The 137,153-nt window shown below is 42.4% G+C and overlaps 1 protein-coding gene and 1 long non-coding RNA gene across 2 annotated transcripts; one reads left to right on the top strand and one right to left on the bottom strand.

Moving 5' to 3' along the window:
• The first annotated feature begins 37,152 nt into the window (after positions 1 to 37,152).
• On the top strand, positions 37,153 to 76,139 carry LOC140066169 (uncharacterized). The gene is made up of 4 exons (XR_011848141.1): positions 37,153 to 37,310; positions 37,437 to 37,534; positions 73,892 to 74,000; positions 75,482 to 76,139. It is a non-coding gene; the product is annotated as an uncharacterized lncRNA (long non-coding RNA).
• Positions 76,140 to 92,595: 16,456 nt separating this feature from the next.
• On the bottom strand, positions 92,596 to 120,983 carry TMEM100 (transmembrane protein 100). Its single transcript, XM_072112309.1, has 3 exons — positions 120,932 to 120,983; positions 104,896 to 105,065; positions 92,596 to 96,754 (listed from the first exon to the last, which is right to left on the bottom strand). Exon 3 carries the CDS (start codon positions 96,690 to 96,692, stop codon positions 96,288 to 96,290), a length of 405 nt encoding a protein of 134 aa, XP_071968410.1. The 5' UTR covers positions 96,693 to 96,754; positions 104,896 to 105,065; positions 120,932 to 120,983; the 3' UTR covers positions 92,596 to 96,287.
• Positions 120,984 to 137,153: the final 16,170 nt, after the last annotated feature.

The raw sequence follows: 137,153 nt of genomic DNA on the forward strand, positions 1-137,153 counted from the left end.
GCAGCCTCCCCTCATTAATAAAATGTCTAACAGCAGCCTCAACTCATTAATAAAATGTCTCACAGCAGCCTCAACTCATTAATAAAATGTCTCACAGCAGCCTCAACTCATTAATAAAATGTCTTACAGCAGCCTCCCCACATTAATAAAATGTCTAACAGCAGCCTCCCCACATTAATAAAATGTCTAACAGCAGCCTCCACTCATTAATAAAATGTCTAAAAACAGCCTCCCTACATTAATAAAATGTCTAACAGCAGCCTCAACTCATTAATAAAATGTCTCACAGCAGCCTCCACTCATTAATAAAATGTCTAACAGCAGCCTCAACTCTTTAATAAAATGTCTCACAGCAGCCTCAACTCATTAATAAAATGTCTCACAGCCGCCTCAGCTCATTAATAAAATGTTTAACAGCAGCCTCCCCTCATTAATAAAATGTCTAACAGCAGCCTCCACTCATTAATAAAATGTCTCACAGCAGCCTCAACTCATTAATAAAATGTCTCACAGCAGCCTCAACTCATTAATAAAATGTCTCACAGCAGCCTCAACTCATTAATAAAATGTCTCACAGCAGCCTCAACTCATTAATAAAATGTCTTACAGCAGCCTCCCCACATTAATAAAATGTCTAACAGCAGCCTCCCCACATTAATAAAATGTCTAACAGCAGCCTCCACTCATTAATAAAATGTCTAAAAACAGCCTCCCTACATTAATAAAATGTCTAACAGCAGCCTCAACTCATTAATAAAATGTCTCACAGCAGCCTCAACTCATTAATAAAATGTCTCACAGCAGCCTCCACTCATTAATAAAATGTCTAACAGCAGCCTCCACTCATTAATAAAATGTCTAACAGCAGCCTTAACTCATTAATAAAATGTCTCACAGCAGCCTCAACTCATTAATAAAATGTCTCACAGCAGCCTCAACTCATTAATAAAATGTCTCACAGCAGCCTCAACTCATTAATAAAATGTCTCACAGCAGCCTCAACTCATTAATAAAATGTCTAACAGCAGCCTCCCCACATTAATAAAATGTCTAACAGCAGCCTCAACTCATTAATAAAATGTCTCACAGCAGCCTCAACTCATTAATAAAATGTCTAACAGCAGCCTCCCCACATTAATAAAATGTCTAACAGCAGCCTCCCCACATTAATAAAATGTCTAACAGCAGCCTCCCCACATTAATAAAATGTCTAACAGCAGACTCCTCTCATTAATAAAACGTCCAGAAGCCCCCATTAATAGTAAAATGTACAGGAAAGGCCCCTTATCAATAAGTGTCCATCAGCTGCCTCCCCTCATTAATAAAATGGCCAGCTGCAGCTTATCCTTATTAATAAAATGTTCAACATTCATTATTTAAATGTTAATTTAATGTTAATATAAATGGGCATAACAGAATACTGCGCTACTAAAGGGAACCTCTTGTTCGGCAAATATAAGGGACAATGTTAGAACAAATAATAGTGAGAGCCAGTCACACGCTGCTCCAGGACCCTGGATATCAGCGCCCATTGTGTGACACAGTATAACACGGCACCTTGATGGATGATGGATTTATTCCGATGTCACATCTATCCCCCGGACTGGTTATATGATAAGGAACACACAAGTTATTACTAATGGGATTATGAATGTATGAACTCATATTCCATATCTGCCATCTAGGATTCATGTTTTATAAATTGATTATTAATGTTATGAATTTATCCCTTTTTATTAGGTACATATAGAGGGACTGACATCCACCAGGTGTAAGAAGAATAATTGCCGCATGATATTACCCTGTATGTTATGTTTTATCCAATTTTTATTTACGTTTATTTTTACTTTTTATACCATCTTTTTTGCCTCCAATTGATAAATATCAAATTCCATCATTAAAATTATGAATTTCTAATAAAACCTCATATTTTCAGTGTTGGATTTATGGACTTTTATTGCTATTTTGCCTCTTTAAAATCTATTTTATTATTTTTTACTTTATTTTATTTTAATACATTTGCAAACTATAAACCCATGTTCACATTTTTTGGAGTAAAGATTGTGTCAAAAAAAAATTTTTTTTACATTTATCAATTTTTTCCCCATGTGTGTCATCCGAGCGCTTTTTAAGCACATCTAGGCAATGACTTTTTATTTCATTTATCTACCATATATAAACATTTCTTCATTTGGATGAAACTTATCTGTGTGAAGATAATTTCCCATAAATGTAGCCATGTTGTCCCTTAAAGATAGCTGTCCTTGGATACGACCGCCTCTACACTCTAGCAGTGGTGGCCACACATGTGCTATTGAGGCATACAACCACCTGGATTAAGTGATCATTACCACAGGACATCTGTGGGAAATGAAGTAGCTACTAGAGATTTCATATAAAACACATCTGACATATTAAATCACTCTATCAGCTGTGGTTGTATCCAAGAACAATGATCTTGGATACAACATGGCTACATTTGTGGGAAATTATTTTCACATAGGGACATTTTTTTAGTAATATGCAATTGGATAAATGCATGTATATGTCAGATGAATTTAATGTCTATTTGTACAGTCACTCTATCAGCTGTGGTTGTATCCAAGAACACCGATCTTGGATACAACATGGGTACATTTATGGAAACTTATTTTCACATAGGGACATTTTTTTAAGTAATATCTAACTGGATAAATTTATGTATATGTCAGATGAATTTAATGTCTCTTTGTACAATCACTCAGCTGTGATCATATCCAAGAACAACAATCTTGGATACAACATGGCTACATTTATGGGAATTTATAATTTTTTTTAGTAATATCCAATTGGATAAATGCATGTATAGGTCATATATTAATAAATTAATAAATCAATAAATTGTCAGTGCCCAGATGAGTAAACGCCATTAAGTGCTCCCCTATAGAATTTGAAGAGTGAATTTGGACCTTTTGAGTGTTATATGGCAGAATTCTGCAATGTTCTATAGGAAGAATAATAGGAAATAGATTTATATTCCAATTTCAATATCCTCATCTCATCCTAATATTTGGCAGTGACTCGGACACGTCTGGTGTGACGTTATCCCTCACTACTTCTTATCGCTGATAAAATGGGAAAAATTTACCCGAAATTCTGCAAATAATTAATCGGTCAGTACAAGTTTTAGGTTATATATGTGGGTTGTTAAAGCCACCATTTGGCGCAGGGTGCGGGTGGGGGTGTAATAGACAATAACCTTCACTTCCTTATGTTTTGGGAATGTTAAGCATCAGATGGATTTGTAATCCCGGGATAAGGCAAAGGGATTTAATGGGAATTTATCAGCTATTTCATTTTACTGTAATTAAGGTAATGGAAGGACTCGTGTTCTCCACTATTGGATGCAGATATTATGAGGATATATAGGGGAGGGTAAATACTTGGTGGTTTAGGGTAAAATAGGGGTTAATAGTTTTGGTTCTGGCACAAAATATAATCTTGGGTGTAGGAGACGGTTAATATTTTGTTCCTCGCTTGGTGTTTTGATGAATTTACTTGCACCCTAATCTTCAGCAATATATTTAGCTTTGTCCTGTCCAATAGGAAGCAGTGCTGAATCGGAAGAGGAAAGTGATTGGTCTGTCTTTTTATTATATCATATATTATTTATTCAATATAAAGAAACATTTAAAGGGGTTGTCCACTTTAAGCAAATGTCAGCAAATATATGATTGTTACAAATTAGAAAAAAATGGAGGGGGCCGGGATAGTGCGCTTGTAACCAAACAGAAAACTCCAAGGATAGTGATAAACACAATTTTATTGGTAGCAGTGATATCACTGCTACCAATAAAATTGTGTTTATCACTATCCTTGGAGTTTTCTGTTTGGTTACAAGCGCACTATCCCGGCCCCCTCCATTTTTTTCTAATTTGTAACAATTACTCTACGGTACCTCTGGCTACCGGTTTTGGAGCGCCAAAAAGTCGCTGCAGTAACCTAAGATTTAAATCTCCACACCATCAAGGATCCTTCCCACATATTGATTATTACCGCTTGTACCCAAGTGGTTACCAGGTGAGCAACCAATTTTTCTCACCTCTATCGGTACACTTGTCTCTACGTTATTACGCGAGGCGCCGTCCTCCTCCGCTGTTGTTTTTGTCTCTCTTTCTCTAGCAAATATATGACACAGGGGCATGGCTCATAATATCCCCAATAATGTGATGTCACACAGGTGCACGACTCGTTTTATATCCTTGGTCATGTGTTGTCACACAGGTGCACAGTTCGCTATATCCCTGTTCATGTGATGTCACACAGGAGCACGGCTCGTTATATTTATCTTCATGACTTGTTATAGTGCACTCTCTGGGATATAACGAGCCATGGACCTGTGTGACATCACATGACCAGGGATATGAGCTGTGCACGTGCGTGACATCACATGAGCAGGGATATAATGAGCCGTGCACCTGTGTAACATCACATGAGCAGGGATATAATGAGCCGTGCACCTGTGTGACATCACATGACCAGGGATATAATGAGCCACCCACCTGCGTGACATCACATGAGCGGGGATATAATGAGCCGTGCACCTGTGTGACATCACATGACCAGGGATATAATGAGCCATGCACCATTGTGACATCACATGACCAGGGATATAATGAGCCATGCACCATTGTGACATCACATGACCAGGGATATAACGAGCCGCGCACCTGTGTGACGTCACATGGCCCCGGATATAATGAGCTGTGCACCTGTGTGACACCACATGACCAGAGATATAACGATCCGTGCACCTGTGCGACATCACATGACCAAGGACCAATGATTATCCACAGGAAGGAAACAATGAAGCTTCCTATGGAATGACAGCAAGCAGAGATCTAGAAAAGAGAAGAAAGATACAGAAAGTATCATGGAAATTTGTATAACTTTTCATTGCACAAACAATATCAATTATTTGCTGCAATTTGCTTAACGTGGACAAACCCTTTAAGGATTCTAAAGAGGTGAGTGTGTGGCCTTTAACCCTAACCCCGCTTTAGTATGGATAGTAGTAAACCTGAAATAAACCTGACCTTAACATGGGATACAACACTTGATGGTTCCAGTATAAGGCACCTGTCTTGGTGGTTGCAGTCACAATACTAGAGATAAATTATCCAGGGACATGTTAGATTGATCAGGGTTTGGTCTCCAGCACTGAATGTAAGCTAAGTCGCAGAACCCAATGCAGCTACTAGACAGTGGACAGAGCTGTCTGTCTCCAGGGGGTGAGGGTGCAAGATTTTAATTAATTATTAATATTAATATCAGAGGATGGTAATTTAAAAGGGTTGTCCAGATGTTGAAAAACTTGGATGTTTTCTTCCAAAAACAGCGCCCCACCTGACCCTCTGGTAGCACCTGGTATTGCAACTACGTTCCATTCATCTACATGCAGCTGAGCCGCTATACTGGGACTCACCAAGGTCAGGTGTGGCGCTGTTTTGTAAGAATGCAGCCATGTTTTCCAACCATCGGACGACCCCTTTAACACCTGCAATTTTCCCAAGGTTGCTTTGCCATAACATAAAGTTGAGATTACATTATATGTGGATCCGCTGCAGATGCGATGGTCCAGTGCAGGGATCCGGTCCAATTCCTTTTCAGGAGAAATCCTTTAAAAATCCTCTTAGTCGGGAATAAGAGAAATTACAAAGAAGGGATTTGCTCCATCTGGTGCCTGATGATGATATTGCATCTGCTGAGCTTATCCTATGATTCATGATCTCACTATGCAGCTTAAAGGAACGCTCCAGTCATAGCGAATTCAATAAATAAAACACGGTGCGGGCCTGAAGGGAGGAGCAGGACTCATTGTCATTGTATTCCTAGAACCTGGAGAGTCCTGCTCCACCCTTCAGGCCTTGCACAAGGTATAAATCAATGAATTGGCTGTGACTGGAGTGTTCCTTTAAGAAGAGAACGCTCAGGACTGTGTATGTATGTGCCAGGGCCAGGAGCTGAGGGGTTTGTGTGGCGTCTACTTATTCATAGATCAAGGCACCATGACTGTGGTAATCTTCTATTTGTTATTCATGGCCTTCTTACTTCTAAAATCAATTATTAATATTATGCTAATGACCCTGAAGGACTCCTGGGGGTGCTACCAGTGCTGTAGCTTCACAAGCTGTTACACTGCCCCTCCCCTGTTCTTTCAGCACTTCCATCTCTCCCTACCTGATGTAATCTCACAAAGTGGAAGAGGGGATGTACTCCTGCACAGTGTAACAGCCTATGAAGCTTCAGCACGCAGGGGCTCTGGTAACGCGCTCCCCCCAGTGCCATTATATAGTTCAATGCCAGGAATATTAATTTATATATTTTGATAGATCGGGACTTTTGGGTTTCTTTTTTGTTTATTTCAGTTCTAAGGAAAGGGGGTGATTTGAGCTTTTAGGTTTTTATACATTTTTTTTTTTTATTTTTGTCTTTTTAATTTTTCTACTGTATTTTTTTTATACCCCCGAGGGTACTTGAACACTGGGGGGTCTGATTGAACCTAACGTATACTGCAATACTACTCTCTTGCAGTACATGGGATTTCTTTTTCTGATCTATATCAGTGTGCGGGTGGCACACTGTTATAGATGATGGTGATTGACATGACTGGGAGTCACACATAGACTCCTAGACTCTCGACTGTCACAGCAACGGATCATCGCGCCTGATGACATCACGGGGAGGGGGGGGGTGACAGTCTGGGCAAAGATTGCGGTACCCATGTGTCTCCGCTATTTAGATACCCGTTGGCTTTGCTGGGGGCATTTATATGATGATATTGGTGGGTGTCTGCTGTATTATGTAACCAGTGTGTATGGAGAGCGATGTGTCAGCATATAGAAGGTGACGTTATCTCTGCTCACTTGTCAGGAGGACTTTACCCCACCGTCTGGTCAGCGGTGAAGAGTAAAGTTCACAATTTGGCGCTTAGTCCTGATCGTCCCCCGTGTACTAGATACAGTATCACTACAGGGTCACCCTACGTATTGGGTGCTGCCATATATACAGGAGATATCAGCTGCAGAATATGATAAATACACAGAAATATCTCCCAACCTATAGAAGATAACAGGGCACGGAAAAACACAGCCTATAGCAGGTCAACGGGTTCCCAAACTTAAAGGGATGAGGTTTTATTGGCAATTTTCCTGGTAGAGGGGCACTAAGTTATAGGGGGGGGGGGGCTTTATACAGTCTAGGGGTCATTAGACTCCGTAGACAGGTCAGTCAGGGGCATATACTATTGACATGGGACATTATACAGTGTTGGGTAATCAAGGTAGGTCCTGCGCTGTGTAGTGGCCATTAGGAGGACATTATACTGTAAAGAGTGGGTCATTAAGGGAGCATTATACTGTATGGGGGTGCTAAGGGGGCATAGGGTAAGTAAAGGTTGGGGGATATGTGCTGGATTGGTGTTCTAATCACATGGAGGACATAGTATCCCCTATAGTCACATACCTCCCCCGAATCAAGAGATTGAATGGGACAGACCTGAGAGGGACAGCTCTTAAAGGGGGGTGGCATGGGGTTAGGGGGGTCCCGTCTGGGGGGACATTTTAAGTAAGGGCCTTTAGGACAGGAGGCATTATAAGTTGGGGGGGGGGAATTATTAGTAAGTGGTTACATGTTGGGGGCATTAGTTGGCCTTATAAGGGGGATCACATGACAGGAATGGCATGACAGGAAGGGGGTATTATATATTGTGGGGACCACAGGAAAGTGGGCTTTATATAGTGTGGGGGCCAGTAAGGAACAAAAGTTTTGGGTTAGGGTGTAGTTCTGGGGCTTCACACTGCATAGATACCAAATCTGGACATCAAGACCAATTCCTACACCTTATACACTCACCGGCCACTTTATTAGGTACACCTGTCCAACTGCTCGTTAACACTTCATTTCTAATCAGCCAATCACATGGCGGCAACTCAGTGCATTTAGGCATGTAGACATGGTCAAGACAATCTCCTGCAGTTCAAACCGAGCATCAGTATGGGGAAGAAAGGTGATTTGTGGCCTTTGAACGTGGCATGGTTGTTGGTGCTATAAGGGCTGGTCTGAGTATTTCAGAAACTGCTGATCTACTGGGATTTTCACACACAACCATCTCTAGGGTTTACAGAGAATGGTCCGAAAAAGAAAAAACATCCAGTGAGCGGCAGTTCTGTGGGCGGAAATGCCTTGTTGATGTCAGAGGTCAGAGGAGAATGGGCAGACTGGTTCGAGCTGATAGAAAGGCAACAGTGACTCAAATCGCCACCCGTTACAACCAAGGTAGGCAGAAGAGCATCTCTGAACGCACAGTATGTGGAACTTTGAGGCAGATGGGCTACAGCAGCAGAAGACCACACCGGGTGCCACTCCTTTCAGCTAAGAACAGGAAACTGAGGCTACAATTTGCACAAGCTCATCGAAATTGGACAGTAGAAGATCGGAAAAACGTTGCCTGGTCTGATGAGTCTCGATTTCTGCTGCGACATTCGGATGGTAGGGTCAGAATTTGGCGCAAACAACATAAAAGCATGGATCCATCCTGCCTTGTATCAGCGGGTCAGGCTGGTGGTGGTGGTGTCATGGTGTCTTTGGGCCCCTTGGTACAACGCCACAGCCTACCTGAGTATTGTTGCTGACCATGTCCATCCCTTTATGAGCACAATGTACCCTGTAACATCTGATGGCTACTTTCAGCAGGATAATGCGCCATGACATAAAGCTGGAATCATCTCAGACTGGTTTCTTGAACATGACAATGAGGTCACTGGACTCAAATGGCCTCCACAGTCACCAGATCTCAATCCAATAGAGCATCTTTGGGATGTGGTGGAACGGGAGATTCGCATCATGGATGTGCAGCCGACAAATCTGCGGCAACTGTGTGATGCCATCATGTCAATATGGACCAAAATCTCTGAGGAGCTTCCAGCACCTTGTTGTATCTATGCCACGAAGAATTGAGGCAGTTCTGAAGGCAAAAGGGGGTCCAACCCGTTACTAGCATGGTGTACCTAATAAAGTGGCCGGTGAGTGTACATGTTTTATGATCATTCTTTCCAGGGCCGGATTAAGACTGGTAGAGGCCCTTTGGGGACAAATCTAATGGGGGCCGACATGGCTTATTTCCCCCATTGTAGGGATATGTAGGGAGGTTTCCTGATGTATTGTTGCAACAGAGGACTACAATTTATCCCACTGTATGACTATACTGTGTCTGTATACTATATATACTTACACTGTGTTTATACTATATATGCGTATACTCTATGCTTATAATGTGTGTATACTATATATATATATACTTATACTGTGTGTGTATACTATATATGCTTATACTGTGTGTGTATGCTATATATATACTTATACTGTGTGTGTATACTATATATGCTTATACTGTGTGTATACTATATATATACTTATACTGTGTGTGTATACTATATATGCTTATACTGTGTGTGTATACTATATATGCTTATACTGTGTGTGTATACTATATATGTATATACTTATACTGTGTGTGTATACTATATATGCTTATACTGTGTGTGTATGCTATATATATACTTATACTGTGTGTGTATACTATATATGCTTATACTGTGTGTGTATGCTATATATATACTTATACTGTGTGTGTATACTATATATGCTTATACTGTGTGTATACTATATATATACTTATACTGTGTGTGTATACTATATATGCTTATACTGTGTGTGTATACTATATATGCTTATACTGTGTGTATACTATATATATACTTATACTGTGTGTGTATACTATATATGCTTATACTGTGTGTGTATACTATATATGCTTATACTGTGTGTGTGTATACTATATATGCTTATACTGTGTGTGTATACTATATATGCTTATACTGTGTGTATGCTATACATATATATATACTATATATATATATATATATATATATATATATATATATACATATACTGTGTGTGTATACTATATATGCTTATACTGTGTGTATACTATATATGCTTATACTGTTTGTATGCTATATATATGCTTATACTGTGTGTATACTATATATGCTTATACTGTGTGTATACTATATATGCTTATACTGTTTGTATGCTATATATATACTTATACTGTGTGTATACTATATATGCTTATACTGTGTGTATACTATATATGCTTATACTGTGTGTGTATACTATATATGCTTATACTGTGTGTATACTATATATGCTTATACTGTGTGTGTATACTATATATGCTTATACTGTGTGTATGCTATACATATATATATATACTATATATATATATATACTTATACTGTGTGTGTATACTATATATGCTTATACTGTGTGTATACTATATATGCTTATACTGTTTGTATGCTATATATATACTTATACTGTGTGTATACTATATATGCTTATAATGTGTGTATACTATATATGCTTATACTGTGTGTATACTATATATATATATACTTATACTGTGTGTGTATACTATATGTGTATACTGTGTGTGTATACTATATATGCTTATACTGTGTATACTATATATGCTTATACTGTGTGTATACTATATATGCTTATACTGTGTTTGTGTGTATACTATATATGCTTATAATGTGTGCATGTGTATACTATATATGCTTATACTGTGTGTGTATACTATATATGCTTATACTGTGTGTATACTATATATGCTTATACTGTGTGTGTATACTATATATGCTTATACTGTGTGTGTATACTATATATGCTTATACTGTGTGTATACTATATATGCTTATACTGTGTGTGTGTGTGTGCGTGTATACTATATATGCTTATACTGTGTGTGTATACTATATATGCTTATACTGTGTGTGTATACTATATATGCTTATAATGTGTGTATACTATATATGGTTATACTGTGTGTATACTATATATGGTTATACTGTGTGTGTATACTATATATGCTTATACTGTGTGTATACTATATATGCTTATACTGTGTGTGTGCGTGTATACTATATATGCTTATACTGTGTGTGTATACTATATATGCTTATGCGGTATGCTCATGCTTTGTGTATACTATATATGTGTCAGGCTTCAGGGGTAGTGGACCCACTGTACCACCGCGGACCATGACGTAAGCCGACACCTGGGAGCGGAGTCTAAGTGGCAACCGGTGTTCACCAGAGCCCGCCACAAAGCGGATTGGACTTGCTGCGGTGCGGTACCACCAGGTCAATCCACAGGTGCGACTTTGTCCGCAGTGGCAGCCAAGGCGAGGTACAGTGACGATGAGCAGAATCGTAGTCGGGGACAAACAGGAGGTCAGGATGGACAGCACGGGATCGCAGTCCAGCTTCACTTGAAGTTGACCGCACAGGGATCGCCAGAAACGAGTATCGAACTGGACCCCACAGTCCGAGACAATGTGCAGGGGAAGTCCATGAAGCCGGAAGATGTGCAGGAAGAACAGACTGGCAAGGCATGGAGCTGACGGCAGACCTGGCAGAGGAACAAAATGGGACATCTTGGAATCTTAGAAAAACGATCCGTTACCACCCAGATGACTTTATTACCAGAAGATGATGGGAGATCAGTAATAAAGTCCATAGCTATGTGAGTCTACATTCAAGTGGGTATCGGCAATGGCAAGAGCAGATCTGCAGGCTTGAGAGGTGACGACTTGTTATGGGGACAGGAAGCACAGGTACTCACACAATCTCAAATGTCCTTGACCAGATCTGGCCACCAATAATAGCGAGATATGAGTGCAACAGATCTCTGCACCCCAGGGTGTCCCCAAGTCAGTATCCTCTTCCGAAGAGCTGGTTGGACATAGGTCTTGCCAGGAGAAAGCTGCTGTAGTTCCACAGGAGCAGCAACAACTAGTCATTCTAGGGGAACGATATGACAAGGATCCGGTTCTTCTCCAACAACATCAGAGGCACAAGAGAGAGGGCATCCGCCTTTACATTTTTCTCGGCTGGACGGAATTGGATCAAGAAGTTGAACCGAGAAAAGAAGAGGTACCAGCGAGCCTGTCAGAGATTGAGACACTAAGCAGTCTGGAGATATAGGAGATTCTTGTGGTCGGTATAGATACAGACTGGATGACAAGCTTCATCCAAAAGATAGTGTCACTCCTCCAAAGCAAGTTTTATGGCCAATAGCTCTTGGTCCCTTATGGAGTTATTCCTCTCTGCGGAGGAGAAGGTCTTAGAGAAGAACCCACAAGTGAGAGTTCGGCCCTTGGGCCCTTTGTGGGTGAGCACTGCTCCAGCTCCTACTGAGGAGGCATCAACTTCCAGCTGAAAAGGCCTCTCCATATCAGGCCGTGTGAGAACTGGGGCCAAGGCAAAGGCTGATTTCAGACTACAGAAGGCTTCATCAGCTGCTGGGGGCCAGAGTCTAGGAATGGTGTTCTTCTTGGTTAGCGCCACAATGGGAGACTCAAGAGAGGAGAAGTGCAGAATAAACTGCCGGTAGTAATTGGCGAAGCCCAGGAATCTCTATATTGCTTGCAGTCCTACAGGGCGAGGCCATTGAAGAACCGCAGACAACTTAGCAGGATCCATCTATTGACCCTTGTCAGAGATGATAAAGCCAAGGAAGGTAAGACTCTTCTGGTGGAACTGGCACTTCTCGAGTGTGGCGTAAAGGCAATTGGCTCTTAAGTGAGGAATTGCCGCACGTGGTGGTGGGACTCATAGAGAACACCAGGATATTGTCGAGATAGACTATGACACAGGTGTATAGCTAGACTCTGAAAATGTCGTTGACAAACTCCTGAAAAACAGCTGGTGTGTTGCACAGTCCAATTGGCATGTCCAGGTACTCGAAGTGCATATCACGAGTATTGAAGGCGGTCTTCCACTCATTGCCTTTGCGAATTCGAATGAGGTTATACCCCCTCCCCCCCCCCCCCCCCCCCGGAGGTCTAATTTGGTGAAGACCTTGGCTGCACGTAAGCGGTCAAAGAGTTCTGTGATCAATGGGAAAGGATAGCGGTTCTTCACCGTAATCTTGTTTAGGCCACAATAATCTATGCATGGACGGAGTGACCCATCCTTTTTGGCAACAAAGGAAAACCCTTTAAAGAAGGAGAAGAGGACTGACATAGGAAACCCTTCTGTAGATTCTCTTTCACATAGGCCGACATCGCAGCGGTTTCAGGCACAGACAGTGGGTACCCCTGACCCCGTGGAGGAGATGTGCCCGGCAGCAGTTCAATCGAGCAATCGTCATGTCGGTGTAGTGGCAAACTGCTTCTCTGAAAAAACATCAGCAAAGTCCACATATGGAGAGGGGAGACCCACCAAAGGTTTGGAGGACTTCGGAAGCGAGAGGTGGAGACGGGACAAGGTAGTTCCAGACAATGTGACCGATATTCCCGGTTCAACCATCTTCCCGTCAAGCACCGGTGCGTGGCGCTGCAACCACGGAAGACCCAGAAGAACTGAAGACGTGCACCGGGTTAGCATGTAAAAGGAAAGTCTCTCCTTTTGCAAGACCCCCACTTGTAGGCATAGGGTTTTAATGTGGTACCAGATCGGGTCTTGGAGAATCTGGCCACTGACTGATGACCGGCGGCTTCTTGAAACAGACCACAAGAAGACGGCATTTAGAGACCAGGGCAGCGTCCACAAAGTTTCCTTCCGAACCGAAATCCAGTAAGGCAGAGGCTTGAAACTGATCACTCGTCCCGGGCCCCGGAGAGCCCTGCTCCTTTCTATGATCCATACAAAATGAAACAGAAGGACATCAGAGGATAACACATTTACAGGTGTAACAGAAGTTGACCACCAGGTGGCAGAGTCCCTTTACAGGACTGTGAGACTTGTCCAGAATTGAGTTTTTTGTTTTATTTTTACCAATATATTATGGTAGTGATGGTGAACCTTTTAGCGGCCGAGTGCCGAAACTGCAAGCCAAAACCCCCCTCATTTATCTCAAGGTGCCAACCAGAAATTAAAGCAGTAACTTATTGCTTCCTGTTCCTCAACAACGGTCGATCATATTGGCCTCCTGAGGACAAGATGGAAAATTTGCATCATTTTAGCTTCTTTCCAGTGTCCCTCTGTACACAGAGAATCGTGGGGCCAGCAAAAGGTTCTCCAAAGATAATTCATCCCTTCTCTCTCTTCCTACATTCCCAAGTAGCGAAGTAGGTATCACTTTAATATATCAACAAAGCCTCAGAAAAACCCATGAGTGATATCCGTTCATAAATATTTCGTTACGCCATTTTGTTAAAATTTAATATATGACTGAAAGCAGCATCTTCTAAAGTTGCTTGGAACTACAGGAAGATTCTTTGAGTCCTGTCTGGTGTGCTGGGTTGATGGTCCGGGTGCCCACAAAAAGGGCTCTGAGTGCCGCCTCTGGCACCCGTGCCATAGGTTCGCCACCACTGTATTAGGGAATATGCAAGAGACAAAACTAATAGACACATTTACATGACAATTCTCTGAATGGTATTGGAAATCAGACTGTAGATTTCTTATTTAGAAAAGTTTATAATATATTTTATATCCTTAAATGTAATATTCATTCATTAAATTAAATTAGAACTTCTTTACTCTGATTAATTATCATATTAATGCAAAAAATGAACAATATTTCTTCTTACAATCCTTATAATACCGGTTTACTTACACTGTATGGCGCCACCTGCTGCTCCAAATGTAGTGTTGTAAGGGGAAAGAGGGATGGGGGTTCAGACCACATGGGGTAATGTGTGGGTGATCCCCCCATTAACTAACAAGTTAACCCAATCAATGTTATTATTTGTATAATAAAGAGTTTTACACATTTTCCAATATGTATCAATTCCTTATGGTTGTCTAGATCTCTGCTTGCTGTCATTCTGTAGGAAGTTATACAAATTCAGGGAGCACAATCTCTCTCTCGCTCTAGTCCAAGCAGTTTCACAAAAGTTATGTGCGAGTTGTATCAAACTCCCAGCAATGTAAGGGTTACTCCGTCTGCAGACAATGCTCTTAAAGGGGATGTCTATGATCTAAGATCTGATAGTTCATCTACATCTTATTAGTGTGCTCCCAATTCCTGAAAGTTAGGCCTATTACCCACAAGCGAGTCTGATGTGATTTACTTTTTCCGCATCCTTCTGCAGTATAGAATCTAGCACTGGAATAACTGCATGGTGGGGGGGCCGGGGGGTCCGACCATCACAGTTATACAGAGAAAAACCCCTTTAAATAAAATGGAGTAGATTGTTATAGACAAATTTGTAGGAAAGTCCTAAACGAATGTTTCCACTGTATATTGGAGCACTGGAGGGATCTAGTTTTCATTTTGAATTGTACTAAACCTAGTATATAATGGGGGTCTCAGCACTGGTACCTCCCCCTGCCCCTTCGGTCCTGAGCCCCCACTCCACCTCCATGGACATTAGTGGCTGGTGACTCTTTGTAGCCTTCATGTTGTAGAAACATGAAAGAGGGGCTTCTTAGTACCCCCATTTTATCAATGGGGAAGGGGCAGAGATAAATCTAAAGTCTCTCCTGCCTGAGGCTACCTATGGACCAGCGTCCCCTCCGTCCCCTCCAGTTATAATATATCAGGTTATTATTTTAGTAAGTGGGTTCTCCATACAGTTTTTTTACACACCACTGCCAGCATCAGGTGTCAAGAGAAACTATTTTTAGGTGTCAAGTTTTATCGCAGGTGACGGCGCCTCTGATGCCGCCCCCCATCTTGTTGCAGGTGCTGCTGCCTGAGGCAAGAGGCTCCACTTGCCTCATAGATGGTGGACCCCTGAAAAAGAGCCGTTGTTAATTATGAGACTTCCAGAACTGTCATTTACTATATTGGGGGAGGTTCCCCAATCAGGGCTCCCCATTATATACCATTCATGACATAAATGGCAGCTCAGAACCTCCCCGTGATAGGGAGTATTTAGAAGCCAGACCCTCACACCAACAGCGTTTACTCCCCGGACCACCTTAATTTCAAAAGGATGAGATCTTGACTTTTCGATAACCTAGAAGAGGAAGCAGCAGATGAGAGGAGCTCCAGATGTTCTCCCTGCGGAGATCTCTCATATAGGAAGCGGATCATCTGTGAGTCCTGATTGTGCTCCGTCCCTGAAATCCACCAGAGGGCGATAGAGTCTACTAATAAGAAAATCTGTAGCCGGTGATTTTTTTTTTTTCTGCATATTTTTTCACTATTTTAAGCTACTAGAAAAAATATTAACAATCTGTTTGCTTCTGTTTGCTTCTGTTCAGATTCTGCTTCCATTTTGCAGCAGTGACACCTTTTTGCACCTTCCTGGAGGTCGGAGAGGTGTAAAATAGATATATTGGGGGTCTTCCTCCAGACACTGTTACATTCATGCAACCCCCACACCCCCATGTCTGTTCCTCTTCCTCCATGTAGTGTGTCTGGCTGTAAGATAACTGGCTTCAGCAGGAGCGCCCCCTTCAGCCCTGTCTGCGGTAGGACTTGGTTAATTTCTACCTACTTCAAGATTCTTCATCAGGTGTTTGTGATTCATTCGTATAATAACTGAGGTAAGTCAATTTTCTTTAAAGGGGACCTACCACCCCGATTCTACCTATAAAGGTCGCGACCGTGCCGCCGAAGGCCTGCGTTCTGCGGATGCACAGAACGCCGGGGACTAGGACGAGCTACGTGGAGCTGCGCGCCGAAGATGACATGGTAGGCGGAGGAACGTGGCTACTGGGGCGTGGAGTAGCCACGACTAGTAGCCTCGGGGTAGAATCGGGGTGGTAGGTTCCCTTTAATATCACCGGAAGTTAAGGGAAACCTGTCAGGAGAAATCGACCCATTAACCCACTCCCAGTTTGTTGTCAAGCATCCTACCACCTACCAGATCATGCCTCTGTCATGGCCCAGCGTTGGGTCATCATCCCAAAAAGCATCTTTAAAGTGAGATGTAATTTGGTTGTATAAAGTCACTAAGGCGGAGACTTTGAAGAGGGCCCGTCACCCACAAATTCGGCAGTGCTAAAACAAACGCAGCAGTGTTACAATGAAAGTGTTTTCGGAAACCTCCGCTAACGCTAACTAACACTGCTGCGCTGTACATTGAAGGGGGCGGGATTGTGGGCGGGATTAGGGGTGGTGACTGCCGCGTGACGCGCAGAAGTCACCACTGGCCTATGGAGTGAGCAGGATGGTCCGGGGAAGAGGCAGCGCCTCGGACCGCCCCCTCATGAATACGCCGGACAGCTCTGAGAGTAACGCCCATGATCGGTTTTGACACCTGGTGACCACATGGCTGGATCTATAGATTGGCGCCCATATAATTTGCTATGGTCTCTCCTAGGCTCTCAGTCCTATGATCCTAGATGTCTTATTACGGCCTGCCTTAGGCAGAGTGTAGTATGAGTTCTGTATGAAAGCAATAGTGGAACCATGAATTGTACTGTAACGGTTCTACATTTTAGTGTCTACTGGATATAGAGAGTTTATGTTCTTATGGTGTTTTTATAGTATTCTTAGGTGGTTTTATTTTAGTCATAAAAATCTGCTTGCTACCAGACAGATCCTACACCACTTATGGTATCGCTGCTGTTGGATTCCTGTACAGGAATAAAGAACTGGGAGTTTGGACCATCTGCCTCCACATGTGTGTCCCTGAGGTGTCCTCAGTTACCATCATGGGTCTCCTCTGTACCATCATTCGGGAACCATTACTAGCCGGGAATGCCATAGGGGGAACTTTGCAGCCATGTGGTGCCCCGTCAGCCCCAGTGGGTGTAGGAGAAGTTACTTCAGTCAGGAGGGGGCCATCGGGGACACCAACTAGGCCTCAGACCAAGACCACCCTGATCCTGAGCTATAGCTCCCTCATACCTGTTACACCTACAAGTACATGTAAATAATGGCGCCATGTTAGACAACATAAAGGAATAGATGGGGGGAGGTACCTATTTTTGTTTCCATACTGGATCATGTGATAAGAATCATGTAAGATCAGATCGGATTATATCAGGATTGTGGTTCTGGAAGCTACAGAAATAGAAATACAGGCAATTCAAGAAAAAGAAAGGAATAAGATCAGATTGTATGAGTATTGTGGTTCTGAAAGCTACATAATCGGAGAGACACAGACCATTTTATGCACCATTTTCATCTGCAGATCAGTTCCTTAACTGTTTATATCTCCAGATCTGTAGATTACAGATCCACATGATGCAATCTAAAAATTGAGATTTTTATCTTTAATATGACACCAGGACTATTGTTCTAGGTACTATAGAACTGAAGATATGGGCATCTGAATTGACACTCCCCCTGCAGTCAAACTTGACTCATCTTATTCAAATATGACTCTTCTCATCTCATTTGCATACGATTTTGGAGGCGATTCTTTATAGGTAAGTAAGTGAGATTTTACATAAAAGAGGGAATTCTAGAAAGGACATTTCATCCCCTGCCCTAGGGGGGGTGGTAGTTTAATAGGGTAAAATCTGCTGACAGGTTCCCTTTTAAAAAAAAAATCTCTTGCTAAATCTTTATTTTCTGATTGTTTCATATTTTTGTCCTCCTATTATTTAAGTCTTGTTTTACTGGTATATAAATGTTTCGGATGATTTCTGAGTTTCAGGGGATTGTGAGGAGATTTCTGTAAAATATTAATTTGGGATGGAGCCATGAGAGCGTCACGAGCCCCGGCACATGTTCCACAGCTGGGATATGGTTTCAATCAGTGATAAATATTAAGTTAGTGACTTGTGAATACGACCAGTCCATGACTCAGACACGATCCTGGATTTCCATGATTTTTTATGATCAGTTTTATGGAACTGTAAAACAAAAACCCCACATACCTGCGACTGTCATTACTCGTCATAAAACCTGATTGGAGCCATGAGGAGAGTAAAATATGTTTACTCTGCTACAGGAATAAAGAATCAAATCTGCTCATCTCATAACAGGTTCATGTAGTTTATAACCCCCATATAGTAAACACGCCACCCCCCAAGACCTCAACTAAAAAGAAAATGAAGCTTAAAGGACACCTGTCATCAGGTCTGTGTCACTTGTCCTGTCACCTCTACCTGTTGGAGCAGCTCACAAGGATCCCATCCCAGCCTTTATCTAGTTATTTTATACATTATTCATTGTAATATCATCTATTTTTTATCATGTAAATGAGGCTGGTCACATGGTCAGAGGCAGTGATGTCACCCCTGTTACCCCTCCCCTCTCCTCCCCCTGCTCATGTCTGTGTGTAATGTATAGTAAAGCATTGCTAGTGTGTGTGCTGCATCTGCTGACATGCTGCATCCTCCTAATATACAGGTGAGAGACACAGACATCAGCTACACATGAATCTGACATGTTCTGCTGTAACATGGCTGCCTGGAGCTGCTGTATCTCTCCTAAACACACACACACACATGCACACACAGGCTGCAGGGGGCGTGGCCACCAGCACCAGGAAGCACATCATTATACAGCCTCACATCATTATACAGGCTGTCAGTCATGCACTGAGGGTGTGGCTGTGCCTCCCACTCATGAATAGAGTGGACAGCTTGAATATGCTAATGCTTCATTGGACATTTCACAGGTCATTTGCATACAGCTTTAGGACCTCATTGCTTAGGTTTACAGGCATGTAGAGGGACAATGAAGGGATAGAGGCAATGCTCTCTAATGGCAGTTTATGAAAATATATTTAGTTTAGGGGGGTTATTTTGCATGACGGGTTCTCTTTAAAGGGAACCTGTCACCTGATCTTACCCAAATTAACCAGTTAAGGACCGGGCCCTTTCCCATTTTTTCATTTCCATTTTTCACTCCCCACCTTCAAAAATCTATAATTTTTTATTTTTCCACGTAAAAAGCTATGTGACGGCTTGTTTTTTGCGTAAAAAATTGCACTTCATAGTGATCACATTGAATATTCCATGCCACGTACGGGGAAGCGGGAAAAAAAATCCAAATGCAGTGAAAATGGTGAAAAAACGCATTTGCGCCGTATTCTTGTGGGCTTAGATTTTACGGCTTTCACTTCACGCCACAAATGACAGGTCTACTTTATTCTTTGGGTCAATACGATTACGAGGATACCAAATTTATATAGGTTTTAAAATGTTTTCATACATTTACAAAAATTAAAACCTCCTGTACAAATTTTTTTTAAATTTTGCCGTCTTCTTGCGCTAATAACTTTTTCATACTTCGTTGTACGGAGTTGAGGGTGGTGTCATCTTTTGCGACTTTTGATGTTGTTTTCAATTATATTATTTTTAGGACTGTGCTACCTTTTGATCACTTTTTATAGAATTTTTTATTTTTTTTTAAATGGCAAAAAAGTGCCACTTTTGACTTTGGACGCGATTTTCCGTTACGGGGTTAAACGCAGTGAAAAACTGTTATCATATTTTGATAGATCGGGCATTTTCGGACGCGGCGATACCTAATGTGTTTATGATTTTCCTGTTTATTTATATTTATATCAGTTCTAGGGAAAGGGTGGTGATTTGAATTTTTAGGTTTTTTTATTATCATTTTTTTTTTAACTTTTTATTTTTATTTTTACTATTTTTCAGATTCCCTAGGGTATTTTAACCCTAGGTTGTCTGATCAATCCTATCATATACTGCCATACTACAGTATGGCAGTATATGGGGATTTTACTCTTCATACATTACAATGTGCTGATAGCACATTGTAATGAATGGGTTAACCCGAAGTAGCTTCGGATCTTTGTGAGACCCGAGGCTACCATGGCGACGGATCGCCGCTCCCCGATGACGTCACGGGGAGTGACGATCCTCGGAAAGATGGCGACGCATGGGCAGCTTTGCCGGCCGCGATCAAAATGAAAACACCCCCGATCGGTGCCGACTTACCGGCTATGGAGAGGGCTCGGCCCGCGAGCCCTATCCATGCATCGGTCGCAAACCGTTTAAACTAATGGCTCCCTCAGGCAGGTGATGAAATGTCCTTTCTAGAATTCCATCTTTTATGTTAAATTTCACTCATTTACCTATAAAAATCTCCAAAATCATGTGAAAATGAGCAGAGAAGAGTCATATTTGCTTGAGTTGAGTCAAGTTTAGAGGATCCGGGGTAAGTGTCACTTCAGACACCCCTATCTTTGGTTATATAACGCCTAGAAACATAATATTAAAGATAAGAATCTCATCTTTCAGATTGAAGTAGGCATGTGGTTCTGGAGATAAAGACATAGGGGGAGAGTTATCATAAGTCTCTTAGAGCATAACTGTTCTAGTTGCCCATGACAGCCAATCAGAGCTCAGCTTTCATTTTCCCACAGCTGTTTATAAAATTAAATCTGAGATTTGATTGGTTTCCATGGGCAACTAGAACAGTTTTACCTCAGAAACTTGATGATAAATCTCCCCCATAGAAGGGAGATTTATTAGAAGTGTCTGAGCACAGAACTGCTCTAGTTGCTCACGGCAGCCAATCAGAGTACAGCTTTCATTTTCCCAAAGCTGTTCATAAAATGAAAGCTGAGCTGTGATTGGTTTCCAGATCAAGATCTGGAAACCAGATAGCTGTGAGCTACAGATCAAGATCTGATTCCGATCTAGTTATGTTGCTCAAAGATCTGGAAGGTAAGATTCTTATCTTTAAAGGGGTTTTTCCCACCAAACAAGCTAGGCCATAGTCTGTGGGTGCTACAGAATATAGGACAGTTTATTAGGGAATAAGGTAGAATAAAGATGCAGGTTCATCAAGTCCAAGTCTCAAGTCAAGTCCTCCTCCAGTGTGGACGCAGAAGACTCCATAAATGGGTCCATAATGGTGAAAACAAATCCTTCCCAAATCCAATATGGCGTCCAGAATAAAACCCAAGATCAATGCACCATCTCAAGGCATCTGTGGAGACTAGGAGACTTATTTAGGTTCTTAATGTACGTTATATCACGTTGGGACACCCATTAGTAATATCCACCCTAGATTGTGACTCTCTTGGCCGGTGCGCACCACTTGGACCGGTCACACTGATCAGGACTTTGACGTCTGTACTAGGACTTGTATTGGCGTCTGAAGAAACTCTCCCCTTTCCTGATGAAGGGACGTTCTGCTGTCAATAACCCATTGTCTTCACACCCTCCAATGTTATTAAAGTTGGATTCAGACATTTTGCCTCCTGTTTATCTGCCGATCTTTCTTCCCACCAAACTGATGGTGCCAGCGTGTCCCTTGACGAAAAGGGTGGGGGGTGGGTGGGGGGTACAAAGACCCATAAACAAATATTCTGACAAGGAGGATATTTACAATTACTGCTCAAACTTTCAATTTCCTTTTCAGACAATGTTCCTCAAAAAAGCACAGAAAAGCCTTAAACGTCTCGGGGAAAAAAGGATTCAATGGGAAGCTGGGCTGGAAGTCTCTTTGTTCCTTTAAAGGAATTTCAGATTTTACCTCATTAAGCCCTTTACTTAAAGATAAAAAAAATTATCTCCAAATTCATATACATATAGACTGAGAAGAGTCACTTTTAGAGCCTGAAGGGGGAACATAATTCTATAATATCAGAGACCCATATCTTGTGCTCTAAAGAACCTAGAATGTCATTGTAAAGATGTCCTTCTGTCATGTGGTTCTAATGTCATTGTAAAGATGAGAAACTCTACTTCCAAATCCCATCAGGAGACCCATATCTTGTTCTCTATAGCATCTAGAATGTCATTGTAACGATGTCATTCTGTCATGTGGTTCTAATGTCATTGTAAAGATGTCATTCTGTCATGTGGTTCTAATGTCATTGTAAAGATGAGAATCTCTACTTTCAACTCCCATCAGGAGAAAAATTGTTTCTCTGTCTGCATCTCTCATTCTTAATTATGTCTTCAACTGCATCTCTGAGGAAGGTTCATCTACCAACCAAAGTCAAAATGTTCTTCACAACTGCACATATCTCTACAAAATCATCCGGGACCTGAAGGGTTGTAAAAAGTGTTGTGTTATTAGTTCTTAGTTCAGGCTGCATGGACAACTAAGATGACCTTAATGGACATCTACCACCAGGATCAAGGACTGTAAGCCAAGCACACTGACATACTGGTGTGTGCCCCCACTTCCAGGATCTTCTCTTCTTTTAGCTTCTTAAGACCTTGTTTTTACGAAAATAATGTTTTAAGAATTATGCAAATGAACCTGAGGGGCTCCAGCTCCATGGATGTCAATGGAACCTAGAGACCCTCAAGAACAAGGGCATAAGTAGCTACAAGAAGAGCAGATCCTGCCAGAGGGGGTGCACGCCAGTATGTCAGTGTGCTGGTTGTACAATCCTTCATCCTGGTGGTAGATGTCCTTTAAACATTAATATTAGATGAGCTTCCAGATATGGGTATGGCCAGACGCCATCTAACATTCATGGGTGCCTCTCGATTCATTCCCATGGACAGATAAATGTTGGAAAGGGAGGGGTAATTGGATTTTTCCAAATTCCCAATGGTTTTGTCCTCAGCAGAGATAAGCCACCACCAGAGGACAATGACAGACTTACTGGGGGTCATTTACTAAGGGCCCGATTCGCGTTTTCCCGACGTGTTACCCGAATATTTCCGATTTGCGTGGATTTTCCATGAATTGCCCCGGGTTTTTGGCGCACGCGATCGGATTGTGGCGCATCGGCGCTGGCATGCGCGCGATGGAAATCGGGGGGCGTGGCCGAATGAAAACCCAACGGATTTGGAAAAACCGCAGCATTTAAAACTAAAAATTGGTCGCACACGCCATACTCACATGCACCAGGAAGAGATCAGTGAACTGCGACGCAACTCGGCGGACCTCGGCGCAGCAGCGACACCTGGTGGACCTTCATGAATCGCCGGAAGACCCGAACGCTCGTCCGAGAAGCCGCCGCTGGAACGCGAATGGACCGGGTAAGTAAATGTGCCCCATTGTCTATTCGGGCAAGCTTGGCCAAGCCGAAAAAAATCCTATGTATGTGTACATAGCGTGTCCTCCTAGCTTATTCATGAAATGTACATGCAGTGGGAACACTATCACTTGGAAATTCATAGATCGGATTGTATATAAGAAATAGCTCTGTTCTCCACGTCAACTCAATGTTTGGTTAAACCCAAGTTCCCCTCGATGAGACCACAGTGAGGAATACAAGGAAGAATGGGTCATTCATAGGAGTTTCCCAGACTGTTTGTCACTTTACCTCCATCCCAGTCTCCTCCACAACAATCAGAAAACCGATAAGAGCTTATCTCATCCATCAGCAGAGGCTGAAGAGACCCCTGAAACAATGGAGCCGCCTTCTAGAAGACCAAGAGAAGGAAGGAACCGGCAAACCTTCACAATGAGCCCTTCTCCAGTCATCACTTCTCAACCTCTACCACCGCAGAGAGGAGGAACTCATAGACTGCGCTCATAGCAAACCGGGGAACGTAAAAGAACATGAAGAACTGGTTGTCTAAAGGAAGAAAACCTAATAAAGATCCCCTTTTACCACCTCAACAAACCCCAAATTGTGTGATTGTGGCACCATTACTGAGCGAGTTTCAGCACCCAGTATACTAATATACTGGGAGTCAAGCAGGCAGTCCCAGATTGTGTCTCTCTGTTTTAGTAGCAGCAAGACTGTGAAAATGCATTTATTTACCAGGATTGTAGCTGGACTTAGAGCACTGGGGAATGCTACTAACACTGCAGTGTTTTTATTTTAGGTTTCCATTCAAACTGCTTCCCAAACCCTCCCCTCTGCTGTAACATCTAAGCAGAAGCTACAGCACTTATTCATAGCAGAGGGAGGGGCTAGTGCTGTGTTCAGTGAAGCAGAAGCTGCAGCTCTTATAGCAGAGGGGAGGGGCTGTGCTATGTTCAGGACTGGACCCAGTGCACCAAGTCCAGCTACCATTCTGGAATACATATGCATTATGTACAGTCCTGCTGCAAACAGACACCCACTGATCAAATAAAAGGCCACCATCCTCTTTATATATTCCACATATAAACGTTTAGGGTACATATATTCCGTTAGTACTGGATTTTTTCAGCTTTTCTCTTAACTAGAAATGTTTGATCACTGGGTGTCCCACAGTTGGTACCCTATATGATCATAGGAGCAGGAGACCCCTATCCGGTATCTATGGAACAGGTGGGATAAATTGAGTAAAGCACATGGCTATCTTCATCACTCCCTGACATTGGAGATGGAGCAATAAGGATGTGATCAATGAGGACCCCAGAGGAAGAAGCCCTCAGGATGCGTAATAAATTATAATTGTGGGAGATACAAAATATAATACAATATATATATATATATATATATATATATATATATATATATATATATATATATAAAATGTACTATGCAAAAGTTTTAGGCACAAGTGGAAACAATTCTGCAATGCTTGAAAGAAAATTAAGATAGAAGTTTAAAAACTTTTGCAGCAGGACAATGATCCCAAACACCCAACCAATGTCCTTAGGAACTATCTGTAGTATGTGTAACAAGAAAAAGTGATGCCGTTCTGCACAATGAGGGAACAGACTGTAAACAAAGACAACAGTGGGTCCTGATCCTAAATCCCCTTCCCAGCTATCCCTGCCTTCTTGCCTGGCCCACCCTTGGCAGTAGGTAGACAACTTGTAGAAGTTCATTACCTGCATCAAAGTGCAAACACAGAGACAAAGACAATTCAATACAGAAAGGAATAGTAGCTAGATACGGGTCAAAACCAAGAAGTCAATGTGGTACAAAATCACTAGGCAAACAGATAAGTAAGAATACAGGCAAAGATACAAAGATAAGAAGAATTAAGCTCAATAAAATCAATGTGTACAAAGCTCCTGGACCAGATGGGTTACTTCTTAAAGAACTCAGTTCTGTTATTGCTGTACCGCTGTCTAACATCTTCAGGGATTCCGTAATGTCTGGTGTGGTGCCAAGTGACTGGCGCAAGGCAAATGTGGTGCCAATATATAAAAAGGGCTCTAGAACTTCGCCTGGCAATTACAGGCCTGTAAGCTTAACTTCCATTGTGGGGAAAGTATTGGAAGGGTTAGTAAAAGACTACATACTGGAGTATGTGACATCAAATAGTATAATAAGTGACAGCCAGCATGGGTTTACTAAGGATAGAAGTTGTCAAACTAACCTTATCTGCTTTTATGAAGAGGTGAGCAGATGCCTGGATGGAGGAGCTGCTGTGGATATTGTGTTCTTGGACTTTGCAAAGGCATTTGACACTGTCCCTCATAGACGCCTGATGGGTAAAATTAGGGCTATTGGTTTGGCAGAAATCATTTGCAATTGGATTGAAAACTGGCTGAAGGATTGTATCCAGAGAGTTGTGGTCAATGATTCCTACTCGGAATGGTCACCAGTTATGAGTGGTGTACCCCAGGGTTCTGTGCTTGGCCCACTACTATTTAATATATTTATTAATGATATAGAGGTAGGAATTAATAGCACTGTGTCTATTTTTGCAGATGACACCAAACTGTGTAGTGTAATACAGTCTATGTAGGATGGGAGTAGTAGTACAAGCTGTGTAGTGTAATACAGTCTATGTAGGATGGGAGTAGTAGTACAAGCTGTGTAGTGTAATACAGTCTATGTAGGATGGGAGTAGTAGTACAAGCTGTGTAGTGTAATACAGTCTATGGAGGATGTTCATAGGCTGCAGGGTGACTTGGACAAACTGAATGTTTGGTCATCCACTTGGCAAATGAGGTTTAATGTGGATAAATGTAAGGTTATGCACCTGGGGGCTAATAATCCAAAGGCAAAATATTTCCTTGGGGGAGTAAATCTGGGAGAGTCCCTTGTTGAGAAGGACCTGGGGGTACTAGTAGATCATAAATTGAATAACAGCATGCAATGTCAATCAGCTGCCTCTAAAGCTAGTAGGATCATGTCATGTATCAAAAGTGGTATGGACTCTCGTGATAGGGATGTAATATTACCACTATACAAGGCACTGGTTCGGCCTCACCTGGAATATGCTGTCCAGTTCTGGGCACCGGTCCATAAAAAGGATGCCCTGGAGCTGGAGAGGGTTCAACGTAGAGCCACAAAACTGATAAGGGGTATGGAGGGTCTTAGTTATGAGGAAAGATTAAAATAACTAGATTTATTTAGTCTGGAAAAAAGACGACTACAAGGGGACATGATTAATTTATATAAATATATGAATGGTCCATACAAAAAATATGGTGGTAAGTTGTTCCAGATTAAATCAAATCAAAAGACGAGGGGGCACTGTCTCCGTTTGGAGAAAACAAGGTTTAATCACCGGAGGCGACAGGACTTTTTTACTATAAGAACTGTCAATCTGTGGAATAGCCTGCCTCAGGCGCTGGTCACGGCAGGGACAGCAGAGAGCTTCAAGAAGGGTCTAGATGCCTTTTTACACCTAAATAGCATTGATTGTTATGCTATATAGGATTGTTTCCCCTAAATCCTTTCCTCATCCAATCCCTACCCTTCCTCGGTTGAACTTGATGGACAAGTGTCTTTTTTCAACCGTATAAACTATGAAACTATAATTCAGCTCACCACTAGATTTTTTGGACATGCACAGAGAGCAAGGATGGTCCGGTTCCAGGAGAAACAAAACTATGTTTTCTACTTGGAAAGTATCCAGCACAGGACAGGGGGAACTTCTTAAAATCAGAGACTTTAATAATCAATTTTAAAAGTGATCACAGACATGACAAAAACAGAAAATAAGGGTGATGCGTTTCGGACCACACTTATGGTTACTTATGAAAAGAACATAAAGAACTGGTGGTCAAAAGGATAAAAAACAGATCATAGAGACCCTTTTACCACCTCCACAAACTCCAAATTGTGTGATTGTTGCACAGTTAGAATTTTTTTGCCACCATTTACAAACAAGTTTTAGTACCTAGTATACTAAGAAGGCTCTCAAGTAGGCAGTCCTAAACTGTGTGCTCGAAGACCGTCTCTGTGTGTTGTTATTAGCATCAGGACTGTGGAAAATAAACTTATTTACCAGTTTACCATTGTAGCTGGACTCAAACCACTTGGGCAGTTACCTAACACTGCAGTGTTTTTTAAGGTTTGCATCCAAACTGCTGCGCTGTGTTCAGTGAAGCAGAAGCTACAGCACTTACTCATAGCAGAGGGAAGGGCTGCGCTGTGTTCAGTGAAGCAGAAGCTACAGCACTTCCTACAGCAGAGGGAAGGGCTGCGCTGTGTTCAGTGAAGCAGAAGCTACAGCACTTACTCATAGCAGAGGGAAGGGCTGCGCTGTGTTCAGTGAAGCAGAAGCTACAGCACTTCCTACAGCAGAGGGAAGGGCTGCGCTGTGTTCAGTGAAGCAGAAGCTACAGCACTTACTCATAGCAGAGGGAAGGGCTGCGCTGTATTCAGTGAAGCAGAAGCTACAGCACTTACTCATAGCAGAGGGAAGGGTTGCGCTGTATTCAGTGAAGCAGAAGCTACAGCACTTACTCATAGCAGAGGGAAGGGCTGTGTTGTGTTCAGTAAAGCAGAAGCTGCATGTCTCTAAAATGGATTATTAAAGTCTCTGATTTTAATAAGTTTGCCCTGGCCTGTGCTGGATACATCGTTTAAAGGGTCAAAGACCTACCCCAGGTAGGCCGGGCCTTTATTGGGGCGTCGGAGGAAGCTCTTTCGGTCGAATTAATTGATGCTGAACTAGATAGGGCCTTTCTATTTTCACACAAGATGCCGCTTCCCTGTAGCGCCCAGGAAGAGAACTATAAAATATTGTCCAGGTGGTACAGATGCCCCCCTCAACTCCACAGAATTTTCCCTGAAGTTTCAGACATGTGTTGGCGATGTGGTGCGGAGGTGGGTACTCTACTTCATATTTAGTGGAGCTGTTCTGCGCTCCAACCCTTCTGGAGTAAGGTTTTTGACACTTACCATCAGGTTATTGGAGAGGGGGTCACTCCATCCCCCCAACTGGCTCTTTTGGCGATCTTACCTGGTTCTCCTACTTCTATAGAGAGAGGCCTTCTTCGTCACTTTTTGGCCACAGCTCGTATGGTAATCCCAAGACATTGGAAGAGTCCTCAACCTCCTATGGTGGTCGGGTGGCTTCAGGTACTTGCATGTATCCATAGAATGGAGGAGTTTATGGTCAATGATTCTGCAGACCCGGGTAAGATGAGTTCCGGTCATAAATAGTGTGCACCATTGCCCTTCCAGTCCACAACAACTTAGTCTTAAGTGCTCCCCATCCCCCTCATGTGTCCCCCCCCCCCTGTTTCCTTCTCGTTTTGTTTATTTCTTAGTTAATTATCCATACGCTGCAACAGTTACTCTTTTTGAGATAGCCTCTTGGGGTTTCTTAATCAGTGTTTTATCCTGTGATCTCTTTCCCCAATATTCAATGAACCTGTGGTCTATGATGTACCTGATCCAACGTGATCAGTCATATACTGCCATCACCTACTTGTACTTCTCCTTCTTGTGTTTACCCCAATAAATATTGATTATACATAAAGGGTTAAAGATACCAGAATGGCAGAATACACCACAACTTACTAAGTACAAGACTATCGCAGGCAAACAGTACCGATCCACAAGCACCCATATGAGAATCCAAGTTCTGGTCCGTTGATTGGATCAGAATGGCAAAGGTAGTGGAGAGAGATTGGGGCATATTTACTTACTTGGTCTGTCGGTGCGTTGTCCAACGAGGATTCGGGTCTGCCGCGATTCACTGAGGTCGTGCGCCCGATATCCTGCATGTGTCGCTTCCCCGCTGAGGTCCGCCGGAGTTCACCTTCTTCTTCCTGGTGCATGTAAGTGCTGGATCTTGCGACACAATTTCATTTTTAAATTCCGTGGTTTGTCCAAATCCGTTGGGTTGTATGACAGCACGCCCCCCGATTTCTGTCGCGTGCAAGCCGGCGCCGATGCGCCACAATCCAAGCGTGTGCGCCAAAAACCCAGGGAAATTCGACGCAAAAGGAAATATTCGGGACAGAATCGCAGCCCGCGGACCATTAGTATATGAGCCCCAATGTGTCAATCACAGTGGGTTAACTATAAGTGAACCAGAGCAGAGTCTGCAGGAGACAAGTGTTGTGCATATCAATCAAGATTGCCATGAGAGTGAATACACCAGTGTCCAGACTAGGAAGAGGCGGAATGAAACAAACAGAATCAACTTATCCTCAGCCTTACACTACAGACAGAGGCACAGATCTAACAGATGGCATACCATAGAGTCTCACCATGACCCAGTCTGCATGAGATTAATTGACGATATAGAACGATTGGACCCGGTCTTTGCTTAGTTCTTGAAGATGTTTGGAACAACCTCCCAGCCGAATTCCCTAAAGAACTGTACAAGCAGATTTGCCGTTCTGAAAGCTCGTAGACACTATGTAATCCACAACTAATGGACTCCTATAATAAGAGGTATGATGGGAGACATTGTATCCTTTACTCATGTACGAAAGATCTTCAGCTCTTACATAAAAAATCTGGTAGAAGAGTTAATTTTTTTAAGACTATGTGACGCAAGTTGAAGTTTCCTTGAACTTGGTGAACCCATCAAACTTTGGCTTTACTCCTAGAACGTAGGGATTGGACATGAAACTTGAGCCCCACTGACTGAAGGCCCTGGATGTGAGTCACCCGCATGAACATTTATCAGCCAACTACTGTACATCCATGTTCTGCTCTTGGATAACAGATTTGTATGAGGAACGCGGAGTGGAGCTTCCGAGGAAATGTAGGGTCTTCTGTTAATGCGGTCCATTATTTAATTTTTTTTTTTTAAAGAGGAAACAAAAAAAAAAACTACAATAGGCTTAACCCCTTAACGACCAGGCCCTTTCATTTTTCACTCCCCATCTTCAAACATTGATAACTTTTTTATTTTTCAGAGCTCTGCGAGGGCTTGTTTTCTGCGTAACAAATCGCACTGCATAGTGGAATATTTAATATTCCATGCCAAGTACTGGGAAGTGGGAAAAAAATTCCAAATGCAGTGAAATTGGTGAAAAAACGCATTTACGCCATTTTCTTGTGAGCTTGGATTTTGCTGAGACTGAGCTGCAATACCATCCTCTTAGAAGCAGAAGAAATGTGCCACATGTTCGAGTTAAACAGACTCTATGGAATAGAAGAATAGATTTCCTACCTAAAGTCTATCAAATTAGAAGATGGGACGAAGCTTAAGTGGAAAATCCAAAGCAGATATGTTATCCCTCCATCAGATTTGCGCTCATCTATTCAGCACATATTTCCAGATTTTCATTTGAAAAACATCAACAAACAGAGCCTTTCCTAGGAGCGTATTGGGGAGGGCAAAGCACCGGAGAGCGGAGGAGAACGTTGGCCCCATATGTGGCGGCTTCTCCCCTTGGTAGCCAGATGTTTACTCTTCCCTGCACAGATCTGTGCACAGATCACCATGGGGGAAATTGAAGGGAATTGAATGTATCTTTTGCTTGGCAGAACTTCAAACCCGGAGAACCATTGTTTCCAAGAAATTCCGAAACATTCGACACGCTGTGATCGAGATTTTACTGCCGAGCACAACACTTCTCGCACATAGCAAGATCTCAGACACTACGCCGGAGATTTACCTGGATAAAGGCCGCAAAATTTTTACCTTAATTTGCACCAACAAACTGGAATGCATGTAACATGTAAATACATGTACAACTTCAGTATGTGGTTTAGATTTTTTATTCTTTACTTCTGGAACATGGGTGTGGTCTATTTGGAAAGGGATCATTGTCTCCTGCAAAGAGGATGGGCTTCCCAGATCAACTTGACGTAAAAATTTTGGCAAAAATTTGTAACCAAACACAGAATAAGCAGTCTAAAGATGGTAAATAAGGGGCATCTCATGATATCAAAAGTTGTGACCAAATGGTGTCTCCAAAAATATCTTGCAGGATCCAATGTTCGCTATCACAGTTGTCTCTTTGGTGTGACATGGTACAAGTAGAAGACTCCATCAGGGAACTTTGAAGGTCTGAGTCCTGAGTGGAGCTCTCAGCTGTCCATCTCAACTTACCTATTCAACTAAGGAGTTCCAGAATCTGCTCATTGTCTAAGTCCCATGGAATTGTCTAAAATTCAGGCCTTAAAAAAGGGTTCCTCCTGCACACCCTCGATTTCTATTGGACTTCCTGTATGTTTAGGTTGGTTAGGTTCTCGGCTGTTGGATGCCCCACTATCAAACAGTAAGATCTAAATTTGCATTGCATGCTTCCCATAGCGAAATCTAGGTGCTGAAGGTGCAATATAAAAACGTAATTACATAATTGCCTGTACAACTTTGTAAAGGAACTTCCTTCTACCTCTACAAGTGTCTCCTCTGTTGTTTGGAACCATGACCCCTAGTCCTCACCAGCTCTTCCCAATTACCATGTTTATCACCATGTCACCCTTCCCAATCACCATGTCAGATCTTCACAATCTTCATGTCAATCGCCACATCACCCTTTCCAATTATCATATCCAGTAAACCTTCCAAATCACCCTTCCTAATCAGAGCTTCCTAATCACCATGTCACCCTTCCAAATCAGACCTTCCTAATTACCACGTCACCCTTCCCAATCACCATGTCACTCTTTCCAATCACCTTGTGCAAAACCCAAGGGAAGACAGGAGTATCGGCGCTCAGAAAATCCTCAAGGATCCAATGGAGTAGGCTCATTCGGAGCAAGGAATGAGCTTACTCCATTGGATCCTTGCAGATTTTCTGAGCGCCGATACTCCTGTCTTCCCTTGGGTTTTGCACATTGATTCTCTTCAGCCCCGGGATCTGGCCCGGGCACTGTCGATCTACAGGTGACCACTGGCTGCTGGAATTGCATCATACATGTGCTAATTGCATATGTGAATAGGTGAGTGACCTATCCACCCATACCCTTTCCCCCGTGACATTACGTTCTTCACGAGGTAGCGCTGTTTTTCTCTCCTTTCCCACCACCACGAACGAATTGGATATCCTCCGACAAGGAGTGTGAAACCCCTCCAGCTCTAAGCATTTCCAATCACCTTGTCACTGTTTCCAATCACCATATCACCTCTGCCAATTACCACGTCACTCTTCCCAATCACCACATCAGCCTTCCCAATCACCTTCTCACCCTTTTCAATCACCATGTCACTCTTTCCAATCACCACATCACCCTTTCCAGTCACCTTGTCACCCTTCCCAATCACCATGTCACCCTTGCCAATCACCAATCACCTTGTCACCATTCCCAGTCACCTTGTCACCCTTCCCAATCACCATGTCACCCTTGCCAATCACCACATCACCCTTGCCAATCACCATGTCACTCTTTCCAATCACCATATCACCCTTCCCAATCACCTTGTCACCCTTCCCAGTCACCTTGTCACCCTTCCCAATCCCCATTTCACCCTTGCCAATCACCACGTCACCCTTCCCAATCATCTTGTCCCCCTTCCCAATCACCAAATCGCCCTTTTACACCATTAATTCTATATTATTGCCCGTACCTCTATCCTTAGAGAATTTGTCCAATCATGTTCTCCAAAATGATATGTAACGATATGAAAGATTATCTACTATTTATTTTTCCAAGATCTCGCTCCTCAGTTGCTTATTTGGCCAGATCTATTGAGGCAGTGATGTGATCTCTGACCTCTGCAGATACAGTGCCTACAGTGAGTAAGCAGTAATCTAAGACACACCCCCTTCCACGCCATTGGTTCAGACTGCTACCATCTCCCTGATCTTGCAGCTCTGCCTCATCGGATTGGTTCCTGTGTGTGAACATAGGAAAATGCATAAAGAGATGATTTCTTTAGCCAATACCAAATGATTGATCTAGGTGATCGAGTATCGTAATTCACAACTTTTCCGTATTAAAACATCTGAAGAACTATATTTTAGGTTTATCATTTATTTTTTGGCCTGTAGTTTGTGAAGCTGAATCTGTTATTTTGGAGTGGTTTAGCCTTGGGGCAAATACAGGCATTTGGCCAATAGTTAATACACTGCGGTGATTTCCCTCGAAGAAGCAGCAATTCTTCCCATGACATAATGCCTCACCGTGTCACGACCTCTCGCAGCTGAATCAGGCAACACCTTATTGTTTCCATAAAAACAGTCCCCATCCCAGTATACTTCACCTTACAATAATATACATGCCTTCACTTAATTATAAAATCCTTGCTGTTTTGCCAAAAACATTTGGAGCCATGCCGGACTAAACTCTTCTCAGAGAAGAAAGATACAACACTGTTACATGAAGAGCTTCGACCTTGTGTGAAGTGGGTTCAGATTATGTTTTTTTTTTTTAAAAACACAAATTGTGATGTCACTAACTTGGTAAAAATGTGATGTCACCTGGGCAGAAAAACAAAAAGAAGTTGTCGAAAAGTAAGACAGTGTTAAAGATGGAGAAACTCATAGTGCGCCAAATTAATCATGGATGTGTCTAGATATGTTTCAAAATGACACTAATAGAGTTGCCCGTTCTAAGACAAACTTAGAACGGGCGAGTTGTCCAGGAATAACTATTGATGGGCTATCCTCCAATCAGCTAATCAACCGATCTTCACCAATTTTTCAATAATTACTCATGGTCAACCACCTTTGGGTCTCGGTTCCCTACGATCAACCGATCACCAGGTTCACAGATCCCAACCAATCCTCACTGATTACTAATTCCCACCAATAGGTTATTAATAATTATTCATGACTTACCTCGTTTGGTTGTTAGCTCCCCACGATCAACCGATCTTCACCAATTTTTCAATAATTACTCATGGTCAACCACCTTTGGGTCTCCGTTCCCTACGATCAACCGATCACCAGGTTCACAGATCCCAACCAATCCTCACGAATAGCCAATTCCCACCACTGGGTTATCAATAATTATTCATGGACGACCAAATTTGATTGTCAACTCCCCATAATCAACTGATGACCAGGATCACAGATCCCAACCAATCCTCACCGATTACTAATTCCCACCAATAGGTTATTAATAATAATTCATGACCAACCTTGTTTGGTTGTCAGTTCCCCACGATCAACCGATCGCCGAGATGACTGATTTCCTTTGATAGTCTATGAATAGTTATTCCTGGATCTTTTAGCTGAGATTTAAACACTGGGAAATTAGCTCCTGAGACCCAACCAAAAAGTTTATTTTAATTGGGAATAATTTAGCCAGGGATTACAAGTCACTGGCACATTCCCCGATCTGGAATGTCCGACTGGAATGCAGTGTGCCGGATTCACAAAGATGGTGCGCTCGATATCCTGCATGTGTTGTTTCCCTGATCAGATCCGCCGGAGAAAGAATATAGTTTTGCGGATGGGTGCGCTTATAACCAGGAATGAGTAACCAAAGCGAATTTTGGTAAAAGCTTGGTTCGTCTTTATTAGAAGTGATAGACAATATTTAGGTTCATAGATAGCCTATGAACCTAAATATTGGTTATAAGCGCACCCATCCGCAAAACTATATTCTTTCTTCCGCCTTACCCATACTCTCACGGTTCCATTGGACACCGGTTATTGGAGCGTTTGGGAGCTGCTGAATTAACCCTAAGGAGAAGTTACCATCAAGGGTAATCAACACCCCCCCCTCCGACTGTTCTTTGCAACTTTGCAAGTTGCGTCCAGGTGAGCACCTCCAGTACTTACCTGACAACCAACTTACGTTACGTTATCACACGAGGCGCCGTCCTCTCTCGTTGTCTTTTTTGTTTTTTCTTTCTTTTACCAGATCCGCCGGAGTTCACCTTCCTCTTCCTGGTGCATGTAAGTGCATTGGATGCGACACAATTTTAAAGTTAAATCCTGCGCTCAGTCCGTATCTGTCGGATTGTCCGCCCGCCCCCCAATTTCTGTTGCATGAAAGTGGGCACGATTGTGCCAAAATTCCGATCGCATGCACTACAATCCCTTTCTAAATAGCTGTCACAGCGGCCCAAATTCCGAAAAATCTGACGAAAGTGCGTTCCGTGGGACCCTTAATAAATAAGCCCCAATATGTCCACACATTGAAACATCAAGTATTATTTCATGGCCAATAACAAAGTAGGAAAAAATGACGGGCACTACCGTCAACATGGGTACACATCCACTAATGAGACCGGGCAATGGATAGGTGGCATTGGAAACCAAAAGAGTCAGCCAAAGAGCAAGAGAATCGCCAACAACGTATGTGAGAGAAAGAAACGGCACTCATTATTTTCTTTATATTATATTTTCTTTCATAACTTTATTGTTAGCTGCTGATGTTGGGGGAGGACGTCTTCCATGACTAGGCTACGGGCCGTTTCGCGCTTAACAAGCGCTACCTCAAGCCGATGACATCACCAGGCCATCGATGATGCACGGATTAGAACGTGGGAGCTGTTGCCCCTCTTTTCCATTAATAAGGCAAGTTTTTAAAAAAAAACAAGCATACCCCATCCCAAATTTTAGTTCTCCCCAGGAACATGATGGAAAACACACACAATATATAGATCTACTAGTAATGTCTACTTGTACTGAGCAGAGGAAAATAGTCCATTATTCCGTGTGTTTTGAAGGGAAGGAAGAGGGAGTCGTTACATCACAAGCCTGTTCCTAATGATATTTTCTGCATTATACTTGGCAAGCCGCGTGTTATTTCTCAGGGGCGGAATAATATTTGGGTATTCCTACTGTAGGAAACAATGGTATAGAAATGTTCTGAAACACTAAAACTTGTTCCTAGGAACTGCGTTACGGCCGACGGTTCACTGCCATATGCAATAGTATAGAAGAATATTCATGCAACTAGTAATAACTACAGTTACTTAAAGGGAATGTTAGGACATTTCTAGAGTCTCTGATTATGGGACACCACAAATGATATTGTTTCTGGCACATTTTATTATCTGGCGTCTACACGGTGACTGATACTTTCCATAGGACAATTTGCTGTGCCACAGGGACCAGTTGTTGTACAGTGGTTCCAGGAATGGAAGAAGTTACAGAACTTTGCATCTTTTCATTGTGTCTAAATCTATGCCCAGGGATTCCTATTGACATATACGGATGTGTAGTTAGTTCCATTGCTGAATTTACATAATTAATGTGTAATCGGTATGCCAGGTAGACTTATGAAGGCTCCCGGGTGCAAGGATGTCCCCTTTTCCTTTACTTTCACTACAAATGTCACTAAAAGTTATTTTAACCCCTCAGATGTGGTGGCCACTTTCGTCTGTGATCGAAGGCAAGAGCAGGGAACCCATAAAGGTCGTGTCCAATAAGCTCCCAAGTGGGGATCAAGATTGAAGACCTGACATTTGATGTACATGTGTCTGTGTAAGTTGGAGCAGGTGTAACTACACACAGAAATAAAAAAGGTAGGTAAATAAGGTAGGTAACTGATACTGTATTATAGAAGAGAAGCTAGAGTTATCTTAATAGCATGTTATATATACACACATAGATATGAGTACATTTTTGTGCTTCCTTTCCCTAAATATTAGGAATGGGAAACGGTTCCACTGGCTGGAACACTGAGAAAAGATGGGAAAAGATGTCCACTGAGCACTGAACTTGCAGCTGCACAAGCCAGAATGTCGACGTAAGCAGCTTACATTTTATGATCAAACAATGGGCACCGTAATGGGAACCTACCAGACCCCCAAAATAAGTGAATAGGATACTTAGGGTGTCATTGGTATTGTGATGGGTCCATCACAGCCTTCTGTTACAAATTTAAACCACAACATGGAAGAAATAGTCCATAAAACAGGAACAAAAATGTAGGGGGCCCAGTATTTAAGAGGGCCACTGTGACCCTAAAGCTTCTTCTTTACGGAGATTGTTAGTAATAAGGATGAGCTCTATGATTTGATATGGGTTGACAAGGGCCCCCTATACTGTTCCAGCACAGGGGCCCTGGATAGTTTATAATAATAATGTTACATAAGTATTAGTCGCTAGGTCACTACTCCATTAACATTTTCATTGACTTTGATGTAACAAGGAAGAGAAAAACAACCTCAAAATCCTACGCTTCATTATTCAAGGCTTGTATGGAAGCATAATGGGCATTCATGGAGAAGGTCCCACGCTTTTTGTTTTTGTGCACTCAAATTATCAGATTTACAAGTGAGAGAACACAGAATAAAAGACTTTCTCGAGATTTCCATGACTCCCCGGTGGGGAGTGGATGTTCAGTTCTGACTTTACGCGCCGTTCTGTCCTGACAATGTTAGCAATCTATCATGGTGCAATGCATCTGCACAGATGGCTGCTCCACAATCCCTGTGTATTCCAACCCATTGCACTCTATCACATAATAGCTGGCAAGCCTCGGAAGTCCCAGTGTGTGCCGGGAATGTCCGCCTTAATGAACTCAACACAAACTCTGCAAATTAATGAGAACTTGGAGCCAAGAACAGTCTTCTCCGTCTCACCGCACCTATTTATCAGCTTATGTATATTTATATATGGATGAACATCCGCCAACCATTGCAGCTTCTCAACATATGGGTGATTAATGCGACCGCTAAGGATTCAAGAATCAGGTTTTCGAGATTTCTGGTTCCGAAATTACGAGGAACCTACATGGTTGGGAATAACTTGTGGAATGTATCTATGTGTCCTTCTTTACATTTCGTCTTGACCTGAAATATCCTAATGTGATAAGTAGGATGTCCATCATTGATCATTGAAATTGGGTATCTCAAGGAACTTCAATTTCTCAAGCCAAGAGCTGAATAAGGAATAACATATCTGTAGGTAGAGTTCCAAATAATAACATAGCTGTCAGGTGATACCTCCTTCAACCCAACTTTTTTCAATGGAGGACATAAACATTGGCCATCAGACATCACTGGAAGGGCTTGTCTACTAAGGGAATGAAGGTCTGGAGATGTTGGATTCCAATGAATGAGATCTTTTTTGGTCTTAACCCCAGATATTAGTCTGAATGCCTCTGTCACAGGTGCTCCTGCGATCCCTGTCTCGGATCACAGGCGCATCCGTGCTCCTCCGTGTGCCCCCGCTGCAGCCCGGTCTCGTCACTCACCTCCCTCGGCTCCTGCTCTTCCCCGGACTGCCGTGCGCACGCGTCCCCGCCTCCTAGGGTGCGCCGCACGTCTCCTGCCGGAAATTTAAAGGGCCAGCGCACTGCTAATTGGTGCACTGGCTGAACACCTCACCTTTAAGAATCCTGCCTCTTCCTGTGTGCCGGATCTTTGTGCCTCACAGCCTAAGAGAAAGCTTCCTGGTGATTATTCCTGCGTTCCTGTGTGTTCCTGTGTATTCCTGCGTTCCTGTGTGTTCCTGCGTTCCTGTTTATTCCTGCGTTCCTGTATTCCTGTGTGTCTCCACTCCTGAGTCCTGTGTAGCCGTGTTACCCAAGTTCCTCCGTGTTGCTGTGTTCCGTGTGCCTGTGTTCCTGTTCCCACCTGCCTGGACCTCCCATTGCTGACCCCGGATTTGGACTTGACCTTGCATCTCTGCCGCCTGCCCTGCCCCCGAGCCTGGAACTGACTACGAGACTGTCTTCTGCTAAGGTACCTCGACCTTGGCTGCCATCACGGGCTAGACGCACCTGTGGAACTACCTGGTGGTACCACGCCGCAGCAAGTCCAACCCGCTTTGCGGTGGGCTCTGGTAAAACCAGGTGCCACTTGGATTCCGGTCCCAGGTGTCGGCTAGTTCCATCTCCCGCGGTGGTCCAGAGGATCCACTGATCCTGACAGCCTCTAGGGTTATAACATTGTTGGTATAACATATAATGAAATTGGTGGATTCTCCAACATTCAGTGATTGTATGTGGTAACATTATGATAAAAGGGTTTCTGGGAATATGAAACCACCCCAGGGGGTTTGGGATGGGTGGGAAGAAAACACACTCTTTGGCTTATGTTTCCTAGTTTGTTACGGTAATTGCAATTTTCAGGACTGCACCTGATTGGAAGTTACAGGGTCATGTGACCCAGTGCAGGAAATGACTGGCCTCCTCGAACCAGGGTGCAACACAGAATGTGAAGTGCAGTAGAAAATAGAAGTGATGTCCCATGGCTCTATGAGGCCACTGAATGGATGTGACCCCCTGAGACTTCAGATGTTTACAGTAAGCTTGGTTCTGTTATTGTATCTATATAGTAAGCTTAGTTCTATTACTAAGTCTATACAGTAAGCTTGGTTCTGTTATCCTATCTATTCATTTAGCTTAGTTCTGTTGCTTTACCTATAGAGTTCTGTTGCTTTACCACCCCGGGGCCTTGCTTTTTCTTGGGGCCTGGGGCCCAGGAGACCGGAGTGGCTGGCGGTTGCGGCCTAGGCACGCTAGTGTCACGGTGCTTGGTATGGGGACCCGAGCGCTGACCTACAGCCTGGCAGGTCTCCAGCAGGTGGTGTGTGCAAGAAATATGGAGGGAGAGGCTGATGTACTGGTTTTTCCCTGGGGCAACCCCTGAGTGTCCATAAGATAGGTCCCTGGGTGATGGATGGGGAGCCCGTAGTGGTACAGCCTTATCCAGGGATCAGACGGAGACAACATTGTGCAAAATAACTCATGGTTCTTTATTGAACAACAGCAGACAACGGGGCTAAACGATTCACAGCAGAACTGGTACTGGAGTGGTCATGGAGAGGTGTCCTCAGGTATTGGTTCACCAGCCTGGTGGCAGATGCAGGCTGGTATGGAGCTGTGTCCAGTTATGGAAGCTGCAGCTATTGTCCTGGGTTTAGCTGAGTATCAGCCCTAATGGTGGACTTAAACTGTTTCTCTCTCTTGACCCTAACTCTCTGTAGGCAGACCTTCTGGTCTAATCCTGGAACCCAAGAGACCTCTAGCCCCTCCCTGTCCAGGGGTTTTGTTATCCTGGTCAGGTGGTGGCTTCCTCTCCAATCACACTCCAGTGTACATGGTGAAATACAATTGGTAGACAGAATCACATCCACTTAACCCTTGCCTGTTCAGGCAGAATCTACAACTGCTAATTACCTGAGTTTTACTGTATTCCCCCTTCATGAGTTGATCAGACACACTAGATGGGTTCTAACAGGTTATTCGCAACTACCCCCTTGCCTATACATTGTCAGGGGTGTTGCACTTGGTTCTCTTATCTATCTATACATTTAGCTTGGTTCTGTTGTTGTATCTATACAGTAAGCCTGTTACCATATCTACTCAGTAAGCTTGGGTTTGTTCTCATATCTATACAGTAAGTTACATCATGAGCCATGCATCTTAAACCTTGTCCCCATAGAAGATAAGCCACAGTTGAAGTAGACCTGGTGCAGCTTCATTCTGTTTATTGAATATAAAGATTCCTGGCAAAAGTTTGGTGTGCTTTTTAATGGTATGTATAAAGTATAATGCAGGAATTCGATTACCACCACAAATGGGGGATGTGAGCGATGTAAGTGCCAAGGGCAGCATAAACTCTAAATACTGCCCTGCGGCCAAACATCCCTACGTCTTCCAAATCTCTCCGCAGCCTGGACACTTTGACCACAGTTGTGTACTACAAAATCTGGTGACTTTCCTTGTTTTTTTTGGTTTCCTCCCACAGTACCTCTCCACCCTAAGCTTGGCCTCTTTAGTGATACAGCATGGAAAGTGTGACGCATGCTGCCTTCAATGTGTGATAATGGTATAAAGTTTGGAGCAACTCGGTGGTTGTGGGTAAGGGTCTCCTCACAATACAGAATACCTAAAACATACCCAACTTGTCTAGTATCGGGAATAGAGGTTCTGGACAGTTATGGTTTCCTACAAAGTCCATGAACAATAGATAAACTGGAACTCCTATTGCCCCCTAACATTTGAGATCATGGGGGTCTCTCTCAACCCTTGACCACAGAATCAACCCTAAAAATTCACTCATCCTTCTTTATCTATTTTTCTATAGTTCTGCAGTCCAATATTTTTTGTGCAAAGCCGCACGTGGAATATCTTAAGCCATAAGCCAAGACAAAGGCCTCCTGCTGACTCCACGCGGTTTGTTCCTCCTGCTTGTGGTTCCCTTTTCCATACTTTTTGTGTGTTGTTTGTAACCCGGATTGCTTACCTCTTGCCTGAATTCCCAGCGTGGAGTAAAACAGATGGATTTTGTGTATTTTGATTGGAGGTTTCTTCTGAAGACCTCACATGCAGAATAATTTAGAACACATTTTAATTTTTAAACATATTTACAAGGCAATTAGAAATATTGGATTTTTAATTTTATTTTTTTTTGGTTTTCAATCACCAGAGTTTTTAAATTAATATATTTTTTTTAAAAACTGCATTTTTCATATACTGCAAATGACTAGCAAAGGCAAATCTAGATCTGCTCTTTGCGGGTCACAATATAAACGGGTATGAGGGGGCCACATTGTGAGGAGGTGATCAAAGTCCACAATATGAGGGAGAGATGAGAGGCCACAATATGAGGATGAAATGAGGGTATGAGGAATATGAGGGGGCCTCCTGCTTGTGGTTTTTAACAGGGGTCTGATTCAGAGTGAGCGCAGGATTTAACTTTCAAATTGTGTCACAAGCCCAAGCACTTACATGCACCAGGAAGAAGAAGGTGAACTCCGGTGGACCTGAGCGGGGAAGCGACACATGCACGATATCGGGTGCACGATTTTAGTGGAGAGTGCATTATAGTTGGACAATGCACTTTTGGGGAACTTCGTCAGGCAGGTAAGTAAATGGGGGTCATTTACTAAGGGCCCGATTCGCGTTTTCCCGACGTGTTACCCAAATATTTCCGATTTGCGCCGATTGTACCTGAATTGCCCCGGGATTGTGGCGCACGCGATCGGATTGTGGCGCATCGGCGCCGGCATGCGCGCGAAGGAAATCGGGGGGCGTGGCCGAACGAAAACCCGACGTATTCGGAAAAACCGCCGCATTTAAGAACCGAAAAAGTGTCGCTTGGGAAGCGCTTACCTTCACTTGGTCCGAGCTGGTGTATTCCGGCGTGCTTAGATGCTTTTCAGCGCAGCAGCGCCACCTGGTGGACGGCGGAGGAACTACCTTCTTAAATCCCGGCCGGACCCGAATCCTGTGCAGAGAACGCGCCGCTGGATCGCGAATGGACCGGGTAAGTAAATCTGCCCCAATGTGTCCCTATGTGTGTTGTTTGTAACCGGATTGCTTACGTCTTGACTGAATTCCCAGTGTGGAGCAAAACAGATGGATTTTGTGCATCTAGACTGGAGAAATGAGAGCGGCCACATTATGAGGAAGAGATGAGGGTCCACAATATAATGAGAGGAGAGGGGCCACAATATGAAGGGGAGACTAGGGGTTACAATATGACAGAGAGATGATGGGGCCACAATATAAAGGGGAGATGAGGGGGCCACAAAATGAGGGGGAAATGAAGGACCACAATATAAGCGGGATATGAGGGGGTCACAATATGAGGGAGAGAGGGGGAACGAGAGGGGGAACACAATATGAGGTGGATATGATGGGGCCACAATATGAGTGGGAAATTATGGGGCCCTAATATAAGGGAGAGGTAAGCGGAAGAAACAATTTAAGGGGGAGATGAAGGGGTCATAATAGGAGCTGGCAGAGGCACAGATTGCTTTTGATAAGAGGTCCTACCTAATGCTGGACCTTAAGTCCATGATCTCAAGATGGAACTGATTTCTAAAATGTAATTCAAGCACATTGGAGTTTCTACCCACTGAATGCAGACATGTTTAGATTTAAATGCCTCCTAAATTTTTGTCCAACTCAATCATCTGATAATTTGGACTCATCTGGGTCTAATAAACCCCAATAACATCAGTCTACATGAGCAGCACATGCGCTATGGCTCTGCCGGTGGGCTGTGTACAGTTGACGACTCTACATACAATATCCTGCAGAGAGAAACGTCTAATAGTTCATTCTGTAAACTTCAATTAACAATGATGGCAAGAGTTCTCCACCCGATAATAATCACAAGCACAACAAGAGGGATTGTTTTCCGTGGTCTCGTAACAGGAATTGTGCCTCGGAATAAGGACGTCAGTGAGTGCATTAACGTTCGGGAGTACAATGCCTGCTCAGCTCCGTGCAGGAGACCAATTGTTCATTTTTCTGCCACGTATTAACTAATTATATTTGTCAGTTTAGTCTGCAAAGCCAAAGAGCTTTATGTACTGTGTGTAATGTTTTATGTCTGGACCACCTGAGGAGAGAGGGCTTGAAGGTAGCTGGGGAACAAGAGGATGACGTCAAGCGTGCCGAGCTTGGCCGACAGCCAGGAAGCCAGGCCAAAAATCCCACATCGACCTTGGTGTATTCACTCTTGTTTCAGGATTGAAAAATTAGCCTTTATCTGACAAATATTTACATATTCCAATAGAAATACATGAAATTCATTTGTAACCAGGACTAAAAGGAAAACTAAACTTTGTACATATTGTTAAAAAACGAGACTATTAATGAGAATGGACCAAGCTTCTCCATCTAAGAGAATAACATTATCATCACACAAATGATAGCAGATATTTTCTTGATTCTTCAAAATAATCATTTTAATACAAAAACATAATATTTTTGTTATTAACAGAAACCTACCATTTGCTTTTCTGCATTATGAAGCAAACATACCTTGAGAATACTGTAGCTACACTGATGCAGGATCATATCTTGTTTAATCCCTGAGCTGAGTGGTTTTGCTGAAAAAAATATTATAAAATTATGATAATGAGGCTCTGTCGCTCCTGTGGCGCTTCTCCTCTTACCCTAATAATGCACTGACCCAGCCTTGTCCTGCCCAGCATAAGCCGAGAATACATTATCACTGTGTTATCCCTGACAGGCAGAAGTAATCAATCCCTGCACCATCACCCAGCTGCTGTGTATGAGTCATCCAGCTCAGGTTGATTAGTCCTGTCTAAATAGTTCGGGAAGCTCTGTGTAATGGGTTTATGAATGGCTGTTAGTCTGCACCCAATTTTTCCAAGGTCCTGAATTTTGGAACAAGATATCGGGGATTAAGATATGTTTCTGCATCAGTGTCGCTACAGCATTCTCAAGGTATGTTTGGTTCACAATGCATAAAAGCAAATGATAGATTTCCTTTAAGCATAGACTGCTATGCCATGGTTATATAGCACATGGAATAAGTTTATTAAATGATTGCAATTTTAAATTGAACTTGTCACGTAAAAAAATTCCATTTTTTGATTTACCTATAAAGAAGCCCAAGTAGGAAGACCCCACATTGACCTCTACAGGAGACCAGTGCAGTTTAACACCTTCCTATACACATGGTGCGATTAGGAAAGGCTAATGGGCTTATCCCTCTCTATACAAGGCAAGTGTCTGCTTTATTACACAGTTGATAATGGCCCCCATTAGTGCACAGTTAACATTGCAACAGTTATCCCGACCACAAATTGTATATTTTCCAGGGAGCATCTCCGAGACTCCATGCCTTTTATTTAGCAATATCTATTACAGTCTGCCTAAAGCAGCGAGTAATACATATGCAGTATATTTACAACCTCATAGTCTTTTCACATCCTTGAGCAACCATCAACCAGCTTTTCAACTTAAAGTACAACTCTAAAGTATAAAAACTTTTGCCTAGCTCTGCACGAAGCCAAAATAAGCATTTATCTAATTTACTCTTACTAGCTATCTGCAGCCGTTTTTCAGCAAGCAGTTAGCTTGCTCCTCTGGCTGTCTTTGTTTGGTTGGTTGCCAAGGGAATCCGTAGCTAGACAGAGGAGAGGAGTGTGGATAGGTATTGTTGGGAGGGGTTTCTAGCAAATGCTTGCTCCTTATCAGTAGCAGGAGAATATCAGTCCTGGAAGCATGTAAAAAGCTCAAGGACCTGCAGTGATGTCATCAGCATGTGTCTAATTGCACGCTTCAGGTCATTCAATTACACACCTGGAATGGTATGTAGCAGGGCTGTTTGTGTTTAAAAAGTTTGGATCTGGATCACCCTGATGTCTGCAATCATTTGTTAGTCCAGAAGTGTTTAAAGAATCATGTTCTGATGATACACCCCCATTAGGCAATACTGGATGTGCATCAGGGAGTCCAGAACTTGGATACTGGCAACGTTCACTCCTAAATTTCAAGCCCTTTGTTAAGAAATAATAGCAGATGTTCGATACACAAGCCAAGACAGACCTGACAACCTCCTCCCTTGTTTTTGAGGACAGATTTCATTACTAAAATGTATAAAAAGGCCTGGAAGCTGCAGGACCAGAAACATCTGCGATTTATGATTCATTTCACAAGAAGGTCATCCAGCGACCTATTCTCTGGTAATCTCACATTGTACCAGAACGTCGTCCAACCCATAGCCCTGCGGTACTCTATCAGTACTACACATATTCTTGGAAAATGAAATCACCCATAAGAGTAAGACACAGGAACCTGAGGGATCCAAATACAAGAATCTCTTTTATGGTAGCAGAACTCCTCGCTACTGGTCAACCCCTATGCCATACCCCCCGTTCCATTTGCAGGCCTTCTCCTACTCCGATATTCAGGATGTACACATAGCTGGTGGCTTCCTGCTCTTTTACACAACAGGGACCTACTGGTAGTGTCCTAACAGATGCCATGGTCAACTATGACCATGGTATAAGAGAGGTTACTCTAAAGGAGGGGGCTCCATTCAGTGACTGAATGTCTTTCCTTGCTTCTGACTACAAGAGCCGTTGGGTTGCTATTGCCGCCAGAAATTTTGTTAATCCTTTCTCAGGCCATTGTAAAATGACTATTTCACCTTGCCTGTAGCAGGGCGTAATAGTAATATAGTAATAAAGCCACAATACTTCATCATTGTAATCTATAGTTGGGTTGGTGTGGTCCGGTGATCACAGGTTCACACCTTCTAAACCTACAATTATTAGTACAGTCATCATGTGATGTTTAGGGGAGTGGCCTCTTCTTCAGACATGCCCCCGAAACATCACATGATGCTTTCTTTGAGAACCTTTAAAATTAGTTATTCATATAGATACTATATTCAAAGATTCACTAGATTCATAGATACTTACACTTTAGTATTGAACCCAAACTACACTGGGCATGTGCCTTCAATAATCAACTCTTAAATACTTATGGGAACACCACTAGACTCGTGGGGACCCCACCCAGGGACTATGGCAATCATAATCCACCCCTTTATTAATTACCATTAAAAGTTATACAGGCAGTCCCCTACTTGACACAAGGCTTACAGACGACCCCTAGTTAAAGACGGACCCCTCTGCCCCCTGTGACCTCAGGTGAAGTCTCTGGGTGTTACTATAGTCCCAGACTGCAATGATCAGCTGTAAGGTGTCTGTAATGAAGTTTTATTGATAATCCTTGGTCCCATTACAGCAAAAAATTTTGAAACCCCAATTGTCACTGGGACAAAAAATTTTTTTGCCTGGAACTACAATTATAAAATATACAGTTTCGACTTGCATACAAATTCAACTTAAGAACAAACCTATGGAACATATCTTGTACGTAATCTGGGGACTGTCTGTACACCTAATATCCAATAGATGCAGACTCAATGGAGAACTGTAGGCACCAGTCCTACTATATGTAAGGTTTTATAGCCTTTTGCTTCCATAATTCCATCCTATAATAATAATCTAAATTACTAGCTAATAAATCTGTCTCCTGCTCCCGAGACGTCATTGTCCTAATCATCACCTTATCTTCTTGGTTTGGTTGCAGATGGTGCTTGTTTTTTGTCCCGCTCTACAATTTGCGTAGACCGTGATGTCAATTCCTTCCTAGCCTGAAGATTAGCGGCTGCCTATCCCCGTGTCATGCGTATACCAGGGAATTAGGGATTTTGTCTTTGTTTTACTTTAGATTCTAATGGAAAACACTCGCTTCTCTCTTGATAAGATGTTTGTACTGTGGGAGGGATATCTCATAACTAAGGCAAAGTGTATTATATCAGACAAGTAATGGGGAGAAGCAAAAGCACTGACCCCAAGCGGGGACACGGACAATGTGCAGTATAGGAGATACCGTCTATTATAGATATATGGCCTGACCATATATACCATAAGGAGAGGGAAAAAAGGTTCCTACAGATAATAAACAGAAGTACCGACGACTCAATCCTTTTCTTTAGTTTTGGGTACTAGATCTCCAATGGACCAGGCAGGGACTGAGATGAAGAGAGCGATGGAGTAATGAGGGAAAAATGGTAGAAGAGAAGGCAGGAAGAGAACTAGGAAGGGAGGAAGAGAAGGAGAAATGAGGAGGAACAAGGAAAGAAAGGAGTGAGGTTGAGGGGAACAAAGAAGAGAGGAAAGGAAGGAAGTTAGGAAATGAGAAAGAGAGTGAAGGAAAGGGAAGGGAAGAAGGAAGTAAGGAAGGAAAGAAAGAAAGAAAGAAAGAAAGAAAGTGGAATGAAGGAACAGAGCAAGGACAAAGGAAAGAGAATGAGTGAGTTAGGGAGGAAGCAATAAATGAAGGACAAAGGGAAGGAAGAAGGAATTAAAAGAGGACCTGTCACCCAAAATTTTGGCACTAGGAGCTGCTTACATAGGATGGCTCCATAGGGTGGCGGTGACCTCCGCGCGTCATGCAGCAGTCACGGCCCTAACCACGCCCCAACCCCGCCCCCTCATGAATACATCGGACCGCTTTGTGAGCGGTCCAACGATTATTTAGTGCTCTGCCGCAGTGTTAGATAGCGTTACCGGAAACCTTCTAACACTGCCGCGTTTGTTCAAGCACTAAGAGTTGCTTTCTTTAGTAAGCAGCTCCTAGTGCCAAAATTTTAGGTGACAGGTCCTCTTTAAAGAAGGGGAGAAGAGAAGAAATAAGGGATTGTCATATTAAGCGACAAAGGCAGGGAGAAGAGAACAGAAGGAAGGAGGGAGGTTGAAGGGAGGGAAAAAATAAGCTAGCAAAGGAGAAAGAGAAGTAGGGGTAGGGAGAGGCAGGAGGAAAAAATGGAGGAAAGAAAGGTAGGAACAAGAATGTGGTACGAAGGAAGAAAGCAAGGAAGAAAGAAAGAGCGCGGAAGGGAGGAAGTAAGAAATGAGGGAAGAAAGGAGGACGAAGAAAGGGGATTATTGAAGGGTGTGAGATAGGAAGGGACGGAGGGAAGGAAGGAAAAAAGAATGAAGGGAAAAGGGGGGAGCACAAAGGAAGAAGAGGAAAGGAAGCTAAGAAAGAAAGAGAGGAACAAATTAGCGAAGACAGAGGAAGAAAGGGTGGAAGGAAGAGCAAGGAAAAGAAAAAATAATAATGAAGGGAGGAATCAAGAAAGGAAGGAAGGAGAGAGGGAAGGGAGAAGAAAGGGATCAAAGAAAGTATGAAGGAAAGAAGAAATAGTCTAAGGAAGTGGTTGTGGTAGGAAGTGGCAGAGAGAGGAATCAAAGAAGTGAAGGAGGGAGGATGAGAGGAGAGAAGAAAGGCAGGAAGGGAAGTAGAAAGGAAGAGATGAAAAAGAAAGGGATGAGAGAACGGGATGGTGATGTGTAAGAAAGGATAAGAACAAGCAATGATCTGATATGTGTATCTATCTATGTCCATCATTGATCCGCACATTCCACATCGTTCCTTGTATCCTGCACTTGGTCTTGTGTGATCTCCTCTTCGTGTGCACATTACACAGGCGCATGAGGCCACAGCTGGCTCCTGTCTGTTATTTCAGCTGTGCAGCATATTGTTAACTGTTTTGGCTAAAATCAATCTGATATACTGCCAGAATGTAATGCCAAGGAAGGACTGTGAGCGAAAATCATCAGAGGCTTTACTTCATTGCCAGTCTGTTCTATTATCCCGACAGAGATGAAAAACTTATTCTAAACAAAGGAATTTTAATAGTTCATTAATAAAATAGCATTAAAGAAAGGCAAAAAAGTCTATTAGTACAACATATGCATAATATTATGGTAGAAGAGGGTTTATTAAGAGGTTTCAGGTCCCTTTTCCAACCTCTTCTCTCTGAAAAGTATTTACATAGCAAGGAGACAGTGTCTTAACAGATGCCATGGACAATTATGACCATGGTATAGTAGAGGTTACTCCAATGGAGTAACTTAAAACTGAAACGCCACAGAATATACATTTCATATAATTGTTTCACTGCTGGTTTCCACTATTTATTACATGCTGCATGCTCCTTTCATGGAATGAAAGCTGCCAGGGTAGTCACTATGTAGTCCTCTATGCACACACTATGCAGAGCTTAGTGTATTTACTTGTAGGATTTTCACTGGATTTGCTGCTACATTACTTCATGAGAGAACACATGGCATCATGAGAAATGGGATGTGAAGGCAGTATACAATTGACTCAACTTTAGGGCAAAGACAAGAAGAGGTTAGTCTTTGCCCACTTCACTGCAGCTGAGAATTTCTAAAAATAAGCTTAGAATAGAAAATGCTACATATACCAGGAGCACAATATTTTCATCATGTTGTATGTTTGGAAAGGGAGAATCACTTATGGCAATTTAATAATAATAATAATTCTTATACAGCGCACACAGATTACGCAGCGCTGCACGGAGATTGCCAAATCAGTCCCTGTCCCCAATGGGGCTCACAACCTACCAGTATGTTTTGGAGTGTGGGAGGAAACCGGAGGACCCGGAGGAAACCCACGCAATCACTGAGAGAACATACAAACTATTTGCGGATGTTGACCCTGGGACATAAACCCAGGACCCCAGCGCTGCAAGGCTGTAATTCTACCCACTGAGCCACCGAGCTGTTTGGCAAAAATTATTGTAAAGGTGGAGTTACACTTACATATTACATAGTAATCTTGTAAACTTGGGTCTTTATGGGTTTATTACCCTATTAGACTTTATGGACAATATGGGCCTTTAACCATGTCCTGTAAAGGTTTAGGTGGGCTCCTAATTCACTGCCAATGGAAGACCCAAAGAAACTTTGTCTGACTCTGGATACTTTGTTGCAATTTCTGGAAGGGAGGTTATTGTTGATGTAGAGACTCCCTTTTAGCCAATGGTTCTGCATTGTCTGATATACGTCTTTGCCTTTAATGGAGACTTTAATGGATCAAAGAGCGAGCCAGTACAAGCCCCCCGTGTGTAACAATGGTGTGAATCCTCCTGCTGCCCCCATTATAATATACAGGAAACGTGCGCTATACAGCGCTGCCTGCTATACTGCACAGGAATGTTCCCAGCATAGGAGATAATGGTGTTTATTTTGCTAAAGGGTTTCACAACTTCTTGTATTTCTGAAATTGGCAAAAAAATTCTATATACTTAATGTTATCAAGGCTTTGGGGCAGATGACTTCAATCAGGTTTACACTTTAGTACCATCTGCTCTGTGACATTAGATTATTTTTATAGTATTTTAATGAATATTACTTTATATCATGTTGTATTATTTTACATTATATAATATTTTGTAATATATTATTTCATAATAAAAACATATTTTAGTCAATGCTACAAAATCGAATTTGACAGGTGCTTAGCAGACTTTGTGTCCTAATTGCAGGCAGCATGTTATAGAGCAGGAGGAGCTGAGCAGATTGTACATAGTGTCCTATCTGCAGGCAGCATGTTATAGAGCAGGAGGAGCCGAGCAGATTGTATATAGTGTCCTATCTGCAGGCAGCATATTATAGAGCAGGAGGAGCTGAGCAGGTTGTACATAGTGTCCTATCTGCAGGCAGCATGTTATAGAGCAGGAGGAGCAGAGCACATTGTACATAGTGTCCTATCTGCAGGCAGCATGTTATACAGCAGGAGGAGCTGAGCAGGTTGTACATAGTGTCCTATCTGCAGGCAGCATGTTATAGAGCAGGAGGAGCTGAGCAGATTGTACATAGTGTCCTATCTGCAGGCAGCAAGTTTATAGAATAGGAGGAGCTGAGCAGATTGTACATAGTGTCCCACATGCAGGCAGCATGTTATAGAGCAGGAGGAGCTGAGCCCCAGCCCCTGGTGATAAGTATTCGGCCCCTGGTGATAAGTATTCGGCCCCTGGTGATAAGTATTTGGCCCCTGCTGTTTAGTATTCAGCAGCATTAAATAATGATCCACCCCATTAATCAATGCTGATTGCAGGGTTCAAGATGGAGTGCACCCATAAAAATCAACAGTATTATCCTCGCATGCTCCACTGCTTCCTCCTCCATCTGCGCTTCTATCAGCATAGGATACAGGTTACACGTCATAGACACGTCTCTCCCTACTCCGCTCTGCTCATCAATCATATATGTGTCTTAAAGACACACATACAATTGATCGCCTCCTAGACTCATAATCTGCTGCCTGGCAGATGATGATCCCATTCAGCTCGACTCCGGCTCGGTCACACCTCAATCCTGGAGCCTAATTTTTACAAAACATATTATTTTAGTAATATGTAAATTAGCTGCAGAGGCTCCTGGGGTGTGTACTAGCCTGGCGGGGCGCTGGGGGCTAAGGATAGGACACGCCCCAGTAGCCTCTGCAGGTAATTTACATATGAAATAAAGCTTTTAACGAGTTAGGTTCCAGGATTATTAAATTACAGATTAGGGCAGAGGCGCCAGGAGATAACTACCATCAGATCTACTTCTGATAGATTCCTCATGGTAGGTATCTTTTAGCTTTTGTATTGTACTGAGTGATCTAAATAGATCAAATCTTCAATCTTCGTTAGAAATTAAGAATCTTTTTTACTTTTTTTTTATTGTTGGTATTTGACAAAATAATCCCAGAAGGATCAAAATTTAGGTGTAACATTGACATTGCCGGGATCACCTGCCTTTAAAGGCACAGGATGACCCTTGTGTGCTCAGACTTCTCGTTGTAACGGTGAGGTCACCGGGCCACATGGCTTTAGCCAAAGCTTCCTCGGGAATTGACGCAGCTCAGTTTCCTGCAGGGCAGATCGCACATTGACTCCTCAAATCCCCTCAATGTTTAGCCCATAGAGTAGAATTTACACATTTCTACCAATATTTGCTAAAAAAAATATCAATTTTAAATATAGAGAAAAATTTTAATGTTTTTCGTATTTTCAGTAGTATAAAAATATTTATTCTATTTATTAAACTTTAGCGTTTATTATAAATCCTTGCTCACCTTTAAAAGAGATGTTAGATTTTTCAAGGATGATCTTGGATGTTCGAAAGAATTGTACGGTAAGTCGGAATCCAATCAAAAAGACCTGTCATGTCTGACAAAAGACATGAAAACCTAATTTTGCAGTAGTGAGGTGATTTCTGATTGGAGAGAAATCAGTTAGATAGGATATGCAAATTAGGTCATAAGTGCACAATGGGAGGTTCCAAGTCCTGTAAGTGCACAGGTTGCCCATTACTGGATTATAACATTAATCGTCTGGGCTTCAGCCAGGGGCCAAAAGTTTCTAGTTGGCCCCATGGCGACTCCAACCATTCACCAAGTTTGAGACTGCCCTCTAGAGGCAAAAAACCTCAAGCCCCTAAATCCTTATACCCGTATTCTAGCTCTCAACACAAAGATGTGTACAAGAGTCCTTCCATTGCCTATGAAGGTCCTTAACCACCAACCATGTCACCTCCAACCATGTAAATAAGTGACCTGTAAATAGATGACCTGTAAAGTCATCTCAATGCTTCTAATGTGGTTCACCGGCATTGCTCCTGTGGACTGGATCCCCTGCCTGCTCACAACCTTTCTGGTTCGGACCACCGCCCCTCCCCACTGGCTCCCGCGTAACATCACTGCACTCCAGTTTTAAACTCTCAGCCATTCACGATGACCCTGTTAGTTTGGTGCCCCTGCACGTCCATGGCCTGTTCTACAGGTGCACCATGCATGCGCGGGTGCACGTCGGAGCACGGCTGAACTAACAGGAGTGCCAAGAGTTTCAAACTAGAGAATAGTGATGTATAGCTGGGGCAGTACAGAGGGCAGGGGTGACTTGACTGGATCCAGGAGCTCTCCAACGTCCTTGACTGGATACATAACATAGGACATGGGGAATAAAAGTTGTCTAAAACCACAGAATTAACATTGATTTACTTAATAAGAAGCTTTGGGATGTCCTATATAGTTACTGTCTGGGGATTATTTAGATGGTCAGAGGTGACAGGTTCCCTTTAACTAAGAGCCAACAGAAGGCTTGGTTCTGGAACTGTATGAGGCGCAGTTAATGTCAAACTATTGACTTGTGGGGGGTCCACAATTTTCATCCTGCCAAATGCTTACATGATTGCGCATGATTTGAGCTCAGGTTTGAGTATGAGATACAGTGGGGGAACAAGGGGTATTATCCTAAGTACTTGTCAGGCATAGGGCAACCTAAAAGATCCTTGCGCACATTGGCGTCCCAAGTAAATTTATATGCATAGTGGGGGAAAATAGGGGGCAAATCTTAGCTCTTATTCAAATAGTAAGGAGGCTCTTGCTCTCTGCTCTGCCATAACTTTGAAGGGATTCTCCAGTGTCCGACAAGTTAGCCTCTATCCACAGAAGAGGTGGTCTCAGTGAAATGACCCCAACAGATCCCAAGAACGGGGGGAACTTTGCATCCAAGTTGTACCCCAAGGTGAAGGGAGAAGGCGAATGCGCACGTGGCGGTTGCCCTATTCATCCTTATGGCATTGACAGAGATTGCCAAGTGCGGCTCTCATCTATCTCCGTCAGCGCTACACAGATAAACAGAGAAGCTGGTGCATACTCTACCGGCTGCTCTCTTCATCTCGGGAAACATCAGGTGTAAAACAGACCCCATTCCCGTGATCCACAGGGTCTCAGCGATTAGACCCTCACCAATCAGCAAGTTAGCCCCTATCCTGTGGATGTTTGTCACTGGAGAACCCCTTTAAACTGTATTGGCATCCTCTGGGTGTTGAGAATGTGGGTCGGCATACACCTCTTTCCATTTCCTCAAATCAACCTAGGAGAAACGGCAGCACCCCACCAATGTCCCTCCTGTACTTCAGAACCCCAAGTAATTGCATTGGTCGTGTAGTGGGTGGTTCTGCCCCGCGATTGCACATCTGCAAATAATTAGTTTCCTCTCTCTCTGTCGAAAAAGTATGTTTGCACATCTGTTTCACTGCACGACCTGGCTGTGTATTCAGATTAATATGCAGAAACAGATAAACTGGTTAAATATTATTACAATTCTGTTTGGATTCAGCTCGACGGTTGTTTCTCAAAAGTTTTTTTGTCTTTTGTTTTATTGTATAAAACAAAAATTTCAAAAATTCTCCAATTCTTTTCTTGTTCAAAATCCAAAGAAATGTTTCATCTAGTTTTCAGTTTGTTATTCCGTACGGCGTTCCGTACAGTAGCTTTTTCTCTACCCTTTCGGAATAACATTTGCGCCTGTTTTAGATACCTCGAAAGTTTGTCTTTTAGAATGCAGACAACCTGGCAGAGCTTCAACTTCCCTACACCGCAGGCTGTGCATTTTTGCTTTCTTCTGAGTCAACTTAATGCAGCAGTTAACACATGCCAGCGCTGTGCCGGGGTCTGAGGGGGGCTGTGCCGTGTTACTATGTTACAATGTAAACACATATTCAAATAGCAAATGGTCTGGCACTTGATAGCCCAACATGACTTTTTCTCTGCAATGCATAGCACATTCCCCGCGCATGCGGTGGCAAACAGCAGAGCTCCAGGCAGTAAGAGATCTTGGGTAAATGAGGAATGGGATTGTTTGGATTAACCTCCCTGCGAGCGTTCGGGTCTAGTGACAGTGTCAGAGTCAGCCATAAACTTTTTCCATATTCAACGTAAATTCGATCTTGACTATGTAAACTTTGAACATATTTTACCTTTTAAATACAAAACTGATCTTCTAAAAAGTTAGAGCAAAAATTTCCCAAACTTCACTTTAGGGGCAGTTTCATTAAAATTGCCATTATATAAAATTAAGTCTAAACTGATTTTGGTCTGAACCGAAGTGAAAAGTTATGTATGAAAGTCTTAGGGCTCGTGGCGCATCAGTTTTGTCTCCATGTCCACAAAAAAAAAACTGAAGGTTTAACATTGTTGTGCTTTGAGGTTTTTCAGCCTCATCGGTTAAAAAAAATGATGTTTTTATCAGATTTTTTAGACCCATAGGGGCTCATTTACTTACCTGGTCCATTCGCGATCCCGCGGCGCGTTGTTCGGCGTTGATTCGGAGCTTGCCAAAATTCACTAAGGTCGTGCACCCGATATCCACTAGGTGTCGCTGCTGCGCCGAAGTCCGCCGGAGTTCACCATCCTCTTCCTGGTGCATGTAAGTGCGTGTCAAGCGACACATTTTTTTAAAAAAATATCATGGTTTTTCCGAATCCGTCGGGTTTTCAGGTGGCCACGCCCCCCCATTTCCATCGCATGAAACCCGGCGCCAATGCGACACAATCCAATCCAATCAAAACGGCGCAAACCGGTAATTTTCTGGAAACCCGGTGAAAATAAGCGATTCAGGCCGTTAGTAAATGAGCCCCATAGACTTCTATTGCCTTCCGTGATCCGCATCTGTGAAAAAATAGGACATGTTTTATAATTTTTTCCACGGAAAACGGATCAGTAAAAGTAGAAGCTAATGTAAAAACACCCATAGAAATCAATGGCTTTTTTAGGCATCAGTGGAAATCACTGCACCAGGGACGTGAAAAACAACGTCGACGTGAAAGAGCCCTTAGGCTGACCTCTTTTTAGATCTGTAACACTAAGGATTTTCTTAGATAAAGGTGGTGATGATCAATTAACCAAGTTAATTTGATTTGATACTTTGGGGCAGATTTACTTACCCGGTCCGTTCGCGATCCAGCGGCGCGTTCTCTGCGGTGGATTCGGGTCCGGCCGGGATTCATCAAGGTAGTTCCTCCGCCGTCCACCAGGTGGCGCTGCTGCGCTGAAAAGCATCGGAAAGCACTCAAGTTCACCGAGCCAGACCAAGTGAAGGTAAGCGCGTCCCAAGGTAAGCCACGCCCCCCGATTTCTGTCTCGCCACAATCCGATCGCGTGCGCCAAAATCCCGGGGCAATACAGGGAAAATCGTTGCAAATCGGAAATATTCGGGTAACACGTCGGGAAAACGCGAATCGGGCCCTTAGTAAATGACCCCCTTTATCTCTTAATAACTATGGATGTTTTTCACCCATGGATATCATGTTGGAATCACTGTTGGGACAGTCCTTCCACTGCAGAATAGTAGGCATAGGAAAAACCAGAGCCAAAGCAGCATATCCGAAACAAAATTGAATGGTTAATAGTCTGAAACAAGATAGCAACACAGTACAAAATCCAAAGACAAGGGGTGGCAGAAAGTAAAAAAGTAAAGGTAACTCAAATCTAAGTCAGGTAGAATAAACACACTAGAGTAGGTAAACAAATCACTGGCAGAGGCATCCAGTTCCGAGGACAGTTTTATAGCTGGCTGATGAGATAGCTGAGAGCAAGGTGAGAAAACCAAGCAAGTTTTAACCCTTACCTACCTTATAGACCAGCTTCAAACTGGGAATGTGACAATTATGTCCTGATATGATAACATTGAAAGACTTTTCCATATAACTGTATGACAAGAAATGCTCTGGAGAGCTGATGACTCATCTTTGAGTGAATCCATGTAGAATACTGATTTTCTCCCTTTTTGTCTGAAACCTGTTCTAAATACTTTGTGTCATTTCTCGTGAAATTGCTTCTTTTGTGCATTGAGATGACTCATTGAGCTACTTGTGACTTGTGTCAATGACAAACACATCTTCACATTATCTACACGCGGATCACCTATTCATCTACTCATCAGATTATTCAAATGATACAATCGCCCATTATTTTAGATGTTAATATTAACGATGGCACATTATAAAATACATCTATTCTGCATTTGCTACTATCGTCTGAAACTCGATAATATAAGTCTATAATACAAGCTCATGGATCCGCAACAGAAAATGTCACAACAGAAAAGCGGGAAAATTTCACAGTTATGTCCACTTCCCATATTGGTATCCAGCTTAACCCCCCCCCCCCCCCCCCAGTTATATTAGATACAGCCTTCCTGACTATAATTTATGTAGCTCCCCCCTCCCAAGTTATATTCAGTCCCCTCCTATATGGATAAAAAGGCTCACCTTCAAGTTATTTTTATACAGCCCCCCAATTATATAGTATGCAGCCCCCCATCCCTGGAGGTTTATTATATAAATCCACCTCCCAGTTAAATTATATCCAGCTCCCCTCTCATATTGGGATACATCCTTGCAAGTTATATAATGTGAAGCCTTCCTATATTTTTATATAATTATAATAATCTGCCCAGGAATAAAAATAATAAAGCAGTTACCGACATTGCCGCTTCCATCCTCTTCTCCCTGCTCTTCTCCCGGGCCTTGGTTCTGTGCAGTGACAGATTTGGTAAGACGTAAACTGCACCATCTGGGTCCTGCAGAGTTGCACAGACAATGGACCTAAAAGACACAGATGCAATTGACTTTCCTTTCGGGCACCCACATTATTTTCTTCCGCCCTCCCTGAGGGCTTGGACATTTGCTGCCTGAGGCGAGATTTCCATCTCATCTCGCGGCAGATGTGGCCCTGCTTCCTACAATAAATACTTTTGCATTTGAGAGCTCATTTTTTTGTGGCACATGTTTTAGTTTTACGTGGCACAGTTTATTTCAAGTATAATTTGGTTTGGAGACAATAGGCCCTTGAATTATGGGACAATCAGAATCATCCTGCTACGATTTTATGGGGGGAAGGCTGGCAATTGCTGATCTGATGGGCAGCCTCCACAGCTTTCAGGAGGAGGTATGTAAAAGAAGACATAAAATGTAGCCAGTTTCCAAAATTTTGCAAATGCAGTATGCCTAGAATCATTCACGAGGAGATGTTTCTCCTTGTGGAGGTCCTGATGGTTGAAGGTCTCCATGGAGACCACTATGACATTTAGTTCTCCTACATAAATAATGAAAAACCTTTAGATGACATCAGAAAGTTTTTTTCCCCTTCAGAAGAACAAATAATATGTAACTTCGCTCTAAAGACAAATATTTATGCAAATTAGCTTTTCAGTGCACCATAGGCGGGGCTAATACCTGCTGCTACCCACATCTCTTCTATCTATGGGGGTTGTCATTCTGTAAAAAGTCGGTTTAGAAAGCGGGAAAACAGGTGCACAGGCAAACACAGCCCCGCCTCTGATGCACAGAAAAGCTAATTTGCATAAATATAAAACCAAAAGGAAACCTGAAGAAAAAAACCTGGGAATAAGGAAAATTATGTATTGAAAGGTTGTAAAGTGCCCTACACAATGTTGTTTATACATGTGGGATATTTTGGGAACTGGTAGTCCATAAATTGGTCCTGTCTGCTATCGTAGTCTTAAAATGGAGCAGTAAAGTGATATGTGATATTTTCCTATAGCTCCAGTGCATAGGTACAAGCCGGGGAAGGGAAAGTCTAGATACACAAGCAAGACGTACGCTGACAGCAAGTAACATTCCTACTCATCTCACATGATCAATCAAAAGCTTAAAACAGCTTACGGAGAGGGCCACCTCCCACCGGTAGACCGCCGTCTCATGGTGAATTACTACACCCCCCCCTCTAAAAAGTGATATAGTTCTGACTCTTTAATCCTCTATTTGCATTTGTGAGTGTTCCAGTGATTAGTATGAGATGTTCCTGACACGCAGACTGCCCATTCCTTGTGACCGGATCGACACAACCGTGTGAAAGAATTGGAAGGGTGACACAGCTTCCAGGAGTGACTTGGGTCATTAGTCAGGCCAAAAAGAAGAAAAGGAGGGGGAAGGCGTTGGGAGGGCAGTTGCTTACAAACAAAAAGGTTTCCTTTAGGAACAGCCAGCGAGCATGGAAGGATTGCCATTCCAGGAGGACATTCCTGCATTCTGGCTGCGCTCCACACCCCGGAAATAAAGTCCCGTTTCCTGTGGCACACTTTACATTTCATTTATAAAAGCTCTGTATCCTCGTCTGTCACATGTGAGTCCAGGACACAGAGTTTTCCGTCAAAGAGCTGTTTTTGTGGATACAATCATATATATACATATATGTGTGTGTGTATATATATATACACTCACCGGCCACTTTATTAGGTACACCTGTCCAACTGCTCGTTAACACTTAATTTCTAATCAGCCAATCACATGGTGGCAACTCAGTGCATTTAGGCATGTAGACATGGTCAAGACAATCTACTGCAGTTCAAACCGAGCATCAGTATGGGGAAGAAAGGTGATTTGAGGCCTTTGAACGTGGCATGGTTGTTGGTGCCAGAAGGGCTGGTCTGAGTATTTCAGAAACTGCTGATCTACTAGGATTTTCACGCACAACCATCTCTCGGGTTTACAGAGAATGGTCCGAAAAAGAAAAAACATCCAGTGAGCGGCAGTTCTGTGGGCGGAAATGCCTTGTTGATGCCAGAGGTCAGAGGAGAATGGGCAGACTGGTTCGAGCTGATAGAAAGGCAACAGTGACTCAAATCGCCACCCGTTACAACCAAGGTAGGCAGAAGAGCATCTCTGAAAGTACAGTACGTCCAACTTTGAGGCAGATGGGCTACAGCAGCAGAAGACCACACCGGATGCCACTCCTTTCAGCTAAGAACAGGAAACTGAGGCTACAATTTGCACAAGTACAGTACGTTAAACTTTGAGGCAGATGGGCTACAGCAGCAGAAGACCACACCGGGTGCCACTCCTCTCAGCTAAGAACAGGAAACTGAGGCTACAATTTGCACAAGCTCATCGAAATTGGACAGTAGAAGATTGGAAAAACGTTGCCTGGTCTGATGAGTCTCGATTTCTGCTGCGACATTCGGATGGTAGGGTCACAATTTGGCGTCAACAACATGAAAGCACGGATCCATCCTGCCTTGTATAAACGGTTCAGGCTGGTGGTGGTGGTGTCATGGTGTGGGGAATATTTTCTTGGCACTCTTTGGGCCCCTTGGTACAACGCCACAGCCTACCTGAGTATTGTTGCTGACCATGTCCATCCCTTTATGACCACAATGTACCCTGTAACATCTGATGGCTACTTTCAGCAGGATAATGCGCCATGTCATAAAGCTGGAATCATCTCAGACTGGTTTCTTGAACATGACAATGAGGTCACTGTACTCAAATGGCCTCCACAGTCACCAGATCTCAATCCAATAGAGCATCTTTGGGATGTGGTGGAACGGGAGATTCGCATCATGGATGTGCAGCCGACAAATCTGCGGCAACTGTGTGATGTCATCATGTCAATATGGACCAAAATCTCTGAGGAATGCTTCCAGCACCTTGTTGTATCTATGCCACGAAGAATTGAGGCAGTTCTGAAGGCAAAAGGGGGTCCAACCCGTTACTAGCATGGTGTACCTAATAAAGTGACCGCTGAGTGTATATACATATATACCGTATCTACTCGTGTAAAAGCCGAGTTTTTCAGCACAAAAAATGTGCTGAAAAACGTCCCCTCGGGACGTATATATACAGTAACATAACTAGACAGGGAGGCTGTATATAATATAACTAGACGCGGAGGCTGTATATAATATAACTAGATGGGGAGGCTGTATATAATATAACTAGACAGGAAGGCTGTATATAATATAACTAGATGGGGAGGCTATATATAATATAACTAGATGGGGAGGCTGTATATAATATAACTAGATGGGGAGGCTGTATATAATATAACTAGACGGGGAGGCTGTATATAATATAACTAGATGGGGAGGCTGTATATAATATAACTAGACAGGAAGGCTGTATATAATATAACTAGATGGGGAGGCTGTATATAATATAACTAGATGGGGAGGCTGTATATAATATAACTAGACAGGAAGGCTGTATATAATATAACTAGACAGGGAGGCTGTATATAATATAACTAGACGGGGAGGCTGTATATAATATAACTAGACAGGAAGGCTGTATATAATATAACTAGACAGGGAGGCTGTATATAATATAACTAGACCGCGAGGCTGTATATAATATAACTAGACCGCGAGGCTGTATATAATATAACTAGATGGGGAGGCTGTATATAATATAACTAGACGGGGAGGCTGTATATAATATAACTAGACAGGAAGGCTGTATATAATATAACTAGACCGGGAGGCTGTATATAATATAACTAGATGGGGAGGCTGTATATAATATAACTAGATGGGGAGGCTGTATATAATATAACTAGATGGGGAGGCTGTATATAATATAACTAGATGGGGAGGCTGTATATAATATAACTAGATGGGGAGGATGTATATAATATAACTAGACAGGGAGGCTGTATATTATATAACTAGATGGGGAGGCTGTATATAATATAACTAGACAGGGAGGCTGTATATTATATAACTAGATGGGGAGGCTGTATATAATATAACTAGACCGGGAGGCTGTATATAATATAACTTGTCCGGGAGGCTGTATATAATATAACTATACAGGGAGGTTGTATTTGATATACCTAGACGGGGAGGCTGTATATAATATAACTAGACCGAGAGGCTGTATATAATATAACTAGATGGGGAGGCTGTATATAATATAACTAGACACGGAGGCTGTATATAAAATAACTAGATGGGGAGGCTGTATATAATATAACTAGATGGGGAGGCTGTATATAATATAACTAGACGTGGAGGCTGTATATAATATAACTAGACCGGGAGGCTGTATATAAAATAACTAGATGGGGAGGCTGTATATAATATAACTAGACGTGGAGGCTGTATATAATATAACTTGTCCGGGAGGCTGTATATAATATAACTATACAGGGAGGTTGTATTTGATATACCTAGACGGGGAGGCTGTATATAATATAACTAGATGGGGAGGCTGTATATAATATAACTAGACCGCGAGGCAGCATATAATATAACTAGACTGGGAGGGTATATACACCATAATATAACTCGATGGGTAGGCTGTATATAATATAACTAGATGGGGAGGCTGTATATAATATAACTAGACGCGGAGGCTGTTTATAATATAACTACATGGGGAGGCTGTATATAATATAACTAGATGTGGAGGCTGTATATAATATAACTAGATGGGGAGGCTGTATATAATATAACTAGACCGGGAGGCTGTATATAATATAACTAGATGGGGAGGCTGTATATAATATAACTAGATGGGGAGGCTGTATATAATATAACTAGATGGGGAGGCTGTATATAATATAACTAGACAGGGGGGCTGTATATAATATAACTATACCGGGAGGCTGTATATAATATAACTAGACCGGGAGGCTGTATATAATATAACTAGATGGGGAGGCTGTATATAATATAACTAGATGGGGAGGCTGTATATAATATAACTAGATGGGGAGGCTGTATATAATATAACTAGACAGGGTGGCTGTATATAATATAACTATACCGGGAGGCTGTATATAATATAACTTGTCCGGGAGGCTGTATATAATATAACTATACAGGGAGGTTGTATTTGATATACCTAGACGGGGAGGCTGTATATAATATAACTAGACCGCGAGGCAGCATATAATATAACTAGACCGGGAGGGTATATACACCATAATATAACTCGATGGGTAGGCTGTATATAATGTAACTAGATGGGGAGGCTGTATATAATATAACTAGACAGGAAGGCTGTATATAATATAACTAGATGGGGAGGCTGTATATAATATAACTAGATGGGGAGGCTGTATATAATATAACTAGACAGGAAGGCTGTATATAATATAACTAGACAGGGAGGCTGTATATAATATAACTAGATGGGGAGGCTGTATATAATATAACTAGACAGGAAGGCTGTATATAATATAACTAGACAGGGAGGCTGTATATAATATAACTAGACCGCGAGGCTGTATATAATATAACTAGATGGGGAGGCTGTATATAATATAACTAGACGGGGAGGCTGTATATAATATAACTAGACCGGGAGGCTGTATATAAAATAACTAGATGGGGAGGCTGTATATAATATAACTAGACGTGGAGGCTGTATATAATATAACTTGTCCGGGAGGCTGTATATAATATAACTATACAGGGAGGTTGTATTTGATATACCTAGACGGGGAGGCTGTATATAATATAACTAGATGGGGAGGCTGTATATAATATAACTAGACCGCGAGGCAGCATATAATATAACTAGACTGGGAGGGTATATACACCATAATATAACTCGATGGGTAGGCTGTATATAATATAACTAGATGGGGAGGCTGTATATAATATAACTAGACGCGGAGGCTGTTTATAATATAACTACATGGGGAGGCTGTATATAATATAACTAGATGTGGAGGCTGTATATAATATAACTAGATGGGGAGGCTGTATATAATATAACTAGACCGGGAGGCTGTATATAATATAACTAGATGGGGAGGCTGTATATAATATAACTAGATGGGGAGGCTGTATATAATATAACTAGATGGGGAGGCTGTATATAATATAACTAGACAGGGGGGCTGTATATAATATAACTATACCGGGAGGCTGTATATAATATAACTAGACCGGGAGGCTGTATATAATATAACTAGATGGGGAGGCTGTATATAATATAACTAGATGGGGAGGCTGTATATAATATAACTAGACAGGGTGGCTGTATATAATATAACTATACCGGGAGGCTGTATATAATATAACTTGTCCGGGAGGCTGTATATAATATAACTATACAGGGAGGTTGTATTTGATATACCTAGACGGGGAGGCTGTATATAATATAACTAGACCGCGAGGCAGCATATAATATAACTAGACCGGGAGGGTATATACACCATAATATAACTCGATGGGTAGGCTGTATATAATATAACTAGATGGGGAGGCTGTATATAATATAACTAGACAGGAAGGCTGTATATAATATAACTAGATGGGGAGGCTGTATATAATATAACTAGATGGGGAGGCTGTATATAATATAACTAGACAGGAAGGCTGTATATAATATAACTAGACAGGGAGGCTGTATATAATATAACTAGATGGGGAGGCTGTATATAATATAACTAGACAGGAAGGCTGTATATAATATAACTAGACAGGGAGGCTGTATATAATATAACTAGACCGCGAGGCTGTATATATTATAACTAGATGGGGAGGCTGTATATAATATAACTAGACGGGGAGGCTGTATATAATATAACTAGACAGGAAGGCTGTATATAATATAACTAGATGGGGAGGCTGTATATAATATAACTAGATGGGGAGGCTGTATATTATATAACTAGATGGGGAGGCTGTATATAATATAACTAGACAGGGAGGCTGTATATTATATAACTAGATGGGGAGGCTGTATATAATATAACTAGACCGGGAGGCTGTATATAATATAACTTGTCCGGGAGGCTGTATATAATATAACTATACAGGGAGGTTGTATTTGATATACCTAGACGGGGAGGCTGTATATAATATAACTAGACCGAGAGGCTGTATATAATATAACTAGACGCGGAGGCTGTATATAAAATAACTAGATGGGGAGGCTGTATATAATATAACTAGATGGGGAGGCTGTATATAATATAACTAGATGGGGAGGCTGTATATAATATAACTAGACCGGGAGGCTGTATATAATATAACTTGTCCGGGAGGCTGTAAATAATATAACTAGACAGGGAGGCTGTATATTATATAACTAGATGGGGAGGCTGTATATAATATAACTAGACCGGGAGGCTGTATATGATATAACTTGTCCGGGAGGCTGTATATAATATAACTATACAGGGAGGTTGTATTTGATATACCTAGACGGGGAGGCTGTATATAATATAACTAGACCGAGAGGCTGTATATAATATAACTAGACGCGGAGGCTGCATATAAAATAACTAGATGGGGAGGCTGTATATAATATAACTAGACGGGGAGGCTGTATATAATATAACTAGACCGCGAGGCAGTATATAATATAACTAGACTGGGAGGGTATATACACCATAATATAACTCGATGGGTAGGCTGTATATAATATAACTAGATGGGGAGGCTGTATATAATATAACTAGACGCGGAGGCTGTATATAATATAACTAGACGCGGAGGCTGTATATAATATAACTACATGGGGAGGCTGTATATAATATAACTAGATGTGGAGGCTGTATATAATATAACTAGATGGGGAGGCTGTATATAATATAACTAGACCGGGAGGCTGTATATAATATAACTAGATGGGGAGGCTGTATATAATATAACTAGATGGGGAGGCTGTATATAATATAACTAGACCAGGAGGCTGTATATAATATAACTAGACCAGGAGGCTGTATATAATATAACTAGACCGGGAGGCTGTATATAATATAACTAGACCGGGAGGCTGTATATAATATAACTAGACCGGGAGGCTGTATATAATATAACTAGACGCGGAGGCTGTATATAATATAACTAGATGGGGAGGCTGTATATAATATAACTAGAAGGGGAGGCTGTATATAATATAACTAGATGGGGAGGCTGTATATAATATAACTAGATGGGGAGGCTGTATATAATATAACTAGACAGGGGGGCTGTATATAATATAACTATACCGGGAGGCTGTATATAATATAACTAGACCGGGAGGCTGTATATAATATAACTTGTCCGGGAGGCTGTATATAATATAACTATACAGGGAGGTTGTATTTGATATACCTAGACGGGGAGGCTGTATATAATATAACTAGACCGCAAGGCAGCATATAATATAACTAGACCGGGAGGGTATATACACCATAATATAACTCGATGGGTAGGCTGTATATAAAAATAACTAGATGGGGAGGCTGTATATAATATAACTAGACCGGGAGGCTGTATATAATATAACTAGATGGGGAGGCTGTATATAATATAACTAGATGGGGAGGCTGTATATAATATAACTAGACAGGGGGGCTGTATATAATATAACTAGACCGGGAGGCTGTATATAATATAACTAGACCGGGAGGCTGTATATAATATAACTAGATGTGGAGGCTGTATATAATATAACTAGATGTGGAGGCTGTATATAATATAACTAGACCGGGAGGCTGTATATAATATAACTAGACCGGGAGGCTGTATATAATATAACTAGATGGGGAGGCTGTATATAATATAACTAGATGGGGAGGCTGTATATAATATAACTAGACAGGGGGGCTGTATATAATATAACTAGACCGGGAGGCTGTATATAATATAACTTGTCCGGGAGGTTGTATATGATATACCTAGACGGGGAGGCTGTATATAATATAACTAGACTGGGAGGGTATATATACAGTAACATAACTAGACAGGGAGGCTGTATATTATATAACTAGATGGGGAGGCTGTATATTATATAACTAGACGGCAGACTGCATATAATATGACTAGACCGCGAGGGTATATATACCATAATATAACTAGACGGGGAGGCTGTATATAATATAACTAGACGGGGAGGCTGTATATAATATAACTAGATGGGGAGGCTGTATATGATATAAGTAGACCGGGAGGCTGTATATAATATAACTAGATGGGGAGGCTGTATATAATATAACTAGACCGGGAGGCTGTATATAATATAACTAGATGGGGAGGCTGTATATAATATAACTAGATGGGAGGCTGTATATAATATAACTAGACCGGGAGGCTGTATATAATATAACTAGATGGGGAGGCTGTATATAATATAACTAGATGGGGAGGCTGTATATAATATAACTAGACGGGGAGGCTGTATATAATATAACTAGATGGGGAGGCTGTATATAATATAACTAGACGGGGAGGCTGTATATAATATAACTAGATGGGGAGGCTGTATATAATATAACTAGACGCGGAGGCTGTATATAATATAACTAGACGCGGAGGATGTATATAATATAACTACATGGGGAGGCTGTATATAATATAACTAGATGGGGAGGCTGTATATAATATAACTAGATGGGGAGGCTGTATATAATATAACTAGACGGGGAGGCTGTATATAATATAACTAGATGGGGAGGCTGTATATAATATAACTAGACAGGAAGGCTGTATATAATATAACTAGATGGGGAGGCTGTATATAATATAACTAGACAGGGAGGCTGTATATAATATAACTAGACAGGGAGGCTGTATATAATATAACTAGACCGCGAGGCTGTATATAATATAAATAGACGGGGAGGCTGTATATAATATAAATAGACGGGGAGGCTGTATATTATATAACTAGATGGGGAGGCTTTATATAATATAACTAGATGGGGAGGCTTTATATAATATAACTACATGGGGAGGCTGTATATAATATAACTAGATGGGGAGGCTGTATATAATATAACTAGATGGGGAGGCTGTATATAATATAACTAGACAGGGAGGCTGTATATTATATAACTAGACGGGGAGGCTGTATATAATATAACTAGAACGGGAGGCTGTATATAATATAACTAGACGTGGAGGCTGTATATAATATAACTAGATGGGGAGGCTGTATATAATATAACTAGACGCGGAGGCTGTATATAATATAACTAGATGGGGAGGCTGTATATAATATAACTAGACGCGGAGGCTGTATATAATATAACTAGATGGGAAGGCTGTATATAATATAACTAGACGTGTAGGCTGTATATAATATAACTATACCGGGAGGCTGTATATAATATAACTAGACAGGGAGGCTGTATATAATATAACTTGTCCGGGAGGCTGTATATAATATAACTATACAGGGAGGTTGTATTTTATATACATAGACGGGGAGGCTGTATATAATATAACTAGCCCGCGAGGCAGCATATAATATAACTAGACCGGGAGGGTATATACACCATAATATAACTAGATGGGGAGGCTGTATATAATATAACTAGATGGGGAGGCTGTATATAATATAACTAGACCGGGAGGCTGTATATAATATAACTAGATGGGGAGGCTGTATATAATATAACTAGACCAGGAGGGTATATACACCATAATATAACTAGATGGGGAGGCTGTATATAATATAACTAGACCGGGAGGCTGTATATAATATAACTAGACGCGGAGGCTGTATATAATATAACTAGATGGGGAGGCTGTATATAATATAACTAGACGTGGAGGCTGTATATAATATAACTAGACGTGGAGGCTGTATATAATATAACTAGATGGGGAGGCTGTATATAATATAACTAGACGTGGAGGCTGTATATAATATAACTATACCGGGAGGCTGTATATAATATAACTAGACCGGGAGGCTGTATATAATATAACTATACAGGGAGGTTGTATATAATATAACTAGATGGGGAGGCTGTATATAATATAACTAGATGGGGAGGCTGTATATAATATAACTAGATGGGGAGGCTGTATATAATATAACTAGATGGGGAGGCTGTATATAATATAACTAGACAGGGGGGCTGTATATAATATAACTAGACCGGGAGGTTGTATATGATATACCTAGACGGGGAGGCTGTATATAATATGACAAGGCCGGGAGGCTGTAAATGATATAACTAGATCGGGAGGGTATATATACAGTAACATAACTAGACAGGGAGGCTGTATATTATATAACTAGATGGGGAGGCTGTATATAATATAACTAGACGGCAGACTGCATATAATATGACTAGACCGCGAGGGTATATATACCATAATATAACTAGACCGGGAGGCTGTATATAATATAACTAGACAGGAAGGCTGTATATAATATAACTAGACCGGGAGGCTGTATATAATATAACTAGATGGGGAGGCTGTATATAATATAACTAGACCGGGAGGCTGTATATTATATAACTAGACGCGGAGGCTGTATACTGTATAATATAACTAGATGGGGAGGCTGTATATAATATAACTAGACGCGGAGGCTGTATATGATATAACTAGGCCGGGAGGCTGTATATAATATAACTAGATGGGGAGGCTGTATATAATATAACTAGATGGGGAGGCTGTATATAATATAACTAGATGGGGAGGCTGTATATAATATAACTAGACGCGGAGGCTGTATATAATATAACTAGATGGGGAGGCTGTATATAATATAACTAGACGCGGAGGCTGTATATGATATAACTAGACCGGGAGGCTGTATATAATATAACTAGATGGGGAGGCTGTATATAATATAACTAGATGGGGAGGCTATATATAATATAACTAGATGGGGAGGCTGTATATAATATAACTAGACGCGGAGGCTGTATATAATATAACTAGATGGGGAGGCTGTATATAATATAACTAGACGCGGAGGCTGTATATAATATAACTAGACCGGGAGGCTGTATATAATATAACTAGATGGGGAGGCTGTATATAATATAACTAGACGGGGAGGCTGTATATGATATAACTAGACCGGGAGGCTGTATATAATATAACTAGACGCGGGGGCTGTATATAATATAACTAGATGGGGAGGCTGTATATAATATAACTAGATGGGGAGGCTGTATATGATATAACTAGACCGGGAGGCTGTATATAATATAACTAGACGCGGAGGCTGTATATAATATAACTAGATGGGGAGGCTGTATATAATATAACTAGACGCGGAGGCTGTATATGATATAACTAGACCGGGAGGCTGTATATAATATAACTAGATGGGGAGGCTGTATATAATATAACTAGACGGGGAGGCTGTATATAATATAACTAGACCGGGAGGCTGTATATAATATAACTAGACCGGGAGGCTGTATATAATATAACTAGATGGGGAGGCTGTATATAATATAACTAGATGGGGAGGCTGTATATAATATAACTAGACGCGGAGGCTGTATATAATATAACTAGATGGGGAGGCTGTATATAATATAACTAGATGGGGAGGCTGTATATAATATAACTAGATGGGGAGGCTGTATATAAAATAACTAGACCGGGAGGCTGTATATAATATAACTAGATGGGGAGGCTGTATATAATATAACTAGACGCGGAGGCTGTATATAATATAACTAGATGGGGAGGCTGTATATAATATAACTAGATGGGGAGGCTGTATATAATATAACTAGATGGGGAGGCTGTATATAATATAACTAGTTTGAGAGGCTGTATATAATATAACTAGATGGGGAGGCTGTATATAATATAACTAGGTGGGGAGGCTGTATATAATATAACTTGACCGGGAGGCTGTATATAATATAACTAGATGGGGAGGCTGTATATAATATAACTAGATGGGGAGGCTGTATATAATATAACTAGATGGGGAGGCTGTATATAATATAACTAGACCGGGAGGCTGTATATAATATAACTAGATGGGGAGGCTGTATATAATATAACTAGTTTGAGAGGCTGTATATAATATAACTAGACAGGGAGGCTGTATATAATATAACTAGATGGGGAGGCTGTATATAATATAACTAGACGCGGAGGCTGTATATAATATAACTAGATGGGGAGGCTGTATATAATATAACTAGATGGGGAGGCTGTATATAATATAACTAGGTGGGGAGGCTGTATATAATATAACTTGACCGGGAGGCTGTATATAATATAACTAGATGGGGAGGCTGTATATAATATTACTAGATGGGGAGGCTGTATATAATATAACTAGATGGGGAGGCTGTATATAATATAACTAGACCGGGAGGCTGTATATAATATAACTAGATGGGGAGGCTGTATATAATATAACTAGTTTGAGAGGCTGTATATAATATAACTAGACCGGGAGGCTGTATATAATATAACTAGATGGGGAGGCTGTATATAATATAACTAGTTTGAGAGGCTGTATATAATATAACTAGACAGGGAGGCTGTATATAATATAACTAGATGGGGAGGCTGTATATAATATAACTAGACGCGGAGGCTGTATATAATATAACTAGATGGGGAGGCTGTATATAATATAACTAGATGGGGAGGCTGTATATAATATAACTAGGTGGGGAGGCTGTATATAATATAACTTGACCGGGAGGCTGTATATAATATAACTAGATGGGGAGGCTGTATATAATATTACTAGATGGGGAGGCTGTATATAATATAACTAGATGGGGAGGCTGTATATAATATAACTAGACCGGGAGGCTGTATATAATATAACTAGATGGGGAGGCTGTATATAATATAACTAGTTTGAGAGGCTGTATATAATATAACTAGACAGGGAGGCTGTATATAATATAACTAGATGGGGAGGCTGTATATAATATAACTAGATGGGGAGGCTGTATATAATATAACTAGACCGGGAGGCTGTATATAATATAACTAGATGGGGAGGCTGTATATAATATAACTAGATGGGGAGGCTGTATATAATATAACTAGATGGGGAGGCTGTATATAATATAACTAGATGGGGAGGCTGTATATAATATAACTAGACCGGGAGGCTGTATATAATATAACTACATGGGGAGGCTGTATATAATATAACTAGATGGGGAGGCTGTATTTAATGTAATGGGGGAGGTACCGCATGTAATTTCTGGGAGAAGGATTTTAATAAAATGATGTGGAGCTGTATATATTTAAATTGATGGGGGGGGGGTATCTGTATATAAAGGATTGTATATAATTAAACTTGTATGAGGCCAGATTTTAATTAAACTATGGGAGCAACATATCATTTAATTGGGAGAGAGGGGCTTTTTTATATACCGGTATTTAACCCCTTCCCGCCGCAGCCTTTTTTCGTTTTTGCGTTTTCATTTTTCACTCCCCACATTCAAAAATCTGTAACTTTTTTATTTTTCCATGTACAGAGCTGTGTGACGGCTTATTTTCTGCGTAAGAAATTATACTTCAAAATGGTGGTATTTATTATTCCATGCCAAGCAATTTTTTGAAAAGAGGGGGGGAAAAATTCTTTATTCTTTGGGTCGGTACCAAATTTGTATAGGTTTTATAATGTTTTCATACATTTAAAAAATTTAAAACCTCCTGTACAAAATTTTATTGGGGGATTTTGCCATCTTCTGGTGCTAATAACTTTTTCATACTTTGGTGTATGGAGCTGGGGATGGTGTTGTTTTTTGCGGATTTTGATGACGTTTACAATGTTATCAGTTTTAGGACTGTATGATCTTTTGATCACTTTTTATAGAATTTTTAATATTTTTTTAAATAGCAAAAAAGTGCCATTTTCGACTTTGGGCGCGATTTTCCGTTACGGGGTTAAACGCAGTGAAAAAACGTTATAATTTTTTGATAGATCGGGCATTTTCGGACGCGGCGATACCTAATGTGTTTATGATTTTTGCTGTTTATTTATATTTATATCAGTTCTAGGGAAAGGGGGGTGATTATAATTTTTAGGTTTTTTTATTATAATTTTTTTTTTTTTACTTTTTTTTTTTTTTTTTTTTACTATTTTTCAGACTCCCTAGGGTACTTTAACCCTTGGGTGTCTGTACGATCCTATCATATACTGCCATACTACAGTATGGCAGTATATGGGGATTTTAGCACATTGATAGCACATTGTAATGAATGGGTTAACACGAAGTTGCTTCGGGTCTTCGTGAGACCCGAGGCTACCATGGCGACGGATCGCCACTCCCCGATGACGTCACGGTGAGCGTCGATTCTCAGAAAGATGCCGGCGGCAATCGGCAGTAAAACACCCGCGATCGAAGCCGGCAATATGCAGCAATGACTTACCGGCTATGAAGAGGGCTCGGCCCGCGAGCCCTCTTCATGTACCGGGACCCGACATGTGACCTGACATGTGACGTCACATGTCGGGAAGGGGTTAAAATTAGGAGGATGCTGTGTATGATATATATATATATATATATATATATATATATATATTAATTAAGGGGAGAGTAATCAGTTTAGGGGGGTCCAGTATATATAATAAATGGGGGTGCGTAGTATATATTATAATACATTAGTATGGGCCACAATGTGGATGTTTTGTATGTGGGTGGGTTGTGTTGTGACTGTGGTATATATGATTTAGGAGCACAGTGTTGTTTAGTTGACTTTATGCATTAAGTGACTGTGGTATTTTATGTGCACAGTGTGGAGATGTGGCGGGAGATGAAGGCATCTGACAGGAATTTCAACAGTCGTGCCTGGAGAAGTCGTACTGAAGTCCTCTACCTGAAGGAGCAGATTGTCACCTGTAAGGTACTAGTTGCCACCTCTACCTCACTGACTGTACTTCTAGCAAGTCTGCCTTCTGTATGCGAGCTGGTCTGTGGGATGTTATAAACGTTTAGTAATGCTGTCAACCAGGCGTGTTTCTAAGAGGGTCAGGGCCGCATTGGAAACTGCATAGGAAACTTCTAATCTGCTCAGCTCCTCCTGCTCTATAACATGTTGCCTGCAGGTAGGACACTATGTACAAACTGCTTAGCTCCTCCTGTTCTATAACATGCTGCCTGCAGATAGGACACTATGTACAATCTGCTCAGCTCCTCCTGCTCTATAACATGCTGCCTGCAGATAGGACACTATGTACAATCTGCTCAGCTCCTCCTGCTCTATAACATGCTGCATGCAGATAAGACACTATGTACAATCTGCTCAGCTCCTCCTGCTCTATAACATGCTGCCTGCAGATAGGACACTGTATACAATCTGCTCAGCTCGTCCTGCTCTATAACATGCTGCCTGCAGATAGGACACTATGTACAATCTACTCAGCTCCTCATGCTCTATAACATGCAGCCTGCAGATACGACACTTTGTACAATCTGCTCAGCTCCACCTGCTCTATAACATGCTGTCTGCAGATAGGACACTATGTACAATCTGCTCAGCTCCTCCTGCTCTATAACATGCTGCCTGCAGATAGGACACTATGTACAATCTGCTCAGCTCCTCCTGCTCTATAACATGCTGCCTGCAGATAGGGCACTATGTACAATCTGCTCAGCTCATCCTGCTCTATAACATGCTGCCTGCAGATAGGACACTATGTACAATCTACTCAGCTCCTTCTGCTCTATAACATGCTGCATGCAGATAAGACACTATGTACAATCTGCTCAGCTCCTCCTGCTCTATAACATGCTGCCTGCAGATAAGACACTATGTACAATCTGCTCAGCTCCTCCTGCTCTATAACATGCTGCCTGCAGATAGGACACTATGTACAATCTACTCAGCTCCTCCTGCTCTATAGCATGCTGCCTGTAGATAGGACACTATGTACAATCTGCTCAGCTCCTCCTGCTCTATAACATGGTGCCTGCAGATAGGACACTATGTACAATCTGCTCAGCTCCTCCTGCTCTATAGCATGCTGCCTGCAGATAGGACACTATGTACAATCTGCTCAGCTCCTCCTGCTCTATAACATGCTGCCTGTAGATAGGACACTATGTACAATCTGCTCAGCTCCTCCTGCTCTATAGCATGCTGCCTGTAGATAGGACACTATGTACAATCTGCTCAGCTCCTCCTGCTCTATAACACGCTGCCTGCAGATAGGACACTATGTACAATCTGCTCAGCTCCTCCTGCTCTATAACATGCTGCCTGCAGATAGGACACTATGTACAATCTGCTCAGCTTCTCTAGCTCTATAGCATGCATTCTCTTTTCACCTTGTCTTAGCAAATTAAAAAACCAAACATTTTAACCATTCTTCCTATTTTCTACAGTAAATCTGCTCGGGATGCGGTGTAATATGATAGTCTCCTCAGTCTGTAGAAGCTTCAGCGCAGGGAGACTTGATGTCAGCAGCTGCAAAACAGGTTGAGGTTTATGGGTCGATTCTCGGCTTCCCATCCGTCCAGGATTTTGCGGTGCGTTCGGATGAGGGTTGTTGTAATCCTCCTGCCTCCCACCCATCCATGTCTGAGGGGTCATCCAGTGATCAGCTGTGACGAGACGTATTCATGCGCAGGAATGGGAGGGTCAGGGCTATTGACATACACCAGTATCCTGCTGCCTATTATTTCCTGGACTTCCTGGCAGCCCCCCAAGACCCTCGTGTGACAGGTGGATGGAGTTCACAAGGAAATAATGTCATGGATGAGTTTTCCAGGAAAGTCTCTAACTATAATCACACATCGGAGGTTTAGAACTCACCAAGAATTTGTAATACAGGTGTTTAATCACTATACAGGAGAGGAAATGGCGCGGCCGCGGGATACACGTAGACTTTTTTTCTAGGAATTCTACTGTATTTTAACTAGTTGCAGTCCACGAGATTCACGGCTTCACAATTGTGGTCTTTGCTTATGAGGGTCCAAACAGCTGAGCATTGTGGGAGTAGGTTTGTGGCCCACCAGGCAATGCAAAAACCAATAGCTGAGGAGCGGGAAATTTATGGGATGCAACTTCAACCAATAGCTACAGAGCACAAGTGTTTTTAAGGAAATATATCATTGGGAATTTACTTACTGTAGTATTTCCCGATGTAGATTCCCGCTTCCTGCCCGATCTCCATCACTCAATGCTCTGCAGCTATTGGCTGAGGCTGCACCACACAGACTTCCTGCTCTGATGCCATTGGCTGAAGTTGCAACACACAAACTTCCTGCTCTGCAGCTATTGGCTGAGGTTGTACAACACAGACTTCCTGCTCTGCAGCTATTAGCTGAGGTTGTACAACACAGACTTCCTGCTCTGCAGCTATTTGCTGAGGTTGTACAACACAGACTTCCTGCTCTGCGGCTATTGGCTGAGGTTGTACAACACAGACTTCCTGCTCTGCGGCTATTGGCTGAGGTTGTACAACACAGACTTCCTGCTCTGCGGCTATTGGCTGAGGTTGTACAACACAGACTTCCTGCTCTGCGGCTATTGGCTGAGGTTGTACAACACAGACTTCCTGCTCTGCGGCTATTGGCTGAGGTTGTACAACACAGACTTCCTGCTCTGCGGCTATTGGCTGAGGTTGCAACACACAAACTTCCTGCTCTGCAGCTATTGGCTGAGGCTGCACCACACAAACTTTCTGCTCTGCAGCTATTGGCTTATGTTTCATCACAGAGAATTTCTGTTCTCACGTCATTGGCTTAAGTTGCAAGGCACAAACTTCCTGCTCTGCAACTATTGGCTGAGGTTACAGCACACAGACTTTGTACTCTGCAGCTATTGGCTGATGTTTCACCACACAGACTTCCTGCTCTGCAGCAATTGGCTTAAGGGGAAATCTACCATTCGAAATCTACAATCTGAAGGAGCTTCCGATGTAAATTCCCCCTTCCTGCCCCATTCCCAAACCGATTATACCTAACTCTAGTATGCAGCCTTTTCTAAAATAAAGTTTTTTTCTTCATTATGTGAATTAATTGTAGGGACTACTAGAGTATGTGGAGTGGGAGTGGCCTCAGAGAGCTTTGGGGGCAAAGGTGACTCTACGTCCCCAGTAGCCCCTAAACAAAAAAAGTCTAGTGGGTAGACAGATCTGTAAGAGCTACTGGGGGTAGGGAGTAGTCTTCAACCCCAAAGCTCTCTGAGGCCACTCCACATCCTCTTGTAGCTCTCTGAGACGACTCCAAGCCCCCAGTAGCCCCTGCAATTAATTTGGATGAAGAAGAAATAAAGTTTGTTTTAGCAAAAACTGCATACTAGAATTAGGTAAAATCGGTTTGCGAAGGGGCAGGGAGCGGGAATCTACATCAGAAGCTACTTCCGAAAGTAGATTCCCGATGGTAGATTTCCCTTAAGCCAGTAGCTGCAGAGCAGGAAGTTTGTGTGATGCAACTTCAGCCAATGGCGTCAGAGGAGGAAGTCTGCGTGATGCAACCTCAGCCAATGGCGTCAGAGCAGGAAGTCTGTGTGTTGCTACATCAGCCAATAGCTGCAGAGCAGGAAGTCTGCGTGATGCAACTTCAGCCAATGGCGTCAGAGGAGGAAGTCTGCGTGATGCAACCTCAGCCAATGGCGTCAGAGCAGGAAGTCTGTGTGGTGCAACCTCAGCCAATGGCGTCAGAGCAGGAAGTCTGTGTGGTGCTACATCAGCCAATAGCTGCAGAGCAGGAAGTCTGTGTGATGTAACCTCAGCCAATAGCTGCAGAGCACTGAGTGATGTCATAGAGGCGGGCAGTAGGGGGATAAAGCACCAAAAAAGATACAATGAATTACAACACAAATAAAATCCTATGTGACGTGTCACCACTCATTCTTTACCCCCAGAAGCCAAGCCCCACCATCTCCTCCCAGGCACGGGATTGCTTAGTAGAAAGGCCCATGAACGTTCTAGATCAAGTTCTACCCTGGGATTATGGTCACTCTTGGCTGAGAACTATTGTGAGGCTTCCTTTGGGAAGTCATTCTCTAACATTCCTCATTTTGGGAGACATTCGGGTCATGAAGCTCTTCCATGTACTCACAGAGGCTTCGATCTAGTCCATATGCACACTAGCCCCAAGTTCCTGAATCTGGATTTTGAGCTTATTATACTAGACCCGCATCCAACCACCAGCTACCACGGCAGATAGGACCACTACCTGTTACTGTTCCTGGATTTTAGTCTTGAAATAAAGATACTGTAAGTTGTGATGTTCTACATCTTGTCTCTATGTGTGATCCCTGACTGCTGCTAACATCATGGGCCCCCCTCTTTCATCTACCTAGGGATCCCTACCACACACATACACCGGGAGTGCCCCAGGGGGGGGAAGCTTCCATCTTCTTGCTGCCAACACCAGCTACTCAGGTACCTGGGGAATCCAGCTGCCTCCAATCCATTAGATCAGGACTTTGCAAATACCAGTGATTTCTAATATCAGGAGAAGTAATTCACATTTCATGTCTGATTCTCCGGTCATAGGGCAGTTTTGTGATGCTGAAATTTCCATCATTATTCTATAATCCTTTTGTTTTCACAAAACGGCTACAATATTCTTCTGCAGCACAACATTTTCTGCTTAAGTGTTGGCTCCTTAGGAATCACAATAGCTGGGAACGACGCTGGCAGGGAATTCAGGAAGGGTGAGCCAGACTATTGTGAAGAGCCCATCCACTCCCACCACAGGTCTCCCAGCTATTAGGGGCCACTCGGTGAAGACTGGAAAGCAGCGTTACAGTGTGACACTTCCAGCCTTCATGGAAGGAGGAGGTTCTAGTTATACGTAATGGGATCTCAATGTGCAAATCTGTATTTAGATGGTTGTCAGATCTCACCATACACATTAGATAGGTGTCAGATCTCACCATATACACTAGATGGGTGTCAGATCTCACCATACACACTAGATGGTTGTCAGATCTCACTATTCACACCAGGTGGTTGTCAGATCTCACCATACACACTAGATGGGTGTCAGATGTCACCATACACACTAGATGGTTGTCAGATCTCACCATACACATTAGATGGTTGACAGATCTCCCCATGCACACTAGATGGTTGTCGGATCTCACTATTCACACCAGGTGGTTGTCAGATCTCACCATACACACTAGATGGTTGTCAGATCTCACCATACACACTAGATGGGTGTCAGATCTCACCATACACACTAGATGGGTGTCAGATCTCACCATGCACACTAGATGGTTGTCAGATGTCACCATACACACTAGATGGTTGTCAGATCTCACCATACACATTAGCTGGTTGGCAGATCTCACCATGCACACTAGATGGTTGTCAGATCTCACCATACACACTAGATGGTTGTCAGATCTCACCATACACACTAGATGGTTGTCAGATGTCCCCATACACACTAGATGGTTGTCAGATCTCACCATACACGCTAGATGGTTGTCAGATGTCACCATACACGCTAGATGGTTGGCAGATCTCACCATACACATTAGCTGGTTGGCAGATCTCACCATACACACTAGATGGTTGTCAGATGTCACCATACACACTAGATGGTTGGCAGATGTCACACGCTAGATAGTTGTCTTATTAATCTAATGGGTACATAAAGAACCTTAAAGGTAATTTTGTCAAGAAATACAGACACCAGAACTACATACATGTGAAAGCTTGATTATACCTGGTTAAAGATTTGGCACTGGAGCCAAAAAGCTTCCTGATACCTCCCTAATATGTGGAAATTGCTATGTTTTACATGTTATTGGCCTATAATATGTTGGCTCAGTCTGCATCTTATAGGTCAATATATGAAACTTTTTGATTTGTCTTATTAGAAAAAAATATGATCCTATTATCTCAATGCCCTAATCTATTATTGAATGGCAGATTCTTAAATCCGTCTTGGTTTACCAAGGCAGACTGCCAGCACACTGAAGTATGAGATTAGTAAAGAGGGAGGATGGAGCTTGTCTATAATATTCTCCATAATCTCCAAAATCTCTTGTAGTGTGTGGGAGACATCATAACAGCTAGTGTCTGGTCACCAGCTATTAGACAACTGAGAAGTAAAGGAAATCTACCATCAAAATCTACTTACACATAGATCCAGGCACCGTGACTGTGGTAATCTTCTTATATTTGCTATCCATGGCCTCCTTTCTTATAAAATCAACTTTTAAAATGATGATAATGAGCCCAAAGGGCTCTGGTGGGCCTTTCCAGTGCTGTAGCTGGTCTCCCTTCCACCTGCACTTCCTGCTGTTGCTAGGTTACACAGGAAGAGGGAGGAGGGAGAGTACAGGGGGAGGGGGAGACGTTTTTTGCTTGTTGTAAGAGCCTGCGAAGCTACAGCACTGAGAGGCTCTGGTAACAGCCCCAGAGCCATTCAGGCTCATTAACATAATTCCAGAAGTTGATTTTAGAAGGAAGGAGGCCATGGATAACGAAGATGATTACCAGTCATCTGGAGCTATGAGTAAGTCTCCCTTGGTAGATTTCTTATTGAGCCTTCAGAGGGAAAAACTGCTAATAAAATGAAGAATACCTCATATAATGGCCAGACATATTGTTCATACTTATCATGGAGGCTTATCCTGTAAAGTCATCTAATAATTTGGACCAGAAATTATCACAAACTACGACCATCTGTGATGAGTTGAGTTCCTGCCTTTTATTAATCACTTTACTTTAGGCACAGTATAGGCGCAATGTTAGATTTGGGCTCTCACCTGTGATCCTCCTACCAGCTCCTCTTTGCTCCTCTCCCACACCCCAGCATGAGAATGACCCTCACAGCAGCACCCAGGTGTGTGACACCCTGCACCCAGTGATCTCCTCAGCAGTGACCTCTCCTGGAGGGGATCCCCCAGTGCTGATTTTCTGCTGCCCCCTGTAATTCTGGCTAGTATCCCCCTCAGAAACCAGTGTGGTCATCCTGCTACACGGTTACACTTCTCTGTACTGTCTCTCCACCACACACTTCTCTTCTATCCTGCTACACGGGACACTTCTCTGTACTGTCTCTCCGCCACACACTTCTCTTCTATCCTGCTACATGGGACACTTCTCTGTACTGTCTGCAGCTCCCACACACTTCTCTTCTACCTGCTACACAGGACACTTCTCTGTACTGTCTCTCCACCACACACTTCTCTTCTATCCTGCTACACGGGACACTTCTCTGTACTGTCTCTCCACCACACACTTCTCTTCTATCCTGCTACATGGGACACTTCTCTGTACTGTCTGCAGCTCCCACACACTTCTCTTCTATCCTGCTACACAGGACACTTCTCTGTACTGTCTCTCCACCACACACTTCTCTTCTATCCTGCTACATGGGACACTTCTCTGTACTGTCTCTCCACCACACACTTCTCTTCTATCCTGCTACACAGGACACTTCTCTGTACTGTCTCTCCACCACACACTTCTCTTCTATCCTGCTACACGGGACACTTCTCTGTACTGTCTCTCCACCACACACTTCTCTTCTATCCTGCTACACGGGACACTTCTCTGTACTGTCTCTCCACCACACACTTCTCTTCTATCCTGCTACACAGGACACTTCTCTGTACTGTCTCTCCACCACACACTTCTCTTCTATCCTGCTACACGGGACACTTCTCTGGACTGTCTCTCCACCACACACTTCTCTTCTATCCTGCTACATGGGACACTTCTCTGGACTGTCTCTCCACCACACACTTCTCTTCTATCCTGCTACACAGGGGACACTTCTCTGTAGTGTCTCTCCACCACACACTTCTCTTCTATCCTGCTACACGGGACACTTCTCTGTACTGTCTCTCCACCACACACTTCTCTTCTATCCTGCTACACAGGACACTTCTCTGTACTGTCTCTACACCACACACTTCTCTTCTATCCTGCTACATGGGACACTTCTCTGTACTGTCTCTCCACCACACACTTCTCTTCTATCCTGCTACATGGGACACTTCTCTGGACTGTCTCTCCACCACACACTTCTCTTCTATCCTGCTACACAGGGGACACTTCTCTGTAGTGTCTCTCCACCACACACTTCTCTTCTATCCTGCTACACGGGACACCTCTCTGTAGTATCTGCAAAATCCTACAAACTTCTCTTCTCTCCTGTTCTGAGCTGAGGCCTTTGCAGATTGTATGTAAATAGAAGGTCATGAACTGTAAACAGAGGCTGCACATACTGTCTTCTGCTAGGCATAAGCAGCTCTGCACAGGAGCTCAGTTTTGCTTTTCAGTCTATGCAACCTTCAGGCTGGAGTTGTTTTGAGGCTAAATTGCGCCTAAATCAATAAATTGCTAATGATGAATGATTATTAGGTGCAGTAAATCTATCTCCTATCTATCTATCTAAAAAAAAGTAGAAGATCCAGAGCAGCACAGCTAGCGGTGGGTGCAGAAGCCGGTTATCCCTTGGCCAGGGTCTCCAATATAGGTTCAGTGAAGAGGCAGGACTCCTTGTAGTAGTGAAAGGGGTGAAGCTTTATTCCATAAAAAGCGACGTTTCGGTGTACTGTTACACCTTGATAAACTGAATCTATCTATCTATCAATATCATATCTATCTATCTATCTATCTATCTATCATCTATCTATCTATCTATCTATCTATCTATCTATCTATCTATCTATCTATCTATCTATCTATCTCCTATCTATCTATCTATCTATCTCATATCTATCTATCTATCTATCTCATATCTATCTATCTATCTATCTATCTATCTAGAAAAGAAAAGAATTCACAGCAGCACAGCGTCAAGAAGGAACCCCTAGCAAGGGGGGGTGCAAAGACTCAGCAGTCCTGGTAGAAGACTAACAAGTATATAAATCCCAAAAAAATGAGGCAGCACTCCAAAAAATGAATGGAAAAACGGAAGGGTTTATTCCAAAGCCGGTTTTGGAATAAACCCTTCCGTTTTTCCATTCATTTTTTGGAGTGCTGCCTCATTTTTTTTGGATTTATCTATCTATCTATCTATCTATCTATCTATCTATTTATCTATCTATCTATCTATCTATCTATCTATCTATCTATCTATCTATCTATCTATCTATCTCCTATCTATCTATCTCATATTTATCTATCTCATATCTATCTATCTATCTATCTATCTATCTATCTATCTATCTATCTATATCATATATATCTATATCATATCTATCTATCTATCTATCTATCTATCTATCTATCTATCTTATATCTATCTATCTATCTATCTATCTATCTATCTCATATCTATCTATCTATCTATCTATCTATCTCATATCTATCTATCTATCTCATGTCTATCTATCTATCTATCTATCTATCTATCTATCTATCTATCTATCAATATCATATCTATCTATCTATCTATCTATCTATCTATCTATCTCATATCTATCTCCTATCTATCTATCTATCTCATATCTATCTATCTATCTATCTATCTATCTATCTATCTATCTAATATCTATCTCCTATCTATCTATCTATCTATCTATCTATCTATCTATCTATCTATCTATCTATCTCCTATCTATCTATCTATCTATCTATCTATCTATCTATCTATCTATCTATCTATCCATCTATCTCTCTATATCTATCTATCTCATATCTATCTATTTCTATCTATCCATCTATCTCTCTATATCTATCTCTCTATTGGTTAAAAGGGGGATGCAATATTAACCGGCCAAAAGCAGCCACCTAAATATCTGGCATTCCCGGCTTAGTCGGCTGGATGAAGTTCTGGGCAGGCTGAGAATGAATGTACTTGAAGAGGTTAAACTCACAACCAAGTAGCAACCGCAATAAACATAACGCAAATAACATGAAATTCCATTCCCCCTCCGACGTCACTGTGACCATCCACCGGCCCGGGCTTTAGACTGCTCTCGGAAACCTTAGTCAACAGCTGTAGCACCCGGCGCGGACAAAACAGCCAAAGCGTCCAGCACTAAACCCGGCTCCCGATCCAGCGCTGCTTTACCCAGGAATCCCTTTTTCTTGGATCCACCTGTTCAATTATTTATCATGCTATGTGTTTCCTGTTAATTGTCACTCATGCCCCCGGCTTTATGTTGTAAGGGGACACCCTAATATTTTTAATGACCTTAAGCAAAGTGATTGACACTGGATAGCCGTGTCAGGTGTTCCTAGTGACGCAATATGTTCTCCCGGCAGCAGGAACGCTTCCTGTCGTGATTAAGTTGGAGCTATGAATGTAACAAAATGTGTTGTCAACTTTCCTCTGATGCAAGACATTTTATTATAGTGTCTGGTAACGGAGCGATGTAGCAACGCAAACAGTGGCTTTAAATACACCGCCCCCCCCCCCCCGACCCCCTCCGACCCCCGGCCAAGGCTTCTACATCTATAGCAAGTCCTATTTTAAAACACCACCGGCGAGGGGGAGATATTTGGATATTTGTTATCAATCCACAGATGTGCCCTCGAATCTCCCGGTGCACCCCCAAATACCTCTAGGCCCATCATATAAAAAAAAAAGATCCAAATTTGTAAGTGAGATTCTTAAATTATTTCGAGATTCCCCATGTTTATCTACAAATGATTTGGGGATAAATTCTTCACATATTTGACATTTTTGAAAAAAAAAAAATTGTAATAGAAAATAGAAAAAAAATTAGAAAATTGCAATTTTAGAAAAATTAAAAAAAAAAAAAATTCGAGTCTAATCTTTCACTTCCTTCACCAACTCTGACTCTTTGCATATTTTAATGGGCGCCGATCCACGGATTCTGGCACAAATGGAGTCTTTCCTGAGTGATCATTGAAATAATGTTCGGCTTCTAATATGCAAATTAGGCTGCTTATTGTCAAGTGGGTGTTAACAGTATTTCCGATTCTGCCGAGGACGGCCCATCCGACAGTAAAAAAAAAAAAAAACCTAATATCCTGCAGTGAAGTTTTTGGGAGAAAAATTGTAATAGTAAAAAATATTATCTCTTTTTTTTGCAGAACTTTCACAATTTTTCGTTGCTAATCTTTCATTTCCATCAACTCTTTGTATACTTGAATGGGCGTCGCCTTCGATACACTGATTCTGGTACATATGGATGTTTTTTTCTAGTCCCTACCATTCCCGAGTAATCATTGAAATTATTTTCTGCTTCTTATATGCTAATTAAGCTGCTTATTGTCAAGTGGGCGGTAACAGTCTTACCGATTCTGCCGAGGACGGCCCACCCAATCCTAATGTGCATATCCTGGAGTGAATTTTTTTGGAGAAAAACTGTAATAGTAAAAAAAATTAGCTTTTTTTCCCTAAACTTTAGAAATCTTTAGTGGCTAATCTTTTACTTCCTTCACCAAATTCACAGATTTGAAATTTTAGAAAAAAATTGTAATAGTAAAAAAAAAAAAAGTCTACTTTTTTTCTAATCTAATCTTTCACTTGCCTTACCAACTCCGACGCTGTGCACGATCCCTGAGTAATCATTGAAAATATTTTCGGCTTACAATATGCTAATTAATCTTCTTACTGTCAGGTGGGTGGTGCCAGGCTTTTGATGTTGCCTAGGACGGAACCATCTGACCGCATAAAATCCTAATGTGGATATCCCACAGTGACATTTTACAGGAAAATTGTAATAGTAAAAAAATGTTAACTTTTTTCTAATCTCTGGAAACTTTTCATTGCTAATCTTTCATTTCCATCAACTCTTTGCATGGGCGTCGCCTTCGATACACTGATTCTGGTACATATGGAAGTTTTTTTCTAGTCGCCACCATTCCTGAATAATCTCTGAAATTATTTCCTGCTTCTAATATGCTAATTAGGCTGCTTATTGTCAAGTGGGTGGTAACAGTCTTTCTGATTCTGCCTAGGACGGCCCATCTGACCATAGAAAATCCTAAAGTGCATATCCTGCTGTGAAATTTATGGCACTGATTTACTCAAAAATTATAACGGGTTGAGAAAAAGTTTAAGGGACAACTGGGGGAACAGGGGGATGGTAAAATAAATACAGTATTTACCTCCCTCCATTTTCCTTTTGCCGACTCTTTTAACTATACGATCCCCACAGAAGTTTAAGCTACTTCTAGAATATTTTTTACACTTCGTTGTTGATATTTACAACGTTTTAGCTTAACATTCACATCCGTTACGAAACTTTACCAGCGGTATCAGCTTACTCCCAAAACTAAAATCATGTTTCCGAATTCCTATGTACAGTCAGTCTCGACAACTTTTTGCTAAGTAATTTAAGTTGTCTGTGCTCTAAATAAACTCTACCCCCAGCTTCTGTTTCAGAATATTGACTTTACCATGGGCAGCCATATTATCTTTCATGTAGTTGCTTTTTCCATTATCTGGTCACCCAGAGCCCTTTCCCTTCATTAGTCACTTGAATTTTTATAATTAAAAAAAAAAAAAAATCATGGGCCACATTTATCACTTGTTTTTTCTGTTGTTTTTGCGCCTTTTCGTTTAGGCGCACAGTTTTTGTGCCATTTTTGTGATTAAACGTCAAATTAGCCGCGCAGCTAAAATAACCACCTTTCCCTCATCTATCGTTCAATTCCAGATGTTTTGCTGCTCCTAATGATATTCATCACGTGCGACTTTTGCATTTAGGCGCAAAAACGGGCGCAAAAACACTCCAGCCCGAAGGTGGCATTATCTGAGAAGAAAGCACTGAGCCCCTTTGCAGAAGAGCTCATTTCTAGCAGCAGAGCTCAGCCAGACACTAGAACAGTGATGGCTAACCTATGGCACTGGTGCCAGAGGTGGCACTCGGAGCCCTTTCTGTGGGCACTCAGGCCATCACCAGAGATGACTCCAGGTATCTTCCTGCAGTCCCAGACAGCCCAGGACTTGCTGTGCACAGAGCTATTTTAAAGTGACAGCTCTACCTGGGACTATTTTCTGCTTTATTGGTGTGCTCAGGGTGCTGGTATCAATGAAACCTGTGACAGAGAAGGGAGTATAAATCACAAATAAAATTTCTCTGTTGGCACTTTGGGATAAATAAGGAGGTCTTTGTTGTAGTTTGGGCACTCGGTCTCCAAAAGGTTTGCCATCACTGCACTAGAACATATAATAGATACATTAGATACAAGTTTGCAGAAGTTTGCAGAAGTTTGCAGATACTACAAACAAGTGTCCCCCATGTAATTCTGAACGGTGTCTGAGGGGGATATTGTACAGAATTACCGGGGTGCAGCAGGAGACCAGCACTGGGGGATCCCCTCCAGGAGAAGCCACTGCTGAGGAGGTCACTGGGTGCAGGGTGTCACACACCTGGGTGCTGCTGTGAGTGTTATCTTCATTCTGGGATGTGGGAGAAGCAGAGAGGAGCTTGTAGCAGGATGACATGTAAGTGCCCGAATCTAACATTGCGCCTAAACTGTGTTAAAGTAAAGTGATTAATAAGAGGCAGAAAATATACTTATCACAGATGGTTGTAGCTTGTGATAATTCTGGCAAAACAGTGCGCCCGAATTTAGGCGCAACTACTACACTTAGGCGCACAAAAGTGATAAATGTGGCCCCATATTTCCATCCCGAACATTTTTTGGAATCAGATTGCCTGAAGTGGGCATAAGTCTACGGGGGAGATTTATCAGAAGTGTCTGGGAGCAGAACTGTTCTAGTTGTTCATGGTAACCAATCAGAGCTCAGCTTTCATTTTTCCCACAGGTGTTTATAAAATTAAAGCTGGGCTCTGATTGGTTTCCATGGGCAACTAGAACAGTTTTACCTCAGACACTTCTTATAAATCTCCTCCTCTGTTCTGGAATGTGACTCTTCTTTCAATGGCAATCTTGTTACAATTTTTGTGACTTTTTAAAAATTTGGTAAATCTGGGCTGATCTGAAAAACCTTTCAAAGTGTGACGTAAAAAATCAAAACGTCACACAAAATTATTTTGGCTCCAGAATTGTGTGTGCAGGGCCTAATATATTGCTCTCAATGGGTTTCTCAATTGTGGGAGCACTGACCAGGCATCTGTCAAACTTTAAAGTATCTTCCAAACTGAATTTCGGAATAAAATTGATATTACTGGTTACACAGATACCAACTGTAACAAAAGCAACGGCATTTAAAAAATGGGAAATTTTAGGAACATGATGGAACAATTTTTCTGTCAACCCTTAAGGCACCAATACACACTGGCATGGGAACAGCAAAAGCATTGGGTGGTGGTCCATGCCTCTTTCCCCAAACATCATCTTCCTGGACAGAATCAGGAGGGTCCCATACCCTTATCATATTTATGTGCTCTCATTATAGGTGGTAGTTTTTTTTTAGGAAAGAACTCTTTTTAAGTAATGGGAAGTGGCCTCATGAAACCAGAACATGATGTTGTTACGCTATATAGCATAACAAGTATGGTAAGTCTTCTACAAGTAGTGTTGAGCGAAAATGAACCTCAAAGTTTGGGTTCAGGTCCCCGCTGTCGGATTCTCTGCTGTCATCGGGGAAAGCACCGACTACAGGGATTACCGGTTGGGGTTTGACCTGAACGGGATAATAAAATTTGAGTTTGGTCGAACTCAGCCGAACCTGTATTTTAACAGGTCCACTGATCAACAAGTAACCAAGTATCTTAAATAAATTGATAGTCCATTATTTCATACACATCTGGGTTTGACTGAGTGCATGTTCTCAGTAGAAAAAGAGGAGTGTCAGGATTGGAGATAGTGGATCCTCTGGACCACCGCGGACGATGACACAAGCCGACATCTGGGACCAGAATCTAAGTGGCACCCGGTCTTCACAGGAGCCCACCGCAAAGCAGGATGGTCTTGCTGCTGCGGGGTACCACCAGGTCGTTCCAGAAGGGCGACTTGTCCGCGGTGGCAGCCAAGGTCGAGGTACAGAATCAGCAGGCAGGTAGATGGTCAAGGCAGGTGGCAGTGGTTCAAGGTCAGGGATGAAACAAGAGGTCAGGGCTGGCAGTGGAGGAGCGAAGTCGAGAACAGGTCTGGGGTCACAATGGGGAAATCCCCAATCTCAAAGACATAAGCACTAAGATCCGGCAGGATGTGTGGGAAAAGGCTGGGTTAAATAGAATTCTGGGTAAGTCCAGCGCCAATTAACGGCGCGCTAGCCCTTGAAATCTTGGGAAGCCAGCCCAACCCAGAAGCAGGAGCGGGGAAGGGTAAGTGTATTGGCCACAGAGCGGGGGCATATGGGGGACAGGGGTGAGCCCGCGACCCGAGACGGGTCACGAGACCACCCGTGACAAGGAGTAGGTCAATACCAGAATCCTCTACAGGAGTTGGACCTACTGAATTTCAAAATGACCGCCCTGAGACTTGAGACACCAATCTTGCCAATAAGTGGTCAAGCTGCTAATCTCAGTATCTTAACCGGCATTCATTGAATATGTACTACTTAAAAAGAAGCGTGTTTAATAATACTGGAAACTGGACGGTAACCATTGGCTAAGATTTTTTTGAAAATTTAAATATTTGAAAGTTTGTTGGAAAGAGTTAAGCAGGCTTCGCCTAATGATACAAATCCCTGTTGATTTCATATTGCACATCAAGCTGAGCAACCTGTGGATATTGCTGTGTTGATAGTCGGATGTAATTGTTCTTGTGAACAAGCGATATGACAGCGAGAACTTCCTATGAGTTTATTTTTTCCTCTGGAGCGGCAGGATTCATGCACAGTATAGTGATGGGAGCCGCTTTATCAAACCACAATTTTTTTTAATGTCAACTTTTTAGAAATTTTTATCTTACAAGTTTAAAGGTAACCTGTACACAGTTTGCGCCCAACAAATGGCCCTCATGCCTTTATGCATCTGGGGTTTGGAGTCCCAGACATATTTGGCTTACTGATGCCCATAACCACAACTACAGGTGGAAAAGGGCTGTGACATATATTGGTGAAGCCACAGCACCTTTCCGTGAAGATATCTCAGAGTTGTGGTAACAGGCAGCATATGTTTGGGAAACTTAAACCCCAGACATGTAAAGGCATGTTGGCAGTTGGGTTGTCCAACCAACCTGAAACTTTCCTTTAAAGAGGTTTTCCAGGAATTTTCAAAAACTCCAGGAAGGCTGTAGCTCCCGATTCCAATGTGGCCTCTAAAAATGTTGCACAGATGCTCCAGAGTAGGACCCACCCTAGACAACCAGCAACCTCAGCCGGCACTGGTGATGTCACTGACTGTCAGTGGTTTTCCAAAATTCAAGAAGTTTAAAAGATTCAAATGATCCAATATTTGATGAATGTAACTATACTGTTTTTTTGGTTGCTTTGGGTTTTTTTTTTGGCACATAAAGGAAATGGCAGACCATAAAATATGGGACCATTTCTCATCCAACATTTCTTGGCACTCCTATGGTATGGAAGTTACCTACAAGGTGGAATGAAAATCAACAAAGATCAGTTTTGGACTACCATGGACCAACATTGGCTCAGATAAAGAATTGGCCAGGTGGCCATAGTTCCTTTTTTTGTTGTTTTCTTCCATTTAGCTTATTGTAGCCAATTCCAAATACACATCTTCAACATATCTTTAGTTAGAAGACATCAACCAAGTGCCAATAGCCAGAGAAGGTCTATGCCTTGGACAGGGTCCACTCCAGGTTTCAGTAGGCCCCTGGCAACAGAGCCTTAGTAGGCCCCTTTGCAGGGGCAGCCTTATGTGGGCCCCCCATCAGCTCTGGGCACTACACTTGCCCAGGTATGCCCATTGCTGGCCCCGGCCCTGCCTTTGGGTCAATGCTTTGTTGTCCTTTGACATATCTGGTTCAATGGTCACCTACAACAGGACTTATCTGATAGTGGATTCATGACCTTGTCTAGAACCCTTGTCTACATCATGTTTCTTTCATGGTCCAGTGTGGTGGCATCATCCAGAAAATCCATTTTGAAGTGAGATGCAAATTTGATGGTCTTGAACCCCGAAAAATCATTAACCAGATCTCTAGAAGTCCTGTGGATGATGTCAATCACATGGAAGGAGGAATAGCGAGACAGGGAGAGCTTGACTTCCGTGTTGAACTCTGAACTTTGAACAAATTTACATCTCACTTCAAAGTTGATTTTGCGGATGATTGAACCATGCTAGGCCATAAAAGAAACATGATCCAGACACTTACCAATACCAATTGCTGAGGACAGGTTTCCTTTAATGCTTGAAAACCGATAAGGTCACTTGGGTGATGCTTTTGGTTGTAGCCCAAAGCCAACCCAGTGCAGATTCGCAACCAGCTTATCCAATGTTCTAAAAAGTTGTGTAATAATGGTATATTAGAAAAATATTCAATAATAGTTAAATGGAGAATGTGAAATGTACCATGTAAATATACTGGAGTTGGCATGTGCGTGCCGGCTGGTACGTGCGGACTAGGGGTAATATAATAGTCACAGGTTTATATACAACATATGGTGAATGGTGGAAATATATGCAATGCGTGACACTCTGTTTTAGGTCCTGCCAGGAGTTACACGTCATCCAGTATACTGCGCAGTGTTATATAATCATGTCTTAAGCGAAGAGATATTCATGTGGGAAGATCGGGAGACCACACAGGCCCCTTTAAAAACAAGTGATCTACTGTAGGAATTATTTTTTAATTTTTTTAATGTCAAACATATTTAAGACATTTTTGATGTCCTTGTTTTTTCTTTTGTAGGTCAAGGACTTTTATATTAAGAAAACCCGAAAATTGAGCAGTTTCTATTCTGATCATAATGCCACTTCCTGCTCTGTAGAGATCACTTTCTAGCTGTCATCTGACTATAATTCCAGATATGAAAGTTATTACCTAGAAATAGATCCAGTCCACCACCGATCATATTGTGGATAGGGGATAACAATAAAGCTTAGGACTACCCTTCAAAGTGGTTCTTCAAGATAGGGGCTAACTTATCGATTGGTGGGGGTCTCAGTGATGGGACCCCAAGAGATCAAAAGAATGGGGGTTCGGCAGCCGCACATGCACAGGTTTCTCCATTCATATCTATGGTGCTGAGAGAGATGAATAGGGCAGCTGGCGCATGCGCACCCGCCTACTCTCTTCATCTTGGACCGTTGTATCCCGATCTCGTGCTACGTGGGGGTCCCATTACTAAGACTCCCACTGATTACCAAGTTAGCCTCTATCTTGTGGATAGGAGCAAACTTTTTTTTTTAAACTGACAAAAGCTATCAGGAAAAATATGAACTAAACTTAGAAAATAAAAAAATCCACAGTCTTAATAGCAGCACTATTTTTTAATAAAACATATATTTCATACAAAAACAGAACGGGAAAAGTGCTAGATTGAATAATTTTATCATTAATTTACAAAAAGGTGACACATTTAGGTATAAATCGCACTTTAGACAAACAGAATTACAATTAGCCATCTAAATACACCGTAAATACAATAAAAAGTAAAAAAAAAAAAAAAAAAATCTACAAGTACCACCAATATCATTCACTGCAGCACGACGACGTGCCGACATCCCAGATGTGATATCAGATCTAAGTCACAGACACTAGATTTGTTTTGTTGCACATTTAGTCTCGTGGAGTTTTCTACAGCTTTAGTCATTTCGTTCGTCATCAGATTTTTTTTTTTTTTTAGATAAAGTTTTGATTATGTGCAAAGCGGTAAGGTAGAATGAGTATAACTTCTATGAGAGAGACAGTGATTGTGCTCAGGGTCAAACGGGCCCACCAGAGAACCATCTGGTGGCCCAGACTCCAAACAAGAAAAACCACAGCCATGACTTTGGAGGACACGGTACAAAACCTGTGCCCATCAATGGCGGTACCTCACAAACAGCTACCCAGCCCTCTGCCCCAGAGCATCTACTTTAGTCATGACATCATCACACATTCACATATCTATGAGAATTACCAAACTGGACCTGATGATCCTTCAAGGGGTCCAACTCAATGATTACCAAGCAGAAGACAACCCAATTTGGAGGCTTCGAGAATTGATAAAATGTGGAGCACGAAAATAATTTTATCTGGTAGGCCCTAGGAGCCCCTGTCCGGCACTGATTGTTTTTACCAATTACCTCTGCAATGGTTTATTCAATATGATTAGAATTGGGACCCACTAGTAGTGGTTGATAGATGTTTAGTATTGGGGACCAAGAAACCTTAAAGGGAACCTGTGAGCAAAACTAACCAACACTAACTAAATATATCTTTGAAAACTATTATACAACTATCCCTATATTGTTCCTCTCCAAGCCTGTAAAGTTCCACAGTCTGTTTGTAAAGTTGACTCATCATCTAAGCATATTCACGTTCTCCCAGGAGCCTGCTTTCTCTTCAGCCATGTGTCTGAGCTCAGCTACCTTGGATCAGTTTCTCAGCTCTGCTACCGCATTACCCCTTTCCTCAAGAATGAGAGACACGATGGCTGTGTGACCCAGTTGAAGAGAAATCAGCTCCCTAATTCCCTCTTCCCTCAGGAATTCTCTTCACAGTCACATGCAGCAAGCTTCTCCGTCATTCTCAACGGGTCATTCAACCGAAGTACACCAAATTTTTTTAAAGTTGCACCCCTCTAAAAAATGAAGGCATCAGCCAATTGGTTGCTTCATAACTAAATATCAGTGACCTACTACTGACTGGCTGAGGGACTCATGTGTTGGCCAATAGTCTTAGACCCCTGGGTACATTGCGTTCATTATAGATGCACTCAATAAATTTGTCAAGAAATATGTTGTGCCTCTCATCCAGCTCAGGTCTGTCTACTTTTCTCGACAATCTTTAAGTACAGTGAGTAAAAAACAGCAATTAAGGAATTATAAATGGGGGTTGCCAAAAACCAGAGAGAATTTTTTTATGGGGGCATTATACGGGGTAGGGGGGTTGTTGTGCGAGTGAGCCACAGGAAGAGGCCATTATAAAGTGGGGGGGGGGGGCACAGAAATGAGGTTTTATACAGGTTTGTGGTCATATAATGTGTTGGTGAGCCATCGCAAGGTTCATCATACAGGTTAGGGTTTCACAGGAAGGAGGCATTATACATTGGGGCTCATTTACTAAGGGTCCGAACGTCGCACTTTCGTCGGGTTTACCGAATATTTCCTATATGCGCCATATTGCCCCGGGATTTCGGCGCACGCGATTGGATTGTGGCCCATCGGCGCCGGCTTTCATGCGACAGAAGTCGGGGGCATGGCCGTCGGACAACCCGATGGATTCGGGAAAAACGCGGAATTTAAAAAGCGATTTGTGTCGCAAGATCAAGCATTTACATGCACCGGGAAGAAGAAGGTGAACTCCGGCGGACCTCGGCGCAGCAGCGACACCTGCTGGATATCGGGCGCACGACCTTAGTGAATCCCGGGAGACCCGAATCCTCGTCGGACAATGCGCTGCGGGATCGCGACTGGCCCGGGTAAGTAAATGTGCCCCATTGTGTGCATTCATACCAATGGGTATTATACTGTGTGGTCTAACATAGGGGTAGTTTTAGTGTATAGCAAGGTTATTGCTTAGGTCCAATGTGTTTCTACTCACAAGTCTTGATTTTATGTTGAATATTTTTTAGAATATTAGAGTAACATATTACGTATATTCGAAGCCTCATAATCTTGATTGAGTAGACTACAAAAATATACACATTTGCTGAGTATATTGAAGCATTTTACTCTAGTTTTATACATTATGACGTTTAGTGCAAATTAAGACATAAATCCCAAATTAGGAAGTCATTCTTAATCTAATGATACATCTAATAGGCTCCTAACATCTTTACAACTATTATTACATTATTCATGTCCAGTTCCTCTCGATGACTTTAATGTGGTTTGAGCTATAACAGAGGAGTTACCACCCACACACGATGTCTATGGTAAATCACCACAATCCGGGGAGACAAATGAAATGACCCGGCCTAACAAAAGGGAACAATCTTCATCAAAGTGCGCATCTCGTGAGCACTAGGGTGACAGGTGAGTCCATCCTTGCCTATCCCAATATTTTGACTAAGGAGTCCAACCTTCAAAAAATGCCAAAAAACAGGCTACAAGTCATATAACATCCACTGGGTGGCCCATACTGACACGTATAGCTTGAAGAATTCTACAAAGGGTTTGCGAAACCGCTTGTTTTTGAAAAGCTCGTTGTCTTATTCCACACGTCGAACAGGAAGGAAAGTAAGAAAGGACATGTCATTGTTTTTGAGAAAGGATGGACAACCAATAGACAAGGAAATCTCCCAATGCAGAGGTGATTGGTGAACTGAATACAATGTACATAACCTTAAAGAGAACATTTCACCACCTTCACCAACTCCAACTTTTTGCATCCTTTGATCTTCTCATCCTAAAGTAGTTGACATTTTCTGTCTAGCCCCGTTGTTACCAGGCAGTTTCATCATTTTCAGCTCTTCTGGCCCAGAACGACTCATTTGGCAGTAGTGAGCCTAATTAGCATAGCTTCAGGATAGTGTCACTAACGAATAAGCTGTTCTTCTGTTGCTAGCCCAAAAAAAAAGCTTGACTCCACCCTTCTGACAGCATAGACATTACAAAAAATTAAAACGTTGGGGAAATTCATGAAGCCACGTTGGACAGTCCTCTAGTAAAATTTCACTTTCCCAACCTGTCCGATAAACGGGGCGTGGGCTAGCGAAAGGGGCATGGTCTCTAGAAAAGGGGGCATGGTCGGATAGGATATAGTCCATGCACCAAAAATTAAGGAGGGTTCGCCAGATTGTGGCACACAGTTTAGACCAGCTAAAAGCAGGTCTAAAAGTGGAACTCAACAGAGACTGTGACAGATTCATCATCATAATGATAAGGCTGTAGCAGCCAAAGACTAGTGTTGTCCAGCTATACATGCAACACATTAATGAAATGTTGGAGGACACCAAATCCAAATTCACTGATGAGGGACCTATAAATAGATGCAAAGAGTTGGAGTTCATGGAGATGGTGAAAGGTTCTCTTCAACAGTGCAAAACAAAGAAGGTGAGTTAAAGACTACTAGAACCGACCAGCCGAATATTACCATCAAACGTCAAAGTAAGATCCAACCTGTAGGGAACAATTTATGGAACGGAAATTCGTAAAATGTGTGAGATAGGGGCTAAAATCTCAAAACCAACCCTCTCGCGCTATACACAGCCTCAACTCAATGCAAAATACATATCAAAGCTCAACTTTTTGAATAATCTCCAGGCAGTCCAATGGATTGAGACCAGTCGCAGTCCACATCGTTCAAGATGTCCTCCACCCTCAGGCAAATAAGCTCCTTTGGTTTGCCACCAAAGCCGTCTGGCTCTCTCTCCTTTTAGCTCTCTTTTTCCGTTGCCTAATTTTCCAGCACAGTGCGCTGGAGCACACCAGAAGAAGTCCAGACGAGAGTAGGACCAGCCCAAATACAGAGATAATGGATCCATGGGAGTTGAAGCTATAAGCCACTGCTGTGACCACAATGCCAGCTATTAGTATAACCACTCCGAAAGGGATAGTGCAGCGATAGCAGGACAGCTCGGCTCCACCTGTTGCCGCAGTTAGTTGGGTTTCGTTGACCCTTGGAATAGTTGTAATCACACAGTCATTGGCGCGCTTCTCCGCTATCATAGGGTCTGTAGACTTTGGAGAACCCAAGAGAATATCTTTGATAGGCTGCTCCATCATTTTGTTTCCATCAAGCTTGGATCCGAATTTAAACTTCTTTATTGGGTCCGAAAGTTATTAAACTGTGTAAAAAGAAAGAGTAAAAAAAAAATCTATTAACATTTTTTTTAACTAACATGTAAAGCACATACTATGTAATCACTTTACAGTTCTACAAGACCAATGGAGAACCTCAGCGACCTTCTGTAATTCCATAGAGACTGTTTGCAGTAACAGCCACATTCCACTGGTGGACACGATGACCCTCATTCTCAAGATTGGTGGTGGTCCTGGTGGTCAATCTGATTTTTTAGTGAAACCTGGAAGTCTACAACTAGGACTCCTTGTTACCAATTCATCTGAATCACTGGGACACTGCATAAATAGAATAAACCCCCAAAAATTTCAGTTAGCCCCGATAGGTTTCAGTAGTAGGACCCATGAAGGGTTTTGTTGGCCAAAGGATGGCCCTCTTCTAAAGGAACGGGGCTCATTGCACAGTATCATACGGACACGGACTGTAGAACAGACATTCTTGGGGTAGGACCCCAAACAACGAAGGGAGCCCTTTTTGGGCACCCATAAGGGTGATACTATGTACCCCAAAATATTGAAGTTATACCAGTTATTCTCCTAGAGGCCTATGAATAAATTCACAATTGGGGTGTCACCTTCGCCCTTGTTAAAGGGGCAGGATTGTTACCATTTTTATGTCTAGCTCTCATCTTACCTAATGTCCCATTTATTATACACTGTAACATGGAGTGGGCGGTGCCAGGCTGTGTATTGCAGGCAAGGACCGCCCCTCTGACAGTAGAGAGTCGAATTAGAATATTGGATTGAAACTGACAGCAGTGATTGCTCAGGAATGGTGCAGGATAGAGGAATAATTCCAACTGAATCGGATTCACTAATTAAAAATGCAAAGAGTTAGGTTTGGTAAAAGCCAGGCGGTCTCTGGAGGGCACTATAAGAGCCCCTCCATGCTGTAGCTTCACAGGCTGTTACACTATGCAGGAGCATTTCTCCCACCCCACTGTATGAGATTGGAGCAGGCAGAGGAAGAAGGTAAGTGCTGAGGGAGCAGGGGGTAAGACTGAGTGGCCCTGGTAACACCCCCAGGGTTCTTCTGACTCATTAGCATAAATTCTAAAAGTGGATTTTAGGAGGAAGGAGACCATGGATAACAAATAGGAAGATACCAGTCATGGTGCCTGGGTCTATGAGTAATGTCCCTGGTTTATCAGGATGGAGTTTGATGGTAGATTTCCTTTAAAGGGAGGAAAATGTATCCTTATCTATAGATCTCCTTTATATTTTATCTATGCCCTTTGTTGAACTTGATGAATGTTGTTTTTAGCCTTGGTAACAAAGTAACTTTATGTGATAGTAAATGCCGATAATAAAACCATCTATAACATAAGTAGAATAGTCCAAGTAGGTTATAAAACAGAGCAAAACAAAAATTCAAGGTGAACTGAAAACTGTGGTGCATGTTACATTTAAAACATGGAGAATTGTTTGAAGCCTCTCCCTTCACTTATGAAATGTCCACAGCAGAGCCCCCATTAACAAAATGTCCACAGCAGAGGCCCCCATTAATGAAATGCTCCCAGCAGTGTCCCCCATTAATGAAATGCCACCAGCAGAGTCCCCCTATTAATTAAATTCCACAGCAGAGCCCCTCATTAGTGAGATGTCCTAACCAGAGCCCCCATTAATGAAATGTCCACAGCAGAGCCCCACATTAATGAAATGTTCACATCAGAGCCCTTAATAAATGGAATTCTACAGTAGAGCCCCCTATTAATGTAATTCCACAGCAGAGCCCCCATTAAAAGTTATAAACTGTATAATCACCTCCGTCTTCTTCTTCTCACGGCTCTCGCAGCTTCCTGGCAGAGAGGCACGTCTATGCGCTCTACCGGTGTACACACTATGACGCCAGACAGTGGCACCGTCACATCATGGTGTGTGCCTGCGGGTAGAGCCCATAGCCGCACTTCTGCCTGCTCTGCCTTGTAAAAGACCAGAAGAGGAGTTGCAGGGAGAAGAGGAGATGCAAGGAGCGTGAGTAGGTGAATACCAATTTCTTTTGTTTGTAACTCCTTTGGCTGCGGCACAGACTTGGTCCATGGCTCGGCGGTTGGGGACCTCTGATCTTAAACACAGATCCCAACTTGGTCCATTCATTTTATGCAAATATTTTCATTAGGGTTTGGGTAGGGTTAGTATAAAAAAAAATGAAAACAATATAGAATCTTATTCTAAAAAATAAATCTCTGTCCCTGAAGGCTAAACATAATGGGGGACATTAATCATAGTGGGTCTCAGGTTCGCCTGTTTTTGCGCCTGGTTTGCTCTTCTTTTTGGCTCCTGATCTATGATGGATCTGGTTCTGCCTTAGTAAATGCACTTTGGATTTGTCTCATGTCCGATTCATTTGCGCCTAAATTCGTGCCAAATTTGTCTCAAATTATTAGATCTCATTTGTGAGCAATAATGAAAGGAGACTGAGAAAATGTGACAGAACGTTCAGGGCTTCATCTCTGCTCAAAAATCATTGTGCTGTAACTGCAGGGACTAAAAGTTACAGAGATGGAGAAAAAAAAAAATAAATTCTTGCTGAAATGAGTCTTTTCCTTTTTTATTATAATTTACATGAAATGGAGACGGATAATATTCTCAGATCTGTACAATAAGACAATAATCACTCACAGAGATGATCCCATAGACCAGTGGTGGCGAACCTATTGCACGGGGGTATGCCAGAGGTGGCACTCAGAGCCCTTTCTGTGGGCACCCAGGCCCTCACACCAACACAGAGTTTGCCAGATACGATTCAAGGCTTCCTCCTGCGGTCCAAGACAGCTCAGCATGTGCCATGCTCAGCACTATTTTAAAGCGACATCCTTGGCTGCCAGGACTACAGGAGGAGTGAGAAGATGTGGATAGATATGGATTATGATTTGAGTTCCTGCTCTGGGTCCCCTGATTCTTCCTCTTCAGGGCACCCTGGATGGAAACTACAAACCAAATGTCTCCATCATCTTTCTATTGTATTGGTGAACTTGTATTGATCCCCGCTGTAACCTGTGATACAGCGGGGATCAATAAGTTACTGTTTAAATTGCCATGTTGACACTTTGCGACGTACAAGTGGGTTTTGGTTGTAGTTTGGGCACTCTGTCTCCAAAAGGTTCGCCATCACTGCCATAGACAATGATGAAGTCGTTACTGGAGAAATTTTACATTTTAAAACTGCTCCGAAGTATTTTCCATGTTGCATAGAGGGAATTTTTCATTTGGGAACCTAAAATCTATGGGGGACATTAATCATAGTGGGTCTCAGGTTCGCCTGTTTTTGCGCCTGGTTTGCTCTTCTTTTTGGCTCCTGATCTATGATGGATCTGGTTCTGCCTTAGTAAATGCACTTTGGATTTGTCGCATGTCCCATTCATTTGCGCCTAAATTAGCGCCAAATTTGGCGCAATTGTTAGATCTCATTTGTGAGCAATAATGAAAGGAGACTGAGAAAATGTGACAGAACGTTCAGGGCTTCATCTCTGCACAAAAAAAATATCATTATGATGCAAATGCAGGGACTAAATGTGACAGAGATGTAAAAAAAAAAAAAAAAAAATTCTTGCTGAAATGAGTCTTTTCCCTTTTTATTGTAATTTACATGAAATGGAGACTGATAATATTCTCAGATCTGTACAATAAGACAATAATCACTCCCAGAGATGATCCCATAGACAATGATGAAGTCGTGACTGGAGAAATTTTACATTTTAAAACTGCTCCGAAGTATTTTCCATGTTACATGGAGGGAATTCTTCATTTGGGAACCTAAAATGTATGTTTTTAGTAATGAAAAGGGAAGTTTTTTTAAAGTACACCTGCTCAGAGCAGGTGCATTTTCTGCGCCTATTTTGTGCCTTTTTAGGCGCACTTTTGTGATAGATCCCGTGCAAACATCTGTTTAGGACGCACTCACTATGTCAGATAAGGCGCAGAGACTCAAAACCACTACGTGCCGAACTTTGCCGTGCGCCAGAAATGGCGCATAAATGCGCCTAATTAACGAGATGCGCCAGATTTTCGCGTTAAAAGACGCTCAAAACAGTCTAACTGACTATGATTAATGTCCCCCAATGTTTTTAGTAATGAAAAGTGATTTTTTTTTTAAGTGCACCTGCTCAGAGTAGGTGCATTTTTGCGCCTTTTTAGGCGCAAATTTTTCATAGATCCCATGCAAACATCTGTATAGGACGCACTCTCTATGTCAGATAAGGCGCAGGGACTCAAAACCACTAAGTGCCGAACTTTGCAGTGCGCCAGAAAATGGTGCATAAATGTGCCAAATTAAGGAGATGCGCCAGATTTTTGCGCTAAAAACGCTTAAAACAGTCTAACACACTATGATTAATTTCCCCCCTGGAGAGACACTGATTTGTACTGATTCAATTTGGACCTGAACCAAATCTTTAGAAAAAATTGGCAAAGCTCCGTTAAATGATTCTCTCATCTCTAAACATAGTCCTCACTGACTATATACACTCACCGGCCACTTTATTAGGTACACCTGTCCAACTGCTCGCTAACACTTAATTTCTAATCAGCCAATCACATGGCGGCAACTCAGTGCATTTAGGCATGTAGACATGGTGAAGACAATCTCCTGCAGTTCAAACCGAGCATCAGTATGGGGAAGAAAGGTGATTTGAGTGCCTTTGAACGTGGCATGGTTGTTGGTGCCAGAAGGGCTGGTCTGAGTATTTCAGAAACTGCTGATCTACTGGGATTTTCACGCACAACCATCTCTAGGGTTTACAGAGAATGGTCCGAAAAAGAAAAAACATCCAGTGAGCGGCAGTTCTGTGGGCGGAAATGCCTTGTTGATGCCAGAGGAGAATGGGCAGACTGATTCGAGCTGTCTGCAACAGTGACTCAAATCGCCACCCGTTACAACCAAGGTAGGCAGAAGAGCATCTCTGAATGCACAGTACTTCGAACTTTGAGGCAGATGGGCTACAGCAGCAGAAGACCACACCGGGTGCCACTCCTTTCAGCTAAGAACAGGAAACTGAGGCTACAATTTGCACAAGCTCATCGAAATTGGACAGTAGAAGATTGGAAAAACGTTGCCTGGTCTGATGAGTCTTGATTTCTGCTGTGACATTCGGATGGTAGGGTCAGAATTTGGCGTCATCAACATGAAAGCATGGATCCATCCTGCCTTGTATCAACGGTTCAGGCTGGTGGTGGTGGTGTCATGGTGTGGGGAATATTTTCTTGGCACTCTTTGGGCCCCTTGGTACCAACGCCACAGCCTACCTGAGTATTGTTGCTGACCATGTCCATCCCTTTATGACCACAATGTACCCTGTAACATCTGATGGCTACTTTCAGCAGGATAATGCGCCATGTCATAAAGCTGGAATCATCTCAGACTGGTTTCTTGAACATGACAATGAGGTCACTGGACACAAATGGCCTCCACAGTCACCAGATCTCAATCCAATAGAGCATCTTTGGGATGTGGTGGAACGGGAGATTCGCATCATGGATGTGCAGCCGACAAATCTGCGGCAACTGTGTGATGCCATCATGTCAATATGGACCAAAATCTCTGAGGAGCTTCCAGCACCTTGTTGTATCTATGCCACGAAGAATTGAGGCAGTTCTGAAGGCAAAAGGGGGTCCAACCCGTTACTAGCATGGTGTACCTAATAAAGTGGCCGGTGAGTGTATATACCGTATATATACATATATCTAACCTCATTTGTCTTTTTTGTTTTTTAAAGGTGCAAATTTTTGTGCAACTTGTACCAACTTTGCCCCCTTTTAGGCACAATGTTAAATAAGGCACAAACATCTGGAAGCAGGAGAAACTCTGAACTCCGGCGAACTGCTGGAAAAATGCGCAAATACCCCAATGTGTTAAAAAAGTCACTAAAATTCAACCAAAAAGCGCTCATCAGACTAAGATAAATCTGCCCCTATGTATTTGTATGATTTCTTAGTGGACATAAGACATGACCAGCATAGATTTACCGCATTAGAATATCTAGAAAAATAACAAGTGGCCTGGCACATCCTGCCTCATCACTACAACTATCTGACACTCTGTTACATCCGCATGATTATGGAATCATTCATAAAATTCTTACCAAGAAATTAATCATATGTCAAACACAATATACCACAGGTCACAGTCCTCGTGGTGTATAACCTGCAGCAATCCGACTTACTCCTGGGAAAAACAGAAGGACAAGTATCTGGAAAGTCTAAAGTTAATTCCCTATAGGATTAGACAGATATATATAGATATGGGAGAAAGAGATGAGATAGATAGATAGATAGATATGAGATAGATAGATATGAGATAGATAGATATGAGATAGATAGATATGAGATAGATAGATAGATAGATAGATAGATAGATAGATAGATAGATAGATAGATATGAGATAGATATGTGATAGATAGATATGAGATAGATAGATAGGAGATAGATAGATAGATAGATAGATAGATAGATATGAGATAGATATGAGATAGATATGAGATAGATATGAGATAGATAGGAGATAGATAGATAGATAGATAGATATGAGATAGATATGTGATAGATAGATATGAGATAGATAGATAGGAGATAGATAGATAGATAGATAGATAGATAGATATGAGATAGATATGAGATAGATATGAGATAGATATGAGATAGATAGGAGATAGATAGATAGATAGATAGATATGAGATAGATATGAGATAGATATGAGATAGATATGAGATAGATAGATAGATCGATAGATAGATATGAGATAGATAGATAGATAGATAGATAGATAGATATGAGATAGATAGATAGATAGATAGATAGATAGATATGAGATAGATATGAGATAGATAGATAGATCGATAGATAGATATGAGATAGATAGATAGATATGAGATAGATAGATAGATAGATATGAGATAGATAGATAGATAGATAGATAGATAGATATGAGATAGATAGATAGATAGATAGATATGAGATAGATAGGTAGATAGATAGATAGATAGATAGATAGATAGATAGATAGATATGAGATAGATAGATAGATAGATAGGTAGATAAGATAGATAGATAGATAGATAGATAGATAGATAGATAGATAGATAGATAGATATGAGATAGATAGATAGATAGATAGATATGAGATAGATAGATAGATAGATAGATAGATATGAGATAGATAGATAGATAGATAGGAGATAGATATGAGATAGATATGAGATAGATAGATAGATGATAGATATGAGATAGATAGATGATAGATATGAGATAGATAGATAGATAGATAGATAGAACACTTGTGTTTGATATATATGTACGATGTTCACTCTTGTTATTTGGCTTGAGAAAGACTCCAAGTGAGTCGAAACGTTGCTGTACCTTTAAAAAGCATGGAACAAAGAAAACCACTTTTCGCACGTTACAACTGGAGTGCTGCCTAATCTCTCGCTATAGATAGATAGATAGATAGATATGAGATAGATAGATAGATATGAGATAGATAGATAGATAGATAGACAGACAGATATGAGAGATAGAGAAAAAGATAGGTAGACAAGATGCATAGATAGATATTTAACTATAATCTATCTATCTATCTATCTATCTCATATCTATTGCATATGTCTCATCTGTCTATGGATACACCTATCACTTTATGTTATCTATCTTATTACTCAGTAATACTAACTGGTCGTTTTTGGGTGCAACATTTTTTTTTTGAAAGAATATAAAATTTGATATATTTTAAAAATCTTTGCACATTTTTAACACATCCACTCGAACTCGTCTAAAACACCATGAATAACCAGTAAGATTAGGGCACAAATCTCATACAGTGGAGTAATATGACTACATGTGGTTTCACTTAGGGAGACTACAGAAAAGATTCATATCTACCTATATTTGCATGTATTTACATAAGTAATTATACATATACATAAATAAATCTACTTTATAGTTTATCAAAAACTTTTAAACTTGTCAAAAAGTTTGCAGAATTTTTTTTACTATCCCAGTAAAACTTTTTTTTTTTTTGCTTGCTCTGACCACAGCTAATTATTCCCCTAAGACGTCTCCCCCGGCCAGACGCCAGCGATCTTAAAAGTGCAACAATTCAGCTTTACAAGGCAGCATTAAAAATCTCAACCTACCGTGCAAATCCGTAATCCATGGTGTGACAGATCCCGAGGGTTTCCACTCCACAAAACATGTATTTTGTCTGGATCCAGTGTGCGCTCAGCAGGAACGCGGAGGGGAAGTGGCGCGCGCCGGGGGATACCAGCCTGACTTACACATGGCACATAGTTAGCGCTGGGGTTTTCTATGGAAAGAAAAAAAAAAATCGGGACACGAATCAGAAGAGAGTGAATAGGCGTTTGTTTGCAATTATGACTGGGAGGAGAGAGGGGCCCGGCTCCGGGGGGGGGGGGGGGGGGGAAGCTCTGCCTTTTTGGCAGCAATGTCTTGCTCTTTGATCTTTTCTTTAAAGGAAATCTACCACTACGGATCTACCTATTCAGGCACTTTTTAGGGGTAATCATTTACTCCCCTCTATCTTTACTAATCTTTAATGAGGGTAAGATGCAAATTTTAGAGAGCACTTATTATTTTAGACATGTGTTGATATGTTATTGAGGTCAGAAGATGGTTGCAAACCTGGGACTGGAACCAATATTGGAGCAGTAAATGTGCCATAGAGATCTTAAAAGGTGTTCTGCAGTCATAGCAGGGGTCTGCATAGGGCCTAACTTGCGGATTAGTGGGGATGTCAGTGATGGGACCCCCACGGCTCATGAGAATGGGGTCCATTGAACCGTCGTTGTAGTATGGGATGAAGAGAACAGCCTGTCACGCTCGGCTATCTCTGTCAGCACCGTGAAGATGAACAGAGAATCTGGTGCATGCGCAACTGGCTGCACCGCTAATCTCTTGTACAACAGGTTTACAGTGGACCCCCGTTCTCGAGATCCATAGGGGTCCCATCACTGAGACCTCCACTAATCAACAATTTAGTCCCTATTCTATGGATAGGACCGAGTTTTCTATGACTGGACAACCCCTTTAATAATGTAGTAAGATCTACTAATTTCTCCAAAGATCTGACGGAGATTATCTACCCAGTCTTCTTGAAGGAGTTGTACCAACTTGATTGTTACCCACTATCCACAGCACGGTTAGGTTCTAACAATCTGATGCAAAGAGTTGGTTCCCTGCAGATCATGAGAAAAGGTTCTCACTAATTGTATAAAGTGGCAGGTTAAGAATGTAAGCAAAGCTCCTGGGTATCTTCCTCCCATTCACTGTCTAGGACATATAGCTTGGCAAACTGTTCGGCAATATCTGGCGCTACCACAATGTAGAATGGAGCAGCAGGACACATGCCAACCCTGTAGCTTCATTCGATTAGTGAGAACCAGACCCCATTTTAATCAACCATGGGGGAATCCATTCTTGTCATTGGTAGGTAACCCTTATAAATTCTGTAATGGATCTGTCCGGGACACCACTCCTGCTCCACCTTTTTTGGGGACACTTAAAGGAAACCTACCATTTAGAATGGTCGGGGTAAGCTGTAAGTACCGGGCACAGGGTGAGCTCAGGGTGAGCTGTTCCGGTACTTACTTTCGTTAGTGTTATAAACCGCGGTATCGCGGTTTTAACACTTTTTAAACTTTAGAGCAGAAGGGGCTTCGGTGCTGCGTGCGCACGATGGTGCGCGCGCCTACATAGGAAATAGCGGAGATGTTGCGTGCGCACGGTCGCACACAGCGCCGAAGCCCCTTCTGCTCTGAAGTTTAAAAAGTGTTAAAACCGCGATACCGCGGTTTATAACACTAACGAAAGTAAGCACCGGCACCAGCTCACCCTGAGCTGGTGCCCGGTACTTACAGCTTACCCCGACCATTCTAAATGGTAGGTTTCCTTTAAAAGAACCTTTACTCTAGGTCAGTGGTGGCGAACCTATGGCACGGGTGCCAGAGGTGGCACTCTGAGCCCTCTCTGTGGGCACCCAGGCCATCACCCAGCACAAAGGTCACCATTCAGGACTCCTCCTCCTGCAGTCACAGGGAGCCCAGAACGTGCCATGTTCTGCACTATTTTAAAGTGACTTGAAGTACAGGATGAGTGGACAGAGCTGGATTATCATTGAAGCCCCTTCTCAGGGCCTATGATTCATGCTGTTAGAGGGACCTTAGAGGGAAGCTACAATAATAATCCCCATTGCTCCATCTTTGTACTGTAGTCTTCAGGACACCTATACGTTCGAATCTGTGACAGAGCTGGGAGCAATAAGTTACTTTAAATGAGCATTTGGCACTTTGGAAAAAATATGTCGCTTTTGGTTGTAGTTTGGACACTCAGTCTCTAAAAGGTTCGCCATTACTGCTCTAGGTGGTGCTTGGGTAGAAGCCAAGAGTACAAACCATTTTACATAAGCTCTGGTGAGGGTGGGACACTCGTTACAGATCTTTGAAGAGAATTGAGGTCTTGATAGTTGGGAAATAGTTGAAGCACCTTGTAATTTTTAAAGGTAAACCACATCCTCGCAAACTTTTTTGGACTGAACCCGGATGAGCAGGTTTTAAAAAAAAAAAAAAAATAGTCTCTTCTGAATTTGTCCATGTCATTCGTATGAATGCTCGGTTCTGCCAAGTGTCCATGTTGCAATTCTTTATGCCCGATCCTTTAGGCCAAAAGTAAATTGGCCATAGGTCAAATACATATTAAATGTTCTACCAAAATCAGCGAAGTCTATAAAACTTTGTCTGATATCTATAACCAGTTTCAGTGGATAGATTGAATATGTGATCTTCAAAGTGCGAGGTTCTTACGTTCCAAAAACACAAAAGAAATAGGTTCTTAGTTGGGTATAAAAAAATTGTCGAAATTATTTCTGATGTCGACAGAGAAGACTGGTCAGGAGACCATTGGTGATGATGGCCTCTACTGGTGTTCAAGTCTCCGCCATGATTTTTTTATTATTATTATCGTTGAGTTGTGTCAAAAAATTTTGGTGACAACATGTACCAGTACAGTCAGTCCCCGGGTTACGTACAAGATAGGGTCCATAGGTTTGTTCTTAAGTTGAACTTGTATGTAAGTCGAAACTGTATATTTTATAATTGTAGTTCTAGACATTTTTATTTTTTTTTTATCCCAGTGACAATTGGAGTTTCAAAATGTTTTGCTGTAATGGCACCAAGGATTATCAATAAATCTTCATTACAGACACCTTACAGCTGATCATTACAGTCTGGGACTATAGTAATATCCAGAGACTTCACCAGAGGTCACAGTGGGCAGAGGGGTCCATCTGTAACTATGGGTTGTCTGTAAGTCGGGTGTCCTTAAGTAGGGGACCGCCTGTACTAATCATTGTGTGGTCTCTTGTACATGAGAACATCGCATGAAACAAAAAATTTACTGATGGATTTTATTTTTGATGCCCATATTTTTGGATTTTTCGGTTGAAAGCCTCATTTTCATCCCAATATTTCACATGTTTAGAGCCTAAGATTTTATTTTAGCTTGAGACGGGTGACGTTTCTTCTACCTTAGGTCTCCTTGTCACCACCTGGCTACAACACTAAATACATGAGGGGGAACAATTGACTTTTTTGACCTCTTTCTTCCTGATTTCGACTAAGAACGAAGCCACGAAGAAGCCCTGAAGGAATGTCACCTCCTCCTTTTTTACACTCCTAATAAATCGGCACAGGAGACAGAAAACTGTTCTTTCGACCTCATAGAACATAAAATGATAAATTTAGCGCTGTGAAAATTTTACCAACACAATAACAGAAGACGAGGAATCCTTCACGAGTGACCAGAATGTGTCCTTCAGGACAATGTTAGTTAAAGATTGGACGATTCGATGGTCTCGGTAGATTTACCATTTACCCTTATCAGAAGTTTTTTACGTAGAAGCCATAAAATATGTTAAAATCATCGACACATCAAGATACCGACTGCAATAAACACAAGGAGCCATTATACTGCAATGTCCCGAGATGTCAACAGGGGGCATTCCGATCCAGAGATGTGGGTTTGGTGATTAACAAACTTTATGGCCTATTACTAAACGCTCACAGAGAAGTAGAACAAGAGGCAAAGAAATATTCTTCTTTATTATTGGCATTGCTGTGAAAATAAACCTTAAAGGGAAAGAGCAGGAGCATGTTATAGAGCAGGAGGAGCTGAGCAGATTGTACATAGTGACCTATCAGCAGGCAGCATGTTATAGAGCAGGAGGAGCTGAGCAGATTGTACATAGTGTCCTATCTGCAGGCAGCATGTTATAGAGCAGGAGGAGCTGAGCAGATTGTATATAGTGTCCTATCTGCAGGCAGCATGTTATAGAGCAGGAGGAGCTGAGCAGATTGTACATAGTGTCCTATCTGCAGGCAGCATGTGAAAGAGCAGGAGGAGCTGAGCACATTGTACATAGTGTCCTATCTGCAGGCAGCATGTTATAGAGCAGGAGGAGCTGAGCACATTGTACATAGTGTCCTATCTGCAGGCAGCATGTTATAGAGCAGGAGGAGCTGAGCACATTGTACATAGTGTCCTATCTGCAGGCAGCATGTTATAGAGCAGGAGGAGCTGAGCAGATTGTACATCGTGTCCTATCTGCAGGCAGCATGTTATAGAGCAGGAGGAGCTGAGCAGATTGTACATTGTGTCCTATCTGCAGGCAGCATGTTATAGAGCAGCAGGAGCAGAGCAGATTGTACATATTGTCCTACCTGCAGGCAGCATGTTATAGAGCAGGAGGAGCTGAGTAGATTGTACATTGTGTCCTATCTGCAGGCAGCATGTTATAGAGCAGGAGGAGCTGAGCAGATTGTACATAGTGTCCTATCTGCAGGCAGCATGTTATAGAGCAGGAGGAGCTGAGCAGATTGTACATAGTGTCCTATATGCAGGCAGCATGTTATAGAGCAGGAGGAGCTGAGCAGATTGTACATCGTGTCCTATCCGCAGGCAGCATGTTATAGAGCAGGAGGAGCTGAGCAGATTGTACATCGTGTCCTATCTGCAGGCAGCATGTTATAGAGCAGGAGGAGCTGAGCAGATTGTACATCGTGTCCTATCTGCAGGCAGCATGTTATAGAGAAGGAGGAGCTGAACAAGTTGTACATATTGTCCTACCTGCAGGCAGCATGTGATAGAGCAGGAGGAGCTGAGCAGATTGTACACAGTGTCCTATCTGCAGGCAGCATGTTATAGAGCAGGAGGAGCTGAGCAGATTGTACATAGTGTCCTATCTGCAGGCAGCATGTTATACAGTAGGAGGAGCTGAGCAGATTGTACATAGTGTCCTATCTGCAGGCAGCATGTTATAGAGCAGGAGGAACTGAGCAGAGTATACATACTGTCCACCTGCCAGCAGCACGTTATAGAGAAGGAGGAGCTGAACAAGTTGTACATAGTGTCCTATCTGCAGGTAGCATGTTATAGAGCAGGAGGAGCTGAGCAGATTGTACATAGTGTCCTATCTGCAGGCAGCATGTTATAGAGCAGGAGGAGCTGAGCAGATTATACATAGTGTCCTATCTGCAGGCAGCATGTTATACAATAGGAGGAGCTGAGCAGATTATACATAGTGTCCTATCTGCAGGCAGCATGTTATACAATAGGAGGAGCTGAGCAGATTGTACATAGTGTCCTATCTGCAGGCAGCATGTTATAGAGCAGGAGGAGCTGAGCAGATTCTACATAGTGTCCTATCTGCATGCAGTGTGTTATAGAGCAGGAGGAACTGAGCAGATTGTACATAGTGTCTTATCTGCAGGCAGCATGTTATAGAGTAGGAGGAGCTGAGCAGATTGTACATAGTGTCCTATCTGCAGGCAGCATGTTATAGAGCAGGGGGAGCTGAAAAAAATTGTACATAGTGTCCTATCTGCATGCAGTGTGTTATAGAGTAGGAGGAGATGAGCAGATTGTACATAGTGTCCTATCTGCAGGCAGCATGTTATAGAGCAGGAGGAGCTGAGCAGATTGTACATAGTGTCCTATCTGCAGGCAGCATGTTATAGAGCAGGAGTAGCAGATTAGGTATGCTGGTTCATTCCAAGGTAATGTATGGGTTGTAACAAGGTAACACTCTGATATTGTAAAATGTCTTACAATTCAAGTCTCTACTTTTGAATAAATTCATCCCCCAGTAAGTAGGAAGTGGATGAAGCGGATGAGTAAGAATCTGATAACACATGATATGGGAGGTTCGCTGATTCATTACAGTCCATAAAGATAAGTGGATGTCACCGGTGACTTCTCATTGATGTGGATTACATGGAATTTATTCTGCGGAGGATGTGACTGATTGTAGAGATCAGTGTCCTGCAGTCGGGGGGAGGTTATGGCCATTACTGAGGATATTAAATAATATTTTGTTTATTATACATTATACTATATACAGGCTGTCCCCTACTTCAGAACACCCGACTTACAGACGACCCCTAGTTACAAACAGACCTCTGGTAATTGGTAATTTACTATACTTTATCCTTAGGCTACAATAATCAGCTGTAACACGTATCACAGGCGTCTGTAATGAAGCTTTATCGTTAATCCTGGTTCTTATGACAACCCAACATTTTTAAAATACAATTGTGACAGAAACCAAAAAAATTTTGGCTGGTGTTACAATTATAAAATATACAGTTCCGACTTACATACAAATTCAACTTAAGAACAAACCTACAGACCCTATCTTGTATGTAACCCGGGGACTGCCTGTAATTATGGATTTTATTGTTTTGAAAGATAGTATTGAAATCCATATCCACACGTCTGTTTGATAGCTGTGGCATTTGTGAACTTTTTTTGATATATTATTTAATATAACGTAAAAAAATATCTATCATTTTTCAGCAATTTTCGGCTCAGGCGGGGGGGGGGGGGGGCTGTCATGGGCAGAAGATGAATGGGAATAATAAACAAGATTCTGGATTCTTGTGGAGGACCATCTGTTTTTCATCCTTACCCAAGAAGTTGATTTTAAAAGCGGAGAAAAGGAGAACACGACAAAGGCACTTCAGGTGTTTAATGGAAAAAAAATTCTTATTAAAGGGAACCTGTCACAAGGGACCTCATTTTTACTAAAGACAGGTTGTAAAAGCCCATCACACCTGCAGTGCAAATATGTCATTCTGCCTTCTCTGAGCATTTGTGTGTAATAACTTACCTTGCACCCTGACAGGATCCTGGGGTAGTCACAGGGGTTGGGCTTTGGTTTGGATGCATTTAAAAAAAACAACATGTGACTTGTCTGTATTACTAACTCCTAAGCTCTCATCCCCCACCTTTGTGCTACTGTACAGCTCCTCCCACTGATGTCAGCTCACCAGGCTGTGACTTCTGTGAAGGAGCAGGTGAAGGAGCTGTACTGGAGCACAAAGATGGGGGCTGAGAGCTGAGGAGTCTGCAGCCAGACAAGTCACATGTTGTTTTTTGAAATGCATCAAAACCAAAGTCCAACTCCTGGGACTACACAGAGGATTCTGTCAGGGTGCAAGGTAAGTTATAACACACAATAATATTATAATGCAAATGCTTAGAGAAGGCAAAGATTATTATGTCTGAAGGTCTGGAAGGGATCCAAAGATGAAATTCTTTGTTCTGATTTTTGGTTCTTCTATATGTTATACACATTTCCTAACCTCCTTTAATAGATAACCCCTCTGTCCAGACCTGATGTTTTTGGTCAGACCTTTGGGTTCTACCATATATTATACATAGGGGCACATTTACTAAGGGTCCGTCTCAAATTTTTCCGGCGGGTTTTCCGAATTTCTCCGAATTGCCCCGGGATTTTGGCGCAAGCGATTGGATTGTAGCACAACAGCGCCGGCTTTCACGCGTCAGAAATCGGGGGGGGGGGGGGGACAGATTCGGAAAAACCGCAGAATTTAAAAACCGAATTGTGTCGCAAAATCAACAGGAATAGGTTGGTGAACTCCAGCGGACCTCGGCGGACTTCAGCGTACGACCTTAGTGAATCGCCGGAAGACCCAAATCCTCGTTGGAGAACGCGCCGCTGGATTGCGACAGGACCGGGTAAGTAAATGGCCCCCATAATGTCCATCTTCTGTTAGAGGACCATCCGTCTGTCCAGACCAGAGTTTTAAGGTCAGATTTTTGGTTCCTTGTTATTTTACACATAATTAATGACCATCCTCTTTTGGAACACCACACTTCTACCCAGACCAAGCTCTTTGGGTCAGACCTTTGGGTCAGGGCCGATTCTAGCTTTTTTGCTGCCTGAGGCGAAAACTGAAATGCTGCCCCCCTCCCCCCCAAAAAAAATCCTAGCCCTGATCTCCTTCTATATTTAGCCCACTGTATTTACAAACGCAGCGCTAGTGTACAGGGGCGGGCCTTGACCAGATTGTGTATACATAACGCATGTGATCGGTAACCAGAACCCGGTGTCTTGCAATAAAACAATACAAGACACCGGGTTCTGATTGCTTACCGCTGCAAAAGTTGTGGTACATCAGCAGGTGGTAGATGGAGGGGGCAAAAGAGTAACTGAAGGGGTCAAATAAGAACCAAAATAAGTAAGCAGGAGGAGGAGGGAAAATAGCAGCTATGGAGGTGTGAGGTGAGAGAGGCTGAAGGAAAGCCCATGTGTCAGCAGTTTGTGGGAGAGTGAAAACCTCAGAGCTGAGCACCTGGAGTGTGGAGAAGGGGTCATTAGAGCCATTAGTGGGGCCGGACAGCCATGTTCTTCTTCCTGCGCCATCTCTGCTTCTCTCACATCCCCTTCTGTCACTGCCGACAACACAGCAACCGTCGCAGATCAGCACGGAGGGGAGCCTGTAGCTCTGGAAGAGAAGCAACTAGCACTGGCAGAGCAGCACCATACATATACAGCATCGCACACACACTGGATATACATGCAGCATACACAGCATTACACACAGCAGGCAGCAGCATACACAGCATCATACACACATAATTATACATACACAGCATACATACACACATCCAGCATCATACACAGCATCACACACAGTATCATCCACAACAAGAGGGAGCATTCACACAGCATCATACACAGCACAGACATGCAGCATCAAACAGCATCATACACAGCACAGACATGCAGCATCACACAGCATCATACACAGCACATACATGCAGCATCACACAGCATCATAAACAGCATATACATGCAGCATCAAACAGCATCATACACAGCACAGACATGCAGCATCAAACAGCATCATACACAGCATATACATGCAGCATCACACAGCATCATACACAGCATATACATGCAGCATCACACAGCATCATACACAGCATATACATGCAGCATCACACAGCATCATACACAGCAGGCAGCAGCATTCACACAGCATCATCCACAGCATATACATGCAGCATCATACACAGCAGCATTCACACAGCATCATACACAGCACAGACATGCAGCATCATACAGCATCATACACAGCATATACCTGCAGCATTACACAGCATCATACACAGCACAGCCATGCAGCATCACACAGCATCATACACAGCAGGCAGCAGCATTCACACAGCATATACATGCAGCATCATACACAGCAGGCAGCAGCATTCACACAGCATCATACACAGCACAGACATTCAGCATCATACACAGCACAGACATGCAGCATCACACAGCATCATACACAGCACAGACATGCAGCATTCACACAGCATCTACATGCACCATACACACAGAAGGCAGCAGCATACATACACAGTATACACACAAAACATACACAGCAGGCTGCAGCATACATACAGCATATACATGTAGCATACCTGTAGATTACCACAGCAACATTCACAGCAGACAGCAGCAAACATACAGATGCTGCTGATCTTCAGAAGCTCCGAGCTGGTGGGCGGGGCTTGCTTATCTGAGCTTCTGCAGCAGGAGCAGAGCTCAACTCACCGGAGGATCGTTATTGGCTGTCCGAGGCTGTGGTCAGAGAAGCCTCAGCACAGCCATCCCGCTGGACCCTTCAGCCAACAAGGAGCAGCACACTGGGATCCAGCCTTCCCCAAACAGCACATCGGGCCAGTCTGCCCCTCCATCCTCCTGCCGGGCAGCGCTGCTCTATGGCTCTGGAGGAAGCAGGCAGCGTTTGATGATGTCACACTGCCTGCGTCCTCCAGAGACATAGAGCAGCGCTACAGTTGGCAGGTCCGTAGTGCTAGTGGGTGATTCGGGCGAGTGCCCAAATCACCCACAGCTATTTTGCCGCCTGTCTCAGGGCTCCGCATCTGCCGCCTGAGGCGAAGTTTTCATCCCGCCTCATGGCAGATGCGGCCCTGCTTTGGGTTATATGGTACATAATGTCCATCTTCTGTTAGAAGACCATCCCTCTATCCAGACCAGATTCCTTTCTCAGATTTTGGTTCCTCCATATATTATACATACTGGCTATAATATATGAGAAGACCATGCCACTATCCTAACCAGATTCTTTGAGGATTCGGGGCTCCTCCAAAAACTATACGTAATGTCCATCTTCTGTGAGAAGACCATCCCATGATCCGGATTAAATTCTTAACTCAGATGTTGGGTTCCTTCATATATTATACATTGGGGGACATTAATCATAGTGGGGTCTCAGGTTCGCCTACTTTTGCGCCTGGTTTGCTCTTATTTTTGGCTCCTGATCTATGATGGATCTGGTTCTGCCTCAGTAAATGCGTTTTGGAATTGTCTCATGTCCCATTCATTTGCGCCTAAATTTGTCTCAAATTATTAGATCTCATTTGTGAGCAATAATGAAAGGAGACTGAGAAAATGTGACAGAACGTTCAGGGCGTCATCTCTGCACATAAAGTCTCAGCTTGTACAATGTCCGGACCACATTCTGCTGTAAGTGCAGGGACTAAAAGTTACAGATAAAATAAAAAAAAATTCTTGCTGAAATGAGTCTTTTCCTTTTTTATTATAATGTACAGTAAATGGAGACTGATAATATTCTCAGATCTGTACAATAAGACAATAATCACTCCCAGAGATGATCCCATAGACAATAATCACTCCCAGAGATGATCCCATAGACAATAATCACTCCCAGAGATGATCCCATAGACAATGATGGAGTCGTTACTGGAGAAATTTTACATTTTAAAACTGCTCCGAAGTATTTTCCATGTTGCATAGAGGGAATTTTACATTTGGAAAGCGAAAAACTATGGGGGACATTAATCATAGTCTGTTAGACTGTTTTGAGCGTCTTTTAGCGCAAAAATCTGGCGCGTCTTGTTAATTTGCCGCATTTATGCGCCATTTTCTGGCGCACGGCAAAGTTCGGCACTTAGTGGTTTTGAGTCCCTGCGCCTTATCTGACATAGTGAGTGCGTCCTGTACAGATGTTTGCACGGGATCTATCACTAATTTGCGTCTAAAAAGGCGCAAAATAGGCGCAAATATGCACCTGCTCTGAGCAGCTGCACTTCCAAAAAACTTCCCTTTTCATTATTAAAAACATAGATTTTAGGTTCCCAAATGAAGAATTCCCTCTATGCAACATGGAAAATACTTCGGAGCAGTTTTAAAATGTAAAATTTCTCCAGTAACGACTTCATCATTGTCTATGGGATCATCTCTGGGAGTGATTATTGTCTTATTGTACAGATCTGAGAATATTATCAGTCTCCATTTCATGTAAATTACAATAAAAAAGGAAAAGACTCATTTCAGCAAGAATTTTTAATTTTTTTTTTTTCCATCTCTGTAACTTTTAGTCCCTGCAGTTACATCACAATGATAGGTTTTTGTGCAGAGATGACGCCCTGAACGTTCTGTCACATTTTCTCAATCTCCTTTCATTATTGCTCACAAATGAGATCTAACAATTGCGCCAAATTTGGCGCTAATTTAGGCGCAAATGAATCGGACATGAGACAATTCCAAAGTGCATTTACTAAGGCAGAACCAGATCCATCATAGATCAGGAGCCAAATAGAAGAGCAAACCAGGCGCAAAAATAGGCGAACCTGAGACCCCCTATGATTAATGTCCCCCTTTGTTTTTAGTAATGAAAAGTGAAGTTTTTTGGAAGTGCAGCTGCTCAGAGTAGGGGGGATTTTTGTGCCTTCTTTGAGACTTTTTAGGCGCAAATTAGTGATAGATGGCGACCAAACATCTGTATAGCAGCCGCTCACTATGTCAGATAAGGCGCAGGGACTCAAAACCACTAAGTGCCAAACTTTGCAGCGCACTAGAAAATGTCGCATAAATGCGCCAAATTAACGAGATGCGGATTTTTGCACCAAAAACCGCTCAAAACAGTCTAACAGACTTTGATTAATGTCCCCCCCCCCCCCCCCATCTCTCTATCCAGACCAGATTCTTTTTTCCGATTTTGGGTTACCTGAATTTTTCTGTTTTGTGACGATTTTTCCTGAATAGCCCCGGGTTGTGGCGCCGGCGTGCACGCAACGGAAATCGGGGGGCGTGACCGAACGATAATCCGTTGGATTCGGAGAATCCTCCGCATTTAAAAAAAACACACGCTTACCCGCACCCGGCCTGGCTTGGTGAACTTCAGTGAATTCCGACGTACTCCAGCACGGTGGCGAAACCTGGTGGACATCGGGGAAACTACCTAAGTGAATCGCCAGAAGACCTGAATCCTCCACACAGAACGCGCCGCTGGATCGCGAATGGACCGGGTAAGTAAATCTGCCCCACTGTCTATCTCCTGAGAGAGGACCATCCCTCTATCCAGACCAGGTTCTTTTCTCATATTTTGGTTCCTCCATATTGTATACCGACATGCTATAATATTTGAGAAGACCATCCCACACTACACACTGGCTATGCCCTTTAATAAGACCACTGATGGGCCCCAGTAGAAGGTCACTGACCCCATATTCAGTTTGTCTTTGCTGGACATCAAGCCCAATATTGTGGACAGATTCAGGTCCATTGGCACGCAGTAGGTATTTTAGGATGATGATGTCATTATCTTGATAAAAGCCATCCTACAATATAACAATACCTATACCTATACTTCCTGTTCTGTAGAGATTTACAATAGATATCACATCATCTACCATTCACCATAGGTCATAGTCACTCTGCATGTCTTCTGAAGCCTACACAGGTCACAGAGCATGCCCACAACTAATCACATGTCCGTATCTTTATATCTATGTGGGTACAAAGAAGCAATATAAAAGATCACTTTTTTCTTTCTTTTTTCTATCTTTCTGGTGTTATCTATAAACATAGATATATATGAAGATAACAGTCTGCGTTACTATCACCTGGTAGGCTGCGCGCTATCTATACAGGTGTTACCTGCTGTCTGTAATCCTATCTGTGATGATAATGCTGAAAAGTGATCTCTACAGTGTCCGCAGGTGGCAACCTACATGAACCATGAGTGTAGGAAATACTTCCTTTGTGTAAGGGTGCAGGAGTTTGCTTATTTTTTAAATGTATGCCGAATGGGGGTCATTTATCTTATTTCCCCCTCTCTGAGCTCTTTTAGCGCCTGTTGTGAGTCTATTTTTTTGCTCCTCATTTGTCTTTGACGTTTTGGCTCTTTGTCAAATGCAGGTTTTTTTTAAATCTTATTAGGCACAAATTTAAAAAAAGGTGCAATTTGTTGCGCAAATCCTACCATTGCCTTTCCTATGCGAGGTCAGGACCGGCGTGTTAGATAGATAGATAGATAGATAGATAGATAGATAGATAGATAGATAGATAGACAGAGGATCCGTGGCCCGATCCTAGTGTGCCTGCACCCACCATCGTTCACTTGCCTTGGTGTGCCGTTTTCATTTTCTTGAAGTAGATAGATAGATATGAGATAGATAGATAGATATGAGATAGATAGAGATGGAAGATAGATAGATAGATAGATAGATAGATAGATAGATAGATAGATAGATATGAGATAGATAGATAGATAGATATGAGATAGATAGATAGATAGATAGATAGATAGATAGATAGATAGATAGATAGAGATGGAAGATAGATAGATAGGAGATAGATAGATAGATAGATAGAGATGGAAGATAGATAGATTGATAGATATATGATAGATAGATATGAGATAGATAGATAGATAGATATGAGATAGATAGATAGATAAATAGATAGGAGATAGATATGAGATAGATAGATAGATAGATGGATAGATAGGAGATAGATATGAGATAGATAGATAGATAGATAGATAGATAGATAGATAGATAGATATATGATAGATGATACACATGGAGTATGTGGAGTCTTTTTGCACAATTATTTGCAGGAGAAATACAAAGACAAATTAGGCGCAAACCAGGAAACTGCTACACAGAGAACTCCGGCGAACTGCTGGAAAAAGGCGCAAAAAATACCCCAATGCACACAAAAAGTCACTAAAATATAACCAAAAAACAATCTAAAAAAAAACCCTCATCTCTATCTGATAATGCTTGAGAAAGGTCCGTCACCGAAATGTCGCTGTATGGAATAAAGATTTGCCTTATTTTCACTGAATTGGGAACGCTGCCTCTTCATTGGAATTATTGATGTGCCCTGGGATCTACGGCTTTGCATTCAATAGAAGTTGTCACTCTCCCTATCTATCTATCTATCTATCTCATATCTATCCATGCCCTTTCTATCTATCTATCTATCTATCTATCTATCTATCTATCTCATATCTATCCATGCCCTATCTATCTATCTATCTATCTCATATCTATCCATGCCCTTTCTATCTATCTATCTATCTATCTCATATCTATCTATCTATCTCATATCTATCTATCTATCTCTCTATCTCATATCTATCCATCTATCTCATATCTATCCATGTCCTTTCTATCTATCTATCTCATATCTACCTATCAATCTATCTATCTCATATCTATCTATCAATCTATCTATCTCATATCTATCTATCTCATATTTATCTATCCATCTATCTATCTATCTGTCTGTCTGTCTATCTCATATGTATCTATCTACCTACCTACCTATCTATCTCATATCTATCTATCTATCTATCTCATTTCTATCTATCTATCATCTCATATCTATCTATCTATCTATCTGTCCATCTATCTCTCTCCCTCAGCCTATCTCTGGGCAGTGATGTAGTATATACCGTACACATGCTGCACAGATGTAAAAGCCTCAGATGACTTAGCAAGAAATCACATCTGACCTACAATGAAAACAAGGTACAGCAGTAAAATCCCCCGTAAAGAATCTGTGACCGCGAGGAACATCATTTTACTGCGTCATAACTCGCCCAGTTCTATCTCTACACATGAGCCTTATCTTCACAAGCTGCAAATATTCCATCGCAACGCGTTCTGCAACTCAGCACATATCCCTCCAATAAACTTTATAAGAACACATAAAATCTGAATCGAATCTGAAAAATTGTTAAAACCCTTTCTGGAATTTATCTGTAGAATACGTAATGATAAACAAAACTCCGCTGCACCATAAAGATCTATGGTCAGACACAAAGCTTGTACAGATGTAGCAGAGCCAAACATGCTACAATGTGTAGAATATCTCCAAAACAGAAAATTGCCAAAAATTTCCTAAAAAACTTAAGACCCCCCCCCCCCTCACCCCCACACTACGGAACATTCTCAACTCTGCTACATCTATGGAATAGCTGAGCTAGAAGCCGTAGTGTTATTAACTAGAGGTCGGTTTCATCACCAATGAAGAAGCAATGTAAGAATAGGCAAAAAAAAAAAATTAAAACTCTGTTCGATTCACACATGAAAAAATCAATGACCCGAAAATTTGCCTTTCGGATAGATGGGTCTCATTTAATAGAATGTAGTGATACAATACAAGTACAATATAGTAATATAGTCAATATTATGGTAAACTGTAACAAGTCGCATTAGTTACTGATACAATGTATCAAGTTGTCACAATGTGCGGCGGATCCTTTGATCATTATTGTAATATTCTTATTTTTTACATTCTATTTTATATGATTTTTGTAAAAAATATTATTTTTGACCACTATCCTGCATCATGTCCCGTTACACTGCACAAAGTTCCATCGCAACAACCCAAAATAATAAAAAAAACCATAAACACAACAATAGTGAATCTTGCGAATCGGCGCAAAGGGATCCGCAATGTGACGCAAACGCAACGAATAGAAGCTGTTACTGTGCGCTAAAGCCGGACCTTACCTTTCCACAGCCGGGCTGAGACTGAACTGAGGCAGACACATGGACAGAAAAAAAAATCACTGAGTGAATGCAAATCACACACTGTAAGGGAATGTCTACAAATCGCTGGCTGTGTGCCTGGGGGGAGGACTAAGGGAGAGTGGTAAAACCTCGGGAGAGTGACAAATGTTTCCGACAGGCTAAGACATGACTAAGTTGCACTTATAACAACATGTAAACATATGCTGTTTTACTATAAAACCAAAAGTTCAGTATATAGCAACAGGGGCGATATATAGGGGCACATTTAATAAGGGTCCGTGAGACTGCATTTCCGGCGGGTTTCCCGACTACTTCCGATTTGCGCTGCACTAAACAGGGGTTTCTGGCGCACGTGATTGGATTTTGGCACAATCACGCCGACTTTCATGCAATACAAATCGGGGGGCGTGGCCGTCGGACAACCCGACTGATTCGGACTGAGCGCAGGATTTAAGATTAAAATTGTGTCTCAAGACAATGCACTTACAAGCACTGGGAAGAAGAAGGTGAACTCCGGCGGACCTGAGCGGGGAAGTGACACATGCAGGATATCGGGCGCACGATCTTGGTGAATTGCGCCGGACTTCATCCTCGTTGGACAACGCACCTCGGGGATCGCGACAGGACCAGGTAAGGAAATGTGCCCCATAGTGTCCGTCATTGAAAATGGGATCTACTTTTGCAAAAATAAGAGCAAATTTGATCTATATCTTTAGGTAAATCAGTTATGGGGCTGAGGATAGTTAAAGGAGAATTTGAGGTCCAATTGCAAAATCTGTAACAGGAACCCCATTACCAGGTGTGAATTATAACACTGGTGTAATGGGGTAACCTAGGCTCTAGAGCACAGTAGGGACTGTTACCTTTGCAAACCTTATAACTATACAAGTCAGAGTCTGACTGGCCCACCGGAGAATCAGGGGATCCTCCGGTGGGCCCTGACTCTAATTTAGCCCAGGACCTCAGAGACACAGCAGAAGAAGACACAGGGTATGGGATTTCCTGAGGGATTATGAAGGGTAGGTACCTAGAATAATTTTATTACCAAAGGACACCTTCATAGGTCTTGCATTGATAGGTTAGAACAATTTTACGCAGGTGAGAGGGTCTACAAAATATTAAGAAGGGGTTTTGATGTTATGGTAAATCATTGTGCAATGACTGTAGTTAATGATCATCATCAAATATTTTGCCAGTAAAGTCTATAAAAAGACGACCCCTATAAGACCAGGTACAGACTCTGTACCCACTCTGCTGCTTATATAAAGCACTATGGGGCACATTGATCCAAAGTGCCCCAGTGTATTAGGCTGCCCCTATCCCCCTAAGCTTTAAGGTTTCTTTTCCAGGAATTATCTGACTACCCACAGCCTGAATGTTTTGCAGTCTGTTTATTGCTTTGCCAAAATTCGTTAAAATTATGGGACTCACTTCAACAAATGAGTGGTTTTCTCAGAGCATGGATGTCACTTCCTTTTAATGAGGTTGGCCACTCTGTTACATTAGTTGCCCATGTGCCTTTACTGCCTTGTGGATAATCCATTAATGTTCACCTACTTACTTCTGTTCTGTGTGCAGACCATCCCTGCTTCTTTCCTTACATCTCTGAGCTCTGCAGAATAGAAGGAGCTGTAGCAGGAGAGTTTGACTTTTCCTGCTCCCTCCCACCCATTCCCCTCGTTCTGTCTCTGTCAGTGAGGACGGACTGTGAGAAGAAAGATACAGTGGGAGAAACCATAAGCACTGCCCAAATGAGAGGAATCTCTGTGTATATGCAAAGGGCAGCATGGAGAGAACAGGGAAAGGCTGAAGCTATCAAAGTAGGCAAAGACACTGGTGCATATACAGGTACATGCAGAGACAGATTTATTGAAAAGTAGTCAACCCCTTTAAGTCACATCCCATGGTCTGAGAAAGGCCACTGACTGGTCGATGTGGGTCTTGTGGGCCCAGTACCATCAGATCCGAAAAACAGAACCAGGTGACAAAAAAACCCAGTATTGTCACTATAGCTGAGTGAGACAAGATCTCGGTGGCTTAAACCTCCCCATCCCCCTAAAAATCTGACTATATTGTAGAGTGCGGATTGTTAGAACATGGAAGTGTTTATTTGTAAAATCTTGTAGAGCCTCAAAGTAAACAGAACTGAAGAGCATAGCCACAATTTGGAAGGGATACGATAAGACGGAAATGCAACTTTTTAAGATTTGTCTAGTGTTTGGCTGATTTATTCTCCTCGAAAGTTCCTGAAGGAAGGGAAACCAGCGCATAAAGCTTTATTACTGGGGTAACACTGGAGTCATCGCAAAATGATTCTAAAAATATTGAGGAGACTTGACCTCATTTTGACCAACAAACATATTGAACAAGTTCATAGAAAGGTTAAAGGGACCAAGCTCCTGCTCTACAAATGGTCCAACCTTGTAGGTGAAGTGTTCTTCACCTTAAGCAAAGAATTAGTGTTTGGGTGCACTATGGGTGCGGCCCTGTGGTACAGTAGCCCCTCTTTTTGCTCTTACAACTGTCCATAAAAGTCACTTGTACTTGATTAAGAGTCTTGTAGCTTAAAGGCCCAAACCCAAAGCTGTCGTGAGATGTCAAGATATCGGCCCCGGATGGGTCACACGCCAATGTTCCAATGTTCCTCAGTGTACTCTTTATGTTATCCAAAGCATGTAGGGTGTTGGTCCTGGCCCTCTCGGCCTTCCTAGGCCCTACCGGCTTCTGTAGTGTTTCATCTGTTGAACCTGCCTGGTCTCATGACAAGGACTTTCACTTACTTGGACCTTCTCCTTGATTAAGAGTCTTGTAGCTTAAAAGCCCAAACCCAAAGCTGTAACACTCGTGAGATGTCAAGATGTCAGCCCCGGATGGGGCACACTCCAATGTTCCTCGACAGTGTACTCTTTATATTATCCAAAGCATGTAGGGTGTTGGTCCTGGCCCTCTCGGCCTTCCTAGGCCCTACCGGCTTCTCTAGTGTTTCATCTGTTGAACCTGCCTGGTCTCATGACAAGGACTTTCACCTACTTGGACCGTCTCCTTGATTAAGAGTCTTGTAGCTTATAGGCCCAAACCCAAAGCTGTAACACTCGTGAGATGTCAAGATGTCAGCCCCGGATGGGGCACACTCCAATGTTCCTCGACAGTGTACTCTTTATATTATCCAAAGCATGTAGGGTGTTGGTCCTGGCCCTCTCGGCCTTCCTAGGCCCTTCCGGCTTCTCTAGTGTTTCATCTGTTGAACCTGCCTGGTCTCATGGCAAGGACTTTCACTTACTTGGACCTTCTCCTTGAGCTGGTGGCTCCTTATCTATAATCTTGATGATCTCTTCTCTTCGGGAAAACTATGGAGACACTAACACTCACACTGTTACTCCTCAACAAGGAGTGGTCTCTATAAACTGTGGTCGGACTCTCCTTACTGCTAGAACTTGACCATGTGAGGGGTCTACCTATCAATCTAGTAGAGACTGGACCCTAAAGTGGCATCACCCTATTACATAACAAACATGCTCAATCACATAAGAACACCTAAATGCATTGTGCATTAACCTCTTAATCGTACGTTGATGGGACCAACATTTTGTGACACAACAGTGTCAGCAGGTAAAGCAGCAAACTTTATTATATTTTCATTTACACCGGGTAGTGATGGTGTTAAAAAAACAGACTTTTAGCACAAAAAAATTATACTAAAAAGTGTACACATCTCATAATCTGAAGGTCAGAAGGATCCAACAATTCTGACTTCAATCCCCCTGACAAGTATCCTGGAGATTGTGTGAAGCGCTTCCCCCAAACTCTGAGCGGGCAGAGTCTCTGGATGTAGCAGTGCTGTGTGTGTGTGTGTGTGTGAATGGATGTAGCAGTGTTTTGTGAGAAAATGTACTTAGCAGCGTTATGTGTCATAGAACGGATGTATCAGAGCTGTGTGTGAGAAAATGAATGCAGCAGAGCTGTGTGTGAGAGAATGGATGTAGCAGAGCTGTGTGTGAGAGAATGGATGTAGCAGAGCTGTGTGTGAGAGAATGGAAGTAACAGAACAGTGTGTAAAATAATGGATGTAGCAGAGCTGTGTGTGAGAATGGATGTAGCAGTGCTGTGTGTGAGATAATGGATGTATCAGAGCTGTTTGTGAGCGAATGGATGTAACAGAGCTGTGTGAGCAAATGGATGTAACAGAGCTGTGTGTGAGAGAATGGATGTAGCAGCGCTGTGTGAGACAATGTACTTTGCAGAGCTGTGTGCGAGATGATGGATGTAACAGAGCAGTGTGTGAGATAATGGATGCAACAGTGCTGTGTGTGAGAGAATGGATGTAGCAGGGCTGTGTGTGAGAGAATGGATATAGCAGAGCTGTGTGTGAAAGAATGGATGTAACTGAGCAATGTATAAAATAATGGATGTAGCAGAGCTGTGTGTGAGAGAAAGGATGTAGCAGAGCTGTGTGTGAGAGAAAGGATGTAGCAGAGCTGTGTGTGAGAGAATGGATATAGCAGAGCTGTGTGTGAAAGAATGGTTGTAACTGAGCAATGTATAAAATAATGGATGTAGCAGAGCTGTGTGTGAGAGAAAGGATGTAGCAGAGCTGTGTGTGAGAGAAAGGATGTAGCAGAGCAGTTTGTGAGATAATGGATGTAGCAGAGCTGTGTGTGAGAGAAAGGATGTAGCAGAGCTGTGTGTGAGATAATGGATGTAGCAGGGTTGTCTGTGAGATAATGGATGCAGCAGTGCTGTGTGTGAGAGAATGGATGTAACAGAGCTGTGTGTGAGAGAATGGATGTAGCAGACCTGTGTGTAAAATAATGGATGTAGCAGAGCTGTGTGTGAGAGAAAGGATGTAGCAGAGCTGTGTGTGAGAGAAAGGATGTAGCAGAGCTGTGTGTGAGATAATGGATGTAGCAGAGCTGTGTGTGAGAGAAAGGATGTAGCAGAGCTGTGTGTGAGATAATGGATGTAGCAGGGTTGTCTGTGAGATAATGGATGCAGCAGTGCTGTGTGTGAGAGAATGGATGTAACAGAGCTGTGTGTGAAAGAATGGATGTAGCAGAGCTATGTGTAAAATAATGGATGTAGCAGGGCTATGTGTGAGAGAATGGATGTAGCAGAGCTGCGTGTGAAATAATGGATGTTGTTGCTTGTGTGTGACCAGCAAGCAATCTTTAATTGGTGAAGAATATATTTTTCCTCATTTTGGATGACTAAATCTAAGGCGTGTCTTATAGTCCTACACATAGAGTACCTTTAAGCATTTCATTAAATAATTAAAAAAAAAAATGTATATAAAGCAATGAAATGTTGTATGGACCAAAACGGTATCGATAAATGTTAAAAAAATGTTATGGGTAGAAAAGCTCTCACACTGTGCCATCTATAGAATAAGTTAAAGGGGTTGTCCGACTTTGATAAAAATTCTAGAGGTGGGGGCTATTAAAAAACAAACAAACCAGTACTTACCTCCTCCGATGCTCCAACCGCTTCCGGCCACGTGGCAGGTCCTTATGTCCCCTGTTCCGCAGCTGTATCAGGACCCCATTGTTTTTAGCCCCCAACATGCTATCTTGGCTGTCTATTGTCAAGTGGGAAGAGCTTGGAATTCTACTCCCGCCCACTTGACAATAAATAACCTAATTAGCAAATTTGTTAACAAAACTTACAACAGAGAAAAAAATTCTGCTTGTGCCAGACTGAATAAGGCAACAGCAGGTAAAGGATGCAGAGAGTTGGAGTTGGTGCACTAAGATAGAAGTGCCCTTTAATGGGTGTGTCCATGAATTTGCTGGAAAAATCGGAGCACCACAACTTATTACATATTACATAGTGTGGTGTAACAATTGTTGGATCAGTGACTATGAAGACATTTATCTCACTTTCTGTGTAGGAAATCGCAGCCAGAATTCTGTTGATGCCAAAATACAGCTCTTGTTTATAGCGAAGGGAAAATGTCTGACTCATCCCGACGGTCATTACAACATTACTTGGAAGGTGATGGGTCCCAAATTCCAAAGAAAATCCGCTTCAAATTCAACAGAATGCATCAATTCTAAGTCAATTTTCTTTATATATAATTTGAAAACAACTTGAACTAAAATTTTCGCAAATATGAAATGGAAATTTCAAAATGGCTTCCTGTTGACGGTCAATCGGCTCCGAGAAGTCGTTTCCCTACTCCTAATATCTCACGCAATGAACAAGTAAATCCATCGGTGGTCCCCTCAGCCCCTGCATGAGTGGTACTTGACAAATTGGCACATAGCACATGGCTTGATATACAACAATGGGGGTCATTTACTAAGGGCCCGAATCGCATTTTTACGTTGGGTTACCCGAATTTTACCGTTTTGCAACGGTTTTCCCTGAATTGCCCCAGGATTTTGGTGCACGCAATCGGATTGTGGCGCATCGGCACCGGCATGCACGCGACGGGAATCGGGGGGCGTGGCCATCGGAAAACCCATCGGATTAATAGAAACCACCGTATTTTTTTAAAAAAAATGTGTCGCTGGACACCCGCTTGCCTGCACCCGGCCTGGCTTGGTGAACTTCAGTGCACTCCGACGAAATTCAGCGCAACAGCGACACCTAGTGGACATTGGGAGACTTACCTTAGTGAATCGCTGGAAGACCCGAATCCTCAGCAGAGAACGCGCCGCTGGATTGCGCATGCACCGGGTAAGTAAATCTGCCCCAGTATGTATTCAACCTATAATAAGATAGGAAGAGGAGGCAAACTATTAAGGGTTTCATGGGACCTTCCGACATGTGTACACATGTGTATAGATGAACATGCCACTATGTAGGGGCCATTTTGTATTTTTTTCCTAAATCCCAGAATTTCGGAGATATCAGTAAAGATATGTAACCATTATAATCCTCTCTACTGCCAGAGAGGAGGAGCTGGAGCAGAGGAGGGGCGTGTGTTATGCTAATCTTCTCTGAAAAGTCGCACACGTAGGCGTCCATATAAAGCACTGTTAGGTTTTTCGCAGTTTAACCCTAACCGGTAAATCACAGGGCGGGACTTGGAAATCGTATTTGTCAACATGCTCCAAAAGTTCTGCAATTTTTTTTATTTTTTGGGGGTTGGAAAGTTTTTAAACTTTAAACTCATAACGTGTAGCTGGGAAAAAAAAGGAAGGGAAGATCCAGAAAAGAATCTTCTCCATAATCTTTGTATACAATGAAGTCCTTATGTATTCCGGGAGTCATCATTAACTCTCCGATGCCCGCCCGGTGTAATCTCACTTAAGTATCCTGCCCTGTGATATGTAATCGGGTCGCGCCTGACCCTTAAAGGGTGTAGTCTATCCTGAGTTTAACCCAACGCGTTTCATGTCCAGCAACACATATTGAACGACTTATGAAGAAATATGATGTGAGAGCGGAGCAGAGATTCCATCTGGATGTCATGTGTTACATATAAAGTCCCCGGAGCGCTCAGCCATACGCCCCCCTAGCCTAACAGTGAGAGAACCTCATGCCCCCAGCATCCAAATCAGCTCCATATGCTAAAAACTGATCGAAATGTCTCATTTATGTGGTCTATTTTCTGTAATATTTCACAAATTCCTACATCCCACACATCCATCCGCGGATTGGGACCCAGAGTGGTGTAAATGTTATATATACTGTATAAATATATGTATAAACCCATAAACCACCATAATATAGGACTGCAAATACCAAAAAACATTTCATTGTTCCACAATACAAAAATGTGACACCACCTGCTGGACACAAGTGGTACATGACCTTGTGAGTCTTATAGAAGCTAGGGGGTCATTTATCTCAATTATTTTCTACTTTTGCGGGGTTTTTTTGCACCTATAGATTTATCCGAAGTTTTTCTATTTTGGGTTTTTTTTTTCCGCCTAAAATGTCTCTATTTTGCGCCATCAAAAAAAGAAAGTTGATTTATCCTCATCTAAAGGAGCATTTTTGGGACTTTTTTGAGACATTTTTAAAAAGTCTCTAAAATGCCTCAAAAAAAAAGTGGCAAATATGGTACAAACACATATTAGAGACAAAGAAGTCGTAAAAACACAACAAAGAAAAAGAAAAATCTCCCCCATCCTATAGTATACATTTTTATCTATCGCAAATCTACCTATCTATCTATCTATCTATCTATCTATGGGGGTCATTTATCTTATTTCCCCCTTCTCTGAGCTCTTTTTGTGACTGTTGTGAGTTTATTTTTTTTGCTCCTCATTTGTCTTTGTCATTTTGGCTCTTTGTCAAATACAGGTTTTTTGAGTCTTATTAGGCACAAATTTAAAAAAACTGGAAATTTGTTGCGCAAATAGGGGGACATTAATCATAGGGGGTCTCAGCTTTGCCTATTTTTGCGCCTGGTTTGCTCTTCTTTTTGGCTCCTGATCTATGATGGATCTGGTTCTGCCTTAGTAAATGCGTTTTGGAATTGTCACATGTCCGATTCATTTGCGCCTAAATTAGCCCCAAACTTTTCTCAAATTGTTAGATCTCATTTGTGAGCAATAATGAAAGGAGACTGAGAAAATGTGACAGAACGTTCAGGGCGTCATCTCTGCACAAAAACCTATCATTGTGATGTAACTGCAGGGACTAAAAGTTACAGATATTTTTGCTGAAATGAGTCTTTTCCTTTTTTATTATAATGTACAGTAAATGGAGACTGATAATATTCTCAGATCTGTACAATAAGACAATAATCACTCCCAGAGATGATCCCATAGACAATAATCACTCCCAGAGATGATCCCATAGACAATAATCACTCCCAGAGATGATCCCATAGACAATAATCACTCCCAGAGATGATCCCATAGACAATGATGAAGTCCTTACTGGAGAAATTTTACATTTTAAAACTGCTCCGAAGTATTTTCCATGTTGCATAGAGGGAATTCTTCATTTGGGAACCTAAAATGTATGTTTTTAGTAATAAAAAGGGAAGTTTTTTGGAAGTGCAGCTGCTCAGAGTAGGTGCATTTTTGCGCCTATTTTGCGCCTTATTAGGCGCAAATTTGTGATAGATCCCGTGCAAACATCTGTATAGGACGCACTCACTATGTCAGATAAGGCGCAGGGACTCAGAACCACTAAGTGCCGAACTTTGCATAAATGCACCAAATTAACGAGATGCGCCCGATTTTTGCGCTAAAAGACGCTCAAAACAGTCTAACAGAATATGATTAATGTCCCCCATAATGTCAATGCATTTCTTAAGCCTGGTCAGGACTGCCATGTTATTGTGCAGTTATTTGCGCCCATATAGGCGCAATAGTATAATAAATGGGGCGCAAACATCTGTAAAGAGGCGCAATGTAATGACAAATAGGGTGCTCCTATCTATCTATCTATCTATCTATATCATATCTATCTATCTCATTTCTATCTATCTATCTATCTATCTATCCATGTATGTATCTATCATCTATCTATCTATCTATCTATCTATCTATCTATCTATCTATCTATCTATCTATATCATATCTATCTATCTATCTATCTATCACATATCTATCTATCTCATATCTATCTATCTATCTATCTATCTATCTATCTATCTATCTCATATCTATCTATCTCATATCTATCTATCTATCTATCTATCTATCTATCTATCTATCTATCTCATATCTATCTATCTATATCATATCTATCTATCTATCTATCTCATATCTATCTATCTATCTATCTATCTATCTATCTATCTATCTATCTATATCATATCTATCTATCTATCTATCTATCTATCTATCTATCTATCTATCCATCTCATATCTATCTATCTATCCATCTCATATCTATCTATCTATCTATCTATCTATCTATATCATATCTATCTATCTATATCATATCTATCTATCTATCTATCTATCTCATATCTATCTATCTATCTATCTATCTATCTATCTCATATCTATCTATCTATCTATCTATCTATCTATCTATCTATATCATATCTATCTATCTATATCATATCTATCTATCTATCTATCTATCTCATATCTATCTATCTATCCATCTCATATCTATCTATCCATCCATCTATCTATCTATCTATCTATCTATCTATCTCATATCTATCTATCCATCTATCTATCTATTTATCTATCTCATATCTATCTATCTATTTATCTATCTCATATCTATCTATCTATCTATCTATCTATCTCATATCTATCTATCTATCTCATATCTATCTATCTATCTATCTACCGTATATACTCGAGTATAAGCCGACCCAAGTATAAGCCGAGGCCCCTAATTTTACCACAAAAAACTGGGAAAACCTATTGACTCGAGTATAAGCCGAGGGTGGGAAATGCATTGGTCACAGCCTCTCCAATATGTAGCCAGCCAGCCCCTGCCCCAGTGTATATAGCCAGCCAGCCCCTGCCCCAGTGTATATAGCCAGCCAGCCCCTGCCCCAGTGTATATAGCTTGCCAGCCCCTGCCCCAGTGTATATAGCTTGCCAGCCCCTGCCCCAGTGTATATAGCCAGCCAGCCCCTGCCCCAGTGTATATAGCCAGCCAGCCCCTGCCCCAGTGTATATAGCCAGCCAGCCCCTGCCCCAGTGTATATAGCTTGCCAGCAGGGTCGGACTGGAGTATCTGGGGCCCACCAGAGAAAATGACTTTTGGGGCCCACCCATTATAAATAAAGAATGCAAGACTATGCGTAAATAAATTGTAAAACCTGCTATATTTTCTTGTGCAAAAAACACATCTTTGTGCATTAGTAACATCAATTAATGTATAAGTAACAGGTAAAAAACTAATTCACTTAACAACCAAACAGAGACATGTGTAAAATTAGGCATTTTGTAAAATATAGTGATATATGATGCATTATAGCCCGTTGCTACTGTTCTTTGGTGAAACAGGGACTCCTTGCATCACATTCACTGATACGTGGAGTCGAGTCCATGAAACAGCACAGTGCATAGTCTATGATTCACAGACTGACCACAGCAATGTGAAACTGACCTTACATAAGTTTTTACTATTTTTCAGCAAGCCTTTTTAAAAACTGCTTCACTACTGCATTGTAAAGTACTGCACTCAATTTTGAGGCTTCTTTTGGAGAACATTATTTATTTTGCAGGAAAAACCTGATCATTGAGAAATTGTTTCTTGAACCTTATGCAACTAAATGCAGTTCTTCTGCTTCATTTGTGATGTAGTTCTAACTACACTAGGCCACATTTATCAAAAGCAGTGCAATTTGTACTATGTGCAATTTTCCTGTAGAGTGTGCAGAGTGCGCCAGTTTAATTAAAAACTGGCGCATGGTCTTCATTATTCTGGCGCCCCCTGCACTGCTCGAGGAATGTGCACCAACATTTTTTCTGGTGCTCCTATAACATGAAGCGAGCAACACTTTTCTGTAGATTCACAGTAATAAATGTGGTTCATGGTCCAACTGCAGAATTTAGTGATGCGATGGACACAGCGCACAAAACTGGCGCAGACACTTTATAAACACAGGTACAAGCAGTTTGCACGTTCTTATTAGTGAAAAGACAGACAGAAAACTGGCGCAAACACTTTAATGAATGTGGACCTTGTGTGAAAGTAAGTGAACGCAGTAATTAAACACAGTCTTACTGGTCCCTCTGAGGACAAGGGAGGTGACATGTGGTTGACTTCCCAATGCAAAGTATTAGTAAAAAGTCTAAGACTTGTAATGATCTTGTAAAAAAGATAAAGTGAAGGAACAGAAGCAGCGCTGTTTCAGAGGAGGTTACCAGCATTTGCATGTTTAGTCAAACGTTTACTTTGCACCGTTAGATTGCTTAAAGAAATATTAATATTTTATCTTTAAATTAAAATAATTATTAACAATGCACTAGTACTACATTCAGAAATGTTACTTTGTGATGGCGCCTCCTCTGATGCTGTTTATTCTGTCTCTTTTAAGCCTCTTGTACACAATCGTGTGCAGTGCATGGAAAACGGACATATCCGGCACCACGGACTTATCACCTGCCGCCCAAACTGCAGCACTGGCACCGTATTCACTGTTACTGTGCCGACACTGCAGTGATGGCGTAGATGAGAAGTCCTTGCTTTCTTCGGACTGCATGCAATCGTGTGCTGAACTCTCCAGTCATAGTCCTGCACCAGATCTTGGTCTGTCCTCCTCCTCTTCTGTGGAGGATGAGGAGGAGAGACATAGATGACAGTGACAAAACCTGCGTTACTCACTATTGTCTTTTTCTGTCTATACTGAAGTCTATATGACTGCACTTCTCCTCTGATGTTCTCCAGCCAGGAATACAATCTATGGAGTATGGGAAAAACAGTCAATTATACCACATTTATCATAACCTTTAATTTCATTTGTCATCATATTCTGAAGGCTACAACTTTATTTCACTCTTTCATTAACCTCTTCTTGATCAGGCATTTTTCTTTTTGAGGCTTTCTTTCTATTGTATACATGGCATTTTATAAAGATGCCATTTAACTCTTCCAAGACTGTTCACTTTTTAGTTTTTGCATTTCCATTTTTTACTTTTTTCCTTCCAAAAGCTATATAAAAGTTATATATTTAGACATATGAGGGCTTGGTCCCTTTTGTAGGCTATAAAATTTTAGTTTTTTCGTTATTTGGGGGCATGTGACAGCATTTTTTTTGCGGGATGAGATGCTTTTTCCAGTGTTACCATTTTGGGGTTCGTATCCCCTATTGTTGAAAATTTATGAACTTTTTTTTTAGGGCAGGAGTAGAAAATAATCAATTCTGTGCTGGATTTTTTACTTTTTTTTTTGGTGTTCCCCATATAGTATAATAAAATCATGTTATCTTTATTCTATGGGTCGATAAGATTACGGGGATACCAGACATGAATATTTTTTATGTTTTACTAAATTTGTTAAATAAAACCTTAATGTGGGAAAAATCTATCATTTGTCCATTGCCGTCTTCCAAGTGGCATAATATTGTTACTTTTTTGGCTACGGAGCTCGTTGATGGCTCCTTTTTTGAAGGACATGTTGTACTTTGCACCAGTATCATTCTGGAGTACATGTGTTTTTATGATCACTTTTTATTGCATTTTTTGTGGGATTGAATAAGTAAAAAATCATAATTTTTGTAGGGTTTATAACAGTTTAACGGCGTTCATCGTGCGGGTTGAATAATTATTTACTGTTATTCTACGGGTTGTTACGGACGCGGTGATACTATATATGTGGGGTTTGTGTTATGATTTAGACTTTTATATTTGCTTTATATGTCTTTCTATGTTATGGGGCTTATGGGCATTTTTTAGTGATTTTTTTATTGAAAAACATTTTTTTTAACTTTTTTTTCATGGGACATGAACAAGCAATCACTGATGTATTGCAGGGTATTAGCAGTGTCAGCCTATGCACATGCATAGGCTGACACTCTGCCTGTAGGATGACGTCAGAGACTCCATCTTTCAGGCAGTGCCGTCGGGCAGCTCTGGGGTCCTGAACGGACCCCAGAGTTGCCATAGCAACAATCGGCGCCCCCCGAAAGCGGCACGGGGGGGGGGGTCGATCGTGGGGAAAAGACCCCCAAAAGCAAGTTAAATGCCACGGTCACAATGACTGCGGCATTTAACGGGTTAAACACCCGCGATCGGAGCCCACTCTGACCGTGGGTGTTACACTGAGGTGTCGGCTATTAGTCGCAGCCAGCACCACTTGTATCCCGATGCCGGTTCGGCTCAGATCTTGAGCTGAACCGGCATCAGCTCTGCGCCTGATATATCGGACGCAGAGCGTTAAGGGGTTAAGGGCCACCCCTCCCCCCAGAGCAGTCATCAAGGGCCTCCCCATCCTCCAGAGCAGTCATCAAGGACCCCCCTCCCCCCAGAGCAGTCATCAAGGGCCTCCCCAACCCCCGGAGCAGTCATTTAGGGCCCCCCTCCCCCCAGAGAAGTCATCAAGGGTCCCCCTCCCCCCCAGAGCAGTCATCAAGGGCCCCCCTCCCCCCAGAGCAGTCATCAAGGGCCCCCCTCCCCCCAGAGCAGTCATCAAGGGCCCCCCTCCCCCCAGAGCAGTCATCAAGGGCCCCCCTCCCCCCAGAGCAGTCATCAAGGGCCCCCCTCCCCCAGAGCAGTCATCAAGGGCCCCCCTCCCCCCAGAGCAGTCATCAAGGGCCTCCCCAACCCCCGGAGCAGTCATCAAGGGCCCCCCTCCCCCCAGAGCAGTCATCAAGGGCCCCCCTCCCCCCAGAGCAGTCATCAAGGGCCTCCCCAACCCCCGGAGCAGTCATTAAGGGCCCCCCTCCCCCCAGAGAAGTCATCAAGGGTCCCCCTCCCCCCCAGAGCAGTCATCAAGGGCCCCCCTCCCCCCAGAGCAGTCATCAAGGAAGGGAGCAGAAATCAAGGAACCACCCTCCCCCCCAGAGCAGTCATCAAGGGCCTCCCCTCCCCCCAGAGCAGTCATCAAGGAACCCACCCTCCCCCCCAGAGCAGTCATCAAGGGCCTCCCCTCCCCCCAGAGCAGTCATCAAGGAACCCACCCTCCCCCCCAGAGCAGTCATCAAGGGCCTCCCCTCCCCCCAGAGCAGTCATCAAGGGCCCCCCACCCCCCAGAGAAGTCATCAAGGGTCCCCCTCCCCCCCAGAGCAGTCATCAAGGACCCACCCTCCCCCCAGAGCAGTCATCAAGGGCCCCCCTCCCCCCAGGGCAGTCATCAATGGCCCCCCTGCTCCAAGAGCAGTCATGAAGGGCCCCCCTCCCCCCAGAGCAGTCATGAAGGACCCCCCCCTCCCCCCAGAGCAGTAATGAAGGCCCCTCCTCCCCCCAGGGCAGTCATGAAGGGCCCATTCCCCTCACCCAGTCCCCCAGAGCAGTCATGAAGGGCCCATTCCCCTCACCCAGTCCCCCAGAGCAGTCATGAAGGGCCCATTCCCCTCACCCAGTCCCCCAGAGCAGTCATGAAGGGCCCATTCCCCTCACCCAGAGCAGTCATGAAGGGCCCATTCCCCTCACCCAGTCCCCCAGAGCTGCCGTGATACATGACAGGGACGAGGGGTGGCCGCTCACCTCAGGCTCCGCTCCAAAGCTGCAGGCTCAGGATGTCAGAGGACGGAAGGAGTATATAGCGCGCGCTCCTCTATCAGGCGCCGCGCACTCCCGCCCAGGCGTCATCACAGGAGCCGCGGCATCCACGCGACCGTGCTCCAATGAGGCGGGCGGCGGCGCTCGCGTACATCTTCTTTGTACGCAGCGCGCGGCCCTGCTGAGGAGTGTCGGCACACACTGGCTGTTATCGGGTGCTGGCGGAAACAGCGTCCGCCAGTGCCCGATCAAAATGAATGCGATCATTATCTGACACAACACACAGTCAGTGTCGGTACCCGGGGCCCACCGGAGGTTTCTCCGGTAATCCGGTGGGCCAGTCCGACGCTGCTTGCCAGCCCCTACCCCAGTGTATATAGCTTGCCAGCCCCTGCCCCAGTGTATATAGCTTGCCAGCCCCTGCCCCAGTGTATATAGCCAGCCAGCCCCTACCCCAGTGTATATAGCTTGCCAGCCCCTGCCCCAGTGTATATTTCCAGCCAGCCCCTACCCCAGTGTATATAGCTTGCCAGCCCCTGCCCCAGTGTATATAGCTTGCCAGCCCCTGCCCCAGTGTATATAGCTTGCCAGCCCCTGCCCCAGTGTATATAGCTTGCCAGCCCCTGCCCCAGTGTATATAGCTTGCCAGCCCCTACCCCAGTGTATATAGCTTGCCAGCCCCTGCCCCAGTGTATATAGCCTGCCAGCCCCTGCCCCAGTGTATATAGCTTGCCAGCCCCTGCCCCAGTGTATATAGCTTGCCAGCCCCTGCCCCAGTGTATATAGCCAGCCAGCCCCTACCCCAGTGTATATAGCTTGCCAGCCCCTGCCCCAGTGTATATAGCCAGCCAGCCCCTACCCCAGTGTATATAGCTTGCCAGCCCCTGCCCCAGTGTATATAGCTTGCCAGCCCCTGCCCCAGTGTATATAGTCAGCCAGCCCCTGCCCCAGTGTATATAGCCAGCCAGCCCCTGCCCCAGTGTATATAGCTTGCCAGCCCCTACCCCAGTGTATATAGCTTGCCAGCCCCTGCCCCAGTGTATATAGCTTGCCAGCCCCTGCCCCAGTGTATATAGCCAGCCAGCCCCTACCCCAGTGTATATAGCTTGCCAGCCCCTGCCCCAGTGTATATAGCCTGCCAGCCCCTGCCCCAGTGTATATAGCCC

Source organism: Engystomops pustulosus, chromosome 6 (assembly GCF_040894005.1).
Source record: "Engystomops pustulosus chromosome 6, aEngPut4.maternal, whole genome shotgun sequence".
NCBI classification, from domain to species: Eukaryota; Metazoa; Chordata; class Amphibia; order Anura; family Leptodactylidae; genus Engystomops; species Engystomops pustulosus.

Excerpts from the sequence above, each read along its gene's own strand:
- TMEM100 (XM_072112309.1), bottom strand. The coding sequence starts at position 96,692 with ATGATGGAGCAGCCTATCAAAGATATTCTCTTGGGTTCTCCAAAGTCT.